The 104,916-nt window shown below is 47.9% G+C and overlaps 2 protein-coding genes across 9 annotated transcripts in view; both read left to right on the top strand.

Moving 5' to 3' along the window:
- TNFAIP1 (TNF alpha induced protein 1) overlaps positions 1-6,335 on the top strand; it is a 14,254-nt gene extending 7,919 nt beyond the window's left edge. The window contains exons 5-7 of the mRNA XM_033171699.1: positions 1-27; positions 1,173-1,368; positions 4,112-6,335. The exon at positions 1-27 is cut by the window's left edge and continues 26 nt beyond it. Coding sequence (XP_033027590.1) covers positions 1-27; positions 1,173-1,368; positions 4,112-4,333 — 445 coding nt within the window. The 3' untranslated portion in view covers positions 4,334-6,335. The remainder of the gene's footprint in view (positions 28-1,172; positions 1,369-4,111) is intronic.
- Positions 6,336-15,135: 8,800 nt separating this feature from the next.
- SGSM2 (small G protein signaling modulator 2) lies at positions 15,136-103,403 on the top strand. Of its 8 annotated transcripts, none has more exons than XM_033171823.1 (24): positions 15,136-15,275; positions 32,567-32,642; positions 59,503-59,665; positions 61,939-62,103; positions 63,906-63,973; positions 64,936-65,081; positions 66,686-66,820; positions 70,020-70,144; positions 71,339-71,406; positions 72,041-72,204; positions 73,413-73,548; positions 75,352-75,486; positions 79,241-79,391; positions 81,247-81,311; positions 82,795-82,940; positions 85,464-85,592; positions 91,305-91,481; positions 92,201-92,608; positions 93,992-94,116; positions 94,434-94,516; positions 96,066-96,175; positions 97,947-98,043; positions 98,425-98,499; positions 101,397-103,403. In XM_033171823.1, exons 1-24 carry the CDS (start codon positions 15,219-15,221, stop codon positions 101,483-101,485), a joined length of 3,093 nt encoding a protein of 1,030 aa, XP_033027714.1. In that variant the 5' UTR covers positions 15,136-15,218; the 3' UTR covers positions 101,486-103,403. The 8 variants fall into 8 exon arrangements, with proteins under 8 accessions (XP_033027714.1, XP_033027712.1, XP_033027710.1 ...); XM_033171821.1 differs by having other exon boundaries at positions 15,137-15,275; positions 61,942-62,103; positions 75,376-75,486; positions 98,332-98,499; XM_033171819.1 differs by having other exon boundaries at positions 15,137-15,275; positions 61,942-62,103; positions 98,332-98,499.
- Positions 103,404-104,916: the final 1,513 nt, after the last annotated feature.

Below are 104,916 nucleotides of genomic sequence, written 5' to 3'. Positions count from 1 at the left end.
GAGCAACAACAAGTATTCCTATACAAGGTAAAGTCTCTGCTGTCTCCCTAAGAACATAAGACGAGGCTGCTGGATCAGGCCTGTGGCCAATCTAGTCCAGCATCCTGTTCTCACTGTCGTTTGAGAGATATCTGACACTCTCCCGACAGTGTTGAATTTATTGTTTCTGGTAGTAGATGTGAAGGATGATGAACCAGGGGTTATTTTACATTTGTTCCATGTTGGTTTCAGCTGGAGCAAACCTCTCTCTCTCTTTTTTAATATTTGGAAAGGTTTGATTTTATTGCTGTACGAAACAGCACAGCTCTCCCAATTTAAATTTAAAATACCGCGGAGGATAGGCAGTTAATAGTCTGATCTGCTATAAACAGCTTCCTATTTATTTTATTTGCCCATCAATCCTAGCATTGTCCACTCTGACTGGCAGCAGCTGCCTACAGTCTTAGCCAGACATTGCCCTGTTACCAGTTCTTTTCTTTCTTTTTAATTTTAGCTGGAAATGCTCAGCCTGTTCTTGTTAAGTACCTGGGGCAAGCAGATCTTCCACTGCTCACTTGGTCTCCTTCAGATAAAGAATGCGAGGACGGGGTTCTTGTGCTTGGGATGTTGAGCATGTGGAGACTAGCATCGTGTAATGGGGTTGAAGTTTCCAAGTAGGGAGCCCTAGGTTCAAATACCTTCTGAGCTGTGAATCTTGCCAGGCAGCCTTGGGCCAGTTACCCATCTTCTCAGCCCAATCTACCTAAAAGAGCAATTGTGAGGATTAAAATGGGGAGAGGGACCTCTGAGCTCTTTTTTGGGGGGGGGAGGCAGAATCCAGATGTGAAAAACGGTTATTTACTCAATTTATATCCTGCCCTTCCTTGCAAATGAGCCCAGGGCGGAAAACACATCATGGCAAATTCTCTGTAAAAAGCATTCTGAAAACAGTTAAAACATTCAACCAGTGCTTTCAGGGTTGGCCAGCAACTCTTGTCTTTCAGCCATCAAACACCTGGGGAAAACGGGAATGTTTTTAACTTCCTTCTGAAAGTCAATAACGTACCTCCCCAGGGAGGGCATTCCACAAACAAGGGAGCCGCCACCAAAAAGGCCCTGTTGCAAGCCCATGATCCAAGGGTACGTCCACATACATCATTCCTATTTTTTTTTAAAAAAAACCATTGTTTCAGCACCTCCGATGACAATTTGTTGAAGAACATAGAATTGTTCGATAAGCTGTCCCTCAGCTTCAACGGGAGAGTCCTCTTCATCAAAGACGTGATTGGGGATGAGATCTGCTGCTGGTCGTTCTACGGACAGGGGAGGAAGCTGGCCGAAGTCTGTTGCACATCCATAGTTTATGCTACAGAGAAGAAGCAAACCAAGGTATTTTGACCTTGTGGTTTTTTGTTGGGGGCTATCGACACGGACATCCCTTTCTGTGTGGCTTCTTTCTTCTGGACAAATTTCAGGGGAGGATTTTATGGTGCCTCCGTAGGCTAGGGAAAGAGGCAATATCAAAGCACATGTCTTGGACCATATATAACTTAATCCAGGCATGTCCAACAGGTAGATCGTGATCTACTGGTAGATCACTGGACGTCTGTGGTAGATCACTGGTAGATCACTGGCTCCCCACAAAGAAGCTCATCAACTTTGGCTCCCCTTAAAAAAGCTCTACATCTTTGCCCTGAAGCCCCCAAAACAGGGCTTTCCTTCATAAAAAAAGCTCAACTTTGACCCGAACCCACCAAAAATGGATCGCTTTCCTTCCTAAAAAAAAAGCTCAACAACCTTGACCTGAACCCCCCAAAAGGGGGTAGATCACAGCCAGTTTTTAACTCTGTGAGTAGATCGCAGTTTCTTGGAAGTTGGCCACCCCTGATTAATCCAATAAAACTTTCAAAAAGTTAAAATAACAATAGATCAAAGGCAGTCAAGGGAATTCTGGGCATTCTTGCTTTGACTGTCCCCATTGTGTTTGATTTGCAATAGTCTGAAGCAGGGAGGGTGGCTTGTGAAACAAAAAAGCACAGCAGGGTGGCAAATTTCACACACCAATCTCCAACTCACCAGTCCTTGGGGACAGGGAAAGCCGAGGGCTCCAATTTGACATGTGTGTGCTTTCTTTTTGTTTTGTTTTGTTTTCCTTGAGTTTTTAATCAAAGTTTGAAAGAACAAAGAAAAAAAACCAATATACAGAAATAAAAATAAAGAAAAAGCAGTATACAGTAATGAAATAAGCAACAAATATCAAGCACTTTTAAACATGAAAATTAAAAGAAAATAGATAAAGAGGAGAAGGAGAAAACTTCTGATTCTCTGTCTATGGGCTTTAAAAATTTGTGCAAAATTCTTACCGTATTTTTTTCGTGTATAAGACCCCCCCCCTATTTTCTGAGCCCAAAATTAAGAAATAAATAATTGCAACGTTCCGTGTATAAGACAACCCCCAATTTTAAACTTACAAATTTGGGGGAGGGGGTATAGTCTTATACACTGAAAAATACAGTACAGTGGTACCTTGGGTTACAAACTAATTCGTTCCGGAGGTCCGTTCTTAACCTGAAACTGTTCTTAACCTGAAGCACCACTTTAGCTAATGGGGCCTCCCGCTGCCGCTGCGCCGCCAGAGCACGATTTCTGTTCTTATCCTGAAGCAAAGTTCTTAACCTGAAGCGTTATTTCTGGGTTAGCGGAGTCTGTAACCTGAAGCATATGTAACCCGAGGTACCACTGTAATTCGTAACAACATTCAACTCTTCCACTTTCCATAACCAACCCTTTTTTCATTCTTCAAACCTGATGCCACACAAGTTCATTTTCCTTACTGTGCAGAAAGCCCGTAACGGGTTTCCAGTCATTAATAAATGTCAACAGTGATTTTTTCTCTTAATTAAGCACACCAACCTTGCCATCTCAGCCAAATCCATTAATTTCAATCGCTATTCTCCTATAGTAGGCAGTAATAAGTCTTCCCATCTTTGTGCATGTAACCATCTCGTCAGATTCTGCTGCTCCTAGTTATGGCGAAGGGTATAAGGCGTTTGGCGGAGGCAGAAGCTACAGCCTCTTTCCCTGCCCTCAGCACCCCTGCTCCACCCTTGCTGTCTGTCGCAGTGAAGCGAAGGAGGCAGCTGAGGATTCTGGGGTGGGGAAGCAAGTAAGCCCCTAGTGGCTGGTCTTTACTTGAATAAGATTTAGCAGCAGGGGGGGGGGAGTAGCTTTTTTTTGTTTGCATTCTGTGTTTTTATCTTGTATTTTTAGTCTGTGGACTGTCCTGTGATCTATGGCAGAAGGGCAGTACATTATTATTATTATTATTATTATTATTATTATTAGAATGTATATACTGCCCTATACCCGGGGGTCTCAGCACAGTTGACAGAATAAAATCAAGATTGTTGTTATTCAGTCGTTCAGTCGTGTCCGACTCTTCGTGACCCCATGGACCAGAGCACGCCAGGCACGCCTATCCTTCACTGCCTCTCGCAGTTTGGCCTAACTCATGTTAGTAGCTTCGAGAACACTGTCCAACCATCTCATCCTCTGTCGTCCACAAAATACATAATAAAAATAAAAACAACAACCCAATAGTCCCCCAGCACCGCCCCCCCATATTTAAAAGGGCATAGGATGTAAATCAGATCAACAAAAGGCCTGGTTAGAACGGAACGTTTTTGCCTGGTGCCTAAAGTTGTACAATGAAGGCGCCAGGCGAACTTCCCTGGGAAGAGCATTCCACAAATGGGGAGCCACTGCAAAGAAGGCCCGTTCTCGTGTTGCCACCCTCCAGACCTCTCATGGAGGAGGAACACAAAGAAGGGCCTCAGAGGACGATCTCAGGGTCGGGGTAGGTTCATATGGAAAGAGGTGGTCCTTGAGGTATTGCGGTTCAATAAATAATAATAATAATGCATGAAAGCATCCTACTCACTCTGAAAGGCCATAGCTAAAAAGCCAAAGGCCTGGATAAAAGGGAAGGTTCCTGCTTGACACTTGAAGGTACGTAACAGGGGTGCCTGGCAAGCCTCCCTGGGGAAAGCGTTCCACAAACGTCGGTGAAGAAGGGTGATCTTTGGTGCGTTTGTTCCCCCCGGTAACCCCCTCGATTCTTTTCTCCCTCCAGGTCGAGTTCCCCGAGGCCCGCATCTACGAGGAGACCCTGAACGTCCTGCTGTATGAGACTCCCCGGGTTCCCGACAACTCCCTGCTCGAGGCGACCAGCCGGAGCCGCCCCCAGGCCTCCCAGAGCGAAGACGATGACGGCAGCTTTGAGCTGCGCGACCGCGTCCGGCGCATCCACGTCAAGCGCTACAGCACGTACGACGACCGGCAGATAGGCCACTAAGCCCACGCAGTGCCGGGGGGGGGGGGAGCTCACAAGGGATGACACCCTTTCTGCAAGGGTCCGGCTGGCTTCGGTGCAGGGGGGCTGTCCTCTGCGCCTCCACTGCTTCCAACCCTGCCTCCCCAAGAACGATTCTGTGCTCAGAACGGTTCCTGCCCTGAGCTCCACTTGGCTTCTGATTCGGGCAAAACAGATCAAGGTGCTCAGAAGGCCTGCAATCCACAATGCCAGCTTCCAAAACCTTACCGGCTGTAATTGTTCTTCTGAGACTTAACTTCTCTTCTAGAAGCTTCTGAACAACTTATTTCTGGCTCGAGAAGAAGCTGCGGTTTCCTTCCTTCCCCTCTGAGAGTGGTTTTTGCAGGGGAGGAACCATCTTGGGCTGGGTGGTCTCAGACTCTGCTTGGAGAACCCTCTTTTGTTTGTTTGTTAGGTTTTGTAGAATCTAGGTGCTGAGGATGGTGAGCGAAAGCCGAACACTAGTTTTCCTTACGTAGGGCAAACACTACACACATCCGTTACAGAATGCTCTTTGCCAGAGCTGGAAGAATTTCAGCCCCGAACCCTGACTTAAATATTTTGTTACGTAATGCCAAGGAACAATGAGAAAGTCAACTGGGACTGGTTTCTGGTGAAAAGTGAGCCCATCCTCCTACCCCAGTCCTGAAAGGATTGCGTGTCCAGCGAGATGGGATGGAGAGGCAGAAGAGAAACGGGGGTATAAGCAAAATGCAGCCTTTTTCGATTTTGCCCCGCAAACCGGTTGAGGAGCTTATCTGTTTTGTGCATGGAGAGCAGGTGATCATCCAGCAAGTTTGCCTGCCTCAAAGTGCTGTTTCTAGTCCTAAACATCTGCTATTGGTCAATGGGCATTATCATTAGATCAGAAGGCAGGAGCTCCTTTTTTTGCTTTCCAGAATTATGTTCAGTCTGAGTTTATTTGTTGGGGGGTGTAGGCCATGGCCCAAAGTGGGTGAGGCCATCCTCTCGAACTCCAACACCCTCCAACATCCCTTTTCCTTCCTGCATAGTGGACTGCTGAGAGAGGGAAGGGGGGAGGGAGGGAGATGGCTCTTGCAATGAGATTGAAACGACCCTTTGTAGAGTGAGACAGACAAAGTGCACATTGGTGGCAGTGGTGGGGGGACATATCCATTATACTGTTTGCTCAAGGTGCAGATTTGCTATAGAAATACAGTGAAAAGCCAGCGGGGCAACGCCCTGCTCGATTGCCAGTCGGTTCAGTTTGGGGAAAACAATCACATCTTTATACTGCATTGTGTTTGCGGCAGCGAAGCCGCACCACAACGAGTGTTGTATGCAATGGGGAGGAGAGAGATGGAGGCAAGGATAGTGGTGGTGGTGGGGAGGGAGATATTAGGCCAGGTGTGTGGAAACACTTTTGGCCCCATGCTGCTGAAACCCAACTGGCCCCTGGCCATTGGCCCTGCTTCCTGGATAGGCCTTGGTTCATAATGTATGGGAGCAGGGGGTGATGGGAGTTGTGGTCCGGAACATCCGGCAAACACCACTATCCTGGCCACCCTTTGGTGGTGCAGCCAAAGAGCATGTGATACCTCCCTGTTTAATCGTGTGGGGAACCTTTTGCCCCTCCGGATGTGGCGGAACTGCAACTTCCATCAGCCTCGGTAAGCATGGCCAGCGGCCTGGGATGATGGGAGTTGTAGTTCAGCCCGAGGGCCAAAAGGTTCCCCTGCATGGTCCAGGCCAGCAGGTTCTCCGAGGCGCATAGGAGAGAGGAGGGCTCCTTCCCCACAAGTACAGGCTGGACCAGAATTTGTGGGGGTCACTGGTAGCAGCGGTTAGCAGTTGTTAACCCTCGGTGGTTAGATGGTGGTTAATTTTCACCCAAGGTAAGTCACTGCTTCTGGTTAACCCATGTTTGGTTGAACGTGCAATGGGTTATATATCCGGTAACTTGGATCATGACATCTGTGTGCTCCTGGCGCAGAACAAATAAACAATATTCTGTATCACACAGGCCTCATTTTCTTGTAACCTGTATAATTATACAATCATGGAAAGATGTTTATATATGTTATTACATTTTTGTGGGAAGGTGGAATCTACTAAGAAAGGCACAAGAATCCAACATCCTCGCAGCTGTAGGTCTTGCCCAGCTGTTGCTTGTGGAACTGACTATTGAGAGGAAGAGTGTTGAGACATTCAAGGTTTTTCTAAATATCCATGAGGGCTAGAAACATGAGGTTGGGATGGTGTTTTAAAACTGAGGCTTGGTTCTGACGCCTGTGCTAGATTTCTCTGCTTGGGCATGACCCTGTGTTGTATTTATTTACTTATTTTACATATTATATACACACACTCCCTATTTGGGAGGGCTCAAGACTTCACTGCAACGGCTACCGATATGATTTTCTTCAAAAGGAAAAAAAAGGTGGAGATTCTTAGGGTATTGCTGTATGCAATACCCAACCTTCCACTTGCAAAAGAAAAAAAAATGGATGCAATTGCCCCTTGATTATTTTTAATGTTCCAGTAGGGATATCCCCCCCCACCCAAATGTCTTTTAAAAATGCTGTAGAATTAGTTGTCTTCTGGCAAATTCAGCATCTGTCATGTGTTCTCCTTTTTTGCATCATCCAGTGCCAGAATGGAGCTTCAAAATACATCAGAACATAGTGCAATCACTGCTTACTCATAATTCAGCCATTCTTTCTCCTCCCCCCCCCATTTTTGAGCTATTTTCGCAAGCATTTCCCAGGAGGAAAAAATGCAAGCCTCTCAACACAAATTTTCTTCCCGTTAAGACAAACGTGGGTCTTAAATGGAAAACATTTTATATCTTGGGGGGTCTGTAATAATTTTAAACAGAAATTCACACGAGGCCCTGCCTGCTGCAGGTGGCCTCTGTTTATTGCAAGTGCATGAAATTCCGATGACCAGGATGGAAATACCTGTTCTGTCCCCACCTTTGCAAAGTCTGGGACTTGGCTAGTTGAGTGTCCAATGCACAAGTCCTTTCTATATTTAATTCTTCAAACTGCAGAGGAAATCCAGTACCAACCCCCAGGGATGGAGAACCTATATCCCTCCTAGATGTTTATTTGGACTCCAACTCCCATCAGCCCCAGCCAGAATGGCCAGGAAATTCAGTCCCGCAGCATGTGAAGGGCCGCTGTTTGCCCACCCCGGTTTAGAGATTGGTGATGAAATGGCATGTTTTAACAGTTGCACAAAGTACTTGGCAGAGCGGCTCACGCCTGGCTTACTCAGCCAGCTTACTCAGAAGTAAATCCCATTAAAAGAGCAAAATGTGATTTGCTCGAGGCTGCACAATTGTCTCCTTGGCGCTTTAGTGCTCTTTCCTAACTTGCTTTAAGAACTAAATTACATTCCCTGTCAACAGTGTCTGCAAACAGCGTAGAAGCCATGAGATACTGAAACCCATGCCTGGTGCCGGAAATGGGAGGCAAACGGCGAGAGCTAAAAAAACAAGCAGAAACTAGTTTAGGTTTTTTTTTTTTTTGCTGATGATGCACGTCTTTGCACTTTGACCCTTGGGGTGTGCAGTTTTTTTAGGACCCATCTTATGATTGAAATTTGTATTTAATAAAGGGTTTCCCAGGCAATCTCAGATCCAGGTGCTTCTGACCTCAGAAGAATGTCATCCTTTGGATGGTTGCTTGCTCTGGGAACCTCTTGATGATTCCTTCATTGACCAGGATGACAGGGCTTTTGTGGTGGTGGCCCCCAGCTTAGATAACCAGTTGCTTGCAGAAGAGGTCTGCCAAATTTCAGCATCTTGGCCCTTTTGAAAACTGGATCTAAAGACTGCTCAACTTAGCCTTTGTATTAGGGCTGCTAGCCAGTGTGGTGCCTGCCAAATATTATGGACTTCCCATTACCCCTGACCATTTGCCATGCCCTAAAGGCTAGCAGGTTTATTGTGGCATAAACGTTTGTGGTCTGCCGAGGCCACATGACTGGTTGTCCTCAGTTGGAAGTTATGTACACAGGGGGAGAGTAACTGTAGGGAAACTGAAGCAAACGGCAGAGGCCAAAATGGTCGTGAAATCCAAGAAGTTTGTTCTGTGGTATCCTATACTAGAGAAGCGCAGTGAATTTACAATGACATAACAGTGATGACACAATCTTGAGTTGCCCTGGGCAAGATAAGAGGCTAACAAATTCAATAAATAAATAATCTTCCTAGTTTTGTCGTGCTAAGTTGACACCTGATTCAAGAGACGAAGCCCTGTTGCCGATGGAGTCCTAAACAAAAAATCAAACCCCAGATGGGCAGGGTATTATTATTACTGGTATTTATTAAACTTCCAGTGGTGATGCTGGAACTGTTGCCATCAAAACTTGCATTTTAAAGTTAGTACTTTTTCCACACACACACACACACACACCCCAAACAAGGATATGGGGCCTTTCGTTGTTTGGAGGGCCAAATATACTTTTCTTAATGCAATTTATTTTTAAATACTGCTTTTTGTTTTGTTTGTTTTTTGGTTGGTGATATTTTAGTGACTATTTCTAACTCGTAAATATTTGACTGTTTTCAGAGATAATGTGCAGAGGTTCAGAATGTGTTTGCTCACTTGGAAGCTTCTCCTTTTGGCTAGCAATTAGATAGCAATAATTTCTTTGGCAGTAGGAGAAGTGTTAAAAAAAGAGAGAGAAAAGTGAAAGCTTCTTCGAAGATCCAAGCTCCCTTGTCATTGTTTTCAAGCTGTAAGGAAAGTTTATGGCAAACAGATGGCAACGCCAGCCTTAGAAGGAGAAGTGGTTTGAGCTTGCCACAAGAAACGGGACTCTGATCTAATTTCCATTCATGAACGTTAACAAAAGTCAGAGTCCCTCTGCATTTTTATTATTGTTCATTAAACTTTATTAATTCTCAAGAAACATATGGCAACCACACCAAATAGCTAAATGCAAACATTATAAAGAACTATTAATGTTTCATCATACAGAAAAAGCTATTTTATTCATCCACATTTATTCTGCATTTGCTCTTTCCAAATTCAGTTAGAGGATTGCATTTATCTTTAAATTTTCCTCTCTCTCGGCTTACCATCTCCCGCTCTCATGAATTCTGTTAAGTTTGTACATCATTGCAACCTTCTGGATTTTCACTAACCGTCCTTTCACATGGTGGTGTCCAATTTCCCCACTCCTACCCCATTTTGGTAGGAGTAAGCCCCATTGAGGGACACGGGTGGCGCTGTGGTCTAAGCCACAGAGCCTAGGGCTTTGCCGATCAGAAGATCGGTGGTTCGAATCCCTGCGGCAGGGTGAGCTCCTGTTGTTCGGTCCCTGCTCCTGCCAACCTAGCAGTTCGAAAGCACGTCAAAGTGCAAGTAGATAAATAGGTACCGCTCCAGCGGGAAGGTAAACGGCGTTTCCGTGCGCTGCTCTGGTTCGCCAGAAGCGGCTTAGTCATGCTGGCCACATGACCTGGAAGCTGTACGCCGGCTCCCTTGGCCAGTAACGCGAGATGAGCGCTGCAACCCCAGAGTCGTCTGCGGCTGGACCTAACGGTCAGGGGTCCCTTTACCTTTACCTAAGCCCCATTGAACACTGTGAGGCTTCTGAGAGACATGTATAGGATCACGGGCTCAATGAGGAGTCCTGTGTAGCTTTAAGCTGTGCACTCCTGCACTGATAATTGTTGCTTGGATGCACCAACACATCCCTTTACCTGCTCTGCCTCCCTCAAGAACAAGAGGGGATGAGATCAAAAACACACACGTACAGGTGAAACTCGAAAAATTAGAATATCATGGAAAATTCCATTTATGTAAGCAATTGTTTTCATTAGCTACTGGAGTTTAATATATGAGATAGACCAGTGTTTCCCAACCTTGTGCCTCCAGCTGTTTTCAGACTACAATTCCCATCATCCCTGACCACTGGTCTTGCTAGCTAGGGATGATGGGAGTTGTAGTCCAAAAACATCTGGAGGCACAAGGTTGGGAAACACTGAGATAGACTCATGATATGCAAAGCAAGATATGTCAAGCCTTTGTTTGTTATAATTGTGATGATTATGGTGCACAGCTGATGAAAACCCCAAAGTTGAAATTCTTAATTTGGGGTTCTCATCAGCTGTATGCCATAATCATCACAATTATAACAAATAAAGGCTTGATATATCTTGCTTTGCATATCATGAGTCTATCTCATATATTAGTCTCACCTTTTAAGTTGAATTACTGAAAGAAATGAACCTTTTCACGATATTCTAATTTTTCGATTTTCACCTGTATGTTATACTCCGGCTGGACCAATGTCAAACTGGAGGGATCAGGTGAAGAAGATCCGGTAGCTTTTGTGCATCACTTGAGCGTTCCATGGAGGTGGCAACATTATTCCACCTTCGTCTCCAAGGGAGATGGCCGTTCATGTCTCACATGAACAGTATATCCTGGTGAGAAATGGATGGTGAAAATCATTTAGATTTGGGGAGTCTAAATGCAACTGGAAGTTAAAATCACTTTGTTTTAAGAGCATAAGGAAGATGCTTCTGCTGTCACAGTGGCCGTCCAGGCAGTTCTGGGAACCTGGAAAGCAGGGCAGGAGCACAACAAGGCTCCCAACTTGGATTCCTTGCTACCAATGTTCCTTAAAAGGTAAAGGGACCTCTGACCATTATGTCCAGTTGTGTCCAACTCTGGGGTTGTGGCACTCATCTCGCGTTACTGGCCGAGGGAGCCGGCATACAGTTTCCGGGTCATGTGGTCAGCGTGACAAAGCCGCTTCTGGTGAACCACAGCAGCGCACGGAAACGCCGTTTACCTTCCCACCAGAGTGGTACCTATTTATCTACTTGCACTTTTTGACGTGCTTTCGAACTCCTAGGTGGGCAGGAGCAGGGACCGAGCAACGGGAGCTCACCTTGTCGTGGGGATTCGAACCGCCGACCTTCTGATCAGCAAGCCCTAGGCTCTGTGGTTTTAGACCACAGCGCCACCCGCGCCACCGATGTTCCTTAGGCATCCTGAAAAGCACGTAATTCCTTTCCCCTCTTCCTCCCCATTTGCTTTATTTACAGCTTCCTGGTTCAACTTCTCTGGATTGCAAAGTCCTTTAAGCAGGTTACAACCCCCTAGGAAAGCAAACAGCTGCCGGTTAAAAAGAGAAGTGTCATTATCGAGACCCTTTGCCCATTGAAAGGAATTGCGGCTGATTCCTTGAATTGGTTGGTTTTTCAACCAGAGGGGTGGAGGAGAGAGAGGGGGGCGCACACTTCCTTTGCTTTTAGATAGTGTAGGCAAAGAATCAAAGAAAAAGAAAACCTCAGTGGATTGAGAGGCCACAACCTCCTGAGGGTGTCCATTCCACTGTCAAACAGTTCTTACTGCCAGAAAGTTCTTCCCAGGCATGACGCCTTGCCCCCCCGCGATTGAGGGGGCCCAGAGCCACGTGGCGCCAACACACCGCATGCCCCAATTCTGGCCAGAATATTCCAGCCTCCTGTTCTTACAGCGGCAGGGGTTAGACTAGATGAGCCTCGTGGCCCCTTCCAGCTCTACAATTCTGTGCCCGTGGGAAACCTTCAACCAGGTCCTGAATGCCACACTGCAATTCCCAGAAGCTGCCATCCAGAGCCCTACTGACTCCGACGGGGGACCAGACTGACCCCAGAGGCGGTGGGTGGGCTGTCCTTCGCTGGAGGTTTTCAGGCGGAGGCCAGCCGCCCATCTCTCGGGGCTACTGAAATTGCAAGATTTCTGTGCTGAGCTGAGCTTATGCCTGTATTACCGTAACTCGCGACTTCTGTTTTCTGAGCACACGAGCTATGCCGCTGTTCTCAGTGAATGCGTCAGTCCTTAAAGAGAAATCGATGGTTGGGAGTCAACAACTGAATAGGTGAAGAAATAGCTAGGAATGCCAGGAGAAGGAAGGGCTTAAGATCAGTGATGGCCCAACTTGGCCCTCCAGCTGTTTTGGGACTACAATTCCCATCATCCCTGACCACCGGTCCTGTTAGCTAGGGATGATGGGAGTTGTAGTCCCAAAACAGCTGGAGGGCCAAGTTGGGCCATCACCAGCTTAGATGCATCTGTTGCTCCTCTCGCATCTTTCCCCGAGCTAAACCTCTCTGGTCCCTTTGACTTTACGGCAAATAACTTTGTTTAACGTGCCACTCGCCGTCTTTGCTGTCCTCCTCTGAACCCATATCTAACTCAGAGCCTGGAATAAGAAACAAATAAAAGAAAATTCTGCAGCAGCGAATCCACGCCTGCCTGCATCCGGATGATGAGGTCATCACACACGCACGCGCACACGCACACACAAACACACACACACACGGCACTTCTTCCCCTCCTGCCTGTGTTTTCATAAACGGAGGAAAGCTCTTTCAGGGTAGCCCCTCTGCAGCATCTTGCCCAGCGTTTCTGAAAGCAGCCAGCCAGGCGCTTCCGGGGGGGGGGAGCACTAAAGCAACAACAGACCCTCTCCAAACATGTCTGAGCAGCTGGGGTAGACTGCCTCTGAGAGTGGAAGCTCCGTTCCTAACTTACGAAAGATACAACACAGGTGGGACCGGCTACACAAAGCTGCAGGGTGTGGAGGGCTCCTTTTTAGGATACTCCATTCCATTTCCCGCTCAAGTTTTCTTTTCTTTTCTTTTTTCATCCCAACAAGTAGCAGGCATTGCAATCGGCTGTTTTAGGGCATATTCCCTTCTCCTCTTGAGGCATTATATTACTACTACTACTGCTACTACAATTGCTTTTCTGAGCTTCTGCAAACCCCAAAGCCTCCTAATACCTCCTCCTCATGTGTGGCACAATAAGCAAGAGCACCAAACACCAGAAACAGAGGAAGAGTGATAGATAAAGGAATATTCTATTTATTTTTGCTTTATTTCTTATGCCCCATTTCAGTCACTGAGATTTCTGATGGGGATTATTACTATTATAACTTATTAGTCACTTGTCTCGCCTGCCTCCTTCCAGCAACTCCTGCAGCCAAGCTGGTGCCAAACATCTTCCTCTGCTTTCCTTTGGACCAAGGGGGGGGGGACGGGACACTTGTCCTCTGGGCAGCCCAGGACCTCCATACACATTTCCCAGGCTTGCAGCCCAGAGATTGGTCGCTTGTCGCCCGAAGGTCTTCAAGCGACTTACAGCAAAAAAGGAAAAAGATCTACATTACATAAGGTGGGGGGAGGCCCTCTCCCTGACTCACCCAGAAGTCTGGGGTCAAGGCCAGCGTTACAAATTGGTGGTGGGCTGGTCCAGAGTCCTCCAGGGATGGTGCAGAAAAAAGTCTCTCCTCTCCCTCCAGGGGGAGCAGCAGCAAAGCAAAGCAGGTAGGTGGCAACTAAGGTGCTTACCTGCTTTGCAGGTGACCCAGGTGCTGTGGGGGGGGGGGTGCACTTCTGGTGGCTTCCCTAAGACCGACCCCTCAGTGTGGCAGGCCCCGTCCTGTGGAACTCCCTGCCACTGTTCAGTTTTAATATTCTCAATAATTTTATTTCTAATGCACTGATTGTCAGCAGTCCCCCAAGGTTGCAGGTGAGGGCCTCTCCCATTTCTACCTGGTGAATCGAGGGATTGAACCTGATTGTTTTGCATGCAAAACAATATGAGCTACAGCCCTTTTTCAATGCAATGTTGCATTCAGGGCCCTATACCCTTGAGTTCTTTTAAGCACCAAGACCTGGGAATTTCTCCCTCAGGTGCCATTCCTGCACTCTGCACTTGCCCAGGGGCACCATTTATTTTTTATTTCTTGAGCATATTTTTACCCCAGCCTTCTTCCAAGAAACTTCAGGATGTTGTGCCAGATACCCACCCACCCACCCAATTTTATCTTGCACAACAACCCTATGAGGTAGGGCAAGTTAAGAAAGAGAGAGAGAGAGAGAGAGAATGCCATTGGCTCAAGGTCACCCAGCGAGCTTCATAGCTGAGTGGGGGATTTGAACCCTGGTCTTCCTGGTCCCCGTCTGACACTCCAACCACTATACGACACTGCCTTTAGAATTATTCCTTTGCCCATTGTACGGTTGAGTATCGGAGGGGCAGTGCGGTGCAGTGGTTGTTGGCACCTCTGACTCCACAGAGAGTCCTGGGTTTAAGCCCTCGCTCTCCTGCACTTCAGGGGGGTTGGACCTTTAGGACCCTCAGGGTGCCCTCCGACTCTACAGTTCTATGATTCTCTCCTCAGACAAGTTCGCTGGGCCGGTCTCCCTCCGTCTCTCACCCTGACCTACCTCACAGGGCTGTTGTGAAGACAAAAGCCCAGAACCGGCCCTCCCTACCTCCATGAAGACCTTAAGTATTGGAGGAGCAGCTTCCCAAACCAATGGAAGCGGCGGGTGTTAGTGTGAGCGGCGCGTCCGAGAACTTTGCCCATGCTCCGGATCCCTCTCGTCTCCTTCCTCCCCTGGCAAAACCCAAGCTCACACTTAGTAAGGCAGGCGCAACTTGCCCCCCCCCCACCCGCCTTCACCCTCACAAAAGCACATTGTTACCAAATAATTCCCCCCACCCCGCGCGCCTCCCGTTTCCTCCCGGCTCCGCGCCCCCACCCCAGGGAGGAAACCCCTCCCCCGCCAAGGAGGCGGGCCCCGCTCGGCTGACGTCAATGTGGGGGCGGGCTCGGAAGATGGCTGGCGCTGGAGGGAATGCCCTCTTGCAACCGCAGCGCCGAGCGGAGCGCAGGCTTGGCGGGGCCGCGCGGGGGACGCTGCTCGCTCGGGCCGGATCGAGAGGAAGCGCCCATCGCCCTCCTTTTGCACCGGCGGCAGGGATTGCAATCGCCGGCTGGGTTTTAATTTTTTAATCTCTATATCGATCTATCTGTATATTTCCTTCTTCTTCTTTTTTTGGAAAGAGTTCCCGTTGGCCACCTTCCCTCGCTCAGCCCAGGAAGCACCATGAGTCTCCCTGAAGATGCAGTGAAGGAAAAATTGCTCTGGAATGTGAAAAAGGAGGTAAGAGAGAGAAGGGTGGGTAGGTGGGTGGGTCCTGAGCACTTTTTTTGCACATTTTTTTTTTGGGGGGGGGGGGTCTTTCCTCTCAAGAGACTGATCCCCCCCACCTTACATTTCCCCCATCTCTCTCCCTCTGGAGTCTTCCTTTGCATTTTGGGTCTCTTCCCTCTTCCCCCCCCACCGCCAGATAGATTTCCTTCCAACTCTCTCACCCCAATTCCGGGGTTTGTTTGTGGGCATTTGCGGAGCGTTTCGTTCAGGGTTGCCGGAGCTCGGCTGAAGCTCGGGTGCGAAAAGGGGGCTTGGTTTGTTTTTGAAGAACCAAGGGAGGTGCTTTGAGAAAGGTCTCTGGGCAGCCATGCCTGCCCCCTGGGGGTTGGAGTGGGACGGAGGGGTCAGCAACACCCCCGTCCCCGCTTTCTCAGCCCAGAATTGGGTATCAAGTGGAAAAAAACGTGTGTATATATGCTGTTTATCGTATGGCGAAGGAAAAGCACTCTGTGCAAGCTCAGAGGCTCCCTTTCCCCCTTCGCTCACACTTTCCATATTGCAAGGTACTGGGTGCAGGTGATGTTTGGATTTCAAATGAACCTGAACACCATATATTTAAAGCACACCTCCCTCCCCATGTGAATCCTGGGAACTGTAGTTTACTCCTCGCACAGCTACAGTTCCCAGGATTCTTGCGGGTTGTGTGTGCCCCCAAAGTGCATGCTGTCATATATATTCTGCGGGTGAGATTTATGCCTTATTCTTAATGGGACTTACTGTGTATTTAATGGGACTGACTCTCTGGTAAAGAGCACACCGAACCACAGCTTGGATTTGACCTGGGCGGCCTAGGACTCTAGAACCTGTTTTCTTCCTAGGTTCTGCTTTCGAAACACCCGGCAAGCACACCTGCACCCGGTTTGGAAGCTGCTGTGGGTGTTTTTCATTTGAGCCTGGGGTTTGTCAGGCTCAGCTGTCATGCGTTTGGCTCTGGGAAGAGAGCAATTTCTCTGGTGGTTCTTCAGTTAGCTGATGGCTGAGTCCTCTCCCTCCCTACTACCAGCTGAGTAACCAGTCGCCAGCCTGATATAGTGTCTCTGGGTGCGTGCAGAGTGCCGTTCTCCCACCACCGCGACACACATAGCTGGAAGAACTCCTCTGGACTGGCACAGGTGCTGCCAGGTCAGAGAGGTTGTTGTGGTGTTGGGGGCTGCTTTGAACCCCCAAGATCTCGCAGGCTAAAACAACATTGCTATCAAGGAAGGAGATTGATCCAATGTTGCACTAAACCTGGGAACCTGCCTTAACACCAAGCGGGTCACTCGGCCGGCATTCTGTGGTCTCACTAGCAGAGCAGAGCCAGGGAAGCAGCCTCAGACCGTTGCTCCATCTAGCTCAGCATTGCCTACACACTGACTGGCAACAGGGCTTCAGGCAGGGGACGTTCCCAGCCCTACCGTTGGGGATTGTGACCTGGCCAGAGGCGAGACAACAAAGGCATTTTACTGGCACTTGGTTGATTCATTTTGCAGACTCTGAGCACACTTCCCCAAATGCCTTTGGAAAATCTTGTCCTCTGTAGGCAAAGGTTGCCTAGCCTATTTGTGTGGGGAGGGAGATGGCAAAAAGAGAGTCTGGAATACATTTTTTTTTTTGGGGGGGGATGCAACTTATGGCATACTGGCTGAAATCACCAAAAGTCTTCACCAGCTCATTTCTACACACACCCTGCCTACAACGAGTCTTGCACAGAGATATAGTAGCAATCTGTTGGGGGGGGCTTCTAGGAGAAGGATGGCAATGGGTGCTTTGGTTTTGGGGGTGGGGGGCAGCTAGATCTAGAGGGTTCGTCTCCCCACTTTCTCTCTCCTCTTCTCCGCCTCCTCCCCTTTCCGCGTCCTTAGTGACGCAGATGCTTATGCCTTGCTGGTGTGTGTGTGTGTGTGTTCACCGAAGTGTGTTGGGGGGGTGGGGGGGGGACATGAATTCATTCAAAAATTGCAAGAGCTGCATCCAGCCCTGTGTCCCCTGATGCATGTTAAGTAGCCCCGACAGCTTGATTTAAAGGGATCTGCTGTGAATTAGCTGCCTGGGTTCTAATCCATCAGTTAATTGATCTGAGAGCTGCATAAATTTGCATATGAATGACAAACAGAGGTTCTGAAGTGGGAGGAGGGAGGGAAGAATTATCTTTTCCGGGGGGGGGGGGGAGGTTATTTAATTTTAGCTGGTGCAAAAAAAAAAGTTTCCCCAAAAAACACATCCATTTGTGTGTGTGTGTGTGTGTGTGTGTGTGAAAGAGAGAGAGAAGGGAGGTACAAATCTTCCTAGGACAGAGTTAGAAGAAGCTCTTTGTGTGAGAGAGTCTTATAACAGTCCCTTCCACTCACAGATTTGTCAAGACTTGCAATATGATTATCTTAAAGATGCACTTGGTTGTACCCAGTGCTTAGATATGCTTAGAGTAGACCCACTGAAATAGCCATGACTGACTTAGGTCTATATTTTCAGTGAGTCTACTCTGAGTAGCCCAATATGTTTAGAATCCTAGGATTGTGCAGTCGGATGGGACCCTTGAGGGTCATCTAGTCCAACCCCCTGCGATGTAGGAATCTCTTGCCTAGTGCGGGACTCGAACCCGCAACCCTGAGATCGAGAGTCTCATGCTCTCCTGATGGAGCTTATATTAAGGTGGCACTTTTCAATCAACCAAAACTCGGATTGGCCTATCCAGCATGGCCTACACCAGGCTTCATGTAAGCCAGGAATCTCTCCTGGAAGATGTGGAAATCGAGATTAAAGGCATTGGAAGAGTTTGCTTGGGAAGTGGCCAAGGTCCATTCAGTCCAGCATCTCAGAGTGACTGACTAGAAACCTCCGGGAAGCACATAAGCAGCGCAAGAAGCCAGTAGCCCTGTCCTGGCCCCCTCAACCCATATTAAGAGTTGGGGATGGGCAAGAAATTTGATTTGGTTTGCATTTGAAGCCAAATCTATCAAACTCGCGCAGTTAAGGGGTACACTGCTCCTCAACACAGAGACACTATTTCTAGCTATCCTTAATAAGAGCAGAGTCCTGCAGGATCAGGCCAAAGTCCTATTAAGTCTGCCGTCCCACAGTGGCCAACTAGATGCCTCTGGGGAAAACCCCAAGAAGGTCTCTGAAGCTACAGCCCTCTACCGGTGGTGTCCTCACAGCAAGTTGGAATTCAGAGGTAGGACTCGAACCCATGGCTTCAAGTTACAAGAAAGGAGAATCCGACTAAACATCAGGAGCTACTTTCTGACAGCAGGAGCCGTTCAACAGTGGAATAGGATGTGGTGGATTCTCCTCCGTTGGAGGTTTTTAAGCAGAGGTCTGTCTTGCATGCTTTAGTTGAGATTCCCTGCATTGCAGGGGGGTTGGACTGGGTGACCCTCGGGGTCCCTTCCGACTTGAGATCCTGTGATTCTAGGTAGACTGCCTCTGGACATGGAGGTTCTACACAGCCATTATGGCTTATTCTTAGTCCTCTCCTCCTTCGTGAATTTGCCTGTATCCCCTTTTTGAAACCAGCTGTGCCCATGAAACAAAGGCTGTGTGTATTAATGAGATTCTCCAGGCTGCTGAGATGGCTTGCCTGATGGCAGCTGTCAGCAGTTCACGAAGCAGTTGCGGAATATGCGCAAATCTCCGGGGTCCTCCTAGGCCTCCTAGGCGGTCCAGGTTTTTGGCAGTGTTGCACCCGGATTCCCAGGAGATCTCTGCCTCCCTCCCCCTCCCTACATTTAAGGAGGGTTTTTTTTTTAAATAAAGGTTTATATAACACAGCCAGCAATTGAGGCGTGTCTTGGAGACACAGTTTTCTACGCACCCCTGCTTCCTGATAGGTAGGCAAACAGGAAAGTTGGGGAATCCTGGGGGCCGCACTCCCTTCTGGGAGGCCAATTTGGGGGGGGGGCATGTGCCCTGGTGGGCGGGGCCAGAGGCAAAAGTGGGTGGAGCAATAAATGTGAGTTTTACCTTTTTGCAGAGTAAGCTAATTTATCGCACACATTTCTTTCCCCTCCGCCCAGCCAATAAAGCAGCATTATAGAAGTTATACTCGCCATGCGAAAGGACCCAAGGAGCTTTTAGATTTCCCACAATGCCTTGGTGCGACACAACATGGCGGCCATTTTTAGGAAATTTAAATGGCAGCCGACCGCTAGGAAAAAGTGGTCTCAGGGCAAACGCTGGCAGTGGGCATTGGAAGGGCAGTAGTGCCCCTGGTGCCCAAGAGTGCCTGGTGTTGACGGCGAACCTGCCCCCTCAAAAGGGTCCTGAAGCTTCCTTTGTGGGAACATCCAGCCCACCGTTGCTTAAACCACTTCCTGGCCACGCAGATGTGTTTCGATTGCATACTCTGATTTCCCCCTTTCCCTCGTGGCATTTAATTCTCTGCATCTTTTTTGTGCCGAAGCAGTAAATTAGGCTTTTGCGTGCGGCAAATTGTTGCCCTCGCCTTTCTTGGGAAACTGCTAAAATTGAGTTCCTTTTCCTGAGCAATATGTTTCTCTGGCTCAAACCGATCCGTTTCAGGTAAATCTTCGTCCTTGGGGGAACATTTAAGAACTTATTTGCGGGCTTGGATTTTTCTGGCGGCCTTGCTTGCTGTTCCCACTGGGAAGCAATTTATTTCCTTGACTTTAAGAGAAAGGCACGCCAGTAAAATGTCTTGAGAAATTTGGCTCAGTTGCCTCCTTACATTTACCTCCTCTGTGGGGAAGCCTGTCCTGATGAGAAGTGTTGTGAAGCTCGCTGGTCTTTCTCCAGCTGATTTATGGGTTTCTGCAAATCTGAACCAGATCGACATGGGCGATCCAATTTTGACCCTGGGCGACCACTCAGTATGGGCTGTGCAGACTCACAACTCCCAGAAGAGTGCAAGAGGTGGTCTCTGTGCTGGGAGCGGGTCCAGAGTAGTCAAACTTCTTTTGGCCAGGGAGCTATTTTCACCCACCACTTTCCCACACAGCTTTCCCCCTCCTCAGCAGTGTTCGAAATTAACCAGGTGCCTTTTTCACCCAACTATTGACCATTTACAATCAAGTGAAGGTGCCTGGACACCAGGATGGTGCTTGACATCTCCACCATTTGGAGATGCATACCTGGGGACTTCACAGCCGTCTTGTCCAAAAATGGCAACTAGACGTTCCGTTTTGGCGACTGCAACCTTGGTTTAAGTAGCCATTTTGCACCTAGCTTATATAACTGAGTTTCTAGCGCTCCTCGCTTTACAGGGTGGCACTGGGTAGTTTATATCTTTGCTAATTCCGATGCCATGCCTATTTTTCTCTCTTTGCCACTGCCACCAAAATCAGTGGGGAGTTGGGGGGCGGGGGCTTCCCAGGCTGGAGGATAGTCAAACTAGAGTCTAGACTAGAGGTGTGAAGGCACTGAGCAGAGAGTTATGACTCAAAACTGGTCTGTGTTCTCCCACATCCTTCTGGGCCTTCACATATCTAGTCTGGACCCCAAATCCTTGGTGGGCTTAAAGGTCCACAGCAGCCATTCTCAACTTTGGTTCCCCTGATGCTCTTGAACTACAACTCCCATAATCCCTCACTACTGGCCATGCTGGCCAGGAAAGATGGGAGTTGTAGTCCAACAACATCTAGGAACCCAAGGCTGAGAAAGGCTGGCCTAGAGTCTGGACCCTGAACAGGAAATTTTATCATGTTTGCCTTCTATTGCCATTGCAGCTTTGAGACTTGGCAAGTCACCGTTGACACTGGATGCCAATTTGTTTCCAGGCTCAGTTCAAGTTGCCAGTCCTGGCCTGTCATCTGATGGTTGCAGCGGGTTGGGAATGGAAAATCAGGAGGGAGAATGGATTGGAGTATCATGAACTAGGGCAGGGGTCTGCAACCTTTAAGACAAAAAGAGCCACTTGGACCCGTTTCCGAAGGGGAAAAAAAAACTGGGAGCCGCAAAACCATTGCGACATTTAAAACAAATATAACACTGCATATATTGTTTCTGGTATGCATAACCATGTGCAAATAAGGCCGTTCAACACCTTTTTGAAAGCCCTAGCAAACAACACAAACAACACTAGCAAACAACACAGTCCCTCCCAAATGCAGTATACCCCAATGCAGATGCTGCTTGAGTCACACAGAGGCTCCCCCAAGCAACCAACAAATGAAATAACAATAACAATATTAATGTTACCAATAATAGTAATACAAGTAAGAGGTCTCAACGAACCTTTCGCTTCTGGAGACTCCCCTGTGTTAGGCAACTAATAAATAGCATTAAGAACGGTGATAATATAAGGAAGAGGACCAGCAAAATTTTTGCTTGATGGCAAATTGCCCAGAGACTCCCACCCCAACCCCCATGTTAGGCAACTACTAAGTTAAATAACTAAGCAGGGCCCAGTATGGTTTCAAACTGGATGGGAGAGCACGTGTTGAGATACTTGTATTGCCGGGGGTTGGCTAGAGGACCCTCGGGTGTCCCTTCCAACTCCACAGTTCTATGATTCTAACAATATAAGCAAAAGGGTGAGTGCGTTTTTCACTCAAGGCCAGTGCATGCCCCCTTAAAAACAACAACAACACACCATCAAATTCCACTATGGCGCTTAATAGAGCAATTTCGTTGTTTCACGCAAGGGGACAATGACAATGAAGATTTATTCTATATTCAACAGTAACAACACACGACTTTAGTTCTTTGCAGGTTGCATAATCGGTTATGCTGCTGTTGTAAGAAAAATCTGCCCTTATTCCCTTATTTTATGGGTATGGGGTACACAAGAGCCCTTGCAAAGTCCTTTGCAGGTTCTCCATTGGTAGGAGTAAAAAACAGAGGCCAACCAGAGAAGATTGAGAAGCAAAGCAAGCATGCTAAAGACATTTTAAAATCCCTCCTGGAGTCTAGCCCACCCCCAGAAACATCAATCATGGAAGAGGTGTAACCCAAGCTCATCACCCAGAAAAGGCGTTATCTGATGCCTCTTCTCAGTAGCCTGGCCATTCCTTTGAGATGGTAATCTTCTTTAATTCCTGGAATAATTAAATCCCTCACCCCTCCTTCCCTGCAGAGACCCATTTGGTAAACATTTGGTAATTTTGTGATGGTGTGAGACCTGTCTGCCTCAGACATGTGGCTGCAAACTTACCCGGAAGTAAGTCCCATGGAGCGCAATGGGACTTACTTCTGAGTAGACAACTTCAAGATGCAACACCCTCGGAAGTGAAAAATGCTAGGCGCGTCTACTCAGGAGTAAGAGCCGCTGATAAATGGAACTGACTCCCAAATTCAGAGGAGCGCAGGCTTGCTTTTTGTTTCATCGCTACAGATTTATTTGGGGCCTCCTCCACGCGCACTTCTCCCCAATGATTATGAAATAAACGAGGTTGAGGGGGGGATGCCTGTTGCCCTTAATCCCGAAGAGCTCACCAAAGACAACGACCAGCTCCCAACACACACACACGTACACCTCTCCTCCAGACCATTTACTGGCTTTACTCTGATTTTCCACTTCACCCCCCCCAACACACACTCACATCCAGGCAGGCCCAGCTTCCTCTACAATTTTTTAAAAGAGGGCTTGTTCCTCCTCACCAGCAGCAGCAGCCACACCTCTAGGACAGGCGCCAAGGAGGGAAGCTGCTGCTGTCTGCTGCTGCGCCTGCACTGGCATAAACGAGGCACGGTGCATGAGCCTCAGCCTTGGGGGCGGGCCGCCGGCCAGCTGGAGAAGAAGAGGAGGGCACGGGTGCAGCCGCGGAGCCACGGCAAAGGTGTGAAAGAGCCGCATGCGGCTCCGGAGCCGCGGGTTGCAGACCCCCGAACTAGGGCGTTCTGCACTGCAAGATTTTGTTGCGGGGCTCCCCTGATTTTAATTCCAATTCCTGTTTGCTCCTGTTTTCTATGCAAAGTCCCATGGCTTCCCCCCAAAGAATACTGGGAACTGTAGTTTAACCCTTACAGTGCTATAGTTCCCAGCACCCTGTATAAAGTGGTCAAAGATCTTGTGAACCACCCTGAGACCTTGTGATGAAGGACTGTATATTATAATCATCATCATCATAGCAGCACGAAAAAATCAATGAAGCAAGAGTAATACATAGTCTATAGTATTATATTAACCTGTCATATTAAAACAAGTAAGCTTTTTGTTTTAAAAAACCACTTATTTACAGGTGAAATTCAAAAAAAATTAGAATATCATGGAAAGGTTCATTTCTTTCAGTAATTCAACTTTAAAGGTGAAACTAATATATGAGATAGACTCATGACATGCAAAGCGAGATATGTCAAGCCTTTGTTTGTTATAATTGTGATAATTATGACGTACAGCTGATGAGAACCCCCAATTAACCATTTCAACTTTGGGGCTTTCATCAGCTGCACGCCATAATCATCACAATTATAACAAACAAAGGCTTGACATATCTCACTTTGCATGTCATGAGTCTATCTCATATATTAAACTCCAGTAGCTAATGAAAACAATTGCTTACATAAATGGACTTTTCCACGATATTCTAATTTTTTGAGTTTCACCTGTATTCCTCATTTTGCCCTAGTATCTTGCTTGCTCTTCACAGCACAGGAAAGAAACACCTCCATGTTTCTTCTTCCCTGATTTCATTGTGTTGGCCAGGTGCTGAAATTTTAATAGAGGCTTCCCTATATCCAGGGCAGCAAGATCCTATTAGCTACGAACCCATTAGCTAAATTAAATGGATTCCTACCTGTTTTGGAGTGGGTTCAGGGCCTCCAATGTAAGCCCCAATCTGTGCTCAGGTCTGTATGGGCATGAAAGGAATGGTGCCCATTTTCAAACTGCATCTCCAGGCAATTTTTTCAGGGCATAATCATAATTCTCTAGCTGGTCGGAAGTTGGGGGCGGGGGGGGGCGGGCGAAAATCTCTTACACGTTTTTTGTTCAAAGCAAAGCAATAATGCCCAACAACCTGCGTCTGATTCAGAGAGAATGGATTGTGTTGCTCTATTGACTGTAGCATCTTAAAACTTTTGCGGTTGTAATGCATGGTACGTTTCCAGATCTGGAATTAGGTATGGGGGGGGGAACTCCCCCTCCCATGATCAGAAATACTGCCAGCATGCCAAGGGTGTCTGTCTGCCACCACTGAGTAATTCTCCCATCCTCGACGAGAGGGCAGGGAAGTGTGATCTATCACAGTCCTCCCCGACATAATGTGCAATTTGCGGTTTCAGTTGGACTAGAAAATGCTTGTTGGATTTGTGCCCATCTGGGAGACATTTTGCTTGTTGCCGTTGCTTCCCTCTTTGCAGTGATGGATGGCTGTATCCCCTAGACTCTCAAGCACAGAGAAACTTGTGCTGGATCTTTTTTAGTTCTGAGCACGGGATGAATAATCAGACACCAGCGATTTTTGCTCCCGTTTCTTTCTTTCATAAGGATTCTCTTGACTTCCCTGGTCTGCAGTGAGCTCTTGTCTGCCCCTGGAACTGGCTGCCATGTGGAGTCTCTGGCTTGCCACATGGGGTCTTTGGCTTGCCACGTGGTGTCTGTGGCTTGCCACATGGAGTCTTTTGCTTGCCATGTGGTGTCTCCAGTTGCCACGTGGTGTCCCTGCCTGCTACATGGTGTCTTTGGTTTGTTATATGGTGTCTCTCACTTGCCACATGGAGTCTCTGACTTGTCATGTGGAGTCTTTGGTTGCCACGTAGTGTCTCTGACTTGCCACATGGTGTCTCTGTCTGCTACGTGGTATCTCTGGCTTGCCACATGGAGCCAGTGTGGTGTAGTGGTTAAGAGCAGTAGACTCGTAATCTGGGGAACCGGGTTCGCATCTCCGCTCCTCCACATGCAGCTGCTGGGTGACCTTGGGCTAGTCACACTTCTTTGAGGTCTCTCAGCCCCACTCACCTCACAGAGTGTTTGTTGTGGGGGAGGAAGGGAAAGAGAATGTTAGCCGCTTTGAGACTCCTTTGGGTAGTGAAAAGCGGGATATCAAATCCAAACGCTGCTGCTGCTTCCTCTTCTTCTTCTTCTTCTTCTTCTTCTTCTTCTTCTTCTTCTTCTTCTTCTTCTTCTTCTTCTTTGGCTTGCCACATGTAGCATCTTGCTTGCCACATGGAGTCCCCTGGGTTGTCGCGTGGTGTCTCGGTCTCTTGGCCCTTTGCTTCTGTTCTGCTCGCTCCCCTCAAAACCTGGCTCTTCCCCAACGCACAAATCTATATTATCTCAGGACAGTGCTTTCTGGGTCTTCTGCCAAGGCAAACAGGGAATGGAGCTGGTTAAGACAACGCCGCTTGTTCGAGCGAGCAGGGAGGGGGCCGCCCTGTAGTTCAACAAGGCTGCCCAGGTGTTGCCTTAGCGATGCCACTTAGAGGCCCATTTCCACTCCCTCTCGCTTCCTGCTTGTCAAAGTGCCAAGCTTTTGCCTCCTGCCACTTCTCCGAGAACTGGCTTGCATCCAGGGAGAACTGCCCGCCTTTCCGAAGTCAAAAGACAACCCGATACAGTTCGAGGCCGAGCATTTCCCCCTCACGGAGCTACCAGTTCTCAAACTGGTTCAAGAAACATTCTTTCTTTTGGGGGAACTCTGGGAGTTTGTGAGGGAACGAGGGGGTCTCCTAGCACCCCACGGCACCTTTAATAAACGACAGACCCCAGGATTTTTGTGGCTTGAGGAACCAGGACTGCTTAAAGGGTTATAACGCTGCTTCAAATGTATGGGGCAGGTGTGGCCCTAGTCGTTCTGGGGCCTCTTTCTATAGGGCCCCATCAGTTCAGGATTTTCAACAGGCTTTAAAAGCCCACTTCACTTCAGGTTTCTTTTTCTGCAAGCATTCCTGGTGCTTGTCACGGCCCTTGGAGAGGGGTTGCGGCAGGGAAGTCAGGCTTCTTCAGGGAACTAGGCCGGAGATTTGAGGTAGTGAAGGACTTGCCCATGGGTCAGCCCCAGATGCACATATGGAACAAAAAGCCCTTGCAGAAGAGGAGGCCAGTATCCCCTGGCCCAAGAAGGTTTCGTTACCCTCTTGTGACTCCTGGTTCCTCGGAGCCACTGATTTCTGAAGCAGTATTTGAGCTCTGCTGTTCTGGAGTCTGAACCGTTCTAGATGCCCTGTGCTGTCAGACCAAAGACAAATCTGACCAAGGATGGAGCAACTTAAGAGGCATAGCAAGCTAGCTTACGGCAGGCCAGACTGTCTGTCCATCTATCGCAACCTTAACGGTGTGGTGCTGTGGTTAGAGGGAGACGTGGGTTCAAATCCCCTCTCGGCCATGAACCCTAATGCTAACCCTAACTCTAATAATGATAATAATAATAATTAATAATAATTTATTTATACCCCACCCATCTGGCTGGGTTTCCCCAACCACCCTGGGCGGCTTCCAACAAAATATTACAAATACAATAAAACATCAGACATTAAAAACTTCCCTAAGCAGGGCTGCCTTCAGATGTCTTCTAAAAGTCAGATAGTTGTTTATTTACTTGACATCTGATGGGAGGGCGCCACTACTGAGAAGGCCCTCTGCCTGGTTCCCTGTAACCTCACTTCTCGTAGTGAGGGAACTGCTAGAAGACCCTCGGCGCTGGACCTCAGTGTCCAGGCTGAACGATGGGGGTGGAGACGCTCCTTCAGGTATACAGGACCGAGGCCGTTTAGGGCTTGAAAGGTCAGCACCAACACTTTGAATTGTGCTCGGAAACGTACTGGAAGCCAATGTAGGTCTTCCAGGACCGGTGTTATGTGGTCTCGGTGGCCGCTCCCAGTCACCAGACTAGCTGCCGCATTCTGGATTAGTTGGAGTTTCTGGGTCACCTTCAAAGGTAGCCCCACGTAGAGTGGATTGCAGTAGTCCAAGCGGGAGATAACCAGAGCATGCACCACTCTTGCAGGACAGTCTGCGGGCAGGGAGGGTCTCAGCCTGCGTACCAGATGGAGCTGGTAGACACAGAATTCACCTGCGCCTCCATGGACAACTGTGAGTCCAAAATGACTCCCAGGCTGCACACCTGGTACTTTAGTGGCACAGTTACACCATTTGGGAACAGGGAGTCCCCCACATCCACCCGCCCCCTGTCCCCAAAAACAGTACTTCTGTCTTGTCAGGATTCAACCTCAATCTGTATAACCCTTGAGCTCCTTAGAGAAAAGGTGGGATAGAAACACAATAAATAGAATAGACAGATTATTGAGAGTGACAGGCAGTAGCTCTCTGGGGTCTCAGGCAGAGGTCTTTCTTCCACCAGGTCCCCGATCCTTTTAACTGGCATTGCACACCTGGGATTGTCTTCTTGCAAAGCAGGTTCTCTGTCTCTGAACTGTGGTTGCTTTCTTCTTCTTTTGCATAATCTTTTTATTAATTTTTAAAAAGATTTTACAAATTCTTTTAGATGACACTCGGAGCAAATCTCTTATATCCCCACCTGCCCTTCCATGGTGTTCTTTTCTTACCATATATAAAACTGCTATATTACTCATATTTTACACATTTTACCCATTGATTCTAACTTATTAAACTACCAATTCTCTTCCGTTGCTATACTTTAAATCCTGCATACGTTTTAACATAATCACAACCTTTTTTTTTTTAATCATATATTCCACGAAATGTTTCCATTCTTCAATAAATTTTCTTCTTTAATTCTATCAGTCAGTCTAGCCATCTCAGGGTATTTCATCATCTTCATAAGCCAATCTTCTTTCATCGGGACTTCTTCTTTTCCACTTATTTTATTTATGATTTTCAATTTTATACATTTCAGTAATTTTACAATCATTTTAACATTTCAAAGCTCGACTGCCTTCACCCTCTTTCTGCGGTTCCTTAAATTTATTTTTTGCATTTTCCGCCTTTTCCAAATTAACTTAATTTACTCATTTATTCATCTACTTTAAATACGTACTACTATAAAACTGCAGGTTATTGCAATATTTCTGCCAATGTTCTTATCTGTTTACAGTTTATTTATAAGTATTCAATAAACCATTTCCATTCTTCTTTTTATTTAAAAAAAGTTTGTTGTCTTGATTTCTTATTTTTCACCATTTCTGCATATTCCATAATTTTTTGTACCCGTTCTTCTTTCGCTGGGACTTCTTCTTTCCGCTTTTGCACATAGATTATTCTTGTCGCCGTTGTAACATACGTAAACAAATTAAAACAATTCCTTCGGAAGCTCTGGACCAGTTATACCAGGCACGTCCAACAGGTAGATCGCGATCTACCGGTAGATCACTGGAAGTCACTGGGAGATCACTGGCTCCCCCAAAGAAGTTCAACAAGTTTGGCTCCTCTAAAAAAAGCTTAGCAACTTTGACCTGAACCCCCCCAAAATGGGCTTTCCTCCTCCCCCCCAAAAAGCTCACCAACTTCGACCTGAACCGCAAGAAAACGGGGCTTTCCTCCTCCCTAAAAAAAGCTGAACAACTTTGACCTGAACCCCCCCAAAAGGGGGTAGATCACTGCCAGTTGTTAACTCTGTGAGTAGATCGCAGTCTCTGGGGAGTTAGCCACCTCTGTAACAGAAAGGCCTCAGGTTTCTTGGGAATCATTACTTTAAACATTTTTTGAAAAACTCATTATAAAATAATCTCCCAATAGCCTTTCGCCTTCATGCAGGTTGAACCGTGTTTGCTTTCTTGTCCACTTTGGCTGTGTGACTCTTGGCTCCTTCCTCGACGGCAGAGCAAGTCCAACCAAAATCCTCTGCAACCCCTAGCCAAGAGCACTCGATCCTTCGACGTCTGCTTCTTCTTCCATCCTGCTGTGGCTTCCAGCGATGGATTTCTCCCTGATGGACCAAACTCCAAGCCTGGAGTGTATTGGCAACTGCCATCTGCCTTCTGCTCGGCTATGTAGCTTCTGTCCTGCCTTCGTGTCCTCCTGGATCAGATCCACGGCTGGCTGGGCCTTCGCAACGCACGGTGCTGTTGCCTCTCCTGCCCAGTGCTGTCAAGTATCCCGTTTTCCCCGGGATTCTCCCTTATTTCAAGCAGTTTCCCGCTGCTCTCCCTTATTTTTTATTTCCCTTAAATTTCCCGTTTTTAATGGAAGCAGCTCCTCCCCTGCTGGACAGGGACTGGGTGGGAAGACCTCGGCTACTTGGAGAGAAAAGCCTCAGCCCTCAAAGCAAGTGGGAGCCGTTTCCCGTGCTTACAGGGGGGTGTATTCCTCCCCCTGCATCAGCCCCTATCCGTTGCCACCGAGCCCCTCAGCCGGCCAATAGGGTTAGCTGGTGGGCGGAGCCTGGCTGCCTTTGAGCAGCTGCTGCTTCCTGTCCTGTTTTGATGGGATCAGACAAGAAGACGATGGGGCTCCATTGCGTGGAGCACATGGCTGCCCTCCTCTTTGCTCCGCTCCGAGCCCAACCCCGCTTGGAGTTTACATTGCTGCTCCGCCCACTTTTGCTTCTGGCTCCGCCCACCACTGACATGTGACTGTCCCCAGGATAGGTGAGACTGCTGATCCCTTATTTTCAAATCCGAAACTTGACAGCTATGCTCCTGCCTGCCCACACATTCTGTGGCTGTTGCTGGGCAGCTTCTTGCCGTTGCACCCCTCTTAAGTTGCCTGGTCGTGGTCGACGGGAGAGGAGAACAGGTTAGCAGCTAGCTGCCTCTTGCCAAGTGTTGCATCACCGTTTGCTCGAGTGCAGGAACTTGGGAAGATTTTGGCAGCCCACCCACATTCCCACACCGCAAATGTGCTTCTCAAGCGGTTTCAGGATCCAAGAGTCTTGCCTTCTGCTTCGGGGAGATGCCATTTCGTACAATGCGCTGTGTCCACAGCACCCACCTGTTCCACCAACCTTGTAACTCTTATCATGACAAAGAAACGAGATTCATCTGGCATGGCTTGTTTTTGAGAAACCCATAGGATTTATCCTGCAGTGTTTTTACTCCTCACTGCCTCCTCCTTTTGGGACAGACACCCTGCAGCAAGCACTTGGGCTCAGAACTGGTTAAGCACTTGGGGTTGAATTCAGCTGTGTTTGGATGTCCTTCTAAAACACACTTCGCCAACCGGGTGTCCGCCAGATGTTTGGAGCTTCCAGCTGTCATGCTCACATCCCCAAATAGAATTCCCCAGGAAAAAGGGATTGATTGTTTAACCGTTTTGGGAACTGTAGCTCCGTGGGCAGAATAGAGATTCTCAAACCACCCTCAGTTCCCGGGATTTTTTGGGGAAAGCCATGTTTGAAAGTATTTAAAGTGACATGATGCTGTTTTAAATGTGCAGAGCAGATGGGACTTTAGCCAGCATTCCATAGCCAGCAAGTGAATTTGACCATAGAATCACAGAATTGTAGAGTTGGAATGGATCCTGGAGGTCATTTAGTCCAACCCCCTGCAATGCAGGAATCTCCACTAAAGCATCCATGGCAGATGGCCATCCAACCTCTGCTTAAAACCCTCTAAGGAAGGAGAGTCCACAAGCTCAGGAGTCAGTGTCTCTGAAATTTTTCCTAAAAAAATAAAATAAAATAAATTGTTCTGCTTCTGCAAATCTCAAGTCTGCTGATCCATTCCTTTTGTGGACGGGTGACATAGTTTTGGCTGTCAGATGAATGGCAGTTGTAGCCAGAACGCTGGGAAAAGAAGGAATAAATTATCAAACAGGCAAACCTGGCTGTGGCTCCCCACTCACATTTGGCCTGTCCCACAGATCCAGAGACAATAATGTTTTCCAAAGCAAGCGAAGAGGGGTGGCAGCTTTGCAACACTGCCACCACGCTTCTTCTTCTTCCTGCAAAGGTTTTTGTTCAGTGTGCTACTTCGTTTTCCTTCCTTCCTCTGCCTTAAGCCAATTGCTTGCGAATAATTCTTCTTTCAATTTGCTTTCTGTCCAGCTGTGTCGGGAAGCATCTCTCTCCCCCCCCACCCCCCAGTGTTGCTTGCTGCAAAATGTCAGTGCAAACGGAAAACGAAACCCTCGGTGCCTTCCTGCACGGCCTTCTGTTCGATTTGATCTGATCCTGCAATCGTTTGGCTTTGTTCTAAGGCGGGCTTGAAAGGTCACTGCAAGACATCCTTGGGGGATGCTTGGCTCCTCCTCGCAGGGTGGAGATTTGTTTGTTTGTTTTTGCTCTGCTGCTGTCGAAAAATAGCCGAAAGCACAGGGTTAGAGTGTTGCTTTCTTTAATCGACTGACACAGCAACGCCCAGCAAAAACCAGCGAGGGCCATGGGATTGTCACTTAGACTGAACATTAAAGCAGACTTGCGTGTTGGACAGAAACAGGTATAAAAGCTCCCTCGAGACATCTGCTTGTTTTAGGAGGATTTGAGAGGTGATTTGGAGCAGAGGAAAATTAACAGTTTTCCATCTGCTACTTTTTCTCTTTTGATTCCTAATTAACTGCTCCCCCTTAAGAGGACTTAGTGGCAAGAACTCACCCACTCTCTCATCTGGCGGAAATGAAGGATCTGCAGAGACACCCATTGGCATGAGGGGGTATCAGAGGGCAGCCTGGCAATGGCCCCTTTGACATCAACCTGGGGAAAATCAGTCCCCAAGACCCTGGAGGATCTTTGCCAGTCAAAGCAGTTAATACTGGGATAAAATCATAGAATCGTTGGGTTGGAAGGGACCCCAAGGGTCACCTTGCCCGACCCTCTGCAATGCCATTGAAAAAAATGGATGGCCAATACATTCCTCTCATTCACAGAGGCATAAACTTCAATGGGAACATAGGGCAGAGAACTCAGCCTTCTACTGAGTCAGAACATTGGTGCATCTATCTCACTGTTGTCTGCACTGACCGGCAGCCGCTCTGCAGGGTCTAGGTCACCCTACCAGGAGATACTGTTGAGGACTGAACCTCGGATTATTATTTTTTTGCATAGAATAGCAGGTTGTAGAATTGTGGAATTGTAGAGTTGGAAGGGACCACGAGGGTCATTAGGTCCAACCCCCTGCAGTGCAGGAGTCTTTTGCCTGACGTGGGGCTCGAACCCACAACCTTGAAATTAAGAGTCTCATGCTCTACCAACCGAGCTATCTCAGGCCCACCTGATGCGCCACCACTGAGTGAGCTGGGGTCTTGCAGCCGAGAAGCAGAGCACATTTGCATGTGAAACTTCTGTGCTCGATGCTTGGCATCCCTTGCCACAAAGGAATCGGGTACCAGGTTGTGGAGAAAGATACTCACTCTGCCTGAGGCCCGGGAAGCCTGTGGTCCGTTTAGGTGAAACATGCCTAGACAAACAGCCCAACCTGTTGCCCGACTCTCTAAGGTTCTCCCTCTGCGTCTTTATGACCCATCGAGTGTTGCTTTCCATGCACAAACTTCTTTATTTCTTCCTGTTCAGGTGAAGCAGATCATGGAAGAAGCCGTCACCCGGAAGTTTGTGCACGAAGACAGCAGCCATGTCATTGCATTGTGCGGTAAGTGAATAATTGTCGCGTTACGATGCACAAAACTGCTGCATTATCATTGCGTCATGCAGCAAGTGACAAATTGTTCCTTCGTCGCTGTATTATGTGGTAAGTAAGAAAACTGACGGAGCTCCAAGCTGGTGTCAACTAGGGTGTCCTTTGTAATTTTCCTACCATGCAGACTCTTTTTTTTCTGTGCTGCTGCAAGAGCTTTGCAGCCCAACAGAACCGCAAGTTCTGTGCCTAGAATGCATGTTGCAAATCATGACTACATTAGCCACAGCTGAATACACCAGCTTTGATCAGATTGTAGAGTTTAGAGAGCCAGGAACTTTATTGCTGAGCCATCGTTGGGAGACCCCTCTCTTCCCCACACAGAACTACGATTCCCAGAGTTCCCTGGGAAGACTGCTTGATTGTTAAATTACACTGGGAATTGTAGAGAAGCATAGGAATGCCTCCGAACAACTCTCAGGACCTTTCAACTCTCAGCACTTCCCATTATTCTTTGGGGGGAGACTTGACTGCATGATACGGCATTAAATGCATAGTGCAGATGGGACCTATGATATGAGAGGTCATGTTACAACATCAGCTTCGTTGGACTGGTCGTGTTGTGCGGATGCCTGATGATCGTCTTCCAAAGCAACTACTCTATTCCGAACTTAAAAATGGAAAGTGTAATGCTGGTGGTCAACTAAAGAGGCTTAAAGACTCTCTCAAGGCAAATTTAAAAAAATGTGGGGAAACACTTGCCTGCGAGTGCTCCAATTGGAGAACAGCCTTCACCAAAGGTGTCATGGGCTTTGAAGACACTAGAACTCAGGGCGCAAGGGAGAAACGTGCTAAGAGGAAGGCACTCTGATGTGAAACAACCTTAGTGTCTTACATGCCAAACATTTATAGCACCCCTACCCCAAAAAAAGTATCCTGGGAACCGTGGTTTGTTAAATGGGCTGGGAATTGTACTCAATGATGGGTAGACTTAAGGATCGCCTCTTTCCATATGAACCTCCCCGGACCCAGAGATCATCTTCTGAGGCCCTTCTTCGTGTGCCTCCTCCTCGGAAGGACGTGTGGATCCAGAATTGGCCTCCACAGTCACTTACGGGCTCATTGTTAAAACCGTGTTTATGGAAGACAATCTTACTCGGCTACGAGTGACCGCCAAAGAAGTTACAATGCTGCTGCTCTTGTTGAGGAGAACGTCTTCCACAAGTCCCAAGTATCGTTAATTTTGTTTAGGAATCACTTCCTATCTCGCATAGAATCTGTAGTTTTGGGAGGGACGCTGAGGGTCATTTAGTGCAACCCCTTGCAATGCAGGAATCACATCTGATAATAATTCAATAATAATCATTTTATTGTTTCTACCCTACCCATCTAAATAATCCCCGACGGATGGCCGTCCAACCTCTGTTTAAAAACCTCCAAGGAAGGAGAGTCCACTACCTTCCAAGGAGGGAGACCGTTCCTGGTGTTTCGGAATGCAATGCAAACAGAATACAGAGCACAAATGAAAACACAAAGAAAATGGCTGAGAGGGAGCTATTGGAGTGGAAGTTGAATGGGACAAGTGACATGAAACAAACGCCATTTGTGTAGATGTAAGGCAGAATTTGGGTGTGATTTATATCACAAGAACCTGCATTATTACCTACACCAACCGGCAGCAGCTCTCCAGGATTTCAGGCAGGGAATCTCTCCCAGCCCTACCTAGTAATGCCATTGGAGATTGAACCCGGGAACATCTGCAGCCAAGGCAGATGTCCTGCCACTGAGCTATGGCCCCTCCCTGATCACCAGTGTGGTGAGAGAGCCAGTGTGGTGTAGTGGTTAAGAGCGGCAGACTCGTAATCTGGGGAACCGGGTTCGTGTCTGCACTCCTCCACATGCAGCTGCTGGGTGACCTTGGGCTAGTCACACTTCTCTGAAGTCTCTCAGCCCCACTCACCTCACAGAGTGTTTGTTGTGGGGGAGGAAGGGAAAGGAGAATGTTAGCCGCTTTGAGACTCCTTCGGGTAGTGAAAAGCGGGATATCAAATCCAAACTCTTCTTCTTCTTCTTCACCAGCTGGGCACAGAATACCCTGTGTGCCCCTCCGCAGGAGGGAGGCAACGCATGCCCTTTTTAGTGGTGGCTCCCCGCTTGTGGAATGCCCTTCCTGGGAAGGCTCACCTGGAGCCCTCTCAGTTTAGTTTAAGGCACTCTTGGCCCTTAGTTTGAAGGGTTTTTAAGTATTTCTGACCTCTTTTGGTGGTGCGGGATCTGCTGGCACTGTCTTCTGTTTGTATGGAGGCGTGCGTTTCGTTTTTTAGGTTTTAGTGTTTTTGTTGTGTTAGCAGGTCACTTCTGAGTCATTTTTTAGGAGCGAAGTGACTAATTAAGTAATAAATTAATAACAACAACTGTCCTAGGAAGAACAGGCACTCTACTAACCCTTAAGATATTTGAAGATGGTCATTGCATGTCTCCACCTCATTGGTTTCCCCTTCTGCTTCCTGAAAGAGCTAGGTTCAATTTTCTGATCTCTTTCATTGAGAGGATCGTGGATATATTATAGCCTGGCACTAGATGGGTAATGTTTCTATTTGGGACAAACCTCTTTTCACATGGACCTTCTATGTAGTACATCCCCTCCTGCTCAAATATTTGAGTGAATCATTTTTCTGTTTTGCATTGCTGCCGTCGTGCGGAGGCGAGTGCCGTTCCATTTGATTGACACCCGCTGTTCAACACTAGTGGTTTTTGATTGATTCCCCACTTTAAGGAAATAAAATAAGATCTCCCTGCTAGGCCTCTTTACCGGCACAGAGGCTGTTTCTTTTTGTTTTGCTTTATTGTGGAGTTGCGGCTTGTGCTTCAAGTGACAGTTTTATTAGCAACATTTCTTTTCCCCATGTCGCTTTTTGTTAACGACGCCTGAAACGTTCGTTGCTTGGCAGCCCGTCCCAGCTAGGAAAAGGTTTGCATTACATGCTACCTTCCCACCCCACCACCCCGAGAATGGTTTTTTTGCAGACTCTGGAGAGATGGGAAGCGTTTGCAAAGTGTATGCATCGCGCCCCCCAGCAGGTCAGATGGTTGAGCTGAAGGGAGGCGAGGTGCAGCACATGGTTAACCCATGGAACTCTCTGCCGCAAGAGGCAAGGATGGCCATCTACTTGGATGGATTTAACAGAGGATCGGACAAATCTATGGAGGACAAGGTTATCAAGTTGGGCTGCTCACCACAATTGGCTGTGTTCTAACTTGAATGCCAGCAGCTGTAATGCTTCTGAATGCCAGCAGCTGGAAACTGCAGGAAGGGAAAGTGCAGGTTTTGTGTTCAGGTTGTGCTTGGGGGTGTCCCTCAAGCATCTGGTTGGCCACTGCGAGAACAGGATGCCACCTGCATGAGCCACCTGCATGATCCAGCAGGGTGGTTATTACGTTATTCAAATTATCAGGAAGTTTTAATTGTGTTTTAATATTTCGTTGGGAGCAGCCCAGATCGGCTGGGTCAGCCCAGTTGGATGAGTGGGGTCAGCGTTTGAAATTAGCCAGGCGCAAGGTGCATTTTGCACCTGACTATTGGCCACTTGTGACAAAGTGATCTGGTCTGTTTGTTCCAACATGTTGCCTCCCCCCCTTTTTTTCTTTTTTTTACATTTTTCAATTAGATGTACAGTGGTACCTCTGGTTACGGACGGAATCCGTTCCGGAGCCCCGTTCGCAACCCGTGACATGCTTAACTTGAAGCACCGCATCTGTGCATGTGCGCCACGCGATTCGGTGTTTCTGCGCATGCGCGTGACGTCATTTGCCGTGTCTGCGCATGCGTGAACTGCCGAACCCGGAAGTAACGCGTTCTGTTATTTCCGGGTTTGGCGCGTTCGTAACCCGCGTCGTACGCATCCTGAAGCATGCGTAACACAAGGTATGACTGTGTACTAAAAGAGTAAAAACTGAAATGCAGCATAATCATACACCAACACATTATTATACCAATGTACTTAATTATCACAGCAGCGACTATTTTATAATCTTAGGGTAAATATCAATAATATCAGTGATGAATTATGAACCTGCCTGTTTTCTTCAATTGCAATCTCCCCCCCCCCCAGCTTCTTTAAGTTTTTAAATGCACAGCATTTCATTGCAAATTTCCCTAATATACTCTGCTCAATATAGACATTTTTGCAACCAATTCCCCCTAATAGGATGCATTTTTGCACGTCGTTTTCACTAATACATGCATTTTAATGCGCTCTTGTGAACACCTTTACCCTGGTATATGCATTCCTTGCTGTAGCTGGAGAACTGCATTGCAGAAAAGCAGTTCACCCACCCAGGTCTTGGTTACACAAGCCAGTTCAGTTCCTTCATCCATGATCACATCATAGATAAGGCTGGTTCTTACTCAGCACTGACCTGCCATTGAGCAGCACAACCAGGTTAGGAGCCTCTGTAGCCAGGCAGCCAATTCTCTGCTGGATAGGATCAGTCGAGGGGAATAGCCTGAATCAACAATTAAATGGCTTTGTCTACTTGCAAATCAATCGGGTCTCTCTTGATTTAAAACCAAGCCTGATAAGCACTTAAAAAAAAAAAAGTCAGATAAGCCTGAGCTTTGCAGACAGATTGATTCTGTGCACGGTTCCACATTCCACACACTTGCAGAGAATTGCGGTCGATAAGACAGCCCTGGCAATGAGCGATGCTGTGCTTCCTGAGGCCTGGAAATCGATGCAGATGCAACACCCTGATCTCTTGTTTGTCTTGTAGGAGTTGGAGTCAAGCAGCCTTCAGGGCATTCATTCATTGCCTGCGGTGACTGAGCCTAGGAGCTGTCTGCATCTAATGCATCTGTCTGGAAAGTGTGGGGGGGGGGTGCGACTTTGAGGCTTAAATGCAGGCCACCCCAGTCAAACTTAATGCAGCTTTCTGGACAGTGTTAGAAACTCAGATATATATTAGCTAACCAAGTGGCACCTTACGGTCACCACAACAGACTGTCTAGGCACCTTTTTATACATTGCAATTAATAGTAATACATTATTCATTTCATTTCTATACCTCTATATTTTAAAGGGGGGAATCTCAAAATGGTTTACAAGACTTTAAAACATCGAATAAAACAATCCAGAATAAAACAGATTCAAGCTTCAAGGAAAATATTTCAAATCCTTCTCTAAGTGACATTTTGCTTTCTCCGTGCTTGTTTACCTACTTAATTTGTAGAGCTGCCCCATAGCAGAAGTGCTCTAGGGAGCCGGTGTGGTGTAGTGGTTAGAGTGTCAGACCAGGACCTGGGAGATCAGGGTTCAAATCCCCCCCTTAGTCCTGAAGCTCCCTGGGTGACCTTGGAGTCAGTCACAGCCCCTTAGTCCACCCCACAGGGCCATTGTAGGGAACTGAGCGAGGAAGGAAGTGAACCATGTACTCCTTGGAGAAAAAGGCCAGATACAAATGTAATAAATAAGCTCTTCTACTTGCCTGCTTGAGAAAACTGGAGAGGCCAGCCAGATGGAGACGAGATTTACCAACTTGGCATCCAGAGATCTCCACGTGGTCGCCATTGGACCCATGCCAATCACAAAGCGCACCTGGCACCTGGGGAATTCCTAACGCTGTTTCTGGATGCTGTGAAGCCAAGCCGGCTCACCTGTCCACCTCTCTGAGAATCACTTCCTCTTCTGTGATGCTTATGTGGAGGGGAGCAAGAAAGAAGAAGAAGAAGAAGAAAAAGAAGAAGAGTTTGGATTTGATACCCCGCTTTATCACTACCCGAAGGAGTCTCAAAGCGGCTAACACTCTCCTTTCCCTTCCTGCCCCACAACAAACACTCTGTGAGGTGAGTGGGGCTGAGAGACTTCAGAGAGAAGTGTGACTAGCCCAAGGTCACCCAGCAGCTGCATGTGGAGGAGCGGAGACGCGAACCCGGTTCCCCGGATTACGAGTCTACCACTCTTAACCATATATAAGTCCTTGTTAACTCACTTGGCTTATCTCCGTTTAATATCGAAGCTGCAAGGGTTATTGTGGTTCAATATTAGAGACCACAATATTTTATTGTTGATTTATAAGGTTTTTACTATTGGCTCTGCTCTGGGTTTGCTTTCTTGTCTCCTGAAAACCCAGCCGCTGAGCTGCGCCTTTGTCTCGAGGCTTTTCTCACAGAAGGTTGGGTTACGCGATTGCGCCGGGGTTTCTCAATCGATCTTTTTTGTAATATTATTGTTCTTCTTACCCCTCTTCACGGCGCTGCTCCTTGCCCCCTGAGCTCAGGATTTTTCCTCCGTGAGCTTATGTTCGTTGCCTCCAAAACCTCTTTCCCTCTGTGGATAGACTGCCCGAGTCACAACCCCGGCAGTTTTCAACCTGGCTGCAGGAGCGGCCAAACCGGAAGCCCACGAGTCTACCGCTCTTAACCACTACACCACACTGGCGCTTGGGGAAGGGGCCTTAGCTCACTGGTTTGCATTTAGATGCACCCAGGTTCGATCCCTGACATCTCCAGGTCAGGCTGGGAGCACCCCCTGCCTGCAACCCTTTAGGGCTGCTGCCAGTCATTGTAGACCTGTGGTTCTCAAACTTTTGCTCTTGGCCACCCTTTCAGAGTAGAAATTTGCTTGTGGCACACCCAATTCTTTACTGATTGGGAAATACGTTGGAAAATGCAAAGAAACGAATCCTAGCAGTGCTTGATTCGTAACACAGAACACGACTGCTTTATAATATGACCGTGAGGCATCCAGAAAGTATAAAACAATGCAGCTGCGTAAGAACGTGACTCAACCCCCCCTCCCCCAATATAATGACAAAGGAGCCTCTTGCAGACTTAAGTGAGAGGCGCAAGCTTGCTTTTGCCGGGATTCCAAAGGCAGATCTGTATAAAGACAACCCGGCGCTGCTCCTGGCACCCAGGAAGCCCCAATAAAGAATGGGAGAATGAATCCCCACTGACTGGCAGCGAGGCTTGCAAAACCTCAGACCCAATCAAGAGAGCCAAAACTGTTCAGTAAGGAGAAGTGTGCTTGCGGGTGAGTGACTCACCCTCTTGTGTAGGACGGCTTTCAAAAATAGAACGGGAACGAGCCTCGCAACAAGCTGGATGAGAGGGGAGATAAGCAGATGTAGATAATACCAGGACGTAAGAAGGAGCCTGCTGGTCTTATCTCATCCGGCATCCTGTTCTCACCACGGCCAGTCGGATGCAGGTGCAAAACCTGCGAGTGAGACCCAAGTGCAAGAGTGTTCTCCCCCCCCCCCCCGTGGTTTCCAGCAAGGGGTATTCAGAAGCATAACCGCCTCCAACAGTTGGAGCAGAGCAGAGCCATCATGTCCAGAAGCCTTTTGTAGCCGTGAATGTGTCTATTCCTCTAGGCTGGTGGCGCTCACTGCTTCCTGTGGCGGTGAGTTCCGTGGTTTCACTATGCACCGCATGGAGAAGTGCTGCGTTTTTATCTGCCCTGCATCTTCCATCATTCAGCTTCATTCAGATGCCCACAGGTACTAGTGTTACGAGACAGGGAGAGAAACATTTCTCTATGCACCTCTTCCACGCCAGGCTTAATCTATCATGTCGCCTCTTACTGGCGTTTTCTCTAAACTAAAAAGTCCCAGACACTGCAACCTTTCTTCATAGGGGAATCGCCCCATCCCCTCAATCAGTTTGCTTGCCCTTTTCTGAAACCTTTTCCAACTCCTTTTTGAGGTGGGGTGACCAGAACCCTACACAGTACTCCCAAGTGCAGTTCGCACCGTAGATTTCTATAATTGTGTTACAATATTGGCAGTTTTTATTTTCAGTTCCAATGATCCTGAGCATGGAATTTGCCTATTCGTACACACACGCAATTCATAATCCCCCTCCCCCCCCAATCAACGCCTTTCTTCCAAACCTGTTCGAAAGGCTTGGCAGTTCTCCTTTCAATTAGGCAAGGTGTGATCACAACAGCCAACCTCACCTCCGTTGCTTTAAATCACTAATTACAGGCACCCTCTCACATTCCGTGCGGGAAAGTGGATTCCTTCCCAAGCCTCACTAGGAGACCTTAGCAACTGCGAGGCAGCTGGCGAGTGATTAACTTGCACTATCATATCTATCAACACATATCCAGAGGCAGATACTGAACAGAAGCAAAGCAGTATCAGATTCATCTGTGATGCAGTGGGGGAAGCCAGAGGTGGACACTGAGCCAGAAGCAGGCAGAGTTTGCAGCACGGCAAGAGTTTGCCACTGCTTCCTATCTCTGCCCAGGGCCGTCTTAAAGGGATCAGCCGCCCTGGTGCGACGATCCCTCGGCGCCCCCGGCGGGCCGCCTCTCCGCCCACCTCCCTCCCGCGCTGGCCGCCCCTCGGGAGGGGGGGTGGGCGAGCGGGGGTGAGGGGCGTGGTGCTGCAAGCCGGCTGCCCTCCGGAGCCCCAGCTGGAGCACTGGGAAGGGTGCACAAAGCCCCGCGCCGCTCCAGAGCCATGCCCCTCATCCCCCGAGGGGCGGCCAGCACGGGAGGGAGGTGGGCGAGCGGGGGGTGAGGGGCGTTGCGCTGGAGCGGTGCGGGGCTTTGCGCTCCCTTCCCAGCGCTCCAGCTGGGGTTCCGGAGGGCAGCCGGCTTGCAGCTCGCCCGCCGGCGTGCGAGCGTCCGCCCGCCCGCCCGTGGGGGCGGGGGCGGGTTGGGGAGGGGGCGCCCAGTATGCCAGTGGGCTCGCGGGGGCGCCCCTGGGGGACCTGACGCCGTGGCGTGCTGCACCACCCAGCCCCTATGACGAGACGGCTCTGTCTCTGCCCCTCCTTCTCATAGAGGTGTTTTAAGCAGAGGCAGAAGAGGAGGAGATGGAGGGACAAAGAGCAGATAGCGGGCCTGGAAGGATGGAAGAGGGAGGTCCTTCCCTTGTAACTCTAGATTTCGTAGAATTGTAAAGTTGGAAGGGCCTGCAAGGGTCAAAGTAGGAATCTTTTGCCCAGCTTAGGACTCAAACCCATGACCCTGAGGTTAAGAATCTCATGCTGCTACCGACTGAACTATCCCGAGTGAGAGATGCCAGAGAGGGGGAAGCAGATCGGCTCGCTCTCTCCCCCACCCCTCTTGCGGAGTTCAGAGCCTCATCATTGGGCTGGGCAAAGCACTTAGGCCTGCCAGAAGGAGAGGGGGTGGCAGCAGAGCTGGCGGCAGAAGGACAGGACACAGTCTTGTAGCCATGAACCGGGTGCCACCTTTGTAGGTGGGATCAGACACACACGCCCAGCAGGTACATGGTGGAGCTGTAGGGGGAGTGAGTCCCTTGAGTGAGTCCACTGCCTCTTCTTTTAAAGCTCGGTGGGAGGGATGTGTCTTCTGTTGGGACATCTTTATAGCTTCCGTTCAGTTCTAAACCTCTTGCCTTGCTCCTGTTCCTTGGCGTCTTGTTTTCTGGACCTTGACCTTGTAGCTGAGCCTGAGCTACTATCAGCCTGAATAAAGACCTCTTCCTTGCTTTTCAAGGAACAGCTGCTGCCTTTGTGTTTTGGGGCGGGAGCTTGACAGCTTCCCTCCATCAGTTCTATGAATGAAGTCTGGGAGAATCGTAAAGGCTAGCGGATTCCCAGCCCACTTTCTCCAATCTGTCTGTAGCCCCTGAAGCTTGTGCTGCAATAAATCTGAGCCGTTTCCCCCTGTGCTGTGAGAATCTTGTTTGGCAGTCAAGGATAACCCTGGAGACCTGAGAGCAGAGGCCTTCGGAAGGGAAGCAACCGCATTGTCTCCCGGAGCTGTCCGTGGTGCTGATCTGGTGCTTTTCCATTTATGCTCCAGGATCCTTCAGGCTTTAGAGAACACCCCTTCCTCTCCTTTCATTTAGCAGAGCTTTGGCTCATTTGATATTTACCCAGTGAGGTCTTTTGAGTGGAATATGACTAATAGGTTCTGTTCTTTGTGCGTGCGTGTGATATTCTGATCTTGTTCTTTTTGTAGTTGCTGGTAGCCTTGGGTGCTCTTTGAATGGAAAGTCAGGTTAAAAACCCTAAATAAATAATATCCGACTAGGAGGAGAGTTGGCTGGCTCAAAACATCACAAGCTGCCAAGGCCTTTGTTCCAAACAATACACAAGAGTTATTTTCTCAGTCCTTCCCATAAGCCTAGGTTGGTGATCTGGGCAGGGCAGCTGTGAACTTGGGTCAACGCAGAGAACAGGACATTTCCCTTGCTGTGATCCATACTTCACCTTCTCTGGCTCAAAGGTCCACCTCCGGAACCCTCTCCTAAGGACTCTGAGCTACTGAACACAAAGTTACAGGCCTGGGATTCAGAGACAACTGCCCTCTTCCCTTCCATTATTGTCTAGGAGGTGCTCTCATGGGCCAGGGTCTTGCTCCAAAGAGGTGAAAGCCTTTCAACAAAAGCATTTATCCAAGAGAGTAGGGTTCCAGGTGCAGCATAGTCTCAACTAGTCAGGGTCGTAGAATTGTAGAGTACACGGGTCGTCTAGTCCAACCCCCCTTCAATGTGGGGATCATTTGCTCAACGTGGGGCTCCAACTCACGTCCCTGAGGTTAAGAGTCTCGTGCCCAGAGTTGATATCACAAGGAAGGGGGGTTAGAAATGGGAGCGCAGCCCCAAAGTACAAGGAGCCAGGGGCCTGTGTAGTTTCTGGAAGGCTCAATAGGGGGGCCTTCTATATGGTGGCTTCAAAGTCCACACCCTAACCCTAGCTGCTGGTCGTGTTGCTGCCCTGGGCTCTACTGGAGGAAGGTGTGAGCACATAAGTCTATTCAATAATTAGCAATTGATCAAGTTCTAGGGATTCTTTACTCAGGAACTGACAACCATTACGCCTGAGTTGTGAGATGACTCTGGGCCTATAGATGAATGCAAGAAGAGCCCTGGTGGATCAGGCCAGTGGCCCATCTAGTCTAGCCATCCTGTGCTCACAGTGGTCACCCAGATGCCCCAAACTGGAAGCCCCAAGGCAGGAGCTGAGCACAAGAGCTCTCTCTCCCCACTTGCGATCCCCAAAAACCGGTGTCCAGAGGCATAATGCCCCCAACAGTGAAGTTCTTCCTTGGGATGGACCTTTCAATGCTCAAGGAACAAGGGTTGGCTGCCCATCCCCAGACAGCTCCAAGGGTTTCCCAGCAGGTCACCCACCAGAGGGTATCTCTGGCACCAGTTCCTGCTCCTCAGTTTCCTCCACCTGTGGACTGTCTCATCCGTCCTTTGAGGACTCGGTGTCTGGCACTGGGTCAGAGCTGGGCATGACATCCCCCCCCCCCTCCTGACTCTAACTTCACCATCTGACAAGCATGTCCCACCAATATGCCACACCGGAAGGTTTTGCTGGTGTGAGATTGGAGAATTTGCTCCCTCCGTTCTGTGACCTTTTTCTTTTTCTCAAGCTCTCTGCCAGCTGCTGCTCTGCAGTGAAATGATTGGACTGATCCATCCATTCATTGCACTGTGAAGAGGCACATGCTACTTCACTTGCAGCCGTTACGCCCTTTAAGGGAGCGGTGTGTCCACGTGGCCATGGGGACAGGATACGCTCCGCCTCTGTGTGCCATCTTGTAGAAACACTGCTCCAGAGTCCAGGTTGCTGTCGTCATTAGATGACCAAGCCTTTGGCAATATCTTTACCGCCGGCACAGGGCAAATTCTTTGAATCGCACAGTCCATTAAGTGCTATTAATAGCCACTGATGGTACAATATAATGGCAGCACATTGCTTATTACCAGCAGGGACCAGGAAACTGCATAAGACCTCTGTGTTTCTGTGTGGGTTGTGGAGAAGCTGCACAGGACCTTCTCTGTAGTGGCAGACGTAAGCTGTGGATGTCCCAGCAACCATCTCCAGTCTGGAAACGGCTCGCTGATGTGCTCATAAAAGGCATTGCTTGAAAGCTCATGCCACAGGGAAGGTTGGTAGGGAACCTGTGGCCCTCCAGATTGTGGGCCTCTGAATCCCATCACCCCTAGTGTCAGGAGTAGGTCAGCAATAAATCACATGGCATAAGTGAAGTTAACCCTTCAAACAAGGTCTGTTCAGGAGGTCATGCCTAGTCAGCACAGCAACTCAACCTGGTTGATCTTGCCTCTATGAGGCAGTTGTTGGGACAGAAGGTCACTGCCTTTCCACAGTTGCTTAAGCCTCTTCCTCTCCCAGGTCCTACCTAAGCAATCTGAGACCACATCATCATGCCTGTCTTTGCTCCTCCCTCTTCATGCCTCTTCTGGTTCTGGGAGACCAGCAGGAGAGGGAGAAACCCTGGCCTCTTCACCAGCCTGACTCATCTCTGCCTCTTGGCCTCCCTTCTCTCTGGCTTCCGCCTCTGCTTCTGATTTGTGACTTCTCTCTGCCATACACTCTTCCTGCTCACTAAACCCTGTTGCCTTCTCCTCCTAACCATTCATTGTCATCCCACCACCACTCCCCGGGCTCTGAGTCTTCTTCCCTTGGGGGTTCCCCAGCCTCCCACCACTCCTCTGCACCCGGCCAGTCCATGGCACCTTGTCATTGGTCATGATGGCTGGGGCTGATGGGAATTGGTGGCCATCAAGTTCTGGAGAGGTGCAGGTTGCACACCCTTGGTGTATGGACCCATCTTCTTCAACCCAGTTCTTTCCAGATGTTTTGGACCATGGCTCCCATCAGCTGCAGCTAGCATGACCCATGACCAGGAGTGTTGGAGGCCTACAATATTTGGAGGGCCACAGGCTCCCCACCTCTGACCTACACCAACCCTTCCCTGTGGCTGTGTTCCCATCAACCTCAATGTCATGCTGCCATTCTCACTGGAGCTGAAGGGAATCGTTTCCATTCTCCATCTGTACGGCTGATGGCCAGGGATGATGGGAACTCTAGTTCATTAGTTTTTGAGGAGGCCAGAGGTTTCCCACGTCTGCTTTGCCGCAAGGAATTAAAAAGGGGGGCATTTACGTCTCCAGTGTTAAATATATTTGCATAGGCCCTGTTTTGTCAGTTCAGCGTGGCTTGTGACATATCTGGAGGCGGTGGAGGGGGCTCTGAACTGCCGCCGTAATTGCTCTGCGCGGCTGACACCCAGGTCTCTGGCAGCCTCTGCGTTTCAAATTCCCCTTTTCACAAAGTGGATATCAGCCTTTCTAAACCGTATACGCATTTCTCTCTCTCTCTCCCCCTGCCTGAAAGCAAAAGCCTATTACCGGCAATTAAACCGAATGTAATTTTCAAACGCAGAAGACAAATTGAAAAGCCCACATTCTTTTGAGAAGGCTTATCTCCAGAATTGGCTTTGGCGATTAAAAAAATAAAATTAAAAATCCAGAGGGAAATGTATTGCAAGGGAAAGGGAAGGAATTCTTTCCCAGCGTGCCTATGAGAAGGAGAGATAACTTTAAAAAAAAAAAAAGTTTTTTTTTAATAAGCTGTGTAGGCTTGTTTCCACACTTGCTGAAATGTGTAAGAATCCACACACACACAAACATACCGTTTATTTGTTTTTTGCTTATTTGTTTGTGTCATTTCATTTGAACTGATCCGGCGCCTGCCATCGTAATCTGAGGCCCTTCTTCATATGCCTCCTCTGTGAAAAGTCCGGAGAACGGACATTGTTATTCGTTTTGTTTGTTATTGTCCGTTCCTTATGGTATGTCTTTTTTGTGATTTTCCTCTTGTAAACCGCCCTGTGGTCCTCGGATGAGGGGTGACATAGAAACTTAATAAATAAAAGTTAAAAATAAAATATCTGTTTGCTGGGGGTAGCATAATGCAGTTCATTGGGCCTGGTAGGGTGGAAGGCAGGGAGCCCAACAGTAGGTGGCGCCAGAGCCAATGACAGCAGCTCATACCAAGAACAAACTTGGTTGGTCTCTAAGGTGCTACTGGAAGGAATTTTATTATTATTATTATTATTATTATTATTATTATTATTATTATTATTATTATTATTCTTTTGTTTTGAGCAGTGGTTGTGGACACTCACTGGGACTCTGGGGCAGAAGGCAGGGAGCCCAGACGGTGGCTGGAGCCAGTGACAATGGCAGGAAGATCCTGCTCATTCTCACCCCCACCCTCTTCCCTGCGGACTTCTACAAGGGAAACTTTGCTAGGAGGTGGAAGCTGAGAGGAAGGGGTTCGCACGGGACCTTGCCAAACAGAGCAAGGTTTAACTCCTGCTCCACTTACCAGCCGGTGAGCAAGGGTTAACTCCTGCAGAATGGGCTGCCTGCACCAGTCCCCGGGGAACTGGCTTGCACAGGCAGTGCAGGATTGAGCCCCACCTGGTTACCCATCAGCCGATGTCTCAGCTGTTGACCCAAAGGGTTCCGGTTTCAGGGAAATGGCCTTCTGGGCCAAACCTCTGCTCAAAAGCCATCAGCTGGTTGTCTGAAGCAGCTCCCCTTGGCAGCTGGTTTGAGGCGTCCCGAAAGGCCAGCAATTTTTTACCTCCTTAATTTATTAGTATTTTCTCTCTCCCTCCATCCCGCCCCCCCCCTTTCATCAACAAGAATTGGGAGAGTTGCTTGTAAGGCTTTCTGCCTTGGTTTGCAAAAAAGCTTCACACACACACACACACACCCGTGCTATGCACATTGTCGCTTTGAATGCACCACATTTTGCCAGGTCCCGCAGAGCACATCTGGAAATCATTTCCCCTCCCCCTGCCGTTTTGTTGCCATAGTAGCGGCTGTTGGTACTCCTGATGTTTTTAAAATACGTCTCGCCACCTGAGGACGTGGTTGTTTCCCTCTGTTGTGTTCTTCTGCCAAGGAGCAGATTATTGGTTAATTGTTCTTTGTGTATCAACAAACCGTTTTTTTCCTGAGCTGACTAATAGGATCGTGGCGCTAATGGTAATGAGACAATTAGTGCAATCATCTCTCTGACCCGCCTCCTCCACTCTGGTATTAAACGAGCTTCCCTTTTTGTGTGTGGGGGTGGGGGTGAATTTTTTTAAATTTTATTTATTTATTTAATGGAGCTTGTGTTCCAAGAAGACCCAATGGGTGAAAAGGGGCCGGTGTGTAATTCTCAAAGTTCGGCAACATGCTTTATTCAGTTTCTGGGGTGAAAAGCATTTCTGCGCAGGCCATTTGAATGGCGCATTCTTAGTAGCGATGGAAGTATCCGTCAACTTTGGTTGTCTCAATTTGTCATTGTTCACATTTTGCAGGAATCTGTGATTAAAAAATAAATGAACCCTGAAAGTTCGCCAGCATTTTAGTGCAAATGTCTCCAAGTACAGTATAGGCATTTCTGTATCCAGTTTTGACTAATGTACACATTTTTGCAAGCTGCTTTCCCTAATAGTATGTGTTTTTGCATGTTATTTTCACAAATATCTTCATTTCCATGCACACTTTCCCCCAAATAATGTGCCTTTCCGCGAACATAGGTTGCTTGGAGACCTGCGCAACAAAATTCAGAAAAGAGTGAAATTTTAAGGATAGCTGTTTCATTCTTCCCCTGGGGGTTCTCTTGGGGGTTTCCCCAGCTAATGCCTCCCACCTTCAGCCAGTCAATGACAGGCCCTTCCTCAGTTCAACTCAGTTGCTGAATCTGACGGGGTTTGTGTGTTTAAGAGCAACAGTACATGACTGGGAGTGTGTGTGTGTGTGTGTGTGTGTGTGTGTGTGTGTGTGTGTGTTGCATGGTTTGTTTTCACCTCTGGTAACCCGTCCCCGCCAAGGAATAGTTTTAGGATCAAGAGATGCACAGGGAACTTGTATACAGGTGAATCGCTATAAAAAATACCGGTATACAAGGACCTATGAAGAAGTCTAGGATGGTGAATGTAGCATTAAAGATTCAGCTGTGCTTGTTCTGCGGCGTTGATCACCCCATCAAGGTTTAGGAGATCTTTGAAGCCCAAGTCACAGCGTATATATCTTTAAAAGTTCACTGCTCGCTATATATATATGTGTGTGTGTGTGTGTATCAGTTTGGCCAAACTGCGGGAGGCAGTGGAGGATAGGGGTTCCTGGCGTGCTCTGGTCCATGGGGTCATGAAGAGTTGGACATGACTGAACGACTGAACAACAACAAATATATACAGGTGAAACTCGAAAAATTAGAATATCGTGGAAAAGTCCATTTATGTAAGCAATTGTTTTCATTAGCTACTGGAGTTTAATATATGAGATAGACTCATGGCATGCAAAGCAAGATATGTCAAGCCTTTGTTTGTTATAATTGTGATGATTATGGTGTATAGGTGATGAAAACCCCAAAGTTGAAATTGTTAATTTGGGGTTCTCATCAGCTGTACTCCATAATCATGACAATTATAACAAATAGAGGCTTGACATATCTCGCTTTGCATGCCATGAGTCTATCTCATATATTAGTTTCACCTTTTAAGTTGAATTACTGAAAGAAATGAACCTTTCCACGATATTCTAATTTTTCGAGTTTCACCTGTATATGCGAAAGGCTGATTGTCTGGCGATACTGCAGGTTTTATATCAGGTGGCAACACCAGATTGGCACACTAGTATCACCTAACCAACTGCCTGTGTTAGGAGGATTCTGAGAGGTGGTGCTGCCTGAATGGTCTGTACCTCCTTTCTCTAGCCAGCAGGGCCCAGGTAACCGCTATTTTATTTATTTATGTTACGGTAATAAAACATTGTTCTTCATGCAAGGATTTATCCGGTGTTTTCCAGGGCCTTCAAAGTACTTCAGCACGCATTATCTTGGTAATTTGTTTACCGCAGCTCTGCAAAAGTGGCTCGGTATTTATTGTACCCATTTTACTGATTGAGGGGAGGGGAGGGGAGGCGGTAACCTAGAGGGAAAGCAGCCTGCTTAAAGCTGCCTACAGAATTTGTGACAAGCTGGGGGCTTCCTTGGGTGTGCATTTCAAGTCTCTTTGCGAAGCAACGAGGGGCTGGTTTGCGGGGGCGAATCGGGTGTCTCAGCGAAGCCTACAAGGAGGTTGTGAAGTGAGCAGCCCTCTCACTTACCTGAGGAATATGCTGGCAAACATGGGGTACTGAAATGAAAAGACATTGGCTGTTATTTTGATTTCATTTATTGCATTTACATCCCACCTGTTTCTCTAAGAAACTATAAGGAATCGTGGATTTGTAGAGTTGGAAGGGACCCTGAGGGTCATCTAGTCTAACCCCCGCCCCCTGCAATGCAGGAATCTGAACTAAAGCATCCGTGACAGATGGCCATGATTTAAGGTGGCGTACATGGTTCTCCCCCATTTAATTCCCCACAATTACTCTGTGAGGTTGGTTAATGCTGAGAAGCAGTGACTGGGCTAAGCATCATGGCTTAGTGGGGATTTGAAACCTGGTCTCTCAGGTCCTAGCATGGCACTCTAATCATTGTACCACACCGGGACTGTTGTTAATTATTATATTTAATGTAATACAGCTTTTAATTTCAGATATTTCTTGTTTTGTAGACAAAGGCCATTGCAATGTAGTTCTCTAACAAGCCAGACTGGGCAATCCTCGTAACATTCCTGTTTTGGTGGCTGAAAATTCTGTTCCTGGCAAACCTAAAAAGATTACCTGTAGAAACACACACACACACACGGCTCTGCCCCTGCTCATTCTGCTTACCAACCCCCCTGCGAACTCGTTATTAACCCCTAGAGCTTCCCCTTCCCACCGCATGCAGAACGACTAAGTTCAGTTTTAGTGGCCCCTTGGGTTTATCTTGATGCAAATCCTGGATTGTGATGTGGCACTACAAATCCTCCAATGGGGGCAGTGTGACGACAGCCTTACATTTCTATGTATATAGGAAGATATATATATATATATATATATATATATATATATATATATATATAATGCAGTTACATAAGAGTTAACTGTGAAGATTATGGTTGTCATGTCTGCTGATCTGATGTCTGCCGAGTCTGCTTTTGTGAATCTTCTGCTGAAGGCAAAGAGAAATTGTGCTGGGAAGATAATTAGATTTTTTTTCTTTCTGTCTGTCTTACAAATGCAATTAGAAGCCTCTGGCTGCCTGATTTCTGAAGCTGGAGACCTCTGTGTTTGCATTACTCTCCCCCACGCTATCCTCAGGGTCCTGAGGTCCAGCTATGGTCAGAGAAGTCAAACAATGGCCTTTAAAGCATTGCAGAAAAAGAGGAACCAATCGGGCGGGGAGGAGAGAATCACAAAGCAACCCTGAAAATAATAAGCAGCACCACACTCTCTAGTTTTCTCTCTGGGAGCAAACATTGGCAGGAGTGGCTCAGAACATAATTGTCCATACACCCGAGTCACCAATCTTGTAGAAAAAACCCCATTTCTGCTGGTTTCCCCTTTTTAAACGAAGGTACTAAGAGGATTTGGAAATGGCAGCTTCTTGAATGTGGTGGGAAACATAGCAGGGGTGGGCATCCCTTTCTTAAGATAAGCATTTTGCAAATCTGGGAGACAGCCGGACAAGCCAGAAGTTCCGTTATCTTACCTTTGTATTTGTGATGAGGAGGAAAATTGCTCCCAATAAGCTCCTCCGCTGAACAAAATAGTGGGGTGGGGCTCTAATTCTTCCTATCTCTGTGTAAATAATTTTATTTATATAATGTTCCTGTATGCCATTTTTATTTTTTATTTTTGTCACAAGTGACCCCAGTGCAGTTTTACATGAAAATAAATAAATCACATCATTGCAAATCAGAGAACGCAATGAAGAGCTCAGTGGAGTATAAACAGCAGGGCTATAAAACAAATAAATTAAGACAGTACTATAAAGCTATAATTCAGCACCATAAAACGAAACAGACTCGAGGCTCCAAAATTGGTCCAGCCAGAAACCACCAAAAGTGAGGGGGAAATAGAGGATATGGTTTCTGTTGAACAGGGAACTCCTGACAAACGTGTGCCCGTTTCTGCCCTCCAGAAGGAAGGAAGGTTTCAAAACTGGAGGGGCAGCGCAATGTAGTTTTATTTTTATTTATTCCAGCAACTTGTAAACCACTTAACCACACTCTTCTCTGAGGGGTGTATAGGATCAGTGTATTGGATTTGGATGTATCCCAAATACCAGGCTGACGTCCTTTGCTTGATAGGGACATATGGCTGGTCAGAGACAAAGTGGAATCTTTACCAGGGTGGAATCTAGACACATAAAAAAAATGCTGTGAAATTGCTTTTTAAAAACACGTTTTAAAAAATAACTTGATTTTGCCATAAGCTCACCATTGCCATCTAGTGTCACATTTGTATAGTGCAGTTAAATCACACTTAAAACTTTTTAACTTCATTAGGTCTGCACATTTCTATCTTAAAGTATTACCTTTTCTGAACAGATGCCAATTTTATGCTTTGACCCATATATTTTTGTATTGTCTCTATGCCAATAAAGGTGATTGATTGATTGATTGATTGATAGTTTTTCTTGACCCCAAATCAAATTCAAATGTTTCCAGCACAAAAGACCCCAGATCTACCGGTATTTGCCTGTAATTTGGCAGTCTTTATCCACTCGGAGGGGATAAAGTAAATTTCATTTACTTCTGCCAAAAGGGGAACAAAGCTGCAGCCATTAAAAACAACAACAACATTATTTCCCAATAACAAATGTGGGAGCTTTTGGGGTGACGAACTCAGAGCTGGATAGGACAGCCTGTGAAGCTCCTCAGATGAAGGCGGGGTGTTTGCTGAAGTGCTGAATCAGGGTCTGGATAAAATATTGCGGACAGTGCACACCCCTAAAATGTGGCATCTCCCAGTTGGAACATGCTGAGCTATTATCTCAGGATGGAAGGTGCCAAAAAGGGGCATATTTCAAAGGCAGGGGGAGCTCTGTTCAGAGAGTCAGGATCTAGGAACTCCTGGATTCAGGGCTCTGGGAAGGCGGCGATGACATGCTTTTCAGAAATATTCTTGCAAGGGAACAGCAGCGTGCCGTAGGCCAGCTCTGGGCTGTCGTAAGTTGAAATGATTTCCTGAAGCAATAAGGGAGAGGCAACCACGATTGTGGCAGGAAAGGTCCAATTAAGTCTTTTTTGCTGCATAATTGTCACCTGGAGTTAAATTATAGAGGAAGAACCCCTCCTGACTGAGTCTAGGTTTTTATTACTTTGCTTCACTTTTCTGTTTTGATGCATGTGGTGCTATCTCAGCTGACGTACGATTTCATTAGTTCCCTCTCCCGTCTCCGCGGGTGTTGTGCTGACTCTAGGCTGATTCCACGGCCGCTCACTTTCCTTAATGCTCGGCATTAGTTAGGCTGGGATAGCAGGATGGTCCTGTTGAGACGAGGGATGTAATACTCCCAGGCACCCTTCCCTTTCTTGCCCCTTAATCAAGTCAGCCGACTGAGGATCCAGGATTGATCTCCAGTGTTAAACTGCCGGCTTTACATTTACCAGCTTTTTCCTTAAGAACAGAGCCCTGCCAGGACAGCCCAGTGGCCCATCTGGTCCAGCAGTGGCCAACCAGGTGCTTCAATGGGAAGCCCACAAGCAGAGCATGAGGACAACAGCACTCTGTCTCCCTGCAATTCCCAGCAAGTGATATTCAGAAACATTAGAGAGCCAGTGTGGTGTAGTGGTTAAGAGCGGTAGACTCATAATCTGGGGAACCAGGTTCGCGTCTCCACTCCTCCACATGCAGCTGCTGGGTGACCTTGGGCTAGTCACACTTCTCTGAAGTCTCTCAGCCCCACTCACCTTACAGAGTGTTTGTTGTGGGGGAGGAAGGGAAAGGAGATTGTTAGCCGCTTTGAGACTCCTTACGGTAGTGATAAAGCGGGATATCAAATCCAAACTCTTCTTCTAGTGCCACCAACAATGGATGGAGATCGTAGCCATGGGCTGGCAGCCACCAAGAGCCTTATAACCAGAACAGGATGGAGGTGCCAGAAAAATGGGGTCTTCTGCAGAAGGGCATGGACAGTGAATAAGGAGTATTGGCCAGTGAGTGAACAAGGACATAGCCCGTACTCAACTGTTGTTGTTTTTTACCTCCAGAGTTTTCCAAGTGTCATGGACTGGTTGGAAGCAGAGAAATAGGAGGAAGCAGGTGGGGAACATTCTATGGGATGAAGACGCAGAGCCAGGGGATTGGTGGTGGGATGATGATCAGCAGTCAGAGGGAGAAGCCTTGAGAGGAGGAGGTGACAAAAGCAGGAGAGGCAGCAGGGTTTAGTGAGCAGGAAGAGGCTGGGGCAGAGAGCAGTCCAGACTCAGAGGCAGGAGAAGTTGGAGGCCCAAAGAGATTATTCCAGCTGGTGAACAGGCATGGGTGTCTCCCTCTCCCTCTGTGAGAAGCACCTCACTCTCCTGGTCTCCCAGAACCAGGAGAGACATGAAGAGGGCAGAGGAGAAGTTAGCTTCATGCTGGCACAGTCTCAGATTACTTGGGGGAAACCTTGGAGAGGAGGGGATTTAGGCAGCTGTGGGGAGGCGGGGGACCTTCAGTCTCAGCAACTATTTCAAGGGGGCAAGACCTGCTGGAAATGTTGCTGTGCTCCTGTGCAGATCCTGTTTTTACTAATTGAGAGTGAATTCCAACCTGCTCAGCACTCTCCTGTCTCCAGGGCTGCAGGCAGGGCGTCTTTCCCAACCCTACTTGGAGATGCCAGGGATTGGACCCTGCTTTGCGTTGGTGACAGCGTGCACCTCCACACCGTCAGGTGCTTTCTGGGAGGGATCCAAGCCCATACTGGAGCTTAAGGTTGGCTATTTCAAAGGAGATTAAAGGGCTACAGTGCAACAGACGTGCCTTGAAAATACCCACCCATCAAAATAGATGTTTTGCAGTTTGGAAAGTGACAGTGAAAGGCACAGAGAAGTGTGAGGTGAACGAATGACCAACGGGAAGATGTGCAAACACCCTGAAGCAAATCAGGATGGATGCTGAGCAAGCAGGTCCTCTGTAGGGTCCCAGGGACCTCCCTCCGTGGATCCAGCCCTTCCGACAGTTCTAATCTACTGAGCTGACAAGCTGCCTGTCCCGCTTTCTCCCCACCTTTAATTTTGTTGAAACAAAATAGGAAATTCTTTCCAGTAGCACCTTAGAGACCAACTGAGTTTGTTCTTGGTATGAGCTTTCGTGTGCATGCACACGAAAGCTCATACCAAGAACAAACTCAGTTGGTCTCTAAGGTGCTACTGGAAAGAATTTCCTATTTTGTTTCGACTATGGCAGACCAACACGGCTACCCACCTGTAACTTTAATTTTGTTGGAGCTGATGGTCTTCTGTGCACCCAACTCATGATGGAAGCCAAAGACAGCAATCGTGCCTAGGCTGTGTGTGGGAAGCCCGGAAGGTGAAAAAGCCATATGTCCTGTCTCTCCTGCCCACACAGGCAGTGGCTGCAATCTGGAGCCTGCCTCGCAGACACAGATGCCATCTCCAGGCAGGGTGTGTGTGTGTGTGTGTGTGTGTGCGCGTGTGTCCCCGAAATGGAATTAACATGCATGCAGATTGGCTGTTCCCTGGCAGCAAATGAAGGTGTTTTAAGGATGCTCAGACAGGGGCGGGCTCGGTTGAGAGCTTACGGGGATGGGTCAGCAGTACGGACGGGAGAGTTTTGATTCAGTGCGCCTGGAATAGCAAACCCACCAAAAAAAACCGTTCCTGAAGCAATTGCCATGACGTCAGACGTCTCGTTTTCCCAACATGGGAGAATGACGTATTGTCCGGGCTTGCAAAGCACCGTACAGGCCCCTGACAACCAGCTGATTAGGTGACTGCAAACCTCCTTTGGCCCAGCTGAGTATTTGCCTGCCCCTCACCTGATGTCATAAACGAGAGGGAGAGAGGAAGAGAAGAAAAGGGAGGAGGGAATTGGCTCCAACAGAGCCTGTGGGCCAGATCTTGCAAACAATTCCAAGTACAGAACACAAATGTTCTGAGTGTTTGTTCTCTTTTAGCCGCCGCTAAAGGTACCTTTTTCATGGGCTGCAAGAGTGGATAAGAGTTGCAGCAAGATTTATGTTCCTTCCAGTATTGCAGTACTAGCCTTTTGGCCACCAATGTAGAGTCCACTTAACTTTGCCGCTCTGTCAAGGCCCAGAGCATTGGGATGTTACTGTGTGTATAGCATGGCGCCACGGACTGGCTAGATGCAGAGGAGTGGTGAATGACACGAGCTGGGGGACCCAGGGGATTGGTGGCGGGACGACGATCAGTGGTCAGTGGGAGAAGAGGGAACAGACAGCAGTAGGAAAGGTGACAGGGTTTAGAATCATAGAATTTAAGAGCTGGAAGAGACCACAAGGGTCATTATTCCACCCTCCTGCAATGCAGGCAACTTTTTGCTCGAACCCACAACCCTGATATTAAGAGTCTCTCGCTTTAATGAGCAGGAAGAGGCTGTGTCAGACAGCAGTCCAGAATCAGAGGCAGAAGCGGACAGGGTGAGGTCAAGAGGCAGAGATGAGGCAGGCTGCCAAAGGAGCCAGGAGCTCTCCTCCTCCTGCTGTGGCCAGCTCCCTTCCCCCCTGGTCTCCCAGACCCTGCAGAGGTATGAAGAGGGCACAGCAATGAGAGACAAGTCAACGGAGTCTCAGATTGCTTGGGAAGGAACCAGGTAGGAGGAGCCTTAGAGAGCAGTGGGAAGGCGGGGATTTCCAGTCCTTGCAATTGCCTCATCGGGACAGTTCCCTGCTGAGAAGAGTTGCTGTGATGCACTGTTTTCCTTGAATAAAGAGTTAACTTCACTGACTCCAATGTTTTCTTGCTGACCTATGCCTGATTCCGGCTTCTGACACATGAGTATCTGACCGCTTTAGGGATTTTCCAAGGCAGTGACTTTCATCTGGAAAGGTGCCACTCTAGGGAATGGCCAGATCGTATGTTTCAGTGCCGCTCCGGGCATACCACAGTGCCAGAAGGCGTCCAGGGATGCCACATGCTTTAAAGGTGTTGTGTGTACGCAGCCCGAATCTCTGGGAGTAAATTTGGACAGTAATGTCGGCACCAGGCGGGCCTCACTGGGGGAAGTATTCCATGATTTGGGGTGGATGGGTGGAGGTCACCACCGAAAAGACCCTCCTCCCATCTAACCCAGTTACCTCCATATGGTTAAGACTGAGGGGCTGAGACTGGCAGGGTGAGAAAAGCAGGAAGTTCTTCCCACTGGTGTAAGGACCTCTCTAGACTGGTGGTTTGTTGGATTTTTTTGCATGTATATTCAGTAACATGTAATTGATGCTATAATGGTCGCTTAGTGGTGGATCTCTGCTGGATTTATACTGCCCTGTCCGCATGTCATTCTGCTTGTCCTGTGAGGCTTCCTCATTATTGCCACCTGGAGGGGCGCTCTTCCTAGAATCATAGAATTGTTGGAAGGGAACCTGAGGGTCATCTAGTCCAACCCCCTGCAGCGCAGGGAATCTCAGCTTAAAGCACCCGTGACAGATGGCCATCCAACCTCTGCTTGAAAACCTCCAAAGGAGAGACCACAACAAAACTGGGACAGGACACAAAACTCCGGAACGTTTTGTGGTATGAAAAGTTACCGGATTTCAGCAGGAAGCTGCAGGACACGTACCAATCAGACACGACGCACGCAGGGTGCAAAACCTTTTGAAGTGCCAACAGGAGGGAAAGTGGAATTATAACCAACCCCAATATGAGCACATATTTTCACGAATGCAGAATGAAAACAGAGCCTGTGGAGTCATGCTTCATTTTCTCAGAGCCTTTGGTGCTTATCGATGGAGCCGTGTAAGTCGCAGAAAGATTCCCCCCCCCCCAAAAAAAGTCGCAGAGTTTCCTCTCCCTCCACTCCCCTTGCATGTTTGAATGAAGTGTGTGATTTTTCTCCAGCTATGCCTGGGTGTGAAGGCAAAAGGCTTGGTATTTTTCCACTGCTGTGCTACAAATGTTCTGAGTTTGGGTCAGAGATGTTCAGCCTTTTTTTTTCTTTTAAAAAAGCAAAATGAAGCCTATCTTCCCAATGGATTATGCTTTTCTCCCCCCCCCCCACTTTTTTTTTTTAAGGCTGCAAAATGCGAGTTCTCTTCCCCAGAGGTTGCTCACAGTAATTGACACAGGCAAAAGCAAGCACTTGTGGTCAGATCAATCTGGAAAAGAGGCAATCCGCTTTATGTTATCGTTTTTTCTTTGGGAGGGCTGTGGGGGTTGGAGGAGCCTGTGCGTTGAAGCGACTGGGGGGGGGGGGAGAGAGGCGCTGTCTCTGAGACGTCCGTGCTCCCTGCCTCTTTCTTCCCTTTCTCCTTTTCCGAATTTAATCACCGATCAACTGGGGTTGATCATGGATGAAACATTCTGTGGGTGTTAAGTGCCAAGATTGCGATGCGGCTCAGTGTCCACTTGGCAACTACAGAATTCAATACGTGGGCATCTACTGAATCGGCAGGAGAACTCACCGTGAAGGGCGGTTGGGAGGGGGGAGAACTAAATTCAGCCTCCAGTAATTTTGCAAGCACGTTTTCGGACTTCTTTATCGGCGCCTCAGAGTTGTTAAACGCTTCTTGGTTCCGGGTGATCAAAAGCAGCGCTGGGGTCCTGACCTTCGCTCGCTTCAGGAATCTAAATCTGTATCGCCTGGTCTACCCTTTACGTTTGTTGCTCCAGGAAGGGATTTTGGGCAGATCCACGAGGAAATGGGAGGGGGTAGGCTTTGGAATGGGCACACTGGAAATTTACGTGGGCCACAAACAGACTCGTTTGAATCCCTGACCTCTCGTTGCCTTGGGGCCTTCTGCCCTGTTGGGATCTGGTCTGGCCTGGAGCTTCAGATGGGGGGGGGGGGAGGAAATAGAAGGGGCAGGCCTCGGTCTTGTCACTGGGAACCAGGTGCTGCCTTCATAGGTGGGATCAGTTCATGCACCTGCCCAGGTGGGTCATACATGTGGGCACACAGCAGGCCCATTGGGCAAGAGGGCCCTGCTCATGCTGCCTCATCTTTAAAAGCTCGGCGGGAGGGGTGTGTCCACTAATGGGACATCTTCTTTTTGGTTGTGATATGAACCTCTTCCCCTGGTCGTGTGCCTTGGAATCTCGACTTCCGGACCTTGCTGAGCCTGTACTGCTCTTAGCTGGAATGAAGATCTCTTCTTTTGCTTGCAAGCAACAGCAGTGTTTGAAAATGAGCCAGGTGCTGCTAGGCTGCTGGTGCATTTTGCACCTGGCTATCGACCACTTGCGACCAAGTAAAGATGCCTGGGTGCCAGGGTGGCCCAGCCTGACATCTCAAAGCATCCGGAGGTGCGTGCCTGGGGAATCCTTGGATCTGGACTGTTTTCACACACCAATAACTTTCTCCTGTAGAATTCTGTCCGTTCAATTTTATCTGCACAATGGGCAGCAGCAACCACCACTAAGAAAAAGAGGTCGGAATAGGCCAATATCTATGCGGACTGTCCCTGGATCAAGTGACTTTTCTTCTTTAAGTTGTCAAAGTTCTTAACCTAGCTCTAGGTTGCCACTTGAACTAGCCAGGTGTTTAACTGAGAATCAATCACAGTCAGTCCATCATTTGGGGGGGGGGGAAGACTTTAGATCCGTCTTGCCCCAAAATGGCAACTAGACATTCTGTTTTGGCAACTTTAACCTTGGCCTAAGGAGCTATTTGGGACCTCGCTTATATATCTGAGTTTCTAACACTGAACAACAGCCACTGTCATTGTGTTTTGCGACGGGAGCCTGATGCTAGTCAGAGGTTGTTCTTCATTTGTCCGCCCAGGTCATCCCAGGTCATGATTTAGGATGGGATGCAGTTAGGCAATTGGCTCCTCCCCTTGAAGCGCCATCTTGTAGCCTTGTGGTCTTCGCCATCCAGGCTCTTATTTTATACTTGGCTGTGGCTGGTGGACCACCAAGTCCATCCACCCTGAGCTTCCAGGGACACCCACCCCTGAACCACATCGTCCTTTTGCTCCTGTTGTTAAACAAGAGCCTGTGTTTGCCCCAAGACCACAGAACTCTGCAGTGGAGTGGGGTTTGCTCCTTGACACTCTCGCCTTCTTATTTCTTCCCAGGGGTGGTGGAAGCTTGCCTCCTGCACATGCTCAAGAGACGGGCAGCTGGCTTCCTGCGGACTGACAAGATCGCCGCCCTCTTCACCAAGGTCGGCAAGACGTACGACGTTGCCAGCGACGTGTGCAGGAAAGCCCAGGAGCTGCTGCAGCAGGTAGAAGGCAGGTGAGGGTTAAGGTCCGCCTCCGAAGGGATTCCGCAGCTCAGTGACGGAAAGTTGTTTTGCAGAATTTGCACCCACCCACCCACCCCCGGCCTGGTCCCAGAATTAGATCTGCAGCGTTTTCAGTTGAAAGACTGGAGTGTGTTGATTTCTGCACACTGCAAAGGGCTGGCATCGGGGGGCGGCATCCTTGGGCAGCGGCCAAGGACCCCAGAACTCTCATGGCCATCCCCCCCCCTCTTGATGCCAGCTTGCAGGAGCACATTTTAACAGACTGGTCCCAGGCACGCATTGCAAGGCTAAGAGAGACCTTAATTGCACTCTTATGAGGTCATCTCAGACAGGTTTTTTGGGGTCCTTTATTTCTTGCCCTGTTTAAATATTTGCTTCAGCTGTGCTGCCACATTTTGAACAAGTTTATATTTAAATAGCCTGTATGGTGTCCATGAAAAGGTTCTACGATGGCTATGCAGCAGATATTAAATCAGTGCTGAAAGGGAAGGGGGAGTGTTTATTTTAAAAACAAACAAGCATTTTATGACGTATATAAAATGGAGAGAACAACTGTAACAGCAGACGGAAATCAAAAGTTGAAAAAAGAAAACCATAAAATAGGCACACGGAATGAGTACAGTCGCTCGGGTTTTAACATGGGTTAAAATAACAAAATCCAAGTAAGGACTATTGGTATTATCAAGTATAGTTCCTGAATTGCCAGGTTGGTGACAAGGGTTGTCTTGAAAACGATGGCTGGGCATAAAAGAATGCCAAAGTGTTTAAAAAAGTGTTCCTAGTCCCTCTAAAATCTCAAATTATGCATAACCTTCTCCATTATAGCTATATCCCATACCATTAGTTTCCCAGTACCATTAATTTTGGACAACAATAGTTTATTTAGCCTTCCTTATCAAACCTTTATTAGGCATTTACATGTAAAATCACGAGAGAAAGAATCACATACAGGAACTTTAAAATATATATACACAAAGAATAGTTTATTTAGCAATATTTATTGTTTCTGTCAAAATCAAGCCATCTTTTGTTTTGTTTTTTGAATGCTCTGGGAGGCTACTCAAATTGGCAAGGTGTTATTGGGGGGGCCAGGGGAGGCGGCAGCCGGTCTCTTCCGCACCCCTTCTCCTCTGAGGCTTGTTCCGGCTTAACCCAGAATTCCCTGGGAACACACTGCTCTAGGTGCCGACTGTTTGGTCTGCGCTGGCCCAGATCCCAATAGCATGACCCTCAAAGTGCAAGTGTGTCCATGTGCACGCTCACACACAAACACCCCCCCCCAAAAGAAGCCTCAAAAGAATCCATCTTTCTTTCTTTCCCTTTTCAGGTCACCTTTAAGAAAGCTGGAGAATATAGTGAGGAGTTTCAGCTATCAGCCAGAGCCTCTTTCTCTCCTCAGGTTATTAGTTTATGTCAAGTGAGAATAAAATGGGGTAGTCCAGCCTACAGCAATCGGGTGCCTTCTGGATGCTTTGGACTACAACTCCCATCAGCCCAAGCTCCCAGGGACTGCTGGGAGTTGTAGTCCAGAGCATGCAGAATGCACCAGATTGCCAAAAGCTGAACTAGACAAATAAGGGTTTTTTAATTTTATTTTCCCCATAGTCCGGCAGATTGAAGGAGAGAGCAAAAATGTTTCTGGTGGATTATTTTTCTCCTCCTTGCCGCTGCCCCCCCACCCATCCACCCTCTCCAGTTTAAACTAGTTTACCAATGTCAGTAAGGCTTGTTTTACTGCTAGCATGTTCTCCTATCAGCTGTTGCTTTGGCACTCTTTCGAAAACGGACCAATTAGGCCTTCTGGTTTGGAAATCGTAGTTCCAGTCAACGCACGAGCACAAGGGGAACACAAGAACACCACAAGTGTGGTTCAAACACCTGCCTAATGCTAGAACAGGGAGATATCCAATGGAGCCAAATGTTGGACAATTCAGGGCCGATAGAAGGAAGTTTGTGGAGCGCATAAAGTGTGGAACTCACTGCCACCGGAGGCGGGGATGGCCACCAGCTTGGAGGACTTCTGAAGATGATTAGACAAAATCAGGGACAAGGCTGTCAATGGCTACTAGCCAATGGCTACCAGCCATTTACAGGTGCTGTCCCGCCCCCCCAGCAGTGACCCCCTGAGGGAATGCAGCCCTTGCATTTGGGGTGGGCACAGAGTTGTCAATCCCTCTCCAGAAAAATTAACCCGTGTTTGCGATGAAGCTTTTAAACTCTCTCTCTCTTTGAGAGTTTTCAGGCTTTCTTTATTTCTCTTTAGCAGGAAGAGTCAGCCGGCTGGCCAGGAATCCCTCAAGAGGCAGACGTCCACCACAAGCAAAGCCCCTGCCCTGACCCCACAAGCCGTCAAGCACATCTGGGTTCGTACCGCTCTGATCGAAAGGGTGCTGGACAAGATTGTGCAGTATGTGGTGGACAACTGCAGGTATCATCTGTCTATCATCTATGATCTATCTATCTATCTATCTATCTATCTATCTATCTATCTATCATCTATCATCTGTCTATCTATCTATCTATCTATCTATCTATCTATCTATCTATGGGACATGGGTGGTGCTGTGAGTTAAACCACAGAGCCTAGGGCTTGCTGATCAGAAGGTCGGCGGTTTGAATCCCCGTGACAGCTCCCGTTGCTCGGTCCCAGCTCCTGCCCACCTAGCAGTTCGAAAGCACATCAAAAAGTGCAAGTAGATAAATAGGTACCACTCCGGCGGGAAGGTAAACGGCGTTTCCATGCGCTGCTCTGGTTCACCAGAAGCGGCTTAGTCATGCTGGCCACATGACCCGGACGCTTTACGCCAGCTCCCTCGGCCAGTAATGCGAGATGAGCGCCGCAACCCCAGAGTCATCCGCGACTGGACCTAATAATAATAATAATAATAATAATAATAATAATAATAATATTTATTATTTGTACCCCGTCCATCTGGCTGGATTTCCAGGGGTCCCTTTACCTTTATCTATTTATCTGTCTGTCTATCTATTTGTTATATTTTCCTTTCTTCTGTTTCTTTTTTCCATCTTGCTTCTCTTCTCTTTGCTCCTGTTTCTTTTTAGATTAGATTTTTAAAGCACTTCTTTTATTCTGGCGTCAGGCATAATCCTTGCGTATCTTTTGATGAGTATCAATAGCAGCACACCTGGAACTAGAGTCGATGCTTTCCTTCTCACCGGTCGATGCAGAGCAGCTGGCTTCCATTGAGTCAGTTCCCTCTCCGTGTTAACAATATGCCTTAGAGAGGTTCCTGTTTGCTGTGCCCCCAAATCTGTACGAACAAATGCTGGCGCTGCCTCTTTCATTTTTGTAAAAAAATTGTCTTATGGGCAGCAGCCAAGGCAAGCCACCGCGTTGCAAAGGCAGCCCACTGCTTCTTGTTTTTAAACCAGGAAAATATTCCTGGCGGGTGGGAATGACATCAGCGCTCTTAGGGGAAAGAGTAAGGACTCCTGTTCCCTCTAGTGGTGAAATGTCACCATTCCTATCATAGAATCAGAGAGTCGTAGAATTGTAGACTTTGAAGGGACCCTGAGGATCATCAGGTCCAACCGCCTGCGATACAGGAATAGGCAGGGATAGAACCTGCAACCTTGGCATTATCAGCACCACACAGTGCGGTGTAGTGGTTAAGAGCGGTAGACTCGTAATCTGGTGAACCGGGTTCGCGTCTCCGCTCCTCCACATGCAGCTGCTGGGTGACCTTGGGCTAGTCACACTTCTCTGAAGTCTCTCAGCCCCACTCATCTCACAGAGTGTTTGTTGTGGGGGAGGAAGGGAAAGGAGAATGTTAGCCGCTTTGAGACTCCTTCGGGTAGTGATAAAGCGGGGTATCAAATCCAAACTCCTCCTCTTCTTCTAAGCAGCTGAGGGCAGACTGAGGTTGGTGTGGCAGACCCTCCCATTTGCTCTAAGGCACCAGCCTCTACTCTGGCCTGGAGAATGGCTGCCAGTCAGAGCAAGCAACCCTAAGGTCAAGGAGCAAATGCTTTGCCAGGGTATATAAGGCAGGGGGCCCTGTGTAAGAAAGCCAGCCCTGCTTTTTTTGTTTTGTTTCAGGCTTCTCTCCTTTCAAAACGTGGCCCGTGTCTAAATAATAATAACCAGAAGAACCCCCCCTCTCTCTCCTCCGCACGGCAAACTTCATTAACGCCCGTGCTCCTTTTTTTTCCATTGAAAGGTAAATGTTATTTTATCGCCGGTCGTTTTGTGTGGTTGCTCTCTTCCAGCAAATATTACGAGAAAGAAGCTCTGCTGGCAGATCCGGTCTGTGGGCCCATCTTGGCTTGCCTGCTGGGTGAGCATCTTTCAAATGTTATTTCTGTGTGCTTTGGAAGAGCGCTGTTTTGACAGTCCCCGTGTGGTTTCCCCGAAAAGGCATTTGCACAGATGATGAACGTGAGTCAAGAAACGTGATGCTATTGCACCAAAGGAAAGAGCGAGGATTCGGGGAGAGGGAGGGAGAGGAGGTTTCGTGAAGCGGCGGGCTCTAGTTGAGGCACGGCTGAGCTTTCGGCATCAGCACCAACAATTTAAAAACCCCAATTTTTTCCTTTTCTGGTAAAAGAGGAGTGGGTTATATGTTTTATGGAGCTGAGTCTGGATAGGGGAACCTGTGACTCTCTGGATATCGTTGGACTCCAACTCCCATCAGCCCAAGGCAGCATGGCCAGTGGTTAGGGATGCTGGGAGTTGTAGTCCACAGCAGCTGAAGGGCACCACCATTAGTTGTCCCTGATATAAAGGCTGATAGGTATTTAAATCCTGTTTTGCCAAGGGCCAAGATGCTGGATTTGGCAGATGTCCACAGACAATTAGTTGTGTAATCTGAGGGCCACCACCGAGAAGCTCCTGCCACCCTGAATTGTTTCCCTGAGTGACAAGTAAGGATGTTGCTCTTCTGCCACTGGAAATCAAGCAGTACCCAAATTTGAGATAACCTGGGAAACACATGTATTTGCCTGTTCCTTTAGCCCAGGGATGAGGTCCTCCAGACGTCGTTGTACTCCAGATCCCATCCCACCAACCCCAGCCAGTATGGCCCAGTAGTCAAGGATGATGGGTGTTGAGAGTCCCACAACATCTTGGAGCCCCCATCACTGGCTTAGATCTCTTTAGCTGAGGAGAAGCTACTGGCTTTCTTCCACCCCTGAGAAGGCAAAAGGAGTTTCCCAATTCCATTCATATTCTCTCTCTCTCTCTCTCTCTCTCTCTCTCTCTCTCTCTCTCTCTCTCTCTCTCTCTCTCTCCTGTTCTCAGTTGGACCCTGTGCCCTGGAATACACCAAGCTGAAAACAGCCGACCACTTCTGGACAGACCCCTCGGCCGACGAACTGGTCCAACGGCATCGCATCCACGGAGCCCACGGCCGGCAAGACTCTCCGTCCAAACGGCCAGCGTTAGGAGTGAGTCCTTTTTTCTCCCTGACGTGGCAGCGCAGCCTTTGCCATTGCATGGCCCTTCAGATGTTTTGGGGCTAGAGCTTCCATCAGGCCCAGCCAGATGATGGGAGCTGAGGTCCAGAATATCTGGAAGACCTCAGGGTGTGGCAAACATTTAGGCTGCATGCACACTGTATGTTTAGGACACTTTTGAAGCACAGCCCTACCCCAAGAATCCTTGGAAGTGTAGTTTGTTATTGTATTTCTGCGGTTGCGTGGGGCAAACTACAGTTCTCAGAATTATCTGGGGAGGGTGCACTTTAAATGCATGGTGGTTATGGAAGCATTGGGAGGAATTCCAACTTTGTGCTACGTTGAACGTGCTTTCCGTACAAGCGTTTCAGCTTGCCAGGCAGAACAACCTCCCCCTGTGCAGTGTTCTGGGGTTTCTCCTGAGTCGTCCTGAGCCCATTTTGGGGTGCAGGGGAGGCACAGAGGGAGGAGGGTGGGGGTGGGGGTGGGAAGCCCATTGCAAAAGCAGAGGTTCTTGTGCAGGGCTTCCACCGATGGGACTCATTAGGGGCACCCACCCCTCAGACTGTAAATACTGTAGAATCATCAAATTGTAGAGCTGGAACGGACTCTGAGGAGCATGCAGCTGTTCCATGTAGGGATCATCCTGCAAATATATGTATTCATAGAACTGAAAGTGATCCAAGGGGCCACTCCTGCAGGAAGATTGTAGTGCCCTCATTCATAGGCTGTGATTCTATGCAACAAGGGATTCACAACAAAACTCCCCCACTCCCTCTGCAATTACTGGGCTTACTTGAAGGAAAGTCACTTTTTGCATGTATAGGGAAATTTTTTAACGTTCAATGTTTTATTATGCTTTTATATTTGATGGAAGCTGCCCAGAATGGCTGGTGCAACCCAGTCAGATGGGTGGTATACTCTTATTATTATTATTATTATTATTATTACAACAACATAAGCATAAAACTGAACATTAAAATATAGCTGGACTTCAGAATACCCTTCCTTGGACAGTGAAGCCCACCAAAACCAATAGGATTTCCTTCTGAGGAATTTGGACGGCGGCCTTGCTGCGAAACGCGACGCTGTTCCTCTTTTGGAAATCTAATATGGGGCGAAGCTTTTGTTGTTTCCCCCACCGCAGAAAAGGGGACTTCTCTTTGGTGTCTTGTATCACCTTCGCCCTCTGAACCAGGTGGACAGGATCAGGCGATGGCTTGAATCTGGCTCCTTGCTGTGCTCCCCCCCCCAAAAAAAAAGTTGTGGCAGCAAATGAGGGGAGCGTGCCCTTCAAAACTCCATTCGGTTTAGGGCAGAGTTTCTCAAACTTGGGTCTCCAGCTGTTTTTGGACTACAGTTCCCATCATCCCTGCTAGCGAGGGATGATGGGAGTTGTAGTCCAAAAAACTACTGGAGGCTCAAGCTTGGGAAACCCTGGGTTAGGGTAAATCCAAGGAATAACCACAATTTAAGAATGAAAATATAATTAATGTGAGGCCACCTCTCACAACAAAGCAGGAGGTTATTCACAGTTGCCCATTGCCGCCAACGCAACGGTATCCTTGCTTTTGTGTGTGTGTGTGTCCCCCCAGATACGGAAACGCCACTCCAGCGGAAGCATGTCGGAGGATCGCTTTGCTGCCTCGGCTAGAGATTACGTCGAGTCGTTGCACCAGAATTCCCGGACGCACTTGCTGTATGGAAAGAACAACGTCCTGGTTCAGCCCGTAAGTGCTTGGGGCGTGGGGCAGAGGAGCACACCTGCCTGGGGGTGACATTTCATATTGGTGTCAGAAAGAGGAAACCGTGTCAGGAATCCTGCTTCTGTTCCCAGCCCCAACCTGTGTGAGCTAGAGGGGTATGGGGGCTTGCTCAGTAGGGCTTGCTCCCCTAAGGTGGAGAGAAAGAAAGCAGCTGAGGTACGTTCCATACTGTGATAATACAGTGGAACCTTGGTTCTTGATCTTAATCCATTCCGAAAGTCTGTTCGACTGCCAAAACCATTCGAAAACCAAGGTGCGGTTTCCGATTGGCTGCAGGAGCTTCCTGCACTCAAGCGGAAGCTGCGTAGGATGTTTGGCTTCCGATAAATGTTCGAAAACCGGAACGCTTCCTTCCGGGTTTTCGGCGTTCGGAAGCCGATTTGTTCATCAGCTAAGCCATTCAGGAACCAAGATTCCACCGTGTCAGCATATCGCGTATTTAGCTCCTGATATATCGCAATGCTGGAAACCAGATGTTGCCCAGCCCCGCCGTAACTTTAAATCAGTATCATACCCCTTTAAGCAACTGGGGCTTCACCCAAATAACTCTCCACGGGAATCTCTGGGAATTGTAGCTCTGGGAGGGGAATAGGGGCCCCCTCACAACTCTCAGCACCCTCAACAAACTACAGTTCCCAGGATTCTCTAGGGGCAGGCCATGACTGTTCAGAGTGGTATGGTAAAAAGGTAAAGAGACCCCTGACCATCAGGTCCAGTCGTGTCCAACTCTGGGGATGTGGCGCTCATCTCGCTCTATAGGCCGAGGGAGCTGGCGTTTGTCCGCAGACAGCTTCCGGGTCATGTGGCCAGCATGACTAAGCCGCTTCTGGCAAACTAGGGCAGCGCATGGAAACACCATTTACCTTCCCGCTGGAGCGGTCCCTATTTATCTACTTGCACTTTGACGTGCTTTCGAACTGCTAGGTGGGCAGGAGCTGGGACTGAGCAACAGGAGCTCACCCCGTGGCAGGGATTTGAACCGCCGACCTTCTGATCAGCAAGCCCTAGGCTCTGTGGTTTAACCCATACTGCTTCAAATGTGCAGTGCAGATGAACCCAAGTTCAAGTCACTTTTAGCCTGTCGCCTTGATAATCCCAACAATGTACTGAAGGAGAGAAAAGCGTCTGGCGAGGGACATATATATTAATTCACCTCATTTGCCAACCTCACGATCTCTCCGGAACCTTGGCTGTTAAGCGCAGCATCACAAGCCAACTGGGAACATGTGCCGCTTCACATCAGAATTAAAAGACACGAAGTGGACACTGACAAGGGAATTCATTTAAAGACATGAGTCACAAACAGGACAGAGAGGGTTGGAAGCATTGCGATGAGTCACCAATTCGTGCAAGTCAATGAAGGGAAGACTTTAATTTACATCCAGGTAACCTGGGTCAAGGAGACCCCGGCTTTGACATCACACATCTCCTATTTTTGGTCCTCCTTTTCTTCTCCCTCTCTCTCTGTGTCTTTGCTGAGCTCAACAGGACGCCTCGCAGCCTTACTGATCCTCCACAGCTGCCTAGAAGCTGGCTGTGCATTCGAAGTTGAGGACATGCAACAGAGAAACGTTATACCTGCCTCTCTCCTAACAATGGAATTGGTGGGACACCCACGGAAACCGAATGTCCGGAGATGCAGGACTGATAAAAGAAAGTCCTTCACACAGTCAGGGCATAGTTAAATTGCGGGGCTCTCTCCCAGAAGAGGCAGCAATGACTAATGGCTTGGATGGCGTTAATAGAAGATTAGATAAATTCTTGGAGGAAATTGTTCTAGTGCTATGAGAGAGGGAGCAAAAGACTTTTCTCTGCCTGCTTTCTGATTTGCAGCCCAGGGCCTCGCCTGCTCCCAGTTTCTTTCCAGTTCAAAGCTGTGCTGTTGAAAGGTTTGAGGCCCTTTGGGGATGGGATGTGCAGAAGCAGTGTCAATAATAATAATAATAATAATAATAATAATAATAATAATAATATACCAGTATAATATAATATTTATACCCTGCCCATCTGCGACGAACCTCCACTTCAGACTCTCCCCTCGTTACTAAGTGAATTTTTAATCAGGTGTTCTGGGTCAAATTGCAATGCACCCCACCTGTCCCTCTGAGGTCCGTCTGTTATTTCAATCCCCTTTTATCTATAATCTGGGGGTCCCTTAGTAACGGGAGTTTTCCTGTCCAGTGGCCATGGCCGGGTATATCCTCTGCTCAGGGCTTCAGGGGTTAACCTCTCCTTTGCCTACAGTTCGGGGTCTCTCCTTATTAGATCCCCTCACTATATCAGTTAGCTAAACCCTCTTAGCAACTCTGTGGCAATACCAGGGTTTCCGCCCGCTAGCCCCTCCTGAGGGAACTCCAAGACACAAACTATCACCTTTCAGGTTAGTTTTGTCCTTTCCCTGAGTTCACCTCCTCAAGAGCCTATATAACTCGCTGGACCAAATGAACAATGATATTTTCTTAGCTTAACAATAAGAGGTCTTTATTTCTTACAGAATGTAACGGTTTCAGTAATGGTTCATAAGCTTAGTTTCATAACAGTGTAAACTCTTTCAGCATCATATACACATCTTCAACGATCCTAACCTAACCTAAACGTAACCTGGCCCCACACCCTCCTTCTTCCAGTCACCACTCTCCTCACACTAACGGCTGCTCCCCCTTTTAAAGAGCGGAATGTCCTGCCTCCCAAGGGGTATCTGCCACTCAAACTGGGGTGCCCATTAACTCCTAAAACACCGTGGGTTTCTGAACATCCCCTAACTTAGATCTGATTCATTACACCATCTGGTTTCCCCAGCCACTCTGGTCGGCTGCCAACAGAATACAAAAGCACAATAGATCATCAAACATTATAAACTTCCCTGAACAGGGCTGCCTTCAGACGTCTTCTAAAAGTCAGATAGTTGTTTATTTCCTTGACATCTGGTGGGAGGGCTTTCCACAGGGCGGGCGCCACTTCCAAGAAGGCCCTCTGCCTGGTTCCCTGTAACCTCACTTCTCGCAGGGAGGGAACCGCCAGAAGGCCCTCCTTGGAGCTGGACCTCAGCTTCTGGGCTGACCAGGGCTCTTCCAGTTCTTGCGGTGCACAGCGTTGCTCTCTCTCTCCTACATTTGTCCTAAACCATTTCCTCTCCTTATTATTTGGCCGGCTTCCCAAACAGAAAGATGACATGGAGGCCATCCCAGGCTACCTCTCTCTCCACCAGTCGGCCGATTCCCTCACTCTGAAATGGACGCCGAATCAGCTCATGAACGGGACGCTGGGGGACACGGAGCTTGAGAAAAGGTAAGACGCAGAAGTGGTCCTTGCGACCGCTGGGTGTAAAAAAGAAGTCCGGCCGGGGGGGGGGGGCTGGCTGAGGGCAGACTGGGGCAGTTTGGGGCAAGCGCCCCATTCTCTGTAATGCATCAGTGGGGAACCTCAGGCCTGGGAGGGGAGTGCAAATGTGGTCCTCTAGGGCTTTCTGCCTGGCTGTCACAGACTGTCTGGACACTGAGGAATGGTGAAAGGAACCAGCTGGGGAACACACAAGGGAAGAAGGAAGGCCCAGAGCCCGGGGAGTGGTGGTGGGATGACGATGAGAGAGAAGAGGGCTTAGTGAGTGGAGAGAATCGGTGGCAGAGGGAAGTCCAGAATCAGAGGGAGAAGCTGAAGCAGGAGAGGATGGAGGCCAAGAGGCAGAGAGGAGTCTGGCTGGTGAAGAGACCCTAGTGTCTCTCCTTCCTTTTGCAACATTCTCCCCTTCCCACTGGTCTCCCAGAACCAGTAGAGGGCTGAAATGGGTGGAGCAGAGGCAGGCTACATGCAGGCACAGTCTCTGATTGCTTGGGGAAGTTCCTGGAGAGGAGGAGACATAAACAGGTGTGGGGAGGTGGAGGCCTCTATCTGATTTTCATGGAGTAAGACTACTAGGAATGAGCTGCTTAATCTTCTGCCAAGTCTGGGAAGATCGTGCTTTTGCTAATGAGGAGTTAACTCCAGCTTTGAATGGTGTGATTTACTGCTGGGTCACACTTTGACACTGGCCTTCAGATCTCTTTCCAGGCCACAACCCCTCCTTGGCTCTGCTTCGTTGCTCCCTAGGCTAGGATGTGTCCTTGAACCCTGATACTGCCTCTTTCTCTCCTGGGCAGAGGGCAGAGAGGGGGATGTGCAAAACCCCTCTAGCCCCAAAACAGGTGCTTTGTGCTGATACTAATTTTGTCTGTTGTGCGTTGCCTTGACAAAAGCTTGGATTATTAGTCAATCAAACAAACAAACAAACAAACAAACAAACAGTAATTAACCAAGTATCTGAAGAAGTATGCATGCATACGAAAGCTTATACCCAGAACAAACTTAGTTGGTCTCCAAGGTGCTACTGGACAATTTTTAATTTATTTTTTAGTAATTAAACAAATTTTATGTGGGGTTGACAGGGCCTAGAAGAAATGATCACCTCTTGTATTTCTGTTTGTTTATCTTATTACATGCGTTCAGCATCTACTGGGACTATGCCTTGATTGTGCCATTTAGCCAAATCGTGTGCATCCACTGCCATCAGCAACGTAAGCATCATACGCTCTTTGTCATGGGGATTCTGGGACCTTCCAGAGGGTCTCTGGACCATATGCATTTTCTCTGCTCAGTATGCAGATTCTCCAAGACACATGCCACCTTTTCCAATTTCTTGTTCAGCAGTGTGCAATCTGCACTCCTCAGGCTGCTGCTGGTCCGCTGCCTAATCTTACATGGCCCACAACACACCTTCCCATTGGCTGGAGAAAATGCATATTGCCCAGAGATGTACAAAATTCAGTCACAATATGCACACCATTGAGGCCGAGAGGTGGGGTCTTGTCGTCTGGGCAGCCCAGGACCTCCATACACCACTGCCCAGGCTTGCACCCCGGGGAGGTCAAACACATATGCACATTCTCCAAGGCTTGTTGGGGAATTATGCACAATGGCAAGAGAATGTACAAAATTCAGTCACAATATGCACATTCTCCAAAGCCTCTTGGGGATTATGAATATTGATCAGGAAATGTGCACAACTCTTCATGGAAAGATTATGTGCACATTCTCCCTGAGGCCTGGTAGGAATGTGCACAATGGCCAGGTACCCCCCCCCACATTAACCACTCTTTCCTCTTGACTTACGTAAACAGAGCTAACATTGAGGCATATTCTTTCCTGCAGCAGAGCGAGGGGGGACGTTGGTTCTGGTGAGCCAAGATGGCATCCAACGGCCCCCGCTTCACTTCCCGCCTGGTGGACACCTCCTTGCCTTCCTTTCTTGCCTTGAAAACGGCCTTCTGCCCCGTGGACAGTTGGAGCCTCCACTGTGGTCCCAGCAGGGAAAGGTGAGACCTCTAGCCTGGCAATTAACGCCTTCCATATGGACCTGACAGGACAGTAATGGGTTACCTCTGGCCCTTGTGATGTCACTGGACTCCAGTTCCCATCAGCCACAGCAGCCAGCATGGCCAGTGGAGAGGGATGATGGGAGTTGTAGTCCAGCAGCATCTCTAGAGTCACAGGCTCCCCATCTATCAGCGGCACCTGTAGGGATCCATGCAGCGTCCCCTAAAGCTGTGTGAGGTGCTTTGCAGCCCCAGCAATCGGCTCCCTGTTGGGCCTTCAAAGCTTGCTTATACCGGCACTGTTTAATTCCAAGCGGCAATTGATAGGTGGGCGGCCCCATCGACCTGCCCAGTTCCCCACTCTGCTGTCTCCAATCAGGGTCTCTCTTTCAGTCTCGACCAACCATATGCTTCCCAGCTCTCGACAGCTATGCACCTCACCCAGCCAACTAGTACTCGGTTATATTTCATGAAGGGGGAGGTTACATTTTGACAAGCAGCTGCTGAGAACTGCTCCACTGCAGGGTGGAACACTGCTGCTTGGGAGCCAGCCACCCAGTTATGCCCTTTCCCAGGATATCCAGTCCAGTCCACCACCCGCAGTTAGTCAGCATTCTGAACATGCTCAGTCCTCTTTGGACTGTTTGAGGATGCAATCGGCAAACCCCAGGATTTCCAAGCCTTCCCAGACCTTTGTGTGTGGGGGGGGTGCCATTATGGCTGTATAACTGATGGCACGCCCCTCTTGCACATCAGAAATAGCGGGAGCAAGATAGACCATTCCTCCTCCTCCATGAGAGGCCAAAAAGAGCCCTGCTAGATTGCACAAAAGTGCCATCTAAGCTAGAAGCCTATTCTCATAGTGGCAAGCCGAACGTTCTTCAGAAGCCTCCAGTCAGGCCTTGAAGGGCTATATTGCCCTCTCCGGTAGTTGTTGCTCCTTAGCAACTGGTACTCACTGATAGACTGCCTCTGAACATGGAGGTTTCATCTCTGCCACTGATAAGAGACCGCCCTGCTCCATTAGCCACCTCTTCCAGCAGTTGACTTCCACATCTTGCAAGGAAGTGCTCCTTTGGCCTGCCCTGGGTTTACTGCTTTGTCAGGTAACCCCTGAGGTCTAGTGTCATGAGAGAGGGATTTAGAACTCTCTACTACAGCCTCTCTGTGAGTCACATCCTGTCTGGTTGCCCTGTTTTACATTGTAGGGCAAAGTGTTCCCCATTCTCCGGAAACGGAACACCTACAACAGGTCTGTGGATCTGGAAGAAATGCCGGCAGCTATGGAGATGGCTACAGATTACGTCTTCAGGATCATTTACCCAGGCCATAGGCACGAAAACAGTAAGAACCTCCTTTGTTTGGATTTTTCGTTTTACATACCGGTAGATGACGGAGAATTGCAGGTAATTTCTTTAGCAGCGGTGAGACGACATTTTGGATTTCCTTGAAGTTTTTAATCTCATTTAGGACATTCGCACCGTGCCTTTTTGACTTAAATTGCCCTCAAGGAGACTTATAAATAGATCACACTTTTAAAAATAATAATAATTAATGAACTATCATCAGGGTCAGGGATGGGGAACCTGTGGCCTTCTGTTTTTATATCAATTTTATTAAGATTTTTCAACACCTGATACAATAAAAACCCAGTTACAGGTAGGTAGCCGTGTTGGTCTGCCATAGTCAAAACAAAATAAAAAATAAAACAAATTCCTTCCAGTAGCGCCTTAGAGACCAACTAAGTTTGTTCTTGGTATGAGCTTTCGTGTGCATGCACACTCAGAAGTGTGCATGCACACGAAAGCTCATACCAAGAACAAACTTAGTTGGTCTCTAAGGTGCTACTGGAAGGAATTTTTTATTTTGTTTTGAATAAAAACCCAATTAGTCTAAAGAGAGAGAGAGAGACTTGCCAGCAAATTGGCGCTGCATTTGATTTTCCATGAGAAATTATCAACGTACAGAAAATTGCGAGTTGCAGCATTCAACGGAGTCATTGGCAGCGTGCGTCTCTCTTTTTAAAAATAAAATAGAAATTGAAGGATCTGCCACAGGGAGTGAGAACCTGCAACCCTCCAGGTGCAGATGGACTCCCAAAACCGACAGTCCCAGCCAGCGTGGTTAGTGACTAGGGATGATGGGAGTTGTAGTCCAATGATTCATCATGCCATGGATGCGTTAGTTGAGATTCCTGCATTGCAGGGGGGTTGGACTAGAGGACCGTCGTGGTCCCTTCCAAATCTATAAATCTGTGATTCTGGAAGGTTGTTTGTGACATTGGGGGGGGGGGGAGGCAGTGCTGTCAAGTATCCCGTTTTCCCTGGGATTCTCCTTTATTTCAAGCAGTTTCCCGCTGCTCTCCCTTATTTTTTATTTCCCTTAAATTTCCCGTTTTTAATGGAAGCAGCTCCTCCCCTGCTGGCCAGGGACTGGGTGGGAAGACCTCGCCTACTTGGAGAGAAAAGCCTCAGCCCTCAAAGCAAGTGGGAGCCGTTTCCCGTGCTTACAGGGGGGTGTACTCCTCCCCCTGCATCAGCCCCTATCTGTTGCCGCCGAGCCCCTCAGCCGGCCAATAGGGTTAGCTGGCGGGCGGAGCCTGGCTGCCTTTGAGCAGCTGCTGCTTCCTGTCCTGTTTTGATGGGATCAGACAAGAAGACGATGGGGCTCCATTGCGCAGAGCACATGGCTGCCCTCCTCTTTGCTCCGCTCCGAGTCCGAGCCCGCTTGGAGTTTACATTGCTGCTCCGCCCACTTTTGCTTCTGCCTCCGCCCACCACTGACATGTGACTGTCCCCAGGATAGGTGAGACTGCTGATCCCTTATTTTCAAATCCGAAACTTGACAGCTATGGGGGGAGGTGATGTATACAATTGTGAACAGTCTTCCTTGACTGGCTGAGTAGGCAAGCCCTCTTTCGACAACTTTTGGAAGCACCAACCCTAGTTGTTGCACTGGATGAATGGGCCTTTGGTTGGAAGGTGCTCTTCCTACCAATCCATGATGTCAGAATCTTGTGTTTGCCCCCTTGTGGAGGGGAGGACCCGGCTCCCTTTGCTTCAGACATGTCCTTTCAAAGCTTGACTGGTGGATCCCAATGCCCGTTTCGTTTTCTCTTATTCCTCTTTCACTATTTTCTTTGAGCAGTAACTATTAACTACCACCACTTAGCTGCCAGCCGCTCTGCCTCCGTCGACGATGACGAGGACGACGAAGACAAGCTGCACTCAATGCTATCCATGATCTGCAATCGGAACCTCACAGATCCTAAAAGGATGAAAGGTTTTTATCCTTCTCCCCCCCGCAACCCCACTCCCTCTTCATTCCCCCCCCCCCGGCAGCTCCAGAGCAAAACATTCTTTCTCACACTCGCACGCAACGTGCAACGGTGCTGGCATTGATGCGCGTTCTTCCGGGTCAGAGGAATTGCAAGGAGGCCATCTTGGACAAAGGGAAACCTAAGGGACCAGTGGCTCTTTTGTCCCCTGTTTCCTTTGCAAACAGTCACGAACTCCTTTCTCTTCTCTGCTTAGATGGTAGTCTGTGCTAGGTACTCAGGGACCTTGAACCAGAAAAGCTTGTAGACATGGCCGTCCACAGTGGGGTGGCAGTGAAGAAGGGGGTAGCTGCCCCCATCCTGCTGGGCAACCCATAATCCCTACGATCCCAGTTTTCGTTTTTTTTAAAACAAGGTTTCTTGCATTTGTCCAACCTGAGATGACAGGCAAAATGTGTGTGTGTTTTCTAATTTCTTTAGAGAGCAACTTGCCTGTTCCTTCCTTTTTCATTATGTTATGTTGTTACGTTACGTTACGTTTGTAGGGTTTACTTTGCTGTCCCCACATCTGCCCCCCCCCAAATCCTGCCCATGCCTGCAAGGTGGTGTGTGCAAATGCCTCTTCAGGCGGACAAGGGAACTGCAGGTGTAACATCAGGCCTCCTGATTGGCAGCCTATGTGAAGCCTCCAGATTGGTCAGGCCTGATACAAATACCCTGAGTCGAGCCATTTTTGGGGGTCGAATGCCTTTTCTCGTACCACCATTACTCAAAGCCCAGGCTTATATTGTAGGCGGTGAAGCTGCAGCCCTCCAGATGGACTCCCAAATGAACCAAAGGCGATGGGAGTTGTAGCACAGCAAGATCTGGAGGGTCGCAAGCTTCCCACCCCTGCTAAAGATGGTGGCATGCAGGTCTCCAGTTTCCACTCCAGGAAAACCATTACCACATGTCTGAATCTGTCCACAGTCTGGCTCCAACAACTGGTATCTGGGCGGATGCAAAACTGTGAAGAAGGCAATTGGGGCACCAGATCAAAGCCTGAGCCTCTGTCCTCCCATCCTAGTCCAACACGGATGGGGGACCATTTGTAGCCTGAGGGCCTCATTCACCTCTGGGAAGCCTTCTGGGCACGGCCAGAGGTAAAAGGGGGTGGAGCGACAGGCAGTCATGCTACCCTGTTTCTCCTAAAATAAGACATAGCCATAAAATAAGCCATAGCAGGATTTCTATGCATTTGCGAAATATAAGCCGTTCTCCAAAAATAAGCCATACCCCGAAAATAAGCCATAGTGACGCGGCACCTCCCATTAAAACAGCCTGGGGAGGCGTGGCTATGCAGCGTACCGATGCGACGCGGTTAAAATAAGACATCCCCTGAAAATAAGCCATACTGTGTTTTTTTGAGCAAAAAAAATATAAGACGGTGTCTTATTTTAGGAGAAACACGGTACCTGCTGTACAGTGGGCTAGTTTCTACAGATATACCCTCCTGCATGCAGGCAAACAACAGGCATGATCAAGAGTTCAAAGACACATCCCAGCCAGGCAGAAATCACACACGGGTGATGTGAAGCAGGGCCAGCGAAGGGTGTGGCCTGGCTTGAGTTCTCAGGGCCGAACGGAGAAGCTTGGAGGGCCACATTTCTCTCCCCCACCCGCTCCCAAGACTGAGGTTGCTTTGTCCTCCTATGCCTGGTGCTTTATCACTCCAGCGCACTCGGTCAGCAACATTTGCTGTCTGGGTGAGCAAGCAGGGAAGGGCATGGAATCATAGAATTGTAGAGTCGGAAGGGATCCCGAGGGTCATCTAGTCCAACCCCCTTGTGGCACCTACATGTCAATAGCCCCACACACCTACGTGCATGTGCGCAAGAGCCACGTGGCATCCAGAACACACACCCTCCATAGAGCTGAGATAAATAAATCTATAAAGTCAGGAACATGATTTCTTAGGGATAAAGGGAAGAAAACCCATGCATGTAGAAAATTAGCATGTCAGGGAGAAGACTTAAGTCTCCCTGACTTCCTAGTTTTCAGTGCACGGGGAATGTTTATAGAGGAGCATTCAGCCCAGTGCGCATCGGAAATGATGGGACAGAAGGCAAGGAGCCCAACAGTAGGTGGCGCCATAGCCAATGACAGGCAGAGCCAACTCATGCTAGTTTTGTCTCCCTCCTCCTCCTTGCTACAAGAGGCAATACTGAGACCAAGGATGAGAAAACTGACAGGTTGTTCTGCCAAGCAATGCACATTACTTAAGCAGATGCCGTAAGACCTTGAAGTCCAGAGTCTCTCCTTACCCAACCTACCCCTGGCGCCTTGACCATTCCTCTGGACAGCATAATGGCAGCACTCTTGCACCCACCTCGCTCTCCATTTTGCTTTCGAGTTCCTTGCCACACCCCCTTTTGACATTCCTTGCATGCGGCTGAAAATCTGGCCATGATCAGGAAGATTTGCGGAAACCCGATTTAAGAACAAAAGCAAAAAGCAAAAAAGCAAAAAACAAAAATGAGCTCTCGTTTCTGAAGATGCTGTTCACTCTAATTCTTCACTAGTTCTGGTACCTTTCATCTGAATTCTTAGGTTCTGTGGGGTTCACCTTAAAAGGATACGGTTTCTTTTAATCAATAAAGACCTTCCAAAGCTGTCTTTTTCTTGTCTTGTGGAGGGGTGGGGGGAGAAGGGGGGGAGGAAAAACCCAAACCACGCTCCCCACCCCTTTAAGATTGGTTGGCCCAAATGGTTTTGGGTTGGGGGAAGTTCCCATAAATACTGGCTTGTTCAGCTCCTTCCTGAAGAATTAAGGTGAAGAGCATTTTTTTAATCCTCCCTGCCCGCTTCTGCTTTAATGGAGTTTGGCTTCTATAGCATGAACGTAACATCTTCTCTCTCTCTCTCTCTCTCTCTTTTGGGATAATACTAACCGCATTCTCCGTTCCAACCCTTATACCTTTCTGTTAACAACTTTCTGTTGCAATAATAGCTGAATCCATTAACTGCTCCAACCCCACCCTGAAATACGCCACTTTTTGGAAACGTGAATACATGCTGTGTCCGCTAGCCAAGTTGCATGTTTTGGAGTTCCATCCTCCGTTCTTATTTTCTAACCCTTTCCTGCCAAAATCTGAAAGCGCAGCTGTGGGTGAGATAACCTCACCAACCTGCGTCCTCCTTGCATGTTTTCCGTATGGCTCTCTGGTTTGGGCCCAAGCCATTTGCCTTAATGGACATCATGGATGAGCTGACAGCCAGTCGTTTATGAAAGGCATCATCCGGTTTAAAAAGAGGGAGTTGGGAAATAAAGGGGGGGGGGTGTTTCACCAGCCTGGTGCCCTCCAGATGCCACAGACTACAACTCCCATCATCCATGACTACGAGCCATCTGACTGTGGATGATGGGAGTTGTAGTCCAACACACCTGGAAGGCGCCATGCTGACTCTCTGTGGCTTACAGAATCAGGGTCACGGTTTTTTTAATTTTCATTTTTGGTATAGCTATATTTGCCCCAAATGGAGCAAAACAGAAGCAGGGAGAGATCAAAGTGTTGCAACTTGTTGGTGTTGCGCGTGGTGGGGGGGGAGGTATTGGAGGGGAAGCACGCTGCAAATCTTTGCAGCGTCTTTCTCCTCTTCCCTCCCCGTCCTTGTCCAACTCTCAAGCCCAAAGGGCGCACGATCTGCTCCGAGGCTTCGTATCACGCTAAATATCTCTCCCTCTCCCCCGCCTCCCCTCCATTTCTCTCTTTTGCCTAGACATCGGCGACACGTCAGAGATGCAGGGGTTTGGGGCCAGCTTGTTGTCGTGGCAGCTGGACCCGTGCAGCCAGGGGTCCTCCTGCCTCTCGTGCTCCACCGGCAGCTCCCCTTACGACGTTCCCAGCTGCTGCACCTGCATCCACGACAGGTGAAATGAACTGCCCAGCTGTTGACCTTGCTTTTGTGGGGGGGGGGGCTCTCTGTGTTAGTGCAAATATTGAAGGATAAGGTGGCGTTTCAGTTTGCATACTGCTTTGGAAAGTGATCTGGATTTAAATGCATACTGAATTTAATCTCTCCTCCATCCCTCATTGTGAGCATGCAGTTTGGTGGCAACCACATGATTAACAAGGGTTAATTCACAAAACTGTTGAGAACACAGAAAAGCAAAATTAACATAATCACCACTGTCTCTCTGCTTTCTTTTCTTTTCACTGTTTACAACACCTCCCCCACCCCAATGATAAACTCAGGAGCTGCACCATGCATCTGATGAAGCAGAGTGTAATCTGCAAAAGCTTATGCGAGGCATCCCCAAACTTGGCCCCCCAGATGTTTTGGGACTACAATTCCCATCATCCCTGACCACTGGTCCTGTTAGCTAGGGATGATGGGAGTTGTAGTCCCAAAACATCTGGAGGGCCGAGTTTGGGGATGCCTGGCTTATGCCATAATAAATAGGTTCATCTTTAAGGTTCCACAAGACTCTTAAGTCTGTTGCAGCAAAAAACAACAAGGTTTCCCCTCTGTAAATTCTTCTAGGTCAGTGTTTGCCATCTGCAATTTCTTTTTCTTTTTCCTGTTTCTAATAAATAAATATTTTTAAAAAACTGAATATAGAAATCACACGCACCATGCGAACTCTAAATGATAGTACAAATATTAACAAGAATATCATATAATGCAACATAAACCTTTCAATATTCCTGTGACACCTTAATACAAAACCTTTAACAGTGCAGCTGTATATTTTCAAAGATAAGATGAGATATATATTGAATAGCCATCTATTTTCTTTAAATAAATGTATGAATCGTCTCTTAAAATCTCCGTATCAAACATTTAAATGTTTGCTTGTGACATACATATCTCTGTGTATAAATCCATTTCATTTACAGCAGCCATCTGCAATCTGACCTTTACGATTTAAAGCCATCTGCAATTTCTATGAACGCTTCCATTTTTCATTTCATTTCATTTTCAAAAAAGCACTATTTTCTGAAATCTGCCGATCCAGGGAATGAATTTGAAGGCAAAATTAACCCGAAGGAACCATTCTGTTATTTATTTACTTATGCTGATTGCATCCTCGCCCTTTAGTTAAAAAAAAAAGCTCCCAGAGCAGCTTAAAATATCCATTATTAGGACCATCTCTGCACTCAGGCTTACAATCTAAAAATACATGACACACAAATCTATTGAGATGTTGTCAATCCCAGGGGCGGAGGAAGGGGGGTCCGGGGGTGCGGGCCGCCCTGGGTGTCACCACTGAGGGGGGTGACAAAATGTCGGGTGGCCCAAGTCTACTGGGAGCGTGCAGGGGGGTGACAAAATGTCGGGTGGCTCCCGTCTCTACTGGGAGCGTGCAGGCTCCACACTACCCAAACGGTCCACCCACTGTCTCCCTCCCCCAAGCTGTAGGGCGGCTGAGTGGGAGGAGGCAGGCAGACTCCAGAGGCCCTGCGGTGCGCCCCGCCCCATGGGCAGCTCGCCCCGCCCCATGGCATGCCACCCCAGGCGCCCGAGCGACTTCCTCCTCCACTGGTCAATCCAGTCATTTGGGTGGTTAATGGGACCGAGTGACAATGCCAAGCCAGAGTAGCAGACGACGACCAAGGAGACCCCCCACCCCCCCAGTTCAATCCCCACTCAGCCGGGTGCCTTTGCTAGCTGGCTAACAGATAGCGACAGGCCCATCTCTTCTCATCAGGTTGTTGAGAAGTTTCTTCTAAAAAATAAATTTCAGCATGTGCATTAAAGCCTTTGGGTATTTCTTTCAACAGGACCCCTCTAAAAATGTTGTGCCAAAGCATGAAGAAACAGATTATTTCTAGAGCCTTCTATGGATGTAAGTACAGCCTATGTTTGCAAGTGAGGGGTGTGTGTGTGTGTGTGTGTGTGTGTGTGTGTGTAAGTCCGCTGTCCCAATTGAGATGTATCGTGTTTTGCCTGGAAATAAGTCTTCCGATGTTTGAAAGAGACTCCTCTTTCTCTCTCAGAGCTACGATTCCTAGAGGAGCCCGGGGATTGATGGTTAAACCGCTCTGGGAATTGTAGCTCTGTGAGGGGAACGGGTACCAATAGAAAGTTCTCTCCTGGAGCAAATAACATGTTGGGACGTGGGGTGATATTTAGGGGAGCAGATGGCGCTGTGGTCTAAAGCACTGAGCCTCTTGGGCTTGCCGATCAGAAGGTCAGCAGTTCGAATCCCCGCGGCGGGGTGAGCTCCCGTTGCTCGGTCCCAGCTTCTGCCAACTTACCAGTTGGAAAGAACACCAGTGCATGTAGATAAATAGGTACCGCTGCGGCGGGAAGGTAAACGCCGTTTCTGTGCACTCTGGTTTCCGTCACGGTGTTCCATTACGCCAGAAGCGGTTTAGTCCTGCTGGCCACATGACCCAGAAAGCTGTTTGTGGACAAATGCCAGCTCCCTCGGCCTGAAAGTGAGATGAGCGCCGCACCCCGTAGTCGCTTCTGACTGGAATTAACCGTCCAGGGGTCCTTTACTTTTACTTTTGCCTTTTTAATCAGTGGTACTGCAATGTATTACCGGGTGGCGCTGTGGGTTAAACCACAGAGCCTAGGGCTTGCTGATCAGAAGGTCGGCAGTTCGAATCCCCGCAACGGGGTGAGCTCCTGTTGCTCAGTCCCAGTTAAAGGGACCCCTGACCATTAGGTCCAGTCGCGGACAACTCTGGGGTTGCAGTGCTCATGTCGCTTTACTGGCCGAGGGAGCTGGCGTACAGCTTCCGGGTCATGTAGCCAACATGACAAAGCCGCTTCTGGCAAACCAGAGCAGCGCATGGAAACGCTGTTTACCTTCCCGCCGGAGCGATACCTATTTATCTATTTGCACTTTGACGTGCTTTCGAACTGCTAGGTGGGCAGGAGCAGGGACCAAACAACAGGAGCTCACCCCATTGTGGGGATTCGAACCGCCGACCTTCTGATTGGCAAGCCCTAGGCTCTGTGTTTTAACCCACAGCACCACCTGCCAACCAGCATCTGGGGAACGGATCAAAACCCTCCCCCTTTTCTGTGCCCTCCTATGGTCCTTACCTGAATAGGGAAAGGGTTACAACTCTCCCCCTCTCCATGTGCTGCGGTCCATACCTGCACGTCGAAAGGGTTAACCCCCGTGTGACACCCTACAGTCCTTAACCTGCACTAGGAAAAAGGGTTTAAACCCTCACCACCACCCCCATACACCAGTGCCTGCTCTTTTAAAGAACTTTCTAAAAAGCATGTGAAGCACTCATTCAGCTTTAAAGTGGCACGTCGTTCAGTTCTCCGCTAACCATCTTTTTCTCTCTCCTCCCCCTCGAACTCAGGGCTCGCCTACTGCCGCCACCTGTCCACCGTCCGGACACACCTGTCTGCCCTGGTAAGCCACACCATCATCCCTCCGGACAAACCCACGAGTGCCGCGGGGGGCCTGACAAAAGAGGTCTGGAGCAAATATCAGAAGGACAAGAAGGTAGGAGCCCACCCTCTGCATTTATCGATTTCATAGAAATGCTCTGCTGCTCGATATAAGAAGAATCCCAGGCATGCGCACACAGAAACACACCATATGTCGTTCACATGCGCACAAATATCTTCCCCCTCTTTCCGTTCTGTCCATCTGTCTATAAAATCAGGCGTGGGGAAACTTTCCCTCTGAGGGCCATTTTCCCTTGTAGACATTTTGGGACTGGCCAATGACCACCGGCTTATTGATTTATTTCATAAAATTCATACACACTCAATTGTAAAACAAACAAACAAAAACACCTCCCAGAAAACTTCAGAGTGGCTTGTTGTTGTTCGTTGTTCAGTCGTTCAGTCGTGTCCGACTCTTCGTGACCCCATGGACCAGAGCATGCCAGGCACGCCTATCTTTCACTGCCTCCCGCAGTTTGGCCAAACTCATGCCAGTAGCTTCGAGAACACTGTCCAACCATCTCATCCTCTGTCGTCCCCTTCTCCTTGTGCCCTCCATCTTTCCCAACATCAGGGTCTTTTCTAGGGAGTCTTCTCTTCTCATGAGGTGGCCAAAGTACTGGAGCCTCAACTTCAGGATCTGTCCTTCTAGTGAGCACTCGGGGCCGATTTCCTTGAGAATGGATAGGTTTGATCTTCTTGCAGTCCATGGGACTCTCAAGAGTCTCCTCCAGCACCATCAGAGTGGCTTAGACAGCCTTAAAAGGAAAGTAGATAAATCCACGGAGGGGGAGGAGGGCTCTGATGATGACTCCCACCCTTGACAGCTGAAATCGAACTTCTATGCGCCATGGCGGTGTACCTCTGAGCACCAGTTGCTGGGGGAGAAGATGTCGGCGGCATGAGAGGCCTGATGCTTTTGCGCCCTGCTCTCGGGCTCTGGGCTGGCCACCAAGGGAAACGGCAGTGGGCGGATTTTGTTGTCCTCTGATCTGGCAGGGCTCCCCTGGTCTTAGCAGGAAGATTGTGGCCCATGGCGCCCGTCGCCTGAGTCGAAATGCTCACAGGCCTTCCATGAACGCTGCCGTGATGTATGGAGTTGGTGCTCGACCCTGCAAGGCTCTGGATTCTCTGAAAGCAATTTGCTTAAATAGCCCTGAGTTACAGCAGATGCACTTGATGATAACAGGCCATTAAGAAACCATTGTGAGATGCAATCAGGTTAAGTGTTGATGGGTGTCCCCCCCTCTTTTTTTTATTATGTTGCTGGATCAGATTAAGGCCCATCTTCTCTTGCATGTTGTTTTCTATCAGATGCCTCATGATGCTCCCAAGGAAGCCAGGAGTGGAAGAGAGCCTCCACCAAAGAGCCTTTTAGTCGTTTGACCCAGAGGGTCCTCCAGAAATCCTCTAGATCAGTGTCTCCCAAAGCTGGGAGTCCAGCTCTTGTTGGACTACTACTCCCATCATCCTCAGCTAGCAGGTCAGGAATGATGGGAATTGTAGTTCGAAAACAGTTGGAGACCCAAGTTTGGGAAACACTGCTTTAGAGTAAGGATGAAACCTGGCACACTAGGCCTCACCATTCTGTTGGGAGCTGCCCAGAGTGGCTGGGGAAACCCAGCCAGATGGGCGAGGTATAAATAATAAATTAATATTATTAATGCTATCCACATGCACCCTTCTGGGTTTGTTTGTTTGTTTTTCTGGGCCCACTGCTCAAATTAGGACCCCCCCCCAAATCACATTTTTTATCTTAAGCCTTCCCATCTCTAAACCATGCCCACCTGCCTCACAGATCAAGCCATGTGTGGGGCGCATGGAGAGGTGGCTGTTCTCCCTGCAGTGCAGGGGGTTGGACTAGATGACTCTGGGTGTCCCTTCCAGCTCTACAGTTCTACAATTCTAAAGTCGAATTCAGCACACACACCTGCTGATACGCAGGGAATTAGTTCCTGCTCTGTGCAGGATTTCAAAATTCAGTTTGGGGCCATTGCATTGTTTTTCTTCTGCAGCCTTGCTTTTTTGAAAGACATGTTTATACAGTGTTAGATGCTGGCAATTTTTTTGGAAGAAAATATTTGGTTGTATAAACATGATTATGGGGAAAGAGTTTTTAAAAAAAATTCCAGAAGATAGCATTAGCTTAAATTATATACCTAATATATGGGGCTTGGCAATCGGTCAAGTTAAATGGATTCTCTGTGCCCTTACATCTGCAAAAAGATTTATATTGATATGTTGGAAAGAGGAAAAAATGGCCTCTTTCGGTCAATGGTTGGAAGACATGATAACTTTTACAGCCCATTAACAGATCGCTTTCAGACAAAATATTATGTGTGGGGAAATGTAATGATATTTGGAACGTACGGTATTTATTGAAACCATTGTGACCCAGGAATCAATGTATATTTGAGGGAAACAGTAAGTTCATCCATTTAATTTTAATTACATTTTACTGTCACGTTTTAAAATGTTTTGTGTATTCTTTTTCTACTTTAACTCATTGTAATATTCTTCGTAATGATCATATTAATAATAATAAAACGAATCCCTCTCCCTCCTTTCTTTGGCTCAGAATTACAAGGAGTTGGAGCTCCTCCGGCGAGTTTACTATGGTGGGGTCCAGCACGACATTCGGAAGGAGGTGTGGCCGTTCTTGCTGGGACACTACAAGTTTGGCATGACCAAGAAAGAGATGGGCCGGGTAGGTACTTCAGGATATATTTAGATGCTTGATAACCGACCTGGCCTTTTTTGGGGGGTGGAGGGAGTTTCCCTTGAAGATGCTGTTAAGACAGGGAAGTTCAACAGCAAAGTGTCTCCATTGCGCCACCCTGGGCATTTTGAATTACAGAAGAACTTTGGGCAGCGTTCCTGTGCTGTGTGCACCAACAGACAAAGGCCAATCTCGGTTTCTCTAGGGCAGGGGTAAGCAAACTAAGGCCCGGGGGCCGGATGCAGCCCATAGAATCATAGAGTTGGAAGAGACCACAGGGGCCATCCAGTCCAACCCCCTGCCAAGCAGGAAACACCACCAAAGCATTCCTGACAGATGGCTGTCAAGCCTCCGCTTAAAGACCTCCAAAGAAGGAGACTCCACCATACTCCTTGGCAGCAAATTCCACTGTCGAACAGCTCTTACTGTCAGGAAGTTCTTCCTAATGTTTAGGTGGAATCTTCTTTCTTGTAGTTTGAATCCATTGCCCCGTGTCCGCTTCTCTGGAGCAGCAGAAAACAACCTTTCTCCCTCCTCTATATTTCTCTCCCAATCGCCTTCTCAATCTGGCCCGCAGGTGGTCTGGGAATCAGCGTGTTTTTACATGAGTAGAATGTGTGCTTTTGTTTAGAATGCATCTCTGGGTTATTTGTGGGGCATAGGAATTCGTTCATTCCCCCCCCCCCAAAAATATATAGTCTGGCCCACTACATGGTCTGAGGGGTGGTGGATCGTCCCACGTCTGAAAAAGGTTGCTGACCCCTGCTCTAGGGGAGCTTTGACCTTGATGCATCTTCTGGGGCAGGTTCACCAGATAAGGTAGTGTGGTTCCCAAACTTTATTAGTGCCCCACTCCCTTGGTTCCCATAAACACATCCCTATCCTATAAAAAGCAGTATTCAGAATGCCATTCTGCAAAACCCACTAAGGAAGATAATGATGCAATAAAATACAAAACGCTTCACATTTATTCAAGATCCATTTGAAACCTATTTAAATTAATTAATTCAACAAAATGGATGACTTTGATCCAGCGATAACAGCTTTTCAAAGCCTGAGAGTCATTTACACCCACTGCCCCCTTACCATTTAGGCAACCCCTTGGGTAATCCCCCTCCCCCCAAGGAACAGGAACCACTGACATATAAGGGGTTAGAATAGTAGAGTTGGAAGGGACCCCAAGAGTCATCTAGCCCAACCCCAAGGGCTGTAGCCCTTCAGCCCCACCCTTCTTTCGTTTTTTTTTTAATCCCACAATCTTTCAGAGTAGCAGCACCTACCCTTTGGAACTCCCTGCCTATTGACATGGCTGTACGGTTTTTGGCAAGCCTCCTTCCTCCTAATTTGTCCTGCCTCTGCCTACGCTGGCACATCACTTTGGAGCTAATGCTAGCCGGGTGTGGAGTTCATTGTGGCCTCTTGCTGGCTCAGTCTCAGAGCCCTGCACACAGAAGGCCCCTGGCTCAGCTCCCAGCACCTCTAAGTTGGGCTGAGAAACCTTCCGCTTCCAGTGTGAAGGGCTACAGTCTGGGAACAAGACTGTACCCTGAAGAGACCAGGCCTAACAAAGCCGCCTCGTTGTGTATTAGGGTATGTCATTTTAGGGAGCGTAGCTTTGTTGTTCAGTCGTTCAGTCGTGTCCGACTCTTCGTGACCCCATGGACCAGAGCACGCCAGGCACGCCTATCCTTCACTGCCTCTCGCAGTTTGGCCAAACTCATGTTAGTAGCTTCGTGAAAACTGTCCAACCATCTCATCCTCTGTCGTCCCCTTCTCCTTGTGCCCTCCATCTTTCCCAACATCAGGGTCTTTTCCAGGGAGTCTTCCCTTCTCATGAGGTGGCCAAAGTACTGGAGCCTCAACTTCAGGATCTGTCCTTCTAGTGAGCACTCAGGGCTGATTTCTTTAAGAATGGATAGGTTTGATCTTCTTGCAGTCCATGGGACTCTCAAGAGTCTCCTCCAGCACCATAATTCAAAAGCATCAATTCTTCGGCGATCAGCCTACTTTATGGTCCAGCTCTCACTTCCGTACATTACTACTGGAAAAACCATAGCTTTAACTATACAGACCTTTGTCGGCAGGGTGATGTCTTTGCTTTTTAAGATGCTGTCTAGGTTTGTCATTGCTCTTCTCCCAAGAAGAAAGCATAGCTTACTTTTTGCAAATTTCTTCAGCGAAGAGTCTTAAAATTAGGTTTTTAGGTGTGGGGAATTCAAACCTGGCATTATTTTCGTGGTGGGGTATCATTTAGCTTGGTAAATCTATGTTTGATTAGAGAACCACATAAACAACAGGAGAATTGTGTTATTTTTAGCATCGAAACCTTTAAACACACACACACACCCTCGCCAGAGGTAACGTAGAAATTGTTTTTCATGAGGGTACACCAGACTCCTAGGGTGGGTTTGGTGATGTCTTGCTGGTTACCTCCCCCCCACAAGAGATAAGGTAGGGCAGTGGTCCTCAACCCCCAGGCCACAGACCGGTACCTGTCCGTGGATCAAATGGTACCAGGCCGCCCAAGGAACATCAAATTATTTCCTTTCCCCCCAAAAAAAAAATTTTATTGGTGTTTCCACATAAAAAAAACAACAAATAAAGAAATAACAACAAATAAAGACATTCAATCAACATATAAAACAAAACAAATACAATAAACAATACTAATAACAATAAAATAAAAACTTATACATACCTCAACACCAAAACACAAGAATCTATTAATTAAATTCTTAGTTCGAATCTTATTTAGGGGGACTTCCCCCGTTCTCTCTTCTGCGTTCTATTTCTAATCTGCTTTAGTAACTTTGTAACTAATTTAACAATCATTCACCATACCTTAATCTTCAAATACACATCTTATATACCTTATGTCATTCAACTTGTTTTAATCACATAAATTCATATTTCAAATCTTAACTTTTTATATCCTATTTTCTCTAAACTTAGTAAAGCTATTGCTGTTATTACTTCTAATTCCTACTTTAATAAAATTATATTCAAAACCTTAACATAAAAGCCTAAATATTTCCATTTTATTTACTGTGGTGTATTTCTCTCGGGTTTGTGCGACATTCCATGGGCGAGAGGTTGACCGGGTGTAACTGTATTTTATTTTGAAGGCATGTTTAAATAAAATAAAATTAAAATTATTAAATCAAAACAATCTAAAATATAAACAATCAACGTCCCCCACCCCCCAGCGGGTCGCGGTAAAATTATCAAACGTTGACCGGTCCGCAGCGATGGAAAGGTTGGGGAGCACTGAGGTAGGGGACCTGCTTGTGAGCAGCACCCATGAAAAGAGCAAAACGTGTGGGTCACTGTGCAGACCCAGCTTATGCTTATATACAATACAATAATCTTTATTACGGTCCAGAGACCCAACAATTCATTATAAAACAGTACACAGTTTTGACAGCCCACCTTCAGGTTATATAAGCATTATGTACAGATTTAGGAAGAGAGATCATTAGTTCTTGCCAGCACCAATAGAGACATCGCCACTGCTAATGTTCTATCATTTATCCGGTCTTCCAGTAGGAACCTGACATAGTAAGCCTCTGATTTTCCCAGGAAAAGTCTTAACAGGGGTAATATCAGTTCATCCCTGGCTTGCTCGAATTTCACACAGTGCAGCAAAATATGCTTAACAGAGTCAATGTCTTGGGCACACGAACACAGTCTATCCTGATAAGGAACTCCTCTCAATCTGCCATCCAACACTGCAGAAGGGAAGATGTTAAGTCTGGCTTTTGTAAATAGCCATCGGTAATTAGGGACTGTCAGATTTTTAATATAAGCTGTCATCCTAAAGGCATGCCCATACTGCAGTCCCACTGCCAGCGGACTACAGACTGTGTGTGAGCGACACTGCAGATCACCGTGTGCAATATCCCAGAGTCTTTGCTTTAGAGTCTTTAGGGCACCTTCATAACCAAGGCAATAGAGTTGGGGGGGGGTGTGCCAGGCCAATGGAGGTGGCTTTTCTAGCCATGGTTTTCTGCCAGTTGCTGACATACTCCTCATTGTTCAGGTGTTTATACAGACCCTCCCCTAGCTCGAACACTGCAATCTTGAGCCAGTGTTTTAGTGCAGCCCACCATAGGCATTCACCAGCTCCAGGGTTGCGATTTAAAATATGAATTGTTTAAAATGTAAGAAGCACATGAACTGCTCCTGAAAACCAAACAATTTTAATTGCACCTTCTGAAAATGTCAGGTGATGCTCACAATAACAGCAGCATATAAGTGAAAGTACAACATGTATGCAACCCTTCATCATATCCCTACGGCGAACCAAAATGTAATTATTCCCTAGGCGGGAGTGACAAACGATGGTTATAATCGACAATAGATATGCAACAGGAAGAATCTACCCAGAGCTCACTGGCAGAGGTTTAGATGCTGGTGACAAATGAATGATCATCTGCAGAGTCCTGAAGTTTCTCATAACTAGGTTCTGCCCCAGGAGAGAAATGGGAACAGCTGCAGGCTGCAAGGTCAGCGCGACCTTGGTTTTTTTTGGCCAGAAACAAAGTGTGCAGATAAAGTCTGGAGGAGGACGATTTGCCTCTTTTTCCCAGCGTCTTAGCCCCCTCTTCGAAGACTTTTTCTTCTTTCTCGTCTCGCAGCTAAGATAAGATTAGTGGCGAGTCAAAGAGCGGTTCTTAGGTAGGGTTCTGAAAGCTTTCAGCTGGCGATGTTGCCTAACCCTGGGCCCTCTTCTCCCATCAGAACCTCGGGTGCGGATGGGCAAGGCGAGTTTATGATTCAGGGGCGTTTGGGGCTCACAACTCCCATCGGCATGGCCAATTGGTCCATGAGGCAGCAAAATCCTGTGGGTCAGCGCCTGACCTGCCGCTGCCGCCACAGAAGTGGGGGAAAGTGCCGGCAGTGGCTTCCAATGAGATTCTGCTGGAAACTGCCACCACGCGACTCAAGGCTGAGGTAGCAGGAGGCAGCACGTTCCTGTTTTGCCTCAGGCGGCAATCTCTGGAAGGCCACAGGCTCCCCATCCCTAACTTGGGAGAAAAAGCTAAGAATTGCTGCAGGAGAGGTGTGCAAGACTCCCGCAGTCGCTTTTGGGAGAGCTGAGGCCGCAGTGGTGATGGATTGCGGTGGAGCTGAGGAAACAGATTTGAAAGGCACCTGAGGGGAAGTTACCTTAACCGGAAGGGAGGCTTCATTTAAAGCCCTCTGAGAAAGCTTGCGAGTTAATTTCAATTGTGTTAACAAGGGTACTTGGCTTAAGGTTGTTGTCTAGGGCAGGAGTGGAGAACCTGTGGCCCTCCAGAGGTTGCTAGCCTACAACTCCAGTCATCCCTCAGTAATGGCCAGGCAGGCTGGGACTGATGGGAGTTGTAGTCCAGCATCGTCAGAAGAGCCTCCGCTTTCCCTGTTGTGAAAACCTTTCAGAACCCCCCCCCCTTTTTGTAATGTACACAATATATATTTTTTATTTGTTCTGTTTTGTTTTCTGTGTGGATACTATTTCTCGTTTCCTTCTTTTTGTGTGTGTCTTATCTCACTCTATGCACCTATGCACTTGTAATTTTGTACTTTTTATTATACATACATATATATATATATATATATATATATATATATATATGAGGAAACCTGCAGAGGTTTCGCAAGGCCTTTCCAGAGATGACTTCCTCACAGTCTTTTCCCCCCTTCCTTTCCTTTCTGAAGGTTGACGAGGAAATTGCGCTCAGGTATCAGAAAGTGATGGCCGAGTGGAAAGCCTGCGAGGTGATTGTGAAGCTTCGGGAGAAGGAGTCTCAAACGGCCACCAAATTCTCCTCTGGCAGCAGCATAGATAGCCATGTCCAGCGGTTGCTCCACAGGGACTCCACCATCAGCAACGATGTAAGGCCGTGTGCCTTGTTCTACATACCTCTTTGCTGTGACGTAATGTAGAGAGCCTTGTTGGGTCAGACCAAAGGCCCATAAATCTAGTCCAGGGGTCAGCAACTAGAGGCCTGAGGCCTAATTTCATTTGGCCCTTGACCTAGTTTCATGCAGGTGCAAAGGAAGGGAATGGGAATGGGGAGAAAGAGGTGGCACAGTGAAGGAGAGGGAACAGGGTACCCTGCCCATCATTGGCTCTGGCCCTGGACCCCCCCATCTAGGCCCATCCACAGCCCTGCTTGCAGCCTCTCCCCCAGCAGATTGATTTTATTTTATTTTGATTGTATTTATTATATTTCTGTGCTGCTTTTCATCCAAGTTCCAGATATATACAAGTAGAAAGCGTTTCTGTTGCTCCAGCAGTTCCAAGACGTAACACAGACTCTGACTCATGGGCGAGACCCATGGACTGACCAATGAGCTGACATGCCATAATCACTTATATAGGTGGTACTGGGCCGTTGCCATAGCAACTGGCTTGGCTGACCCTGCACCTCTTGCCTTATCTCACATACATGTGGTGTTTTGTGCCCATGAAAGAAATTCACCCTTTGCTCCATGCCCAGTTCTTCCAACTGTACCAGGCAGTCCATCAGACCTCCACATTCCTGCTGGATGCCTATGTGTTTGTTCATTTAATCCTTCCTTCCTTTCATGATAAACATCTTGCCCTTCAGGTGTTTGTATCCGTCGATGAAATGGACTCGGTTGAGCGAGACCTGAAGGTTCAGGAAGACCCATCTTTGACCGGGGGCTGCAGCGATGCGCCAACAGTCATTGTGGCCGTGGAGCAGCAGCAGCAGTCGGTAGAATTTGACTCCCCTGACTCCGGGCTCCCGTCCTCCCGGAATTACTCCGTCACGTCAGGCATCCTGTCCAGCATCGATGATGGGCAGAGCGTCTGCTTTGAGGACGCGGCTGAGGAGGAAGCTGGCTCCGATCCGCAGAGGCAAGATTCCAGTCAGGATCCTCAGGCCAAGGGCTCAGAACCCCAGGAGTTAGTAACCGAGGAACAGCTCTGTTCCCAGATGGACTGTAAGGAACCTGCAGAGGAGGCCATATCTGTGTGTTCTGCGTCTTATACGGTAGGTAAGAGGGACCCTGTAGAGATGGGCAACCTGTGGCCCTTCAAATGTTTCCAGACTACAACTCCCATCATCCCTGACTTGCTGGCTCAGGCTGATGGGGTTGGGAGTCCCAACAGCATGTATAGAGAACCACAGCTTCACTATTCCACCCTACTCTCTTGGACGGCCTCGAATACTGCATTTTGGTGATCCAAAAAGTCTGAACCCTTTAGGTCTGTTTCATTGGGCCCTGCCATCTCCTGCCCTCTCTTCTCCCCCCCCCAACTTAAAACAATGCCCCCTTTTTTGCTTATAGGGCGGCAGGGCATACTGCAAAGTTAAACAAAGCTGAACACGTTTTAACAAAGTTAAAAATCAACAAAACTTTTGGAAAGAAATATAAGCATCTCGATCTTGAGTCTGGGTAGACAGGCCTCGACGGAAGAATGCTCAGCAGGTCTCTAAAGCGATATAGTGTTGCTTAGAGGAATGACTCTGTAAGTTCTGGAGGTTGAGGAGTATGCGCCCATAATTGGGGTGCTGGTGCAGAGAAGGCCCCGCGCCCAGTGGCCTCAATAAGCAAGGGCGCCTGAAGCAGGGCCTCTGTTGAAGATCTCAGCAAATGGGTGTCTTTATGGGAGAAAAGGGTCCAGTTGATTTGCTGTCTCCTCACAAGGGTTGCTCTTGCACTTGAACACAGAATGATAGATAGATAGATAGATTTATTGTTACGGTTCTCAACCAGCACAGAACACAGAATGAAATAAGCATTTTACATTTATGTAAAATGAAGGGCTGGGATGCATTTGATATGGGGAAGTCAACCTTTTTATACCTACCACCCACTAATGCATCTTTCTTGATGGTGAAATTTCCTTACCGCCCACCAGTGCTCGATGGAAGGAGGATTCGGCCTGAAACGTCCACTGGTGGGTGGTACGGACAAGGTTGGCAACCCCTGCATTAGATCCAAGTTGGGGAACCTTAGACCTGGGCCGGGGGGGGAACCTTCATAGGCTATGTTTTGACAAATCTGCATCAATCACACTGAATTGCAGAACTGAGTAGGTCCCACACAGAATTCCCAAAGGAATTCTTAAGATACTAGTCCTCATGCTGGCTGTAGAGAAAGAATGAAATGCAATGAAAAATGCATTTGAACCTCTTGGGGTTTTTGGGGTGGTGGTGGTGGTTAAAAGACTTTTTTGCTCTCTTTCCCCCATTACAGAAGGCAATTAATAAATAAATGATTATACCGGTAATAAATAAAAATTAGTAGTGGTTTGTTTGTTTGTGTGTGTGTGTTTTAAAACACACTCAGGTTTCCAGAAAATCAGATTGCAACAGAGAAGTCGTGTTTTATTCAGCAACACCTCTGTGATGTATGCTTGTATCTTCTAGATAGAAATGTTGGACACTGTTGCCTTAAACTTGCACAGAATCGATAAAGATGTACAGAGGTGTGATCGGAATTATTGGTATTTCACTGCTGAGAACCTGGAGAAACTACGGAACATTATGTGCAGGTAAGTGGAACCGGGATGCTCCCAGGCGCAGGGGTGGAGCCTGACAGTTTGAGGGCGGAGCCTGTTGGAGCAAGGGCCGGAGCTACATAAACAAATAATATAGTCCGAAAAACCAGGATAGGAGAATAAGAATTCAAATTTTCAGGAGAACGTTCCAAGTTCAGAGAAGCTTCTTGAGAACTTTCCTCCAGGTCCCAGTTTGTTTCAGCTCAACCAAAGTTCCAAGCTGCGTTTTGCAAATTTGCCCTTTAATCGGAAGCATTTCATTTAAGAGACGTTTCAAGGGTATGATTCCCTTTCTCTTCCCTCTGTTGCAGTTACGTTTGGGAACATTTAGACGTTGGCTACGTCCAAGGAATGTGTGACCTCCTGGCTCCACTCATGGTTATACTCGACAAAGGTTAGAATTCTTCATGGTATCTGTGCAGCCCCATATAAAAATATATATTCATTTATACCAGGGGTGGCCAACTCCCAAAAGACTGTGATCTACTCCCAGAGTTAAAAACTGGCAGTGATCTACCCCGTTTTGGGGGGGTTCAGGTCAAATTTGTTGAGGTTTTTTTGGGAGGAGGAAAGCCCAGTTTTTTAGGGGTACAGGGCAAAAATGTTGAGATTTTCTTAGGGGAGACAAACTTCTTGAGCTTCTTTGGGGGAGTCAGTGATCTACCAGCGATCTACCACAGACGTCCAGTGATCTACTGGTAGATCACGATCTACCTGTTGGACGTGCCTGATTTATACCATACTTGCACGTTCATGCTAAGCCATAGTTTACCTTAGCTTACAATGACGTAAGCTATCCCAAAGCCACCTTTTCTGACTATTAAATTTGTCAGGGGTGGATGCAGAATCTTCCTGGATTTACTAGAACCTGCTAGAATATTATTGTGCTTTCTGGACAAAGCACATCCACAGCTGTTGTTACTCTTAGAGTCCTGTGAGAACTCAAGGTCAAGGCTTAGAGACGGAGATATAAACGTGCCGCTGAGCGCTGCCTGAATTCTTTGTCGTCTCCTTTTTCTTTCTCTGTTTTGGTTTCTTTATATACTGTGTGTTTTTGCTTTTGCAAAAGCGAGCTTTTTTGCCTTGTTGGGGATTCCAGCAAGTTCTTGTATGCTTTTCAAAAACCTCAGTAAACTTTTACTGAAAAACTCTGCCTGTGTGTTTTACTCCTTTGTGCTCTACACAAAGATGAACTTCCATTATTACTCTGCAGATTTTGGTTCATGCCCTGCAGTTGCCCAATTATGGAGACACCTCGCCCTGACACAATTTTTATTCTAAATACAACTGATTGATGGACTTTTTGCGTGAGAGAGAAAATGGACTTGTAATATCTGGAATTGAAGTTTGAAAAAATATTGGTATACAGAAGGCAGAATGGTTGGATGTTAATGAGTCAATACTATATTTAGCTGCAGGACAGAGAACTGGAAATCTTTTATCTTTCTTTCTTTTTCTTTTCTCTCTCCTTTCCCTTTTTTCTGTCTTCCTTTATTTCTTTTCTTCTTCTTCTTTCTGCCTCCATTCCTTTTTAGATCAAGCATTTCTTTTCTGTGTATTATATAATAGATACTTTGCATGGAGTATGAATTTTTGTATATCTATGGGCAAGTATCAATAAATATTTTTAACAAACAAATAAATAAATAAAACTGATGGATGTACTGGCTCACAGTTCAAGCCTAAACATGTCTACTCGGAAGTAAGTCCTATTAAATTAAATGGGACTTACTTCTAGGGAAGTGGGTTTAGGATTGCAGCCTTAGATTGCAACCTTAAACGCTAGGGAGTGAGCCCCATTGAACACAGCAGGTCTTACATCTGAGTAAACATGTATAATAGGATTGCACTGTTTCTTGATTAAAAAGCAGATTTGCCCTTTTAAAAAAACACCGCTTCACTGTTCTTGTTTTAAATTAACGTCTGTCTGCGTTTGATTTCAGACGAGTTGGCTTACAGTTGCTTCACCCATCTCATGAAGAGAATGAGTCAAAATTTCCCTAACGGAGGTGCCATGGACACACATTTTGCAAACATGAGGTCCCTGATCCAGGTAGGGCTTTGCATGCGTACGTTAAAAAAAAAAAAGTTTAACTGTCCTGTTCCGTCCAGTTGAAGCTGAAGGCAGTTTAGCAAAATTAAAATGGGCACCAAACTAAAGACTGAAACCAAATTAAATACAATCCACAAAACAGCAGCACTAAAACAATGATTTGCTGCCCACAATTAAAGCTCACCCCCCAAAAAACTCTCCATATGTTTTTTACTACAGGGGCCGTAGAGCATGTGCAGAAGGCCCCAAGAGCGATCCCCAGCGATCCCCAAGAGCGATCCCCTTCTCTGAAATCCTGCTACCAATCATTGTAGACAATCCTGACCTACATGGATCAATACCCAGCCACCGGTATAAGACAGCTTTCTGTGTTCCCATCACCCCCAGCAAGCATGGCCGCCATGCTGGCTCTGGCTGATGGGAGTTGTAGTCTCAAACATTTGTCGGGCGCCAGGTTGGCAGACTTAGTCAATGGCAAAGAATTCGCCTGGCACCTAAGGGCCAAACCAGGCTTGACCCCTCCTTCATTCTCCTGGAAGAACGCTGGAACAGACATCCCATTTGTCCAATGGCCCTGCTGTTGATCTTGTAGCAGCGCTGGCTGCAGATTTTGGGCCGTTGGGCAGGATGGCATCACTGCTGCCCATTTGCTTGCCTTCTCCCTCTGGGTAAAAATCCAGAGGTGTGCAAGCTTCACGCGTGGCCCTCATACTTGTATCTGGTTCCCAGCTCACAAGCGCTGCGTCTCCCATTTCTTCCCGTTTTCCTTGCACAGAGGAGGGCATCGCTCAGAGGTTCAACCACGGAGCGTGGCAGCTAGAGTGGCCTAGAATCCTTCGGAAAGATGCTCTAGCTGGCACACTCCGTGGTCAGGCGTCTGAGTGCAGATGGGCCTCCTCTTCTCGGTTTCCTCTCTGGACACCTGGCAGCCCAGAGCTGAGGGCGGCGGGGAGGGAGGAATTGGAGCAGCTCCCCTCTTCTGCTAACTCTGGGCAGGGGTCCAGTTCCTATGGGAACCGTGCAATTCTTCTGACTTCTCAGTGCCTCTCCCTAAAAGGGGGGAAGTTCTGCAGCAGGGTTGTGAAGGCAGCTCAAACGCCAACCTGGGACTTACTTCTGAGTATACACATGCATGAGATCAGGCCGGCGGTTCTGGAAGAAGGGAACGTTAGGGAAGGGAGGTGTCTGCAAACTTAAATCTGGAGCCCGTGCGCTTGGCTGGAGGAGATAATGAACGATGGTTGACTGGGGTTCGTGTGAGGGGAAGAATGGATGCCAAAGGGTGGAAAGAGAGGAGGTTGTAAAGGAGGGTGGGGAACGTGTGGAAAAGGGCATTATGGGAAATTAAGGTGCCCCCCCAGTGCCAATCAGAGCACCTGGCTGGGATTCTGTTTCAATGTGGTGGCCAGTTGGGAGCCCATCATCTGCCTAAGGTTGCCAGGTTCTGACGCGGACCCTGAGCTGCAGCCCCCTCACCGAAAAGAGCCTTGTGGCACCTTAGGAACCAAGTGTCCTATCTCCTCCTGTGTCCATCGCCTTCCTTGAGCTCCCCAGCTCTTCCCCGCTCTGGGTTGGAGGCCCAATAATCTCACCTGATGCTCAGGCCATGGTAGGTGTGGCCTGCTCAGTCCCAAACCTTCGTGGTTCAAAATCCTGAGACCTTGCAGCTGGACTGTAGCTCGGATATCTGTGTTGTCAAGTATTTAAAACTTGAATTCATTTTGTCCCTGTGTTGTTGTTGTTTTCAAATTCTCTCCCCCCCCCCCCCCAGATTCTGGATTCCGAACTCTTCGAACTGATGCACCAGAACGGGGATTACACTCACTTCTACTTTTGCTACCGCTGGTTCCTGCTGGATTTTAAGAGAGGTAAGATGCTTGAGCCCACATATTGATCATGGGACCGAAAGGGCTGGGTGGCATCTTGGGAGTCATCTAGTCTGACCCCGACGTGCGCTTAGTGCAGATTCTGCCATTTCAGGATGCAGCAACAGCATCCCTGGCAGGTGACCTCTCCCAAGTCTAGAGATGCCATTAGAGATTATTTTTATTGGTGGTGGTGGTGGTGGGGAGATTAATGTCGTCAAGAAAACTGTTGTGACCATGATGCGCTTGAGTAACTGGATGCTGTCTGCAATGTTTGTTCCTTCCCTTCAGAATTGTTGTACGAGGATGTTTTTACAGTGTGGGAAGTTATTTGGGCAGCAAAGCACATCTCTTCAGAACATTTTGTCCTTTTCATTGCCTTAGCACTGGTAGAGGCCTACCGAGAGATTATCCGCGATAACAACATGGACTTTACTGATATCATCAAGTTTTTTAATGGTAAGGGAGCTCAATGCAATTTCACTCTCTCTCTTTCTATTCTTTTTTTTTTCAAGGACTTCGATGTTCAGTTTAAGATTGTGGACGTTTAGGGAAAGCTTTTTGTTTGGGAAGCAAGGGATTTGGGCAGAGGGAGGACAGGAGCAGATCAGAATCAGGTCATCTGTATTTTGGAAAGCTACCTATTTTCCCACCTACAGGTAGGTAGCTGTGTTGGTCTGCCATAGTCAAAACAAAATAAAATAAAAAATTCCTTCCAGTAGCACCTTAGTGTATCTGAAGAAGTGTGCATGCACACGAAAGCTCATACCAAGAACAAACTTAGTTGGTCTCTAAGGTGCTACTGGAAGGAATTTTTTATTTTATTTTGTTTTTACTATTTTCCCACCTGTTCTCTATGGTTGGGCATGATAGCTCCTGAGACAGAGGAACAGGTTTTTGTCTGTGTTCAGATACCGCCACACACCGTTTTGAATCAAGACGGCGGAACAAACCTTTCGGAACAACTTGAGATTGTCGCCAAATTTGGTGCCATGGTTCCTGAGATCCAGCAGCAAACTTTTGTCTATTTTTGGATACAAGCCGGTGCCATCTTGAGTCAAGAGAGCAGGCTGCAACTTTCAAAACTGCACTTCTAATCATTCTTTTGGTTTGGTTTGTTTCTTAAAATGCCTGAGCAACGGCAGGTACTAGGCTTCCACCTGGAAATAAAGCGATGCTTTCCTTTCGGATTATTCTCATCTCAAGCCGAAAGCTGTGAACTTGTTCCAGGGATGAACTGCGACAGAAGGGGCTCCTGTGATGGAGTGTCGCTGTGCAAAAAGAAAAAGGCAGAGTCTGCATCTCAGCAGGGTCAGCGTCCTAGTCTAGCATTTTCCTTGACGTGGAACTTTTCTGAAAATGGGTCCGTTGGGTTTTTCTTTGTAGTTTCCAGGTGAAGATAGCTCAGCGGTTAATGTGAATCGGTACATGTAGGCAAGGAGCGTATCTGTTTTGTCTGTTTTCTGCATGGGTTTAATAGCCATATCTTTACTTGGGGAGCAGGAGCGGGAAGAGCAGCTGTTTCGGCTCAGCGTTTTTAACTGATAAGAAACACTTAGAAGCAGTGGCGTTCCTAGCCCCTTGGCTGCCCGGGGCGGGAAGCCAAGAAGCACCCCTGGGGGGCGGAGCATCGCGGCGCGTGCGTGCGTCATGACGTCATGACGCACGCACGCGCGGTGACGCCCCGCCCCCGGGGTATGCCGGGCGGGGGCTTGGGGGCCTTGGCGGGCTGCAAAGAGCCCCGAAGCCGCTGCCGTAGCGCAAAGGGGTGCCAGGCTGCGGCTTCGGGGCTCTTTGCAGCCCACCGAGGCTCCCGAAGCAGCGGCCCCGCCATCCAGGGGGCGGGGCATCGCTGCGTGTGCGTCATCACACGCAGCGACGCCCCGCCCCCGGGGATGCCGGGCCGCCGCTTCGGGAGCCTCGTCCGTGCAGCGCTGCTGCTCCCGGGGTGACGGAGGGAGCGGCGGCACTTGGGAGTGGTGGGAGGGGCCGCCGCTTGTCACCCCATGCGCCGCCGCTCCCTCCGTCACCCCGGGAGCAGTAGCACCGCCCCCACCCGCCTAGGGGCGGCATGAGGGGCGGCCCGCCCCCACCGCCCCCACCCTACGATGCCCCTGCTTAGAAAGCCATCTCGACCCAAGGATGCTCTGCAGTTTTAACATGGACATTACATGAGCATGTAGTGCTGTGCTTCAGTTAAAGCACCCAGAACTCCATTGCCAAATTTAGTCCAGAAAACTATGCTATGGGCTATTGCGACTCGGCAAGGTGGGCCGGGTAACCGCAACTTGACTGCGGCAAGAAGAAATTAATCTATCTTACATGGACAGCTCTGGTCCTCTCAAGTTGCAAGCATGCAAGTAATGGGGCTGGAATAGCCTTACCCCAAACAAGAGGTTTTGCTGAGTATTCCTCTAGTGAAAGCTTAGCTAACTCGTCAACTTGAGCTTGTTAGGAGCGGATACAAAAATTGAGGGCACAAGGAGAAGGGGAAGACAGAGGACGAGATGGTTGGACAGTGTTCTGGAAGCTAACATGAGAATGATCAAACTGCGGGAGGCAATGGAAGACAGGAGTGCCTGGCGTGCTCTGGTCCATGGAGTCACAAAGAGTTGGACACGACTGAACAACAACAACAACAAGAAGTAGCTGATATATATACTAGTGGCCAAAATTGTGGAAACCTTTTGGAAAAAGTGTCTTTCTGAGGTTTGAAAAAGGAAGCACAACTGCATATCAATTAAAAAAAGCTGAATAAATCGTACAGGGGAAATAAGAGAGATTTGGAAAATATAGAATAAGGATATAAGGATATAGGATGTAGCAACACGATTATAAAAGATAATATAAGGTACTGAATAAATAAAATCATGTAGGAGTGAAGGGGGTGGGATAAGCGGATTTAATAATTCTATTGCTTTTATTGTATGGTTGTATGTTGGTATGTGTGTTTGTGTTTTTGTGTTTTGTTTGTAAAGATTTGAAATCAAATAAAGTTTATTAAAAAAATAAAAATCAAAAAGCTGCATATCAAACGAAGTAAGTTGTGCTTCCTTTTTCTGGTTATTTAGCTATAACTTTTCATAGAATACAGATAACAGAACAAACTTTGTTGCATTACATTCTTCATTAAATTATCTTCCCAATGATATATAATTTTATGGTATTACTCCAAAAAAAAATGGTGCTATGAGCCAACCTCAGAAATACACTTTTTTCCAAAAGGTTTCCACAATTCTGGCCACTAGTGTGTGCTCCCAGGCAATCTCAGCTTCCTCCACTCACTTTTGCCTCTGGTTCCTTGCACTACTGGTCCTCCCCCTCCTCTTACTCCTATTGTTGTGTGTTTTGTGCAGAAATGGCAGAGCACCACAACGCGCAGGAGATCCTGAAGATCGCGAGAGATCTGGTCTGCAAAGTGCAAACGCTGATCGAGAACAAGTGAGCGCAGGCGCAGAGGAGGAACGAGAGGGTTTGCCCGAGGCGATGGCAGCAGCAGCTGCAACCTTGCCTGCACCTTTTAGGGGGAGGAAGGGGGAACGAGAATTTGCCTGCACTTGTCACTTCAATTAATGGTTTACTGGCATCTTCTTCCATGTAATAATGTTTGTAAATACCTGAGAGAGTTCTTTCCAGGAGAAGAAAAAGCACACAGGAAAAACAAGGTGGCTTCCCACCAGGAGTTGAGGTTGTGTGTTGGTGTGTGCGCGCACACACACACACAAGAGTCTTTACTGCAGACTCTGTATTTCAGGGCCAAAAAAATATTTGTGTCTTTCATTTCTCCAGTTCGTTGCGTTAATTGAGTTTCCCAGCACAGGGATGGTCAAATGGTGGCGAGCATGGGCAGAAGGGAGACTGATGTGCGTGCCCCCCACTGTAATGTGCGCAAAGCCTTGTCCGTCTTCGAACCCACCTACCCACTTTGCAGGAGATCCTTCCCGACGCCCCACCTTCTCGCCAGTATTTCAAGAGCATCTCCCTGTTCTAAGCGAGCAGCATCTATGACAAGCTGCGCCAAATTCTGTGACGAGATCGGGCATAGACCGAGGCAGGGCATCCTTCTGAGGTTGCGTATAGGCCAAGGACTCTGTGCTGGAAAACGAGCCTGTGTGTCTCTGAAGCGTGTCTGCAAACTGGAGGGCCCCATCTCCCCCCAGCATTTGCGGCACGGCGGAAGCTCTGTGGAAGTTAAGTGCCAAAAAACAGGCTTCCTTCTACTTACGTCACCCCTGTGAAGCATTTTATGCTGAAGTGTTTGGCCCTGAACGGGGAAACCAAGATAACCAGCCACGGACAGAGAAAGCTCACAGAAAAATAGTGGGAAAGGGAAGGCAGCAGGCAGGTAGTCCCGTTTTTTTTTTCTGCACAACAATGAGGGCTAAGAACCTTGATTTTTATTTTTATTTTTAAAAAGAGAGCAACCAACCAGCCAAACTGTGGAGCCCAAAGAGGTGCTGAATTCTACAAATGCATGGAATAATTATGTATACTTGCCCTGATTTCCTTCTCTGTTGCCAGTTTGAGGATCTTTCAGTTTTTATAATCCCTTGTTGTTCTCCAGCTTTTTCTGTTATATAGACCGTTGCGAACAGGGCAAAACCTTGTTGCTGGTTTGCAGAGGCTCACAGCCCGCCTCGCAAGGGATGCATCACCCTTCGCGATTTAACCCAGTACTCTTAACTGCTGGAGAAACTGACATGGGAGGTGGGGCAGCTAGCCCCTAAAGCATCGCTGACTTCCATCTAGTTGCGTTTGTTTTGTTCCTTTTCCCTTGGAATGCACTAGAGGGGAAAGTCTTAAATCAGGAAACTCTTTTTTTTGGCTAATGCTGGCATGCTCATACGGTTTGTCCCTTAGACCTGTCGTTTTTCTCTTTCTTCCTTGTGCCAAGTTCAGTGTTCGAAACATGCATGGTTCTGCCAGACAGTGTCGCAGGCGAGGAAACCGCTTTTCCGATTTTGTGTGCATTTTCATTCAGTTGAAAGGTGAAGTCTTTAAAATCCCCAAAACGCCCTGGGGTCCCCCCTTAAACCCTGATGGGTTCGTCCATGTTTTAAAAATGAAAACACAGTGCACTACATTTTTGGAGAATGTATTATATACACGACACTTTACTATGTAATAAAACACACACAGAGAGAAAAAGGAAACACAACCAAAAACAAAACAAAAAATTAACAAATTTAATTGTGCAAACTTTGTTGTACCTGTTTATTATAATGTTTCTGCATAATAGTATTTTATGAATATTGTGTACTGCCTTATTTTTGTCAGGAGCAGAATATTTTCTTTATTGCTCAAGAGTTTATTTATCTTTTAAGTGCAACCAATGGATTAAAAGAAAATACATATTGTCAAAAGTTTTTCTAATGAGTATAAAGTTTTCTTTGTCACTCATAAAACAACCCTGTAGGAATGGAAGTGTGACTTTGCCACCTCAGACCAAACGTTACATCTAGGCCAGACTTCCTGCAGTGGACAAGCAACTACCTCTTTTGGTAACAAGGGTCATAACCTCCGACAATGGGGACTCCATTCAAATTATTGTGGTGTCTTATTCTTCTCGTTTGTTGCTTGTCACCAGAAGTCTCCAGCAACTTACAGCACATTTAAATATCCTCTATAATAAAGTGCAAGTGTCCCTGCGTCCAGTCCCTGTGTCCATGGGATTGCGCTACTGCGCATGTGCCCCACGGACAGCCATTGGGACTTGGAGCGCAGAGACGCTCTGCACGTGTTCCCGATGTTGCTGGGGCAACAGTTTGACCACATATGTTCTAGCGCCCGTTAATTTAATGGGGTTAATGTACTAGTATTAATATAAATGGGTCGTACTATAAAAATGTAACAAAACAACCCCCTTAATCAGCAGCCACAGGAAGGTGTGGTCCCCACGCTGGTAGCCACAAATATCATCTTGCTGAGGTGAGCATTCCAGAGACAGGGAGCCACCACTGAAAAGGCCCTTCTCCTGTGCCACCACCCTCCATGCCTCCCTCAGAGGGAGAGCTAGAAAAGGGCCTCAGAAGGATGTCTAAACATCTGGGCAGGTTCATATCTTGAGCCGCGTTCCAGAAGATATCATGGTCCTGAGCTCTATTGCTCAAAAGCAGCCTTTTGAATTGTCAATCGCAGTTTCGACAGCACTGGTGGTTCTGTGATCTGCTTGACTCGAATTGTGTCAGCCACCGGGATGGCCGTGTTCTGCGCTCCTCGGAGGCCGCTTTCAAAGGCAGCCCCATGCAGAGCGCAATGCAGTAGTCCAACCCTGAGGTCATACCAGAGTCCTGCTTCAGCCAACCAAAGCAAAATGACTTATCTAGGCCAGCATCCTGTTCTTGGCAGTGACCAAACAGCCCCCACACCACTTCCCTGAAAATCTTGAGCTGGATGTACAGGAGGAGGAAAAAAATGCTTTGCCAGGTGACTTCGACTGATGCAGCTTGCTGTTCAAAATAGACATCACACATCCCTAAAGCAGAGCCACAAGCAAGAGAGGCCAGCATGTTAAGGGAATACTGAAATGCACCCAAGTAGCAACAAGTTTTTCCAATTTTCTGAACAGCTTAACGAGGACTAAACATGCACAGCAGTCGTCTGGAAAAGGAAAATGAGGAGAGGGGTGGAACGGACTGCCAGGAGGCAAGTATGGCTGGCATCCTAGCCAGAAGCGCTCCTCACAGATTGCAACATTTCATTGCAGCGGCTCGGAGCTTATTACTATTTCTGTGCAGCCTTAATGGAGTCATGCAATTGCAGGCACTGACACTAGGTGGCAGACTATCCCCGTTGCAATAGATTCTTAGGAAAGGCCAGGCGTCTCTGCAACAAAATGTTACGGTTCACACAGGGCTCTGCTTCCGGGTCCCGGCC

This window comes from Lacerta agilis, chromosome 15, assembly GCF_009819535.1.
Source record: "Lacerta agilis isolate rLacAgi1 chromosome 15, rLacAgi1.pri, whole genome shotgun sequence".
Lineage (NCBI taxonomy): Eukaryota > Metazoa > Chordata > Lepidosauria > Squamata > Lacertidae > Lacerta > Lacerta agilis.
Note: the sequence above shows the minus strand (reverse complement) of the source record. Positions and strands in the feature narration are given on the sequence as shown.

What these genes read in the sequence shown, in the direction of transcription:
- SGSM2 (XM_033171818.1), top strand. Translation starts at nt 15,219, where the DNA reads ATGAGTCTCCCTGAAGATGCAGTGAAGGAAAAATTGCTCTGGAATGTG. An exon ending in TATGTGGTGGACAACTGCAG is followed by an intron (nt 62,104 to 63,905) that starts GTATCATCTGTC and finishes GCTCTCTTCCAG; the next exon opens with CAAATATTACGAGAAAGAAG. An exon ending in ACATGAGGTCCCTGATCCAG is followed by an intron (nt 96,176 to 97,946) that starts GTAGGGCTTTGC and finishes CCCCCCCCCCAG; the next exon opens with ATTCTGGATTCCGAACTCTT.